Source organism: Jaculus jaculus, chromosome 6 (assembly GCF_020740685.1).
Source record: "Jaculus jaculus isolate mJacJac1 chromosome 6, mJacJac1.mat.Y.cur, whole genome shotgun sequence".
NCBI classification, from domain to species: domain Eukaryota; kingdom Metazoa; phylum Chordata; class Mammalia; order Rodentia; family Dipodidae; genus Jaculus; species Jaculus jaculus.
The window spans coordinates 140,625,411-140,769,589 of NC_059107.1; the positions used below are offsets into that span (position 1 = coordinate 140,625,411).

The window sequence follows — 144,179 nt, forward strand, 5'->3', positions numbered from 1 at the left end:
TCTTTGATCTTGAGTTGAGCACTGCTAACCCTCTCCTCTTCCTCCTCATCCAAAAGCAAATAAATACCAAAGAGAAGACATGGCTACTTCTCTATTTTGTTCCCTATGAGGATAAAATGATGGAGATGGTGACTACAGAGCTTTGGGGATGGAAGTCTGAGACTGGGTCACAGCAGACACCTGTGACCAGGAAGGAGTTTCAGAACAGAAGTCATTTCTCAGAAGTTTAGTGACTTTTGCATTGGTATTTAAATAGGGCTCTAATTAGTTAATAAAAATCTCCTTGAGAAGAGGGATAATGGGGTCAAGAAGACACTAAAATGTTCCCAAAAGTAAAATTCTTCAACTTCCGAAGAAGATGGATATTCAAGTAAGTATAATGTATTTTAGAATTACACATGCTATGATTATTTCTTCAATATTTATAATTAAATATTATTTCACGAATCAAATTTTAAGCAATAGAAACCAACTTTTGCCCACTCCCTCCCCCACAAAAAAAGTTTATGGCAACTTTACTGCAGTCATAATACATTTAAATGTTAAAGAGTGATATGCATGGTAATTGATTTCTTGTTTTCATGCTGTATTTAGACAATTATAAACATTGCTAATCTAATGTTTCAAGGCACTTATGAACAATTAGCGATCATGCACTAGAATCTCAAACACACTTTGGATGACAATAATAGATTGAGATGATTTCTAAGTCCTAAAAGGGATGTTGTGTAAATGAAGCTTAAGAGGGAAAAAAAAATCAGAAAATGATGCTAAACTATGCCTGTAGTGAGCATGCAGAAAGCGCAAATTACCAAGGAGGATATATTCCTTTATAAGGCACTTACTTGAAATAAAGGATATGATATCTGCACACTAAATTTATTGTGCTTCTATTCCTAATGACTAACTTGGTGCTTATGTAGCCTCTACAGTTTCCATGGTGCTTTCTCATACATTATAAGAGTGTTAATGATCAGTTACACAGAATCAAATCAAAGTGTGTTTGGGCACCCAAACATGAACACAGGCATACTTTCATTTGAAAATATTTAAATGCCTCATACATACTGACTTCACTGATGCTTTTGTGCATATAATGAAAGCCAATTATCTGTGGAGAAAACTTGACTGGGTGGAAGGAAATTAAATTGGTTTTTAAAGACTTCCTTAAACAGCAGTGGCTAGGGAAAGGTCCAATAGCATTTTAGGTCAGGACTGTAATGACTTTGCCACATTAATAAATCGTGCTTTATCTTGACGTGTATCAAAAGATTTGGATGGAGAAGCCTGCACAGGACAGAAGGATGGGAGTCAAGCACTTTCTCTGAAGCCTTGCCTGATTCAGAATCAATTGCTACAAAGTTCTGGTAACAGCTTTCCTGGATAAGCCAGGTATGTCCTATTTCACTCTTAGGAAACCAAATAATGGACACCAAGACAAACATTTCCAAAGGTGCAATTTTTGAATGAAATAGTTATGCTGTAGAATATTCTGATTTTTTTAAAAAAAAGCTATGCAAAGTGAATGTCATGAAATCTTTACCAATTTTTATTTCTTGCCTAATCCCCTTGTGGGAACTTCTCAACTTCTATAAAATGTTTTAGTGTTCAATATCAACTTTCATCAATCAGCTACATATTAATATTTTATTCATTGTGCTGTGTCTGAAAGTACTTAAGAGAACATTTATAGACGCATGGAAAACATATTGTTTCATTTAAATGTACAACAATGCAAATACTTTCCCTTTGTTACCATTCCAAATACTGACATTCTGTTCTCTCTATGTGTATGTTTTCTGAGTTGACTTCCAGCAGTTATTTCAGAATAAGGGAGGCAAAATGCTCTGCCATTATTTTAAAATATCCTACTGCTTCCTAATTGATAAGTAAAATATCTCATGGAGGTTTTCTTTAAGCTGTATGTTAGGAAGTAGATCAGGTGGATGACAACACAGATAATGATTGTGTTATAGTTGGAGAATTATAAGAGACAATGTATACATTTCCTCCTGTTAGAAGTATTGCAGTCTTAGGAGGGTGGTAATTACCCCCTAATAGTTTTCATTAAATTAACCATGACTTTTCTAAACAAAACTCTCAGAAATAATATTTTTGTTTGGCCATGAATTAAATGCAGGCTTGTATAATGTGCATTGTGCTCTGGATTTAAATACTGGGAAAATTAATTTACACTGAATAGTGCGATTTATAATCTTCCAAATTACACAATCAGTTTTTTTTTTTGTCATTGTTGAGATTTCTGTTTTGAATATCATCATGATAAAAATTTCCCGTTGCACTTTTCAGGGATTTCAGCTCTCGCTTCTATTTTCCTCTCGTTTTCAAGGAAGTTATGTTCTGTGGAGTTGAAGTAACAAGGGAGTGTCTGCATGACCCTAAGTACTTGTGTGCTAGAGAGTGTCTAAGGATTTGTTCATAGTTTTGTATAATTTTCCTTTTATTAGAAATACTCGAAGTCTGCCATTAACTTGCAGCCATCAGAAATCTCCATTCTGTGTGAGCTTTCATTCCTACACAGAATTTACTCTGTAATCTCAAATCAGCCCATGTTGATAAGATGAAGAATTTTAATTAGAATTTTAATATATAATCTAAGCTATTTATGGATTGTGCACAGAAGTGATCTTCTATGTATTTAATAACTGCATGGAAAACTTAGATAATCTTTAATTTGGTGGAGAGACTATTTTTAACTTTGTTGGAGTTGAGTCACTTTCCATATTCTTCTAGAAGTCATACCTGCATAAAGTTTATTGTGTGAATAAGTGAAGGAGTTTGTGGCATGACCTGGGGGAAATTTGTAAAAATTGAAATAGTCCCTATTATAATGAAGACATTCTGTTTCCTTTCATGTCCCTTCTGGGACGCCTCATCTCGGGTCTCCCAGGTCAGTCTGGATGGACTAAAAGGATAAATCCCCAGGGAACCTTCAGAGGAACTAGCCTACCCCTTGTTGCCAGGAACTAGTGATGCCTGGAGCTCTCGTGTGGTTATACCTTAAAACCCAGTACAAATCTGCTTGGTTTTCCTTTCAAGAAACAATTGACAGTTCCTGGTGGACTCTTGCTTGACATGATTTATTTGACAAATTTGTTATTGATGTGAATTATAAATTTATAGTTACATAGAGAGCTTCAGGAATGTTCTAGAAAAAGAGATGTCTTAGTAAGAACTACACACACACACACACACACACACACACACACACACACACACAACTTTTTATCAAGGAAAATGTATCTGAAGCAAGCAAAAATGTGAACGTTGCAGAAATACAGATACCCTACTATACCCAGGCAGACATACACAGAGACACCCTCTTCATGATGTGTCTGTTTATTGTTTGCATGTGCATGTGACTCTCATTAATGTTGATAACCCTCTTGCACATGCCTCCAGAAAATAATGGACCCCGACTGTGAGAACTGTCTGTAGTCAAACATGTTAAGAGCTGAATATTTAAAATCTGTTTGGCAAGCCAAGCTCGATTCTCTGAAGGTAACACAAGTGGAAGAGAAAGATCAAAAGGGGAAAAAGACAGAAAAGGTAATAACATCTGGATGGGGCCCGAGTAATTCTCTAATTAAACGTGCTTCCACCTAAGTCTTCTCACATGCTCAGGAGTGAGAGCTTACATGCCCTCTTGAAAACTGCACCCTTAGTCGCAGTCCTAAGAGCCAAGCATGGGAGCTGTCACCTCTACTGAGACCCAGTGGGGTTGTGTTTTTGTACCAATATTCTATCTTATGCTCAGTGGATGGAGTTTCTGTTGTTTTGCTATTAAGACAGTCATGAATAACAAAGGTGTCCCTTAAACTTACAAAGATATGTCTGGTCTTTAAAATGGGTTTAAAAAATATCAGCTTATATACAGAAAAGGCTACAAAATTCTCTCTCTCTCCACCCCCCCCATGGATTATAGATTAAGATGTATTTTATAAGAAATCTTCTATACTATTCTCTTTGCTCAGGTAGTAAGTTGGCACCCTGTCATAATAGAAGCTGCCCCGAGTCAAAAGCAAAGGGCAGACTTTTCAAATGTCACCAAGTTAAGCAATTTTTAACTTCGAGTTTCTAATGGCTATGTTACTGGCTGAGAGTATTAGTTAAATTAGCATGACTTGAAATGGTTTCAGAATACTGGAATTTAGTAGGAATAGTAAGACAGGTAGTCACTATAATTTGGGAGGATATTTTCCCCTTTCGTGGAATTTTGAAACCCCATGATGTAGTCTCTCATTAGTTTTTTTTTTTTTTTTTTTCTTAACTAAATAAAGCAAACCCTAGCTGCTTCCAAGAAGCTTCTGGGCAGTACAGAGAATTCTATGTGTCTTGTTTCTATTTACAATCATGCATGGCTAAGTCTCCTTCTATTGCATGGAGGATTTACCTTCTAGCTTTGTAAAGTGATGCCTGACCATAGATTTTACAAGGGAATTTCATCATCGTCTCTACACTACATAACACAGGTACTGTATCACATTATGCACAGTGTTTCTCATATGAACAATTAACATTGTTTGTCCCCCCCCCTCCACACACACACCACAAATCACAAAGTGCTTACATGTTAAGTCAATCCAAAGAGGAAGGCCACCTTGTGTCTCAACTCATTGATAAGCTACTGTTCTTTTTTTCTTTTCATTTTAGTCCCTTCTTTCTATTACTGTCAGATAATCAAATACAAGGAATTGGGGTCCCTGTTCACACTTTAAAAGAAAAGCACTCAATTAATACACAAAGATGAAAATAAGACACACAAGTCTATTAAGGCATAGGAATTTAAGGAATCAAATATACCATCTGCATCTTGAACTCCATCAGGGAGGATGTAGAAGTTATTTTTTTTCCTCTAAGCTTTGGTGATATTGGAAGACAGTGGGGAAGCACCAGGGATGGGAGATGTTTGGGGGTGATGGAGACAGCATTGCAGTTTAGAGAAGGGGTAGGACCAGGAAGACTGAACCTCTAAGGACACAAGTCTACTAGGGTGGATTTTTATGCCAAATGTTTCCAAAGGGTGACACACCTCTATAAAAAGCTGTGGCCCCTTTGGTTTAGGTGACCCCCATCTGTTTCGGAGCCTATACATTTACACATAGGGTGTTTGAAATGCCCCTGATTTCTCTCTTCTTTATTAAATTGGCTGCGCTGCTCATGTTAGATAGCAAGGTTTTCTCTTACTAAGTCTTCCCCACATGCAATCTAACGCTTCATTTCTCCCCAGAAAAAAAAAGAAGATATTTGCAATCAAATTCAACATAAAAAAAAAAAATTGCAGGAATAATGGTGAAAGTCCCTGCTTTAAAAAATAAATAAATAAATAAAAGATCTGGGTTTTTTCCTGCCCTGAGGTTATCTGCCTCATCTGCATTGATTTTGTGTGGGTGATGAGAAGACCTCTGAAAAGGCACTAGTAAATAAGGAGTTAAAATGAAGGCAGGCTCGCTGGTTTGCTGAGATCTGTCAGAGTCTGACTGGCTGGCTACATATCTGTCTCTGGAACAATAGGTACCTGTATTCTGTACGGGCTGCTGGGCAGCGCTCACACTCTGGAGAAGGTCTGCCTCTGTAGCCAGCCAGTTCCTGGTGAGAATCCCCAATGACAGTCCCACTTTTCAGTGGAGGAGGAAAGGAAAAAAAAAGCTGTCTACTCTGTTGATGAAGGACAGGGCTTTGATCATTTCTGTTCAGGCTTGACTTGGCCGGAGGTTTTAGGTTCTTAGTCTCAAGTCAGCAACCTCCCTCTCTTTTTTTCTCTCTCTCTCCCGTAGTCTTTCTAGCATGCTGACACACACACACACACACACACACACACACACGCACGCCCTCTCAGTCTTATTCTCTCTCTGTCGCCCTTCCTCTCTCATTCCCCCTCATAGGTTCAATGCAGACAGATGAATGTCACAGCTGTAACTGAGGCACGGAGCAATCAACATTGTGGAGCCAATTCCCACGATGGTGAGTGGGGGCAGTGGAGGTGACAACAATGACAAGACCGTCCTTCTGACAAGTTTGAGGTAAGAAAATATTTCTGCCCTAATTCTCATACTTTTGTATCTTTGTGACTGAGAGAGACATTGTAATATAAAGGGAATCTCCGTAGGGAAATATTTTTTTCCACCGTGAATCCTCCCCTCCAGTCCCTAGCCGGCGAACACAGGTTCGCCGGGGCTTTGTGTTAGAATCATCGGAGGTGAGGTGTGAGCGGGACAGCGAAAGGGTGAGCTGCTTTTTATGTCTCTGTGGTGACATTTATCATGCTGTTAAATTTATATGTGGAATTAAAAAAAAAGGCTGTTTGATGATAGTTAGCAATGTTTTGTGCAATGTAGAGCTGTACAGAACCCAAGTGATGCCCTTTTATTCTTAATTTGTAATTATTTTTGTATTCAACTGTACTGAGGTCAGAGAGTTTTAAAAATTAATGAGATTCCCTGTGGAGTTCAAATAGTCATATCTATGTGAGCTGCTACAAAGAGACAAGATTCAGTCAGTATTTTTCTTTGCCATAGACTTGCCCATCTTACTTTGAATACACTCCATTTGAAATGCATATGCAATGTATATTAGTTTATGGAAGCTGATCTGATTTGGAGATTAGTCCTTATTTTTTGTTAATAGATACGAAGACATCGAGTGTTGACTAGACTGGTGCGATGACCATTGTGTGTGGAGATATTCCTAAAACTTCACAGACATTATGACAGCCATGGAGGATAGCTTATACTTTCTAGGAAATGACAAATAACTAATGAGCCACATGCTACAATAAAAAAAAAAAAGACCTGCAGAGGTGATTTCACTTTAAATAACATACAAATTCAGCAAATATTTAGGGTGAAACATGCTGACAGGAACAAAGGGGCAGTCTCCACATAGGTGAGAATTCTTTGTCAAAAAATTAGTCTAGAGCCTAGACTTAGGACCATAAGTGATTTTTTTTTTTAAATATTCATTCGTATCCCACAAAGATAATGTATTGGGATGAACCCAGGCTTCAAAGAAATGTACCAAAAACTTTCATTTCCCACAATTAAAACCATTGTGTTCCTGATACAAGACATTGTTTAATGGAGGGGGATTGAAAGCGGTCTGAATATACAGTAATCTGGGCTAAAGATTTTTTGTTTTGTTTTGTTTTTTATCCCCAGCTCTCCATTTATGAGATCCATTTGGGGCTTCCTGTGATATATTGTTATGTAAATACTGTGCAGCCAGGGAAAGCAGTGCTATGGAGATTCAATTTACTTTGAAAGTTGTTCATTATAGCACGGGTGAATGTTATTTATTTGATGTGATTCAAAGGCTGGAAATGACTTTTTCATTGTGGTACCTTTTGTAATGGGTGCAGGGTGATCTAATCTTTTTAATTTTGGCTTTCACACCAGTGGAGATGAAAAGAGATCTGAACTCATTTATCCGTTGCTAGGTCCTTCTGGAAACCTAAATTCTGTTCATGGTTGCTATGGCCAGTTTGACCTCAATCTCTGGTTTTGGGGGGGGGGGGTGGCTTAAGCAGTCTCCTTTTTCTTTCTTTCTTTTTTTTAAATTGAGGAGTATATACCTTGATTTTTATCCAAAACTGTAGTTGAACGTCTTTGTCTGTGAGTGGTAAATGGTACTGAACAATTCATCAGTTCTTACAAGTAAACACCTCTGTCCCACTAAAAAAATATGTTTTGTTCTGAGTTAATGGTATGGAACAAGGCTTTCTCCACAGACAGCTATCTTTTATTGTGGAGGGGCCAAGGAAACTTGGAGCAAAGTGGAGGAAATTGGCATTCAGTCCCTTGTCTATTAGCATTTCATTTGTGATGAAGCTGTAGGTGGACTGAGGATGCAGGGTTCAAAAACGTTTGGATTCCTTTTCTCTCTATCTGGGGCTGCCTCTCCCATTGCCTGGACAGTGTAAGTCAGCAGTAGTTTCTTGATGGTGTTAGCCTCTTGTTTTGCCAAGTGCTCAGGCACGCACAGTCAGCGGTGCTGAGGCTCAGCGACGAGCAACCGTTCCCCTTTGAGTTGCGACGAGCGAGGTCTTTGAGGGAAAGTTGGGTCCAATATAGGTGACTCCCAGGAGATGTTCTGCTTGGGTGCTATTTAATGGGTCCCAGATTTTCTTGCATTCTTGACCCTTGTTAGAAAAAAGCTGGATGATTGAGAGGCTATGGAGAAAGCAAGTGTTCAGACATGAGCCCTATTACATTCCTGTTCCCTTAAAAACTGCTAATTGATGGACGCTGCAGGGAAGCCACACTTTGCTAATAAGATGAGGGCAATGTAGATACTGAGAAAAGCATTTATTGCTTATAAGGACCCTCAGCTTCCTTCAAAGAGGCAGCTTTGTAGTGTAGGTTTTTTTTTTTTTTTTTTTAAGTAATATGATAATGGTTTCTATTCCAAATCGGCCAGCATAGAATGTCTTCGGAAAAATGGTATCCATAAGAAGTGAGACGCTCCACGAATTGAAAGGTAAAAATTTCAACCATTCCATGTACTTCTTGCGAGCAGCACTAGAAAACCACTAAGTATGGCTATTTAAAATTTGATTTTTTTTTTTTTTTTTAGTATAAAAGGTTTAAATGAAAGAGAGCAACTTAGAATTTTATTGTTAGCAATTCTCCAAGACTGCCTGGCTTTTGTTAACAAAATGAAATCAGGTGATCTTATGTTTTGTTTCAGCCTTGGGAAGATACAGCTTTGGATTTCTTTAGAGACAATCATCCTGGGGTGCAAGGTTGCACTGAAAATGATCTTTATTTTATGTAGATTTCATTCCCAGAATTGGTGATAAGTTACAAGCCAGGATTAGGTGATGTCAAAGGTCTCTTCCGGCTAGAAGGGTCTTCACAGAGGACCAGTTTTCTGAAAGCAGAAGTTAAGATGCCTCCTTTATAACTGCAGTTCTTCAACTCATGTTCAGCTCTCCTTAGTTGAGCAACCAACGAAAGCTCTCTGTTGCTTTGGACAAGTAATTAATTGTATCTGGAATTAATTTCCAAATTATCGATATTTTAAAGGTATTCTTTTAAACTGATCCATGAGTGCTTTGTTAACCCTGGTTTTGGAGAACTTAACTTACAGCTCCATGACTGAGGTCTCTTTACTTCAGGTCTTCTTGAAGGTAATGTTTTATGAGTGTTTAATTTCATAAGAATTATTTAATTCTAGGTATCTGAATTCAAATATTGCCTGGTATGTATCTTTTTATGTATATCAGTGAGTTTTAATATAAAATGTCATAAATTTCACATTGCGTTTTGCTTTGCTGTTATTGCAAAGGGCTTTAAGTGAATATTGGATAGCACTCAATTTCCTGAAATGATTAAATTTGCTCTGAAGAATCTAGGGAAAAAGCCTGTAATGACATTTTGATGGCTTTCATTTTAAGGTGTAATAGAAATTGAGTAAAATATTTTAATAGCTACTTTCTAATATCTCATTCCAGATGCAATGTTTTTATTGCTCATTCTAGCTTACAATTTTCTGGTGCTAATAACATTGGTTGGTAATTGTTATTGTGTGTGTGCGTGGCAATCATTTTATCCTTATGTAAAAATTATTTTAGAAAAAAATATAATGCATTTATCTCAGCTCATGCAAATGCATTTAACTCTTGAAATGAAAGTAAGTAGCTCCAGATTGCATCTACTTTAATTTGGCATTTCCTAGAGACAATTTGTTGGTGCTTAAAGAAAGGACTATTCAATCTAATAGCTTGCATTTCAAAGAGGAGAAGCAAAATGGCATGAAAGTCAGAGAAAGCTGAGAAAACAGAAGGAATAAATGCTATATGCTATCACAAAATTGATTTTACTTTGCTTCCAATGCTGTTTTATTTTAAATTTAGAAAAATAGATTAAGAAATGAATAATAATGTTCATAACTATGTAGATATCATAGCCATTTTATTGAATTGGTGAATGTAGATGTATAAGCAGACTACAGTTAGTATTACCAGAAACATCTGCACTTCAATTCTTTCAGGAGATGTATGCACAACTAAAGTTAATCATGTAGCTTTTAAAGAATAAAATCCTTTGGGAACTAAAGTTGTGACATATCAGATCAATTTTCATGGAAGTCAAAATGAAACCCTTATATCAATTTTTCTGTGCAAGTCATGCAAAACCAATAGCTCCCAAACTGCATTGTTCTCAATGCTAATTAGAAAATTTTAAATGCTATTTAACTTGCTGTGAGTGAATATTTGAAGTCAGAATATAATATTGTTGAATTAACACACTATTAGTCTGTTTTTATAAAAGTAAAATTGAGATCTTATAGCTACATCTAATTTATTTTTGTAAACAATACCCTTTTTCAAACACCACTGTCACACTGTTACAGAATTTCATGTAACTCAGCATGACTTAGTCCTTTCTATGTGCCACTATGCATACCAGTCACTTTACCTGTCATGCATTTATTTGGAACTGTTTGCCTGACTCATTTGTCTGAGTTTGGTGTGAAAAAATAGCCCTCAATTTGTTTCAACAGAGACTGTGTATGACATACTGTAAAGATCTGAGTTGGTGTTGGGAAGTTTTTTTTAAAGGGTATTAGGAAAATATGGATTGTCTTGGCAGTAATAAGTTACTTGTATAATTCAATTACCTTTCCTGCAGCTACCTTAGTCCATTTTCCCCAAATAGCATCATCTAGCATATTTATTATTGTGTTAACTGGCAGGGGAGGACCCTTCGTAGTTCATGAGACTATTGCCCCCAAGTAATTGCTCTAGAAGTTTGGCAAGAATGCTTGACAGTGTTTGATATGTGAGTTTGTATTTCATCATCTTTGTGAACCAACAGCACATTTTAACTTGCATGGCCATCAACTGGGAAACTTTTAAAGATGATACCAGAATGATTTAAGAAAATAAAAGTTATCCTGAAGAACTTGATTATATATTGAACCTCTCATTAACAATGTGATCAGACTTTGGAATGTATAAATTGTATTAATAATGTTTACAATCTGATTATCTCTTCTCCCGATATATTTTTCAAGAGATGGTTTGTATATACTTGTAATTTTCTTTTATTCCTTCTTAAGTGGCTAGACTTTGTAATTCTCAAATAATGCACCATTTAATATGTAAAACATTGCATCTTTAATAATATCTGTAAGCCATACATTTATGTCCTTAATGTTTCTTGACATTATTTAGCCTTGGTATATTTATCATGTGTAAGTCCTTGAATTTCCTGTATTTTTCTGGCAATTGAGTTCATAGTTCAAATGCAAATACTGAAATACACTAGTAGCCTAGGAGCTTCCCCAGAGACAGAAAAAAAAAAAGGCTACACACTGTGCTCAGAAAGATATGACCTATAGTTAATTATCAGAATCGTAAGGTGTTTAAGAGTTTTCTATAAATACTTAAAAATATTGAATTTCCAGGATATATTTGAAGAATTTAATTTGCTAGAATTTGCAACATAGAAATTAAATACATTATCTAAAAACATCTTCCCACAAGGGATTTAGAAAATGTTCACTCATTCACCAAACATTTCTTTAGTGTCTATCATCTGTCCATGTGCCACCATTACTACAGTCTCTTTTGTTTATTCTTTAAACGACTTAAAAATTTTCATATGTATGCCAATTTGGAAGAATGCATAGGTAAATCAGTTCATTTAAAGATTATCTTACTGATATAAATTTAAACATGCTCCTAAATGCACCATTTCCCTTGCCATTTAGACCTGTGACGCAGCAGACACTAAATAGGTTTTATTCTTTTGTGATTCCTTGCAGTGTGCCCTATACTATTTTTGAAGGTTTTTAATCATAATTTATAATTTTAAGGACTGATTCCCAATTCTGATTATGAATGACTAACACCTGTCAGCTAATGTACTAAGCCCCTTGCTTTAATATCACATCTAATCTTCACCATCCCTGTTTGTAGATGAGGAAACTAAAGTTTTAGAAGTTAAATAACTTCATCTAAGGTCACAAATCTACCAAACTGCTTTGATGACTTAAAGCCTAGGTCCTCCAGGTTCTGCTAATTTTTCTAATTACTCACCAAATATTATTGAGCACCTATGATGGCCAGCTGCTCAAAATAAAGTAGTGGGTATTACAGGCTTTAAAATATTTAGACTCATTTGTCCACATCTCTACCCTTAGAATGAAGGTGCCCCACAATTACTCTGATACTGTTCAGTTATTCCCTTTAAATCTAGATTCCCTTAAGCCAATAGGATACAATTATGAAGTACCAAACCTTTTTAAATCTCTTACCAAAGTGCTTCAATCTTCCTTTCCAACTACATCATGACCATTTCTAAATAGGAATTCTACACCAGAGGTGGATCTTCTCACTACCTACATGAAGTTCGTCTCATATTTTCTCTGAATACTTCTGTGCCTGAAATACTTTTACCACTGCTTTCTCAAAGTCTTTGTCTTCCAATGTCTGGGTAAAAGCCCATAGTTTCCCCAAAAGCCCAAGTTAGAAATAAAATCCTAAAATTCTCTTACCCACATTGATCATTTGACTCATAACAAATGTAATGTGAGGATAGATAAAGCTTCTCACATTTCTTTTGTCTGTATCTGGGTACATACCAACTGACCAGTTGGCAAATAGATCAGGAATCCAACAGTGGGAAAAGAGACAAAGGTAGAATGTGTAGGACTGGAGGGCATGGGAATAAGAGCTCTACTGCCTAACATAGAGAAGGTACAGTTATATGTTTGAGGCTGAGAAGAAGGAAGAGAAGGAAGGAGGCACTAGCAGGGAATGAGAATATGTGGTATTGTAAATTTAACCCGAGTTCTTAAAACATTTTAAATATGCATATTTTGTTTAGACTTGTTTAGACATATATGATCATCTTCACTTCCAAATATAGTTTTACTTCTTCTTGGGATAAGTTGCCACTTGTGTCAACACTGATGTTTGATACAGAATGGGTTTTGATGCTTGTGAAAGTCATGCAATATATTCTCTATTATCCAGGGCCACAATGTGATTGATGCTGTTGATGCTGGAAGTTGCTGGTTCTACTGTGCATATGATTTCTTCTCTATTTTCTGGGGTATATTCCAGTATCATAAAAGTCAATGGCTAGCCTCCTGCCCCAGGAGCTATCTTTCTAATCAGTATAAATATTTTACTGGTTAATTCTTCATGCTCGATTTTTTTTACCTTCAATGCCAGTCAAGTTCAACCTTGAAGGGATATAGTGTAAATCTCTCCTATTCACAAACAGCTCTTGGGGTTAATTTAATTTTGATTTTGTTGAATTGTATTTAAAAGTATAGCCTTGAAGCCCCAAGAGAAATACTTATGTCTTTGTTTCTGTGTGCTCTCATTCCAAGCTGTCAAAGTAGAAACTTTATTCCTTATGGAAATTCAGGTGAGTATTTCTCAAACAACTACTATATCTAACTTCTGCTTTGGAGCTATTCTACTGCCTATAACTCCCAGGCTTGCTAACATTGATATTAATATAGCTCTTAGTTCAAGAATGCATTACTATTGGTTAACATATATGCAGCATTCCATATTTTTCATTGTTAAAGCAAGCTGTAAAAGTTGAACATATTAGGTCATGTGTACCCTTTCATTTATAAGAGAACACTCTGATAGAAATGTCTTGTGTATTAGAAATTCCTACTTGTCACTTGAAATAAATAAGGATAAAGATTTGATCATGAGGCTCTGAGCTGTCCTGCTTTTATGAAACAAGGATGATTTCTGCAGTGTATTGTAACAGCAGCAACTGAACAGTCCACTAGTGTTCCAAAAATGAACTGGGCTCCAAATGCTTATCACATGCTTTGTTGATGTTGGTAAAATGCAGAGGCCAAGCTTGGCTCCCCGTTAGTTCCAACTTTCTATGGCCTTTTTATTCTGACACTAATTTAAGGCATGAACCTTGGCATTTAGCTATAGTGCCTGGTTGTTGGTATCTCACTGTCACCTGGGCTCACAAATGAAAGGTACAAGCAGACAACATTATTTGGCCTCAGTGATTGGCCATCAGAACATCTCACATGCAACTGGAAGTGAAACCATTTGATCAACCAGTTTTCCCAAAGCAGTCCCAATCCATTAATTTGCTTGAAAAAAAATAATCCCCCCACCCATGAATTAACTGCTTCTAAATCCTTGACCCCCTCATGAGTTTATATTATACAAATTTGGCAACATTGCACATTAATATGATTATACAAGTATAAGGGATACCTTGTAAATATGCAAAGTTAATAACTCATTTTCTCAAAAAAGTACAAAAACTACTTTTGTGAGTTATGTTTTGTAAGTTGGCTGTGGACTTAATATGCTTAAAAATAAAGAAGGCTGTAAGTGACACACAGATAATACCATACCATTTTTAGGCATGTTATATGATGATGCTGTTGATCTTTAAAAGAATTCCACTTGGTGGCATTTACAAAATTAGTTTCATGTTAGCAGCTTTTAATTACAAAAAAAAAAATACAGAGAATGGTATAAGTTTCAGTGGCAGGGAAATCACTTAAAAGGTACACATTGATATAATAGCAACAGGAGATCTATGGTGACTCTCATCTGATGTTGTGCTAACCTTTTATAGCAAGAAAATGGCATAGAATAAAATATCTGTATAAATAGGGATATAATTTTAAAGATTGAGGAATTTATTGTAAGCCAGGTGTAGGAAGATTTAAATCCACACTTTGCTGGTCCTTATATTAATCCCAATAAATCAGTGCAAGGACAGCTCATGTACTTTAGTTCACCCAGACATCAAATGGCCCTGTAATATTTATAAGCATCTTACAGTCTTATAGTTGCTTTGATGGCTTCAAGTTTCCATTGGCTAGCTACAATAAGACATGTGGGCACATATGGCAAAGCATTCTAAAAGAATACAGCATTCCTATATGACTTGAAACATTTATTTTCCCTTTTTAAGTGAGATAAACATGAGTATCACACATGGCCTTGGTAACTCCAGTGATATCTCTTCAATCCAATAAATATTGTCACAAATTTTAGATAGATTCATTCACTCGATTAGCCTATTGGTCTTTTCTTCCCTCTTTCTTATCTCACCAGTGTTGCTAAGTCCTTATGAAGGATTTTTACAAAGAGAAAATGTGATCTTTCCCTCATCAAACAGATATAATTGGAGAGAGAGTAAAAGAACCTTAAAGAACTAATTGGACAATATAATGAAATTACCATTCAGCAATCATACTTTAGTACTGGGAAGAGAATGCAATTTCATCACAGGTACAAAGCAATATTAACAATCAAGATCAAGCTTTTAGGCTCAGAATATTAATTCTTATCATTTGTTGTGAGGACAATGATAAGTATATTAAGGAAAAAGAGCAATTCTCTAAAATGGACTTTAGGCTTTTTAGTTGACTTCATGAACAAAAACACAAGGCGTTCATTTAATGAGAAAGTAACTATGTGGTATGCGTAATAATTAAATGGCTCCAAACTTCCAAACGTCTTACTTATTGAAGGTTCATAATAAAAGTATGCTTCTCTTTGGTATGGTATGTTGGGCATTGAGGGGTCATTAGAGTTTACTGTTATTATAATTGTACTTGATAACATATTTATAAAATGTTTACATGAGTGTAAATGGAAATAGCTTATAGTTTTATTATTGCTTTTGTGTCTGTCATTTGAAATAAGTTACCTACCTTCCTGCCTTGAGAAGAAAGACTTACATATTATGATGAAAACTTTGTAAAGCTATCTTTAAAGTCAATTACACAGTTGTGTAATGGTCTGCCTATAGCTTCATCCTCTGGCAGACATACTATACATTTCTTACTCACTAAGATTAAATATGTATTCTAAGTAAAATAGAACATTCAACTTTTATTTTGGGGCCAGGCATGGTGGTGCACACCTTTAATCCCAGCTCTCAGAAGGCAGAGGTAGGAGGATCACCTCAAATACAAAATATTAGGATTTTAAGGAAAGACTTTATATTTTATGTGTTTAACATTTTTAATATTTATATTTCATTTTTAATATAGATGTTGATTATAGTTGTCCAAGAAAATCAATGTTTAATCAGCCAAAAATGTTATAACAGTTCACACAAGAAAACTTATAGTTTCATCTTTGTTGACCTGTGTGTTGAAAAGCAAAAACCAGTAATGACTTTATTCTCAACTCTTAGCTTATAGAGTTTGTACTGTGAACATGTTGGCTATTTTTATCTTCCCTGCTCAGGGTGGAGAAGAAATGGATAAAAATGTATGTACTGGTTTTTACCAGACATCTCTGATGGATGATATATGCCATGTTTGAAGCCGGGGAGGACCAGTATCATTTTATCGATGGTAGGGAGTGGGTGAGACAGGGAAGAGGTTCTACAGCATGGAGTAAACTTCACTGTGAAGGGACTTATGGACTTATACCAAGCGCATCATGGGAAGAATCAGACATGAGGATGGTTAATGAGAACCACATGCAGAACAGGTGGTGGGTTCTGTCAGGGTGTGACAGCTCCACATTCTCAGTGTCTGTAAGAGACAAGGTTCACTGTCCACCTGTCTAAGCAGATGCTAACAGCAGAGACATGACACACCTCCTCCCTGTGACTTTGAATGCTTTTGGGGTACTCACATGAGGAACCCTCTATAGTGATGTCTACTCTTAGTTATACTACTTTTTGATAGCCATTTGCAGAAGGCACCTTTGAGTTCCATGTGCTATGAAAGGTATGGTTGAGATGTTCTTCATTGGGATTTCATTCCTCACCTCTTTACTACACAGTGAGTGATCTGGTACATAAAATTAGCAACAAAAAGCATTATTTCTAGCCTGCCTCTCTCTCTCCATATATATGTGTGTGTGTGTGTGTGTGTGTGTGTGTGTGTGTGTGGTGTGTGTGTGTGTGTGTGTGTGTATAAGTATATGCATATATATATATATATATATGGTATTTGAAGCAAAGAGGCACAAATAAAAACAAACAGCAACAAAATATAAACTATAGCAGCAAAAAACTCGAGAATGTCATAATATTATACCCTAGAGAATATTGTAGATAGTTAACTTTGTAAATCAGAAGAAATGAAAAAATGTAGGAAAAAAATAAGGTAGTGGTTGAATTATCAATTCATAGATTCTTTTAAATATATTTTATTTTTATTTATTTGAGGAAGAGAGAGAGATAGAATGAGCATACCAGGGTCTCTAACCACTGCAAATGAACTCCAGAAGCATGTGCCACCATGTGCATCTGGTTTATATGGGTACTGGAGAATCGAACCTGGGTCCTTAGGCTTTGCAAGCAAATGTCTTAACTGCTAAGCCATGTCTCTAGCCCTCAATTCATCTAACTTTAACTTGATTGCTCATGATGTTCAAGGCCTCCTCCATATTTAACCTGAATGGGTTTTAGAGCAGGCATCTTTTTCTTTCATTCACACTTTGGAGGTTGGTGTCGCTTTATGGGATGTCAGCACGGTGCTTATTCAAAGAAAGCTCACTGTGGCATAAGATGCCCACTACCATCAAGGTCTTTGCCCTACCATGTAGCTCGCTGACTTACTTTGAATAATTGTGCTCTTCATGGAAACCATACTATACTAGGCTTCATCATGGAATATTTAAATATGAAATCCAACTTATAGCATTGTATCAGTGTCCAGAAGTTCAGAACAATTTTCTCATACCTCTGATGAATTCATTTCTTGTTAGTGGTCAATGCAATTCTGAGTATCATATGTGTGTTCATTTGTCTAGGCTGCATTGGGAGGTTGTTTTATCCACTTTTGCATTAGAGATTATTGCCTTTTTTTGAGGGCATTTGGTGTTTATTAAATCCAATACTCTGAATTTGAGCCTACATTTTGAGGCTAGTGTTTTTGGAATGGAGGCAACTTTGTATAATGGTGTTTGAGGATCCTCTTAGCTGTTGTCTCCTCTTCATGGTTACTTAGAGGCTCAAAGAGAAACAGCAACCTCTGTGGAATAAAGGGAGTGGGTTTCAGAAGCAAAACAAGTCAGATTGTAATCTCAGACCTACTATTACCTTGGGCCGTGACTTAAAACTGTGACTCATTCTCTGCTGTAAAATAAGTTATACTATTCAGGGGTTAGAGAGGTGGATTAGTGGTTAAGGCACTTATCTACAAAGTCTAATCAACCTGGTTTCATTCCCCAATACCCATGTAAAGTCAAGTGAACAAAGTGGTACATGCATCTGGAGTTTGCTTGCAGAGGCTAGAGATCCTGGCATACCCTACTTTCTCTCTCTCTTTCTCTCCATTATTTCTTTGTCTCTCTCCTTGCAAATAAATGAATAAAGTATTTTTAAAATGTTATACTATTTTGGAAACATTTTCTGACCATTTCCATGTTACCCACTTTAGCCATATGTGGTGAGGGCTAACCCTATTCCCCAAAATTTACAAATTATTTCATAGGAATTTGTGGCAATGAAGAACATGCACCCTAAAATATTAAGTAGTGGGTCTTCTTGGGTAGCCCTTTTATTTTAGTAGAATTTGGCTTAAGAAAAGTACTCTTGGGGGGGGGTCAAAGCTATGTACATATATTTAGTCGGTCTCTGAAATGTTATTTGGCTTAAGGCTAAGTATAGGATTAAAGCAACACTGCAGTGTTAACACTGTAGTATAAAGCTTCACTGTGAAGTTCACCCACACTGCTCTATTACATGCTGATGCTATTTGAGAAGAGGGTCTGTGAGTGGTCGTGGAGGCCTGAATGCTATAAGAGCTGCTTTCTGTGTTTTCTTTCGGAGATGTTGATGGTACTCTCAATGTGGTGGGCATCACTCCTATCTTTACTGAAAGCAAAGATAAATATCTGTTGCATGAAACTGAATCCACGTCTACAAGGCAATTTTTATACTTCAGATGAAGAGTGGATACCATTTTCAGAAGAGCCTGCCATTCACAAGGAATGATTTTGTAGGCTTATTTTTTTTTTCTATCTGTGATATATATGACATGGTAAAGAAAAAAAGAAGCTGTGACAATGACTTACTTGGAAAATGTTCATTCTACTATGGTTTTATCTGTGGCCCATTCCCTGGACTTTTCAGACACCAGCTTCCCCTACTTCATCTTCAGGCTCTTGAAGTCTGTGGGATGCCCAAGTGTGTATAGAAACTCAAAAATAGCCCAGACCCTTTGGTTAAGAACAATATGCCAGTTTTCTCCTCTTCCTTTCATGTGCTCTCTTGAGCTCACTCATGCCTGATGTTCCAGTTGACTTCAAAAGCAAGTCCATGGTTGGATTAGCATCACAGAACAGAGAGCAAGGTAAGGAACAGGTTTAGAGCTTTCCAGGCCCCTGAGGGAAGCAAATGGAGTCAAGCTATGTGACTATCACAATGATATGTTCATTTATGTCCCTGTGGACAAACAGGTAAATTTACATATTTCTTCCTATTTTCTGTTTTACCATTAGATTCTCTACATTTTAAAAATTATGACTGGATACTACCCAAGAAGGTGGAGTTGTAGCTATAAGTCATGCACTTGAAGTGTCAAAGTCCAATAAAAGAGCCATATATATAATAAATTTGTACAGAGAAAATGTTACTATAGTCATAGAATATTCATATCATTGGGTAATTTTAAGAATTAGAAAAAAAATAGGGCATCTGTTCTCTAACTGTACCAAAGAAATTGAAGCTAAGGAGTTTTTGCTTTCTGGATATTTCCAGCAAGGTTGTCTTCTTACAGAAAGCCAGATATAATCTTAGCTAAAGGTGGAAAAGAAGAATATTGTGAGCTGAAGACATCATCATAAACTCAGGGCACATGTTGGGAAAGTGTATAGAAGTAAGAGAGGAATGAATGGTTGGATGATATAAGCATTGAGATGAATTTCAGAGGCCTAGAGACTCCTAAGAGCTTATCACTGAAGAAGACTTAAAGCACACCCACCACAGCTCAAGGAATTTTGCAGAAGAGGGGCATAAAGATTGTAAGGGCCACAGTTTGAGACATCATGTCATCAGAGGTATTGCCTCCCCCACAAAATTTCTGCTCCCCAACATATAAACCACAATCCTATGGGGAGTACCTGCAACCCTACTAAGGAGGGTCTCCAAATGAATGGGGGCAGGGATGAGGGAAAAGAAGGTAACAACACATGATGTATCCATACAAAATATGTTTTTAATAGTAATAAAAAAATTCCCAAGAAGAATTTGGCAGACCAGAGAAGGCCTAGAGGCAAGGTAGTATGGTGCTGTGTGAGGTACCCACATGCACTCTCAAGTTCAGAGAACTAACAGTATCAGAAAACAGCAGAGACATGAGAAGAGGGAGTCAAACTGAGATCCTGGCAAACAGCACCAGCAGTTATGGTGAATCATAATAATAGGGTGGCTTAAGACAACTTAGAAAGCCAAAGATGAGTGTTAGTTTTCAGAACTCAGAGGGACAAATCAAAGTCGACTCGGGAGTGTCAATGCAACAGGTTCAAGACCAAGGCTAACGATACTTTGTAAAATCAAAGAGGGTAATCCTCATAGTTGGAAAGGACACGATCCCACAAAAGAAAAGACAATGACAACACAACACCATAGAAGCAGGTTTCAGAAACAGTCAAGGGTACAAAGGGATTACAGATTGTTGAAGTTTTTCCTCTGTGAGGAAAATGTTGCATGTAGAGCAAGACTGAATGAGACTATCCCGGCTCCCAGCAAGTTCTAGAAAGGAGTCCAACCCCAGTTATTGTCATGGTTTTTCTTTTGTCTCCAAGATGGAGAAAAGAAGAGAAAGAATATTTCCTTGCAGTTTATTTCATTCCATTTTATCTCCAATATCACAAGAATGTGTTACTTCTATTTACATAAAGCTTAAAGCACTTTTTAGTTGCCCCCTCACTCCAGAGTTCTTTGAGGCCATTGAATGCAACACTGTCTGGGGAGACACCACAGAGGGAAGCTATCTGTGTGGTGACCAATGTGAATTACTGCGTGTATTACTGAAGCTCAGATTGAATCTGTCTGCGGTTATGTTCTTCTAGTGAATAGAGCAGAAACAGAAATGAATCATTTGTCTCCAGAAATTGTCATTCTGATGTGGATCTTGGAGACACTGGCATGTGTACTGAGACTAGAACAATCCTGCTTTGATTGTTGTCAAACCCTGAGTATTGGACTTTGAAAGGAGAGGAAAATATGGTGTGATTCAAATGAGCTTTTCATTTGAAAAAGAAAAAAAAAACTTTATTATAGAACTATCTTTTCCAATTATTATCAATAGCTATTTCTCTCATGATATATATGCCATGATTTTATGATCTTCAGACTGCTTGGTATTTGTTTCAGTATTTACAAAACACATTTTAAAGCATATTTTTTTAAAAATATATTTATTTATTTGCAAGCAGAGCGAGATAGAAAAGAGACAGAGAAATAATGGGCATGCTAGGGCCTCTAGCTACTGCAAACAAACTCCAGACACATGTGCCCCTGTGTATCTGGCTTATGTGGGTCCTAGGAAATTGAACCTCGGTCCTTTGGCTTTGCAGGCAAATGCCTTAACCACTATGCCATCTCTCCAGCCCCACAAAACACATTTTGATTTAACTTTCTAACTCTTAGTATATTTAATTTAGCTAGTATCACAGCTTTCCTTACCTGTACATGTGGAACAGGAAACGATCAATGAAATCAGGACACAGCTAATTTCATAGTTATAATCAAGACTGGATCTGGAGAAGGTCATATGGCTATGTAGTAATGGAGTCAAGAAAAGACTTCAAAATCTATTCAGACTCAAATGAGTCCCTTTTCACTATTCTGTACTGTCTGTTCCTAGTGTAGAAGAGCCTAAACTGTACAAAAATATGGGTGCTATAATTACTATTCATCAATAAACCTGGTCTCATGTTGGATAGTTCATAATGCCCTTGCTTCTGTATCATAAAAGCATCATTATAAAATAAAGTGTTTGCACTATGACAGCAGTGAACAGAAGTGTAAAAGAAATGCAAGGTGTTTTTTTTTTTTCTTTTCAAATACTAATTGCTTAAGAAATAAATCATCTTTTTTTTTCTGATTTCCTGAGAATTTAATAAGAAAACAGTGAGTCTTTGTCTCTTTTATGTTCAGCCTACTGAAAAATCTGCAATATCAGGGCTAGAGCAACTGCCTAGAAAGTTTCTTAGATGTGAATGTCATGGCTAGCAGAGAGGACAAAGGGAAGAGGGAAGGGGAGAGAGCTGTGCCGAGGGAGCTGGTCTGGCACTCCAGCACAGATGGCCAAGTGCATGTCCATGCCGCTCCTGCCCTTGATGTTTTCTCCCTCGTGGTCCCTTTCCATATTCATCCCATCCTCTCTCCGCCTCATCTCATTTAATACACTTGAAAACCCAGCGAACATGTAGTCTGGGCCGTTCTTTGTTTTAACATTACAGTGGCCAGCATCTGCTGCCTGCCCTCCACTCATCACTCAACTAATGGCTTCTGAATTTCAAATCCCAAGTGTGTTCTTTGGCTTCTCCCTATAGCTCTTTACATATTTGGCTCCATTTGATGCATTTGATCCTGGAAATCTCTTGCTTCCCTAACTTCCATGGCACCAGTCCTTCCCAGGACAGGTTCCTTCTTTATTCGTTCCTCAAGCCCCATTCACTGCCTCCCTGTGCTCTCGTCCACTGTCCTGATTTACTACACACCGCTCATAAACTTTACATGTAGCTCAAGCATTTTTCCTGCAATTCACACCTGAATGCCCAACTGCCGCCCTGTCCATCTGGCACCCCTCCCCCACCTCACCATTGTTCCCTAGTTTCTCATCCTGTCCTCATCCTGTGGCACTGACCTCCACTCAATGGTCAAACTAGAAATCCAAGAGTTGTTATGATCCTGCTTTGTAAATTGCTGTTGTCTTGTACACCAACTGTATTGCCAGATCGCGTCAATTTTCTGTCCTAAATCCATGCATGATGTTTCCATATCACAACCACTGTTGTTTCAAACTGTAGCCACATGTCCTGTTGCCTTTCCCCAACACCATGGACATGGGCAGTCGTCCATCAGCATCAAGTTCACTTAACATAGAACGTACACTGAACATGCTGATGGCAAGCGTAAAACCCTCCAGTGTTGCCACATAAAGGACGAGGTAATCCAAACTGCATCCTATCTTGCCTCTCTAGGTTAGTCTCCAACTCCTTCCTGGTTTCAATTTCGCTCTTTGTCAATGTGCCACAGCTTGGAATTCTACATACAAACCATCCCACTTGTTTTTAGTTACATTCCATTTACCTCCAAGTCAGTTTTCTTTTTTCCTGTCCCCATCCTCACCTTTCTTTAAGCCAACACTGTCAGTTTCCCAAGGATCTTTCTTATGGGTCTTGTGCCCAGCCCTATTCCAACTAAGTGAGCCTTACCAATACATTTTGACTATTTTCTTCCAATTTGTGTTCACATGAGGTTCTCAGTCTACTGATGGCCGTGAGCAACTCATTTCCCCTCGCCAAAGTTAGTTTCTTCAGTAACAATTTGTCACAGAACTGGAAAAATCTTTTGCATGTACCACTGCTGATAATCAAGACATGCAGCTGATCCTTTAAGAATGCTATGTGTATATTTACCTTTCATTTTAACTACCATTCCTTCAGAGGAGTAGTAAATGTGTCACAAGCTTGTTGTAGCTCTATTTTACCTTCTCTTCAAATAACTATACGTCATATTTTACCTTTGGAAAATGTGAGAAAGACTTACTGGCTTGTATAGACCTTCACAGTAGAAAAGATTCACAGCCATCTAGTTTTCCAATTTCCAGATCAATCCCATTATTATTTTATGATATTGCTCCTTGGTAACTTTTTTTTTTAATTTTTTATTTATTTATTTGAGAGCGACAGAGACAGAGAGAAAGACAGATAGAGGGAGAGAGAGAGAATGGGCGCGCCAGGACTTCCAGCCTCTGCCAACGAACTCCAGACGCGTGCGCCCCCTTGTGCATCTGGCTAACGTGGGACCTGGGGAACCGAGCCTCGAACTGGGGTCCTTAGGCTTCACAGGCAAGCGCTTAACTGCTAAGCCATCTCTCCAGCCCCCTTGGTAACTTTTTAGAAGATTATTTAAAGATATTTTATGCCACTTCTTTTGATCTAAAAAGTTTGTTTACTTCTTTATTTAATAGAGAGAAAGAAAGAGGCAGATAGAAAATGGGAAAGAGAGAAAGAAAGAATGGACATGACAGGGCCTGTAGCCACTGCAAATGAACTCTAGGCACATGCACCCTCTTGTGTATCTGACTTACATGGAAACTGGGGAATCAAACCTGACTTCTTAGGCAAATGCCTTAACCATTGAGCCATCTCTCTAGCCCTTTATGCCACTTCTATATAGTCACATAAGTAAGTAATGGATTTCCCAGAGTGGCCAGTTGCCATGCCAGAGAAGATGTTTTTTTCTTTAGTTTATTTAACCACATTTCAGAATTTTTTAAAAATATATTTTGTTCATTTATTTGAGAGACAGAAAGAAAGAGGCAGAGAGAGAAAGAGAGGATGGGCACACCAGAGCTTCCAGCCACTGCAAATGAATTCCAGATGCATGCACCCCCTTGTGCACGTGGCTTATGTGGGTCCTGGAGAATTGAACGGGGATCCTTTGGCTTTGCAGGCAAACACCACAACCAGTAAGCCATCTCTTCAGCCCCCAGAAATATATTTTTTATACGAAGAAGTAGCACACGGAGTGTTTTGTCCCAAAAATACTCCACATGCTCTTTTCTCAGGAAGAAAGTGAGTTTTATTTCTTGTTAATGAAATGCCAAACAAGCGCAGCCAAATTGCCAGGCAGAATTAAATTAGAGCATCTTTGGCAGTAGGCTTTGTTGCTCCATCCACACAAATGTTTTTCAGAAATTTAGCATTAGCAATTTAATTTTTCTTTGACTAGATCCCTTTTAGGATAAAGTTGAGACATTCAGTAATTGGGGAATAGTTCAAAACAATGTAAACACTCCTAACGACATTAACTGAGACCGTTATGATTGTAATCCTTCAATTTAGGTCTTTCTTTGCACCCTCCACTCAAAATTTCAGCTTTTGGCAATATGATGTGATAACATTCCGATTAAAAGCATTGCTTATAAAGTGATTCTAATTGATACCTCCTCTATAAATGTTGTATAAAACAGTGTATTCACTGTCTCTTTTGGTTCCTTCTTGTGCCAGAAAGGAAACAAGACACACATGCCTCCATAAATCACCATTAACACCCCCTCTTAAACAAGCTTCTCTGCAAGTAAACACCAAGGTGGAAATTAGACACACATGTGCCTTCCACTTTGCCAATACAGTATCCTATTTTTTTTAACCTATTGTAATTTGGCAAACATATCCTGTATTGAGCCAATTAGTGAATTTTTTGGTTTTTCCTGAAGAGTATGGTTTATATGGTGAATACTGTCATTTCTTGTGCATTACTTCTAAAGCAAGCAGAGGCCATGCATATACAATTGACTGTGACTGAGCTTCAATAAAGTATTTTTGATACAGATAGACAGCCTGCATTTGGCTCCCTGCCTGCAGTTTGCCAACTCCTCACTTAGTTTACTATTTTTGTTTTTCATTTTAGAGTCACAAAAATAAAGGCAAATATTTACTTCCATTCTGAGGAAAATTTTAGAATATATACAAAACTAACACTTGACATATAAGGGTTAGGTAAGGCCTTTTAGTTTTTTAAAAAATATTTTATTTATTTATTTGAGAGAGAGAAAGAGGATATGGATATGCCAGGGCCTCTAGCCACTGCAAACAAACTCCAGATACATGCACTACCTTATACATCTGGCTTATGTGGGTTCTGGGGAATCAAACCTGGCTCCTTGGGCTTCACAGGCAAGTGCCTTAACCACTAAGCCATCTCTCCAGCCCTTATTTTTTTTTCTTTACTTGTATTAGATGCTTTTATGGATAGTCTTTCAGTAAGTGGGCTCTAATTTATATCTTTAGTGCCTTAACCTAATCAGGTCAAAACAGGAAGAAAATTGTGTTGGCTAAGATTGTGAGTTCAGAAAGAGATGAATTTACTAGTATTTTCTAGTCCTCAGATTCAAGATTTCCATGGGCATGGTGTCCTGGCTGAAGCTTTAGAAGTTCTTGTGAAACATGCATGGCCATATGCCAGCAAGGGCGCTATGTCTAAGAGTCACAAAACATTCACTTTACAGAGTTCTGTGAGGTAAGCTTGATGACAGGATGCTCGTATTACACTCAGGGTTTCCTGAGTACAACAGGAGCCATGACTGACAGCTCTTTTTTATTACTTCAAAAATTAATTAGAGAGCTAATAGCAACCAGAATGGAATTTAAAGAGTTAAAGAAAAGAATGCTGCACCCACTTCTTCCTGCCCCTTAGGCTTTGATTCTCTTGCTTTCCCAGAGAGAACACCTGAAAACAGATTGGTTACTTCTCCACCCTGCCCCTCCCCCTCCCCTTGTCTGAACTACAAGCACAATGAAATACAAGCTGTTCTCAAACTCACTATCTAGCCAAGACTGGCCCTGAATTTCTGGTCCTGCTGCCTCCACCTCCTGTGTCCTGGGATTACATGTGTGTGTGCTGCCACATCAAGTTTAAACGGCTTGTTTCTTAAGCTTATTGCTACATATAGTCTTCTCTGTTGGTAGGTAAAATGAAAGTGAGACCATATTATACCACATTGTTTTTGAGTTGCTTTCCCATTTAAGGTATGTAATGTAATTATTTCATGCTAGGTGGTAGATCTAAATCTCTCTATTCTACTTATGAATGTGTTGCCCTTTATATCCCAATTTTATTCTTTTCCTCCTTCCCCCTTAAACATTATGGACTGAGCCATATTTCCAACAGTTGTTTTAAAATATTTATTTTATATATTCATTATGAGAGAGAGAAGGAGGGAGAGAGAGAGAGAGAGAGAGAGAGAGAGAGAGAGAGAGAGAGAGAGAGAGAGGGAGAGAGAGGGAGAGGGAGAGGGAAAGGGAGAGGGAGAGGGAGAGAGACAGAGAAGGAATGGTGTGCCAGGGTCTCTAGCCACTGGGAAAAAAAAATAAAAACTCCACTTTGTTCATCTAGCTTATGTAGGTCCTTAGGCTTTGCAGACAAAAGCCTTGACCACTAAGCCATCTCTTCAGTGCTACAACTTTTTTTTAAAAGATCCTTGTATTAGTTAATTCAAGATATTTATTTTAAAAAAATCTTTCCCATGGGAGGGAAGTGATTATTTTTATTAATCTACTTTTACTTATAAGCAGTTGTCAAATGATTGTTGATAGCATGGCAGAGTTTTACAACATTCTCCTAAATGTGTCCTCACTCCTTATATGATGGATTTTTGTATAGCTATGTAGATTCATAATTATAAACCATAATCATATAGCTGCATGTACATGCACATGCATGGATATAATACATTTTTATTTGAAGGAAATAATTCAGAGGGCTCAGTTCACAAATGGAGATCATTATGACAGGTATCTCCCTTCTGTGACAATGACATCCAAGTGGAGATAATGTGCAGATATTGAGCTTCCAGAATATTCTACCTTCCTTACAGTAATTGCTACATGCTTTCAGCCATATTAACAAAGACCATCTTTAGCCTCCTGTGTGCAGACACCTTTATGCCTCAATCTTCAGAGATAGCTATTTTTAAAATTTCAGAATTTGCTTGCAGCCTTATTCTCTGCAAGCTCTTCCCATCTATTTCAACTATGTCAAACTATGACAAAAACAGAAGGAAACAAGGATAGACGAATGTGTCACTCATGCTGGCTGAGAGATAAGCTGAGAGAGCAAGAATTGGATGACAGACGGGAAATGTGTCATCATTTGAAAAAAGAATCCTTCTCTTCCCAGCTAAATATAACTAGCCCATTGTAAACTGAGTTAAGATTATTACTGGTAATAATAATAATAACACCTTACACATGTCTGGTGCCATATAGCTTGCAATGTCCTCCTCAGCTGTTAATTCATTTCATCGTTTGGATGGTCTGTCGATCTGCCAGCACATAGCTTATTAGTTCCTCCATGTGCCATCCCTGCAGCTATTTCCTGCTGCTCTTTCTAAACGTGGCACATCAGGTCAGAGACATAGAAGAGAGGCAGCCTTGCACATCTCCAGAAGGCATTATATTTGGGTGTCGTGCTTGGTGCTATGTTATAAAATGGAAATGTGTTGCGGTTAGCATCCACTTAAAGAGAATACAAATCATTAAAACACTTAGGTCAGGTAACTTAAAATTATTGAGGTCATGCTATTTTTATTTAAAATGGAGACATGTGGCAGAATTAAAAATGGATAGCATGAATTAACTTTAACAATTTGCTCTCACTTATAGAGTCATTTGGATTTAATCCACTTCTCTAGTAGATTATCCCCTGATAATCATCATTATGACCCTCAGGTGCTATAAGACAGTGAAATACTTCCTAATTATTAAGAGGTAGTAATTTATATCTATGCAGTATGTAGTTTTGAGGATTTTACCGCTGTGCCATTCTCTAAAAATTGATCACCTGTAAATATGAAAAACAGTGCTGGGGCTGCAGAGATGGCTAAGCAATTAAGCCTGCAAAACCAAAGGATCCAGGTTTGATTCTCCAGGACCCACGTAAGCCAGATGCACAAGGTGGCATAAGCATCTGGAGTTCGTTTGCAGGGGCTGTATGCCCTGGTGCACCCATTCTCTGTCTTCCTCTATCTGCCTTCTTATTTCTCTCTTTCTCAAACAAATAAATAATAACAACAACAACAACAATAATAATAATAACTATGCTGAGTGAACATTACCCTGATGCTTTACCATGAACTTTCTGTGGTGTATACATGCTCTGATCCATTTGCAAGCCCACAACAAGATATTATTACCAACATGTAATAAAGTTAGCCTCAGGGAACACAAGTGGTTTGCTGGAAGCCACATAGTTCATCAGTAACAGAGAAGAAATGCAATTCCATCTTCTCACATCAAGAACTTTTCCCACTGAGCCTCTGCCAGGTCAAAAACCCATCTCAGAGTTTGTGTCAAGGGCTTCCCAGCCAGCCCTCAGCCTCCTTCTGTCTGGGATCCTCTAAAGGGCTTTCCATAAACCTTGTTCTAGGAGGTGGCATCAACGAACACATCTGAGATTCAGACAGCTGCATGTAATCCTGATAATCAGTAAAAAGTAATAGTGTCCCAGTGTTCCTTTCAGTCCATCCAGCTTGGGAGAGGCCCAACACATGCATCGTTTTGTAGAAAGCTGGTGTTTTAATCCTACAACCAAGACTGTGTTTTTCTTTTCTTTTTTTTTATTAAAAGCCATGTATGAGAATAGGAAGCTTTGAAAGGGATTATTTGGGTTGGAATTCTGCGTTAACCTTGGATTCAAAGTAGAAATTTTGCTTTTGTCTGATGAAGAGAATAGGCAGGGTGCATTCTTCCCTGGAGAGTATAAAATAAGAGATAACTCCAGCAACATGGTATGTCAGCATCATTTCCTGCTTTAAAGAAATATATATCATTCTAATCAGAAACCTGTTTCTAAATGCCTTCTTGATATTAACCAGTGGCATAGCCAAGTCACTGACTTGAACACACGCATATGAAACGTGACACAAAAAGGTGAGAGGGCCATGTGGGCTATTGATAATTACCTGTAGGGAATGAGCATTACGAGGGAGGCTACCACTCAGCTAGAGAAACTTAAAATGTAAAGGCAGACCTCTATTTTTCCATGAGCCACTGCTGATGCCACATGCAAATTTATAGCTAGGATAAGGCTACAGACAAGGAAATCCTGCACTCATCTACTTAGGAATAACAAAGAGAAATGTCTTCTGTACCTATTAAGCCACTTGTAATTATTCTTGACATATCAAGTATAGTGGGAATAGAGAGAGTAGGAGAAGATTGGGGAAAAGCATTTTTAATGCAATGTTAGTCTTTCAATGAATTGGATGACTAGCCCAGGAAATGATCATTCTTTAAGTATGACACTACCACTTAATAATAAAAAAAGAGAAAATATTGAAAGGAATTCTGTCAACATTCCAGGATGAGTGTAATTTTGAACAATCCTTGCATAATGGCATGATCAAGCTGGGTGTCACGCTGTATGATTTGTCATTCTGTGAAGTGTGTAGCAGGGTGTTGAAAGTAGCAAGGTCGGATAACCACCCAGTCCTCTCTCCTCCGACCTTGCTCATTTGCAGATAGTTTCATTATGTAAAATGTAGCTGAGATAGAACATTTAAGGTTTCTTAAGAAAAGAAATTCCAGTAGCACGACAGCAAAAGATAAGTTTTGCCTTTGGAACATCTGAAGGGCTCTGAAGTGTTTTCTCATTAAAATTTATATCAGAATTAATTCATAATTATTTTGTTAAAAATCAAATCATCTGGGTGGAATTTGTATGTGGAATCTTTCATTAAAAAAATGAAGAATAAGAAAGGACAACCAGTTGGTGGAGTGGCCAGGGAAGAGGGACACTGGGTACAGCGCTTTTTTCTCCTCGTCTTTGTTTAGAGAATTTTCCATTTGTTGTTTGAAGATTATTTGTTGGAATTCATATATGTAGAATCCTCTTCAAAATAACATGGGTTAAAAGATTTAAGTTGCTTACCACGAAACTCAACTATGTGGAAATAAGAAAAAAAATGGAAACTTCTTAATAAAATAAGAATTGTTTATTCTGGTGAGAAGGATATCTAATGCCCTGGGGAAGGTGAGGCAGTGGAGAGGAGTCATGAAGTGGTGTCAGTAGTAGCTTCAGATACTAATGTGTGCTAAAGATCCTAATGGAAGTCATATCGTCCCTGGCCCTGTGTGTCAGTGACACAGAGATGTCCTCAGGTAGAGACGCCCCACATCAGCTCACCTTCCCACAGAGCAGTGAAGATGGTCTCTGCTGCTGCTCATGGTCATCTCCTTATTTCCCACTCACTATGGAGGGCGTTGAAAGTTCTTATTAGCTGAAGTTATTGTCTTTTCAGACCTTTCCATTTTTACTTCTAATAGTTAAGTTCTAGCAAGAGCTTTAATTTTTTTTTTTTCTCCTTAACACTTCAGCCTCACACACACACAAAACCTCCCATAGCTTCCAATCTTTGAACTGCCCCTCCCAGTGAAACTGTTGTTGGAAGCTGGTGGTCTCAAGGCTACACCATCATCATCTAGTAGGCAGGCAAGAAACTGAGTACTACCAAGATCTCAATTCATCATGAAGGCCTTCTGGTCCATGAGCTTAGGAGCAAGCTACTTGTTTTGAGGAGAATCCTAGACATTGATGGAGATGAATGCGAAAGAATGGTATCAAAATGGAGACTTCTTTGCTCCCTCCCCCATTCCTTTTATTGTTTGCATCTTAAATACCAACCCCTTTACCCAAAACTTTATACACCAAAGCTTCCATCCTTGCAGTGTTGCCAAAAAAAGTCTCACCTCCGAGGTAGGAGGAAATGAAGCAAAGGGCCTTCTCATTTGCTAGCCCCTTGGGGGTCCAGAAAATGGTTGTCCAGTCTCATGGTAACAAGCAGTCCAAAGAAAGATGCTGTGCTTCATACTGGGGGAGTGACCCAAAATAGCTCCTCTGAGCTTCTACTGCTGGGCCTTTGGGCTTTTCACACTCTGGTGGAGTTGCCCATTTTAGAAAGAAAGGGAAAAGGTTTCCATGCATTTTCTTTTCTTTTGCATAGCACTGACTAAACAGAGCCACACACATAGATATCCAGCCAGTCATCTTCTCCTGAAACTTTGATTACTTTCTCCCTTTTGGATGCAAAGCTCTATTTTAAGATTCTGTGCAGCCATTTGTAAGTCTTTCAAATGGATCCAAAGAGGTGAGATTTAAGCATGGACCTAAGCATTTCAAGAAGGGAAGCAGGGAAGATCTGGAAACAGACGTGCAGGATGTGCAGTCTTCCTGCTAGAGAATTGTATCAAGGTGGCTTGCTTAATACTGCGCTAGAATCTGGGATATGATATAAAGCTTTAATTCAGAAATCTTGTTAAGTTCCTTAAAACCATTTTGAAAAAGTCACTGTGGGTTTGTTAGGTGAGTTTCTAACAACATTGTTGGGTCTGCTTTTGTGTTGTTGTTTTGGTGGTGGTTCTATCATGTTTCATGATCTGCCTATGTTTCTGAAAAAGAAAGAGAAATAAATTAGATATGATTATGCATAATAATAAAATTTTAAAGTCAGGCCACCCTGACATTGAAAGGGTTTCCTATGGCCACAACCTGAATTTTCTAAAAGTTACGTGAATTTTTGCACCATAACTACAGTTTTTATTGTTAATGTCCGGTTACAGCTGGAGGATAATGCCCATAAACTCAATGTGATCCTGACAGTAGCATGTGTTTTTAAGTACTCCTGCCATGCACTGGGTAAACATTTTGCAAGGATTAAATCACTCGATTCTCACAAGCCTAAATTGTAGAGCTTTTTTTTTATTCCCATTTTATAGATTAAGAAACCAGGTGATAGGAAGGTAAAATAATATTTCCAACTTGCAAAATTAGCATCAGGATTTGTCCCCATGGAAGTCTGATTCTAACACGTGAACCTTAAGTTAATGTTCTCAGAGGTCCTATTCAGTCTTTTTCATTTTTATTATGTAATATTTTCCACATTTGTAAGCATCTGAAAGTTTAAGTTTGCTGGTCATGGTGGTGCACACCTTTAATCCCAGCATTCTGGAGGCAGAGGTAGGAGGATCACTGTGATTTTGAGGCCAGCCTGGGACTACAGAGTGAATTCCAGGTCAGCCTGGGCTAGTGCAAAATCCAACTTCAATAAATAAATAAACAAAAGTTTAGGTTTTCGAGGTGCAAGTGCTATCTTGCAATGATTACCATGGAGAATGCATTTGGCTTCTAAAAGTATCTAACATATTCTGAGACACTTGCTCCACATGGAAGAAAATTCCTATGAGTGAGAAATAGATAAATGGACCTTGTGATTAGGTAAGAACATAGAACAAAGTTTAGTTCTAGGCATACTGATTTTGTTAGCATAGGAAGGAAAGGGCCAGTGTAACAAAACCACCCTTTCATTTAGACTTCCAGGAATCCTGATCTGTCAGATTGGGGACCCCTGGTTGGGGTGTGCACAATACCATGTAATCTAAGAGTAGACACAATAGTAAGCCAGTGTGTATGTATGCAAATCCCAACTTCCTCACTTAGAAGCTATGTGATACAGGGCAAATGACTTGCTTCCTCTGTAATTCTGTTTCTTTATCTGTAAAATAAGGATAGTAGCCCCTATATGATAGGGTTGTTGTGGGGTTAAGTGAGTTTACATGCACAAAGATTTGCATACCAGAATGTACTCCTAGCTCCTCATCTTCATCCTTGTGATGTACTTGGCTACTTAAAACACATGACAAAGATGAAATTGGAGTGGTTTTAAGTATCTGAATGGCCTCAGGATTTTAAGAAGGTAAAGAAGGTATAAAATGCAACTCTTGTTAGATGAACTATTGTGAACAAGACAGTTCTTATAATGTTCTAGAAGTCTTTGGATTTATCACATTTGAGTAGTAAGTGAAAAATTGATCAAACAAGGTTTAAATATGTCCATCAGAAGTTGAAATTTTGTACCCAGCCACAGGAATTTAACATATAAATTACATGATTCTCAAACTGAAAGTTTGACAGAAAGCTTATCTTGAATGTCCAAATCTTGATATGTCAGAAAGTGTAAGATACTCTGATCTACAAAGGCCAAGTGGTAAGGGGCCTCAGGTGTGTAGTTTGGCCTTGATAATTCATCTTAAGAGTGATATTGGTAGTGTACTTGATAAATTATTCTATTTTTTTTTTTTCTTTTTCAAGGTAGGGTCTCACTCTAGCCTAGGCTGACCTGGAATTTACTACGTAGTCTCAGGGTGGCCTTGAACTCATTACGATCCTCCTACCCCTGCCACCCGAATGCTGGGATTAAAGGCGTGTGCCACCATGCACAGTTTCATAAATTATTGTTCTGATAGCTTTTCATATTTTTAAGTCCTCACTTCTACTTTCTTCATGTAATCAGACTGGGGTCTTAGTTTATTTGTTCATTTTTATTTATTTGAAAGCGACAGAAAGAGAGAGAATGGGCACGCCAGGAACTCCAGCCACTGCAAATGAATTCCAGACGCATGCACCCCCTTGTGCATCTGGCTAACGTGGGTCCTGGGGAATCGAGACTTGAACCGGGGTCCTCAAGCTTCACAGGCAAGCACTTAACAGCCCAGACTGGGGTCTTAGGAAGCTGCCATAAAGGTTTCATAAAGATGAGACAAGCTTTGTGCTTTTAGAGCAATTTGGTATAACACTGCCAGCTCACCAAAGGGAAAGGTTGGCAAAATCCCAAAGGTGATTAGTGTTATATCTGTTGTTTCATAGGGTGGAGTATGTTTGGGTGGATGGAAGGAAAAGCCTATAATTTAGTAGCTATTAGCAGAACGGTTCTGCTAAACCTCTTTTTATTCTAAAAAATGGTTGAAAGAATTTCAACATTCAGAATGATTTAAGGGCACTCTACTGTCCCCAGAATGCACAGAGTTGGTGCTAAATCTTAAAAGTGAATCAGAAAAGCATAAATATTACCTGCAAAATATTTACTACCATTGATCCCACTTTTTTTTTTTTTAAGAATAAATGTGATGTTTTCAGCTCTTTGCACTCTGGAGAGCTTTTCTTCAGAAATACAAGCTTAGAGTTGTACACATACCTTACAACACTTAGAAAAGATAAAAAACAAACAAACAAACAATGGCACTCCTGTCTTGATTGGGAAGAATGACTGGGGCAAGCCAAATATTGAGTCATCAATTATTCCTATACCTTACCACCCTTTGTGAAGAGTGTATGCATTCTTTGTCTTGGAGCTCCTTGAGTCATAACTCTAAGTGACTGCTATGTAAATAAATTAGAGCAACTATCTGTAAACAAATTAGAGCAACTATCATGTCATGCTTTTTTGTTGTCATGGGTCATTTTCATCCAACTCCCAGTAATTTCATTACACTTGGGTGACTAGGTGAAGGAGCACCGCCCGAGCATCCATTGGTCAGCTATGTGGACTCTAGCTGCCAAAGACGCTTCTCCTTTTGAACAGAGCGCTTTGCTCAGCCAGTGTAGACATGGCCTGATAAAAGATGGACCTTCTCCCGGGAGAACTGGAGTTTGGATTATCTAATCCTTTAAGTAATAACTACTAATAAATAAATAAATAACATCTACAGAGTTGATGAATGGCTAAAATGCTTGCATGCTAATAAAATCAGAGCCTTCAATTGACAATAATGTGACAAATAGCATACTTTATATCAACTAGAAAGATGATAGTGCTCATTGTTGTGAAAGCTAATCATGGGAACATCAAACCAAAGGTTTTAAATATCTGTGGCAGGTTGGTTGTTCTTGCAAGCTTATATCTGTCATGTCTTAATACTAAACCTATCAGAATGCCACCCAGTCATGTCACTTTTAACCAAGATATCACCTGTATCATGAGACATGACCTGCCTTGTGCTTTCCTGCCTAGGATTTTCACTGGGAAAAGCCTGTGTAAAAGGCATGCTCCTTTTAACACTGTATTTTTATTTTGCAGGTTCTCAGGCTGACAGAGGACGTGGTTTGCCAACTGCACTCACTCCACTCAGCGCAGAATGGCTTAGAGACTTATAGACAGACATGCCCAAAGAAGTCTTTCCAAGGTGATTTAAATACCTTTGAGGTTTGAGTCAGGTGTATGAAAGATGCTGGAAATATGAGTTCTTGGCTGTTTTTTTTCTTTTCTTGTCTTGTGTTTATGTCTTTTAAGGAAAGCAGGATGGTTGGTGGTTCTTGTCTCCTCTTCCAAAGCCTTTGTTGCTACAAATATATTCCCAAATCTAACACCTTTACTCCTAGGATTTGAAATGCTAGAACCCCGTACTTCCCCAACCCCATTCCTACTAAGCTACAAACTGTAAAGGCATGCTTGTGGTTTTTCATATACAAAAAGTAATTGGATTTTGGAGCTGTCTTAAGCATTGGGACTTGAACTTTGTTAGGTCTTTACCATTTGTCTGTTTCCTCAGAAAAATAAATGCTATTTGTGATATATTATTATTAAGTAACCTACAAAAATTACCTTCAAACTCTTCTCAAACTTGATGTTCACATTATCTTTAAACAGTTTGTAAGTGTCTCAGAGAAATCAAGAATCAGGCTGCATGGATGGCTTGGCTGTTAAGGCATTTTCCTGCGAAGCCAAAAGTCCCAGATTTTGTGCCCCAGGACACACATTAGCCAGATGCACAAGGGGCACACACGCCTGGAGTTCATTTGCAGTGGCTGGAGGCCCTAGCATGCCAATTCTCTCCCTCCTTCTCTCTCTCTCTCTTTCTCTGTCAAATAAATAAAAATATTTTAAAAAGGAAAAATTAAGAATGAGTAACATTTTCAGGAAATACAGCCCCCCCAAAAGAAAGAAAATACAAATCTTATTTCTTACAGGATAAAGCTGCACTTAATAGTTTATGCCTAACTCATTCCAAAGCGACATGATGTTTTGTTGCTGTATTTTGTTAGAAAGGAAGGAGAGGCTATTTCTACAGGTGTCACAGAAAAATCAATCCTAGGCCACGGGTTATTGGACCCCATGGAACTGTGGAGAATTGGCAGTGAAATTCTTACAAAGGTGAGTAGGGTCATTTGTTTTCCTTTTCATGCCTGAGGAAGTATGACACAAAGAGCAGTGGCTAAATTTAAATTAGAAATAATTGTGACTTGAAACTATACCTTTAAAAAATGGTAATATTATTCCCAAACAAATAAATGAGATTTAGTTGGATTTGATCTCATTTATTTTTTTCTTTAGATTTTCCTTTTTTAATAAGTTTCCAGGGTACTTTGAAAAAAAGAAAAATAAAAGAAAGATTCTTTGACATTTAATCTGTAATTCAGATTGGATTGACCAGTGTGTGTGTGTGTGTGTGTGTGTGTGTGTGTGTGTGTGTATGTGTGTGTGTGTACTACTTGTGTCATATAGTAGGAAAGATTCCCTCTTAAATCTTTAACAAGAATGAAAAAACCAAGAGGAGGGTGCTCAGTGGAATGGGGGTGGTGGAGGGTATACAAAAGAGATGTCATAAGAATAGAAATATAGTCAGATTGAAGCATGTTCTTGTATTCAAATTCTCAAGAAGAATGTTAAAAGAATGCAAAACCATACAACCTATAAGAAACTACAAAACATTATTATCCAATCTCACTGTGAAATATGATCTTATCAGTAACCTTCCACATGTAAGTGTGTATGTTTCCAATTAATTTGTGCATTTTTTTTAGACACACGCTTGTTTGTTTATTTATTTTACACTTTCTTCTAGATTTCTCGGAGTTAGGGAAAAAATAAAAATTCCTAAGTCCTTGACTGTTTTACGGTACTGCTTAGCATTCCATCCATGCAGGCAGCCAGTGTACCTAGCTTGGAAAGTATAAATCCCGTGGGAAGTCAGCTGAAGAACATTTTATGCATCACTCATCCTATTATGAGCCCGGTGCTCTTCCATCTCTCTACAAGGTAAGAGATTTATTGTAAATTGACTTCCATAAATAGAAAATGGTGTATGCTAATGGGTCTTGCTTCAACGTGTATATTTTTGCAGACTATAATGGAGAGTATAGGAATTGTTTTATAAGCAAAAGAATAATTGGAACTGTTTAAGTTGCTCACACACTATGACATGCTCATCTGTCCCCATGTGGCATCTGGACATTTTACCCCTTGCTCCACATTCTGTAGTATTATTTTGACTTGGTAAGTGGGTCATTTTTATAATGAATTTGAGCAGATAGATGATTAAAGTAGAAAATTGCCAAATTACTACTTTACTTTGTCAAGAGATAGGTACAATTTGAGATGTGGGCATTTGTGTGTAAAGTTAAAATATAAAATTCTGCAAGTTTAGGGTAATGACTCTAATGACCTTGGCATTGATTTTATTTTTCTTATTGCCCAGTGGAATATTTTTATTCTTTTTTCCTTAACCTGAACTTTCAGACTGGCTCCACAACAAAGGTTGTTTATAATTTGTACTCAAACTTTGTCTCACCTAGTAATTCCCTGACTGACCAAATTAAAAGCCAAGCATTTTACTACAAAGATAACACTGCATTGTTAATAAAATAATTGAAAAGAGTAAAATTATGGATCTTTTAACTGATAAGGTAAGATGCTATGAGATTACATTTGACTTTTATCATGACCCCATTCATAAGAAAGTTTACGTTTACCAATCAGATACAGAACCCTGTTATGGGGGTGAGGAGATGGTTCAGTGAGTAAAGTGTTGCTACACAACTGTGAGGCTCTGAGTCCCAATCTCTGGCACCCAGCAAATTCTAGGTGAGCATGGTTGCCTGACTATAATCCCCGCACTCAGGACATGAAGACAAGGATAAGGATTCGTAGGGCAAACTGGCTAACTAGACAAGGCAAATCCGTGAATTCTGGGTTCATGAGAGAAAGTGCCTCAATACGTAAGGTGGAGAGTATTTGTAGAAGACACCCAAGTTAAATCTCTGCCCTGCACATGCATATATGTCCACATGTGTCTGTACGCATATGCATCCACACATACTAAGCACACATCCACATACTAAGGCAGACCACTTACATACAAATGCAAATAAAATGAACCTGTTTTATATATCACTTCATATACATTTTCCAAACTGTTTCCAGTTGGAGATGTTTAAAACTGGGCTATTTAATGATTTTTTCGTTTATAAGCCAAATTACTTTTACTCATGTTTGGGCTTTCGCAGCTTAGATAACTATGTCAGAGTATCATACAAAGTATGTAAATAAGATTAAGATATTACATTATAGCTCCTACAATGGAGATTTTCTAGTTTCTGATCCTTGCTGAGGTTTGACTTCTGTTGTGTAATTCTCGAAGGTGAACAAACCAAAGTTAACAGCATACTTTTGGGTATTCTCAAGTCAAAAAGGGAAATAAAGATTTTGTGACCAGTAGTAACTTAGTGCTTACTGTTATAATAATTCAATGCCTGCATGAAAAGGAAGAAAACAAACAGCAGAACAGCTGATGGTGATATAATGAATTCCCAGGTGCCGATGGGTACCATGCAGGGTACTACAATGTCTAACCATCTGTACCCATTAAAATAGAGGCCCTCTAGTTTTTGGAGATCAAAAACATTGCTGTTTTTCAACATGCCTTATGAGTTTTCCTAAAATGATGCAAAGACAAATATGTACTAGATAATTTGTGATTCATGTGGCATGACTGACTTTCTTGCAGGAGAGTGGCGATTCACTGAGGCATAATTATCTTCAGTGTGAGAATAGCCTGGCCTGCCAACATTGCTGAGTGCAATGTGTTTGACTCAGTAACATGTTTTTCGCTTGCTTCATGTCATCTTTGTGTTTCTTTCTGGTTCCCTCTCTTTCGGCTTCCCTTTGAGTCCTCTATTGTATTGCACTTGGCCTTTAAAGGACAGAAAGAGCAATAATACTGTCTGGCTACATTTTCCCAGTGCCCCCAACTGGGAGTTAAGCTGACTAACATTTTGAAAGCCCAGCCCATTTCTTTCACAGCAGGATGGCAGGTAAAAAGCATTTTTGTATTAAAATACACACTTTGTTTCTTTAGGTTTGGGTCTAATTTTTCTGGCTTGCCAGTTAGGGGGAGAAACGAAAGGAGCTTGGGGATCAAATGCCTGGGGTATTTAATCAAATGCCCAGCAACTCCTGATTATAGGATACAGAAATTTCACTTTTGAGGATTACTGTGGTGGATTTTGTCAACTCAAATGGGTTGCCCCTTCGTCACAGCATGGGATTGGACTATTTCCTACTACTGCTAAATGGGATGCAGTGGAAGAATTCCACATCATTTTAATAACTCAGGTTATTAGAAAGTCAATAAGCAGGGTGAAATTCTCATTAAATGTATACTTGTGAAGTTACTCAAATGGTACATTTACTTGTGTCTATGAGAATAAGAAATTGAGATTTGATTTTGATGTGTTGTTAAGTGAATGATGGGTCCTTATATGGTAAGTGTAAACCACATTACAAAGGGAATGAAACTCAGTTAACCAAGAAAATGTTAAAAAGCATATCTTATTTTGGCCCTTGGCTTTTTGACCTTTTATTCTGCGATGTTAGATGTCTTTGGGTCTATGGAGATAAGAGCTTGCATAATGATAGAGTGGGACAAGCCATTAGCTCCTCTCTCGGAATGACAGTGGGCTGAGGGATGATTCTACCGAAGGGATTTTCTCAATGAGTGATGAATTTAGGATGAATAATATCAGTTAGCATTCATACTGAATATACATTTAAGGGAACTTAGATCTCTATACAGGAGTCACCTAGGATGAATGAGTGTAATACTGTTACATTTACTGTGGGAGACTAAAGTTCAGAGATATGTCAGATCAGTGTGTCAAGACCATAGCTCACCTTAATGAATGAGTCAGAATGTGACTCTGCTGATGTCCACATACTCTTCTACTGAAACCAGTTTCACATAGCTTCATCCTTCATTAGAATTAGGCCCTAGATGTCTACCGTGCTACTGTGGCATGCAACTTGGATGCATTGTGTTTCACTATCCTGTAGGTACTACTTTTGAGATTGGATCAAATATTAACAGATAGTACAGTGGAAAAATAAAAGAGCTTTTTCTCTGTAGTTTTGAAAATTATTTTACTGTCATTTATTTATTAAAGAAAGAGAGAAAGGATGAGAATGGGCATGCTAGGGCCTCTAGCCACTGCAAATGAACTCCAGACCCATGCACCACCATGTGCATCTCTGAAGTTTTATCAGACAAAGTGTGAATCATTCAAGGACTATGGATAGCTCTACCATTGATGTACCAGTAATCTTGTCAAGGACGTTTGGTCCCTTCTGCTTTAACAGTAGAACAGATTCCTTAGCAAATTTGTCCAGGTTGACAAAGACTTTCTATTTATAAATGTTCCTTAGGGCTCACAAGGAACCTTGGCTACACATTTGTTTTCTGAAGAAATGGTGAGGATCAGTAAATTCAAAATATTTCAGTGTTACTTCTCTGCTTGCCTGTAACAACACTGCTATGGAGATCTCCCAGTTCACTGAGATGCTGGGCAGGGCCATTATCAGGGCACTTCTGTATTCTCAGTGGTCTCATTGCCTGCTAGCAGGGCACCTCACCTGTGTTCAGTTAGTATGTTTTGGTTTTCCAAACACTTACCCAGGATAATCAAGTATTAGAGATAGTTTTCAAGGGGTAAAGCATAAGGATTTTTTAAAGTTTATTTTTCTAATTTTTTAAATGAAAACTGGCTTTTTGGGATTAAAAAGTTATATAAAATGTATAGCACAATATAATTGTTCTAAAGAGACAGATACCTTATAGCTTCATGACTCCTAGGGGTGCAGTAGGCTAATAAAGTGTTAATGAGCTAGCGGTGAAAACAAATGCAGACTGTTTGGGTTTACTGTTACATAAAGACACTATTCACCTTGAACACACTGTTAGAAAAATATGAGCATATATGTATTCACACATGCACTCCTATGCACATGTTTGCCAGGTGATCAAAGTGACAGAAGACAGACTCTTTTAGGTCCAAGGGTATTGTCCTAAAGAGATAGCAAAGAAAGACCATTGTTAATTTGAAGTTGTGGGATTTAGCTTAGAAATTCACTAAAAATTTATGCTTATTCTAATATATACCATGACTTTCGTATTATTAAAATGTGTTAATTTGTTTAACTTTGAATAAAGCTGATAACTGAAACAAGTGTGCCCTGTTTAGCCTTTCATGACTCTGAGAGACCATCTACAGTGTAGAAGGCACTGTTTCTCCTAAAAGGCTTACTATACACCACGCCTGAGACAATCCTTATTCAAGTTGGAAAAACATAGAATAGCAATGCAGGTTGTGACATTTGACTTACCAAAAGATAGGTGAACTGTAAGATATTACCCTTGATACTGAGATAAGGGAATTATACACTAGCCTCGTTGATACTGAAATAGATGAGCTGTAAGTTAGCATCCTTGATATTGAGTTAGGGCAACTGTAAGTTAGCATCCTAAGTACTGAACCTATTTTTATTACCAGGGATTTTTAGATGGTCCTTGTTAGAATTTAGAAGATGGTTCCTTCCTAATTGGTATATTTTTATTGAGCTTAAAGCAATTATTTTAAGCTTTAAATGTTTGTGGTTTTTAGTGTTTCCATTTTAGAGATATGGAAAATATTTCTGTGTTCTCCATTACTCTCTTCGACAACCCTTAGGATTTTGTTTTCTTTTGACTTTCTTTATCATTTATTTTTTCTGAATATTAACCACTACATTTTGCTTAGCCCAACTTTTATGTACTTGGTGTATGTTAAATCAGGAGGTTACAAACTCAGGATAGGGGCTTTGGCTTCCTTGCTAATAGTATTTAGAATAGGTGTGTGTGTGTGTGTGTGTGTGTGTGTGTGTGATAAAAATACAACATTGTAGTTTAATGCACAAGTACACCAAATAAGCTCTAATTGGCTTGAGTGGTTTGGAATCTTGTTTTTCTGTGTGTTAGCAGTGTAAACAGTTTCTGAACCTGCTTCCTCATCTATAAAGTGAGGAAAATACTCATTGTCCTATAGGTTGGCTAGGAAGATTAAGTGGGACAGTGACTCTAAATCATAGAGTATGCATTGTGAAAGGTCAGAAAATGTCAGTAGTGATGCTTCACATTGTAACTATGTATCTCATGTCTGCATGCACACACACAACCTGTAGACACATTTTTAAATATACTGCATTGCTATTCAAGGCACATGGGCTAGTCTTAGGGAAAATCGTGAAAAGGCACTATTTGCCTTCAGCATTGGCAATCTTCAGTGGGCAGATGCACCCTCTTCTTATTCACTCCCCATGCCCAGTGCCCTTGCTCTCTGCTTCCCTTTGTTAGCAAAACCTTTCAAGTGAGAACCTGCAATTTGTCCACACAGAGGTGCGGATAATGGAGAATATTTGAGGCATTGCCTTTGGAAAGGTCACTGACCTCTTATCAAGGATCAAATGCTGAGCTGACGAGATTTCAGGCACTGAAAGTAGCTGGAGAAATTCATCTGACCGCGCAATCTTCCCCTTGCCCTCTGGGCCTCTCCCCAGTGTCGGAATGGTTAACTGGGCCAAGGGGCGAGCCAAGGGGCCAGGTTAGTTCAGCTGTCGCTGCTGCTGCCGCCTGCCTGCCGGGGCTCTCTGTGGGGCATGCCTGTCATCCTCAAACGCTACCTTTTTTTAAGCCTAGGGCCATTTAGGAGTGTCTGTCAGCTTTTCTATTTTCTCCCTTTTTCATTTACGTCTGTGGATTTTGAATCTTGTTATGACTTACATCCTTTGAACATTTTTCTCAATATTCTTCTCTATTTTTGGATATGCATCATACTTTTTTTTATCCACATCCTATTCCTACATTCATTCTTAGTTGTTCATTATATTTCTTTCACATAAGGCTATATTTGTGATTGAACAGTTTTCATACATCAGACAACTTTTCTATAACATTCTTCTGAAATAATCTTTTGCTTTATGCAAATTGCCTCACCAGTATGGTCTATAGACATAACTTAGGACTTGAAGGACTGGGACTAGGTTCAAGTTTAATGTATGACTTCATTAGTAGTTGGTGCATGGATAACCTTCTAATTTACCAGTGGAGGAGACATTAAGAAACACAGTATGTTTAGAGGTTTGTAAAAGAAGGGTGAGAATTATCTCTCCTTAAGTTTCCCATATTCCCTGAAGTGGGTCTTTTGTGCATTCCTCCATCACTCCTATCAGTTGCTATTCCAAGCCCTTCATCATTTAATGCACAGACTTCCCAGAGAAAAATATTCTCTGATGTAAATATAACAGGAGGGAGTAATTTATATTGATAGGGTACGCTAGAGTCAGAACATGGCCTGGCAATGCCAAGGTGCCCAGGTCAGTCAGAAGTTTGTAATGAGATCACAAGATATGATATTTTCAAAATGTTCCACACAAATGAGAGAAGATGAATGTTAGTGTTCATTGGTTATCTATAATATGCAAAATACTTTCAATAATAATAATGATGATAGCAGCTAACATTGGGGTTTTGATAAATAATATATCTAGCACATATGCCTATGTGCTATAGACTGTACCCATGTAATCAAATCCTTAATGTACCACGTGACCCTTGATGCCAAAACCAGTGCTTGCTAGGCATTTCCCAAGGGTTCTGAGATGTAATTATGATTGTCATTATATGTATTTTGCAACTGAGCACAGAGAACATTAAAGTTACTTGTACACATGCCCCTTGTAAAAGAGCTAGTATGCCATGAGGCTGGACTGTTCTTGAATGTTGAACCATATGTTGTACCATACTGCAGTCCCTAAGGTTGGAATTTTTTTTTTTTTGAGGTAGGGTCTCACTATAGCCCAGGCTGACCTGGAATTCACTAAGGGGTCTCAGGATGGCCTCAAACTCACGGCAATCCTCCTACCTCTGCCTCCTGAGAGGTGGGATTAAAGGCATGCACCACCAGCCCGACTTGAGTTGGAATTCTTAAGACAGATCTTTTGCTACATTTTGCTTCTATTTATAATAAAATCCACCATTAATTAATACTTTCTTAAGATAGTATTGAATTACTAGAAAATTAAAACAAGAACCATGCAAGACTCAAACTCAACTTTTTAAAATAAAAATTATTATTTATTTATTTATTTACAAAGAAAAAGAGGGAGGGAAGGAGGGAGGGACAGAGAGAGAGAGAGAGAGAGAGAATACACATGTTGTCAGGGCTTCCAGCTGCTGCAAACGAACTCCAGATGCACACACTACCTTATGCATCTGTCTTAATGGGTCCTGGGGAATCTAATCTGAGTTCTTTGGCTTTGTAGGCAAACACCTTTACTGCTAAGACATTCCTCCAGCCCACAAATTCTACTTTTTGTTACTAGGTTCAACACATGAATCGATCCCATGGCTATAGGTAGCTATTGCTAAATAATTGTTCCATAGTTTGCATGCCTGTATCATGAAAGTCTTCTAGCACAAATATTGGACTTAGCACCACCTATACATGTGAAGTTTGTAAGGGGTTTTGCTTTAGGCCTCTGGAATATGACTGAGCTGAAGAGAAGCAGATTCCTCACTCATTAGTCTTAATACATGGACATAATTTCAATATTTACCAATATGGCTTGAATGAAACTCAAGGAAAAATGTACTAAAATATAGTTAAACATAAAAGTCATTATTCCCACATTTTGTGTTGAAATAGAGTGTCTTAACAACAAACCCAAAGGAATTAAACTAATTTCATGTGCTATGTATCTACTACTGTTTCATAACTTGTACAACCAAGACATGTAGACCACTGCAAATTAGTTCACTTGATGTAATAGAGACACCACTGTATAGCAGGTATATTGCTTTTCTCTCCAGAGGAAAGGCTTATTGTTATGTTGATTAATTAATATTCTTTTCTACTGCATTCAAGTGGGCTCAAGAAATTAAAAAGAAGTGTGATAATAAAGACAGAAAGCAAATTACTGGTTATTTCCACAGTGACTTGAGAAATTTTAAACTCATACCTGTTGTTTTTTTTTTTCTTGGATTTGTTTTGGTTTTGGAGGAGTGCATGAACTTGGTATAGCACTAATACAAACACTATGTTATGATGTGTCTCTTTTTTTGTTCAGCTTCTTGGTTAAGAAACGGTCTTACTCTGCAGTTCTTCTTGGCCTGGTGCTGGCTTTGAAGACCAGGCTGGCCTCAAACTTGGCAATCTTTCTGCCTCTGTCTCCTGAGTGCTGGGTTTAAAGATTCGTACCACCAAACTACACATTTTATGAATCATAATTGGGCTATAACTTCAAGAAAAAGGCCCTAGATCAGATGTGATTGAACCTACCATTGGTCGGTATGTTACACCCATGCCAACTTAGAGCTTTCTCTACAGTCAGAGGATATGGAATGACAGCAAGAGATGCAAGGCCCTTTGTTCTTATGATGGGGATTTTGTTAATCATTACATTGGCCCCCTTAGACCCTGAAACTCAAATAAAGCTCAGTTCTTATGCTTAAACAGTGCCCTATTTGGGGATCTAATCCATTATTCAAATTGAATGTCATCATTAATACATTGATCACTCATTTATGGAGCACACTAGGTAGTCAGTCTTATGGGAGATTACTAGATCTTGGAGATAAGATTGTGAACATTTGGTTCCACCCACAAGGAGTGCGTGTTTGGTGAGGCAGACGTACAGACATAAAGATAGATTTTGAACTTCGTGATACTTATTATAATAATAATTTTTAAAAAGACTGATGGTCCCCATGTTCATAGAAGTGACAAAATTGATTGTCTGGAGTCAGGAAATGCCTCACCCAAAAACTGACAACTCAGCACAATATGAAGAAATACATGAGCATTCACTGACTTCGCACAAGCCCTTCATTCAGTCGTTTCTTCTTTGGGTCCATGTTCTGACGTGGTGACTCTTCACAGATTCCGTCATGCTGTGTTCCTCATCTCCACATCATGCGCTGTACAACATCTAAAAGCAAAGTTTTATTATATTATATTATATATATATATATATATATACATATATATATATATATACACACACACATATATATATACACATATATACATGTATATGTATGTATGTATGTGTATATATATGTATATGTATGTATGTGTGTGTGTATATATATATATATATATATATATATATATATATATATATATTCTATCTGTGTTGTTCAGTTACTCTTAGTTCAGGCAGCTTCTTTCTAGTTTCAGACACTTAGCATTTTTCTTTCCTTCTTTTAGAAAATATATCAGTAGTGACCAAGTTCCTGCATATTAAACAGGACTATATGTATCCCTACCTTAAAGGGTCTACAAGAGAAAGAAAAAGTATATAAGCATTTCAAGGAATAAAGACTATGTATGCTTTGATAACTGAAAACCAGACAGTGTCCACAGAGAAAGCAGATAGTGTTTAACACAGGAAATCTTGCCCAAGTAATCCTACTTCACAATGTTTGTCTGCGACAAGACATTGGTATTTGTGCACATAATTCAAGAATCATTCATAGGTAGAAGTATTACCAGGGGTCAGTCTTAAGTGTGAAGGCAGCAAAACACTGTCTATGTCAAGATGGTGGCCAAAGTGAATGTCAGTAACTTAGTTTTCATTGTCCTCATCCAGGATATTGCACTTCTGACATGAATAGATTTATGCTGACATGCAGTGCTTGATAAATGAAATGTCAGTTGCTGTTCATTCATTAAGACAGAAATTTAATTTTATTTGTTTGTGTGTGTGAGAGAGAGGGAGGGAGGCAGATAGATAGACAGAAAAAGAGAGGAAGAGAAAGAGAGAGAATTGGTGTGCGAAGGCCTTCAGCCACTGCAAACAAACTCTAGACAAATGTGCTACCTTATACATGTGGCTTACATGGGTCCTGGAGAAATTGAACCTGGGTCCTTTGGCTTAGCAGGCAAGTGCCTCAACCACTAATCTATCTCTCCAGCCTGGTGTTTATTTTATAACAAAAATAATGTCATCATCATGGGCCAGATATAATTCTTCTAGTGATTAGAGACACTGTTGTGTAGAATGTACAATGTATGTAACTAGCAAAGAAGTATATCATATTTAGATATATTTCTGGGAATATTTCCTTAGGAAATGAGATTTTAGAGGAAAGTTGAAGATTGGTAGAGCAAGGTAGAAGTGAGAAAGGCATGAAGTTGGGCAGAATGTGGAGGTCGTGCATAGAAAGGAGTGTGAGCGAATGCTGAGCAAATATGATACCTAGGACTGAATAATTGAGTGGACCTGTTTACTAAACCCTAGACTCTAAGCCCTAAGAAGTACCCTGGGAACAGAAGCTTTTAGGGAGACTAGTTACCAGCAGGAAAAATATATAAGATATTTTTAGGAATATTTATTTATTTGCAAGCAGAGAGAGATAGAAGAGAGACAAAGAGAATGGGTGCACCAAGGTCTCCAGCCACTGCAAATGATTTCCATATACATGCACCTCCTTGTGTATATTGTTTTTCGTGGGTACTGGGGATTTGAACCTACATCAATAGGCCTTGCAGACAAGCCCCTGAACTGCTGAGCCATCATGCCAGCCCCTAAATATATAATATCTATTAGTAAGCCAGAGATGTACTAGGGGCAGCTTGGGTGTGTCCCTTGGTTTTACAGCTTCTTTATTCTTATAGACACAATGGAAAGGACCACAAACTATACTTGGTAAACCATGAAACATACTCAGAATTAAGTTTTCGTACTAGTATAATACATTACAAGGAAAAAATATCATCTGGGGGAAATATCTCAAAATATAAATTATTTTGGGGATTCTAGATGAGACATGGTGAACTAGGAGGGAAACATGAGTAGTGAAGGGGGCTCAGGCTGGACAGTGATGTAGAATATTAGGGGACTGTGACAAAGGAGAGAAGGTCTGCCCTGTCTGAAAATCAAGACAGGGAGTTTCCAAAGGAGCAGAAGGATATAGCAATCTAAGTTTAATCTCATAAAATATTTTACAGATCTCAGTGTAAAGCTGTGAATTCAGATATTTATATCAGCCTACATGGTCACTGGTTCAAATATTAAACAGTGACAGAGTGGATCAACTGACTCCCTCCAAACCCCCCAACACTCAAGTATATACAGCAATCCATGGAAGTGGCTACTAGACTGCGGCCTGAGGCTCAGATGTATAGAAGAAAGACATATATCCCCCAGTTATTTAAAATTAGTATCAGTCTCATAGGGTGCCTGAAGAGAAAGCGAGCGAAGCCGGAATACTGAGTCGCATGTGTGGCAGTCACGAGACCACAAAGGTTATTCGATATTTCAAACTTGCTTTCTTTCTCATCCTTTTTTACTCAGGTACAAATCTTAAGTTGTAATGCAGCTTGCAAAGCCAGACTTGCTGACTTCTTTGTCACATATGTCATTCCTCGAATCCAAGTTTTGGTGGCACCAAAATGCTTCTGACTTGACTCTAAACTTCAGCCTGCTTCCTTTCGCTTCTTCTCAGTCCTCACTCTTTCCACCCTGTCTTCCATCCGTCCTGCTCTTTACTTCCATATGTTATAAGATCTAGTTGTACATTTTTCAATGCAAAATTGAACCTTCTGAAACTCTTTTTTGTCTGTGGTTCTTAACTCTCACGGTTCTTTCAAACCACAAATACATGGTTGCAGGGCTTTAATTGGACTTCTAGACATTTTTCTGGAGCTGAGCAAGAAATGTGAATCTTGTTAATTGTTCATTATTATGGGCCTAGGTTATCAAGCTATATTGCATCTTAAGATAACTTAAGATAAGTTGATGTGATACCTGCTTATGAATACATAGTCACACATTTTAATGATTAGGTTTAATCTAAACTCTAAAGATTAGGTTTCATAAAATATGTTTCTTATTTTATGTTAGCATTTACATTATTAGTATTAAACCATTGCCCTAAAAGTACTATTAACATAATAGCATGCATGGAAAATCATAAGGTCTCATGTGTAACTTTTAGTTTTTGTTTGACCACTAAAAATGGATTCAGAGTTTCTACTTGTTATAAATATGAATGAAAAAACAACACAAAAGTTATTAGGGAAAAGTACATTTGGTGAAAGAAGATGAATTTGTTTTTATATTTATTTGCACCATTTCTTAGATATCATAATATGTATGATTTCAGACTTCAATTTGATTTTTATCCAGCATATGAGGAGAGGTAAAATGAATTATTTCTTCTCACTTAAGGCTATAATGAGTTCTACCCTTTGGATTCATGAAGAGGACTCTAGGACTAACTGTCTATGATGAGAGAAGAAAATGATAAAGAAGTAATATAAGAAGGATTACCTTCCCAGAAACTTTGGTCACCTCTCCTCTTTGGAGAGCTTTAATCTTCATATTATGCTCACTTGGATAATCACAACTTATGAAAAAGAAAGATTTTAATTAGGAAATGCAATTGTCTTTACTTATTTGTGGGGATATGTTCCAGGATTTTCTGTAGGTCCCTGAAACTTCAGATAGTAACAAACCTTGATTATACCATATTGTTTTCTGTACATATATCCATATGATAAAGTATATTTTCCAAGTTAGGTACCCTAACAATCTAAACAATACTGATTGATAATAAAATACAATAATTATGACAAGTGTATCCACATAGGTGACTTAAGGTTTCTGAACTATTTATTTCTGTACATTGTTTACATTTTATTTCTAGGATTTATATGTATCCAAATTATGGAGTTGTCTGGCACAGAATCAATGCAAGATTTCACTTAAGGTATTCACAAAGCAAGCAGAAAAGATTAATACTTAACTCTTATGTTAACAGACTCACAAGGGAACATGAAAACAGTTCTGATTGAACAATCACTTGGTAATCAACAGTGATTGCAAATCTCAAATGAATGGCTGCTTACAACGAATTTGGTTCTGACAAAAGTTTAAGCAAAAATAGGCAGCTGTGTAGGACTATGTTTTGATTTCTGTCATAGAAGTACACAGGAAGATGCTTGGGTCTGACAACAAAAACGAAAAGGTTTGCAGTGAAAACTGATATTAATATTTGTCTTCTGAGGTGACTATTTCCGTTTCTCATTGTGAATTACAAATGGTTTTGTTCAAACAAACCATTAACACAGATGGTGACAATACCATGTATCACTAACTTCTGTCATTTATATCTATTTAGTAACAAAATGCACATGGTTACTGTTTATGATAACAATGGCTGCTGTTCTACTAAGATTAGTAGTATCTTTATTCTTGTAGAGATATCAATATAATCCAAAGAACATTTACAGAGCTGAACTTAAGTTTTTTTTTAAATTTGTTTATTTATTTGCAAGCAGAATAAGACAGACAGATAGAGAGGGAGGAAGAGATACTGGGCACACCAGGGCCACTAGCCACTGCAAATGGACACCAGACATATGTGCCACCTTGTGCATCTAACTTTATGTGGGGACTGGGGAAATGAAACTGGGTCCTTTGGCTTTGCCAGCAAGTACCTTAACTACTATGTCATTTCTCCAGTCCCAAAACATAACATTCTTAAAATTAGAGTTGATTTTCATGTATAATAGAAGTAGTCTATGATCGGATATTGGTACCTGAAAAGTAGCCTCTTTATTCATTGCCAGGAATATAAATATGTAATAAATCTATTGGTGTAGGCCTTTTAAAATATTTGCTGGCCTTAATATGTATTGAAGTCACTTTACTATATTGAGAACAATGTGTGTTAATGTGGCATATTGTTATATGACTTTAATGATGTATCATATTCTTAATATAAAAATAAGGTAAACTGGAAAATATAAGCATATGGGCATATCATATTTTATATACTAAAATTGAAAGGGATTTATTAGGTATCAAGCTACCTATTAACTGTTCAAATTTATATTGTAAATAAACTATGTAGGATGGGTTAGAATGTCATATGAAATTCATGGAACAGTCTATGGCTATTATGATAAATATATAAAAATAACAGTAGTGAGTTTCTTCCCCCGTTGGAATCTCAATTATTGAATTTAAGTGATTAATATGAAATAATTATCAAAACATGTGCAATATGATATTTACTGACTCCTTTCTATGAATTAGGCACTGTGCTAGGCTCTGAAAATAGATTGATGTATAAGATAAGTTTTGTCTTAAGAGAATTCACTGACAAGTGACATGACAGGAAAATGGTTAAATTACCACTAAAAGAGTTAGAAAGATATCAGCAAATCTCTGCAGTAACTCGGAAAGAATATATCTAAAATGATGACATCAAGTTCATTGCTGAAATATGCTGGATGGCTATATGAGGAGATAAAGTGATACCCACAAAGATAGCCCACAGTAAGGCTGGGCATGTCAAGGTGGTAGAACTTTGAATGTGGGTGGGTGAGAGAGAAATAGGGTAAATAATTAATTAGAAAGCTGTGATGTGTCCAGATGGTGATGAATTTGCTTTGAATACAAAACACATTAATCTAGATTTGTAATCATATAGGAAATAGTTAACCAAAGTTTATGACAGAGTTTTCCTTAATAGGATATTGAATGCATTTGCAGGACTAGAAGCAATGCAACAGAATTAGAATCTATGTATTCGATATTCATATACTCCAGGGTACATTTTTCATGAAAGCTTACTCTAGTTCCTTCTTATTTGTCTCAGAGAAACGAATAGTTGCTCCAGTGTGTTTGACATTTTACAGCATTATCAGTGGCACTATTTCACAGTAAAATTTAATCCATTCAAGTTAGAGGATCCCATACTTAAAGCCAATGGTAGTTTTATTCATGAGAAAGAATACTAGAGATGTGAGGATTTTAAGTACTGTTTTCTGGTACAAACCTTCCATTTGTTCATATTATAAAAATGGCAATAATAGAAATGAAAGATACTTTTGTGAAACTGGAACTCAGGAATGAGGTCATTAGATATAATTAAGTACATTTGAAATGTAAGTAGCATTTGTTTCCTGATTGGTATCAGGTAAATAAGATAAACTGCTTACCCTGAATTTTCATCTCTGGAAAAAAAGGTCAGAGACAGTTACACAGAAGGCAAATCATGCTATCAGGTCCATTTTTAAAACAATTCACATTCATTTTTCTTTTTATCAGAGATTTCTCTTGGTCCTTTTGTGAGTAACATACTTGTCCCTACACCTTTCCAGTCAACTTCACCTTTATTTTATCATTGGCAAGAACTCATCATTGGATTCTTAGACAGCTTTTCTGAGACATATACAAACACAAAAGTCCAGGGAGCATAGGTGTGGCTCCAGGAAATCTTTGAAGATTCAGAGCAGGATGATTATGATGGAACAAGGAATTTCACCATTATCCAGGCCTTGAGTTCCTAAATGCAGCTATGAACCCTAAAAGGTAATGTCAGTAATTCTGTGTGGGGGGGGGGGGCGGAGTCAGATGGAGCTAAGATTTGGTCTTTCTCTCTCTCTCTCTTTTTCTTTCTTTCCAGCCTTGTGCCTTGAAATGCTATATTATCACTGTTTATTTCAGATTAACCCTGTCAGCCATGGAACAATGTATGTGCTGGAATGGGGGAAAAAGAGTACAGAAAGATTATGAAGCTGGAATAGTTTGCCAGTTTGGATGGGTATAGTGCAGAAGGCCTGGATCCAAGAGTTATTTCTCAGTATCAGTGGATGTGATGGGAAAGAGAGGGAATTGTTAAGGAAGTAATGAAGTACTCTGGCTTACAAGGCAGTCATAGATGTGACCACTGTTTTCTCCCATGCTAGAAATAGGCTAATGCACTAGCACTTGGGAGGGAGATACATGCTTTTGAAGGAGTGCAAGAAATTCCAGTAGAGCTCTTGCAGAGGTCACTAATATCAGTGTGGAACTTTCTGCCACTGGGCAGCTGAGCACTGAGTGCAGGTTGTGGTATTCATGAGCCACTGGACATATGTCCCTGTACCTGTACTCTAGGAGAATGGATGAGAGCATGGGCATGCCCTGTACTGCAGCTGGCACTTTCACAAACTTGTTCACTTTCAAAGGGTCAGTAGAGTGGAAAAGTGTGTCAAAGGGAGAGAATTAAGCAAGGAGACTTAGAGCTGAGTGATTCCATGAAAGTCAGGGTAAAAATAAATATTGAGCTGTAAGAACCCCCATTTGTGGAATTTCTCTAAGTTGCAAATAGTGTAAAGACATGATGAAGTAACAACAATCTATGGTGGGAAGTAAGAACACTGGTGCTTATCTAAGAAAGAGGAAATTAGTGGAAATAGCAACCATATTGTATGCAGTGTAATGATTAGGCATGACTTGCATTTGTCAGCAGTGGTTGGCAGCTTACATTTTCTACTAATTTATTGTTGAAGAAAAAGAGAGAATGTTGACTGCTAATGGCATCGAGATCAAAGGAAAGCTTTGAGTGAGAGAGCTATAGGAAAGAAATGTCCATAAAAAAAGAAAAGCAGGAGAGAAACACTTTGCCACCAGAACCACTCTCGGGGCAGGTGGTCTCCTCCAAGCAGAGGGGAGAGAAGCCAAGATTGCCAACTAGTAAAATGAAGTGATTTCTACCTCTGCATCTCTCCTGGTCTCCAGGCAGTGTGAAGCAATGTGGTCAGCTGATGCTGATGAAAGGAAAGTAGGAAGGATGTATAATGACTGCTTTGAGGACCAGGGCAGAGAGCCCAAGGAGGTGCAATTGGAGGAATTCCTGAGGAGTAGTGAGATGTCACACAAAGTCTAGAAGCCGTCCTTTGGTACTGGCAGCCACCTGCCTAGTATATAATTTGTTCAGCATCATTGTATAGCTTGGGAGCAGGAATACAGAATACCTATTGATTAATTTCCCAGAGTAGAATTGTTCATCCTGAAGCATAGCAGGTTAGCAGGGCAAAATACAAATGCATGAAAGTACAAAGACAGAAGTGTAGGGTGACAGATTCTCAGTACCACAGGCTTGCATTGCTTTTGCTTCTCACTACAGTCTCAGAGGTGTAGGCAGAAGGATTTAATTTATTCTGAGGCATCTTTAAAAGAAGACAAATATTTAGACAGGAATCAACTTCCTTACTAGATTCATCATTGTGTAAAGGAACGCAAGTGGAGCAAAACTAGAAGCACTTGCTGAATTTCTTTGAATGTTTGTAGTAAAATGAGTTCTTGGAAAGTTCATCCACTGAATAGGATTTTGCCTGCAGGTTCATCAATCCTTTATGGCAACAGCTATCTCTGTAATTGCTCGAATTCTCTCTTGTATTTAGTTAGTATGGGATAATAAGGATGGACCTCTGGGAAGAGATCATTACAAATTTATTTATAAGGATTCCATGGTAAGCATCCAGTTGATACTTGAGCTCCTCTGTTCCATTGACATCTAAAGTCAAACCTTTAATTTACTGCTGTTGAAACTGTCGAAGTCTGCCTTTAAGAATAAAATGCTTTTCTCATTAATACCTTCACTGTGTGTGACCTAGTGGACTAGATGTTGAACTTGTTGGCCTGCTTCTGCCCTCAACCACTTAAGCTGAAACATGCCATTTTACATCTCAGAATCACAGTGAAATTTGTGTAAAAATACCTGCTTTTTTTTTTTTTTCTCCACCAGTTCTGACTGAGCCTTTGGCCTAGGAGAAACAATGTTATGATACAATCTCCTAAAGTGAACAATTGGCTGACATATTTATTTTCTCGCACTGCCTCTCTCTCCTGCCTTTGTATCCTCCCTTCTTTCTGTGTTCTTTTCTTTCTTCTCCCTTCTCCTCCCATACTGAATAAGGCCAGTATATTCTGGCAATAAGTAAATTAGGGCATTTCCTCCTCAACCATATTTTCAGTGTCCTGCATAGACGTCCTTGTCTGATGTGCAAGCAGCTCCTCTGTGCTCTGAGCACACACAACAGTGCCTCTTCCTGTGTTCAGCCTGGCAGATAGCACCTACTGGGTGCCTGCCACATTATAGATATCTTTGTAGGTGCTAAGGACACCTGTGGACTTAAATGACTCTCTAGTGCTGTTTCTATCCTATAGTAATAAAGCTATCTACAATGTTCAGTATAAAGAAAGTAATCCATTTAACCTAATTGATTTTTTTTCCTATGACCTCATCAATATAAGCAACTGTGATTTGGGTGGAAATTTCAAATTGAGTTTCCATAAAAAGCGTTTTCTGAGAGGGCTAACAATGGATAAAGGTACTAACAAATTATATCCATAAAAATGAGCAGTCTTTAAGCCCAAAGGGGAAAAATAAGATCTTCACTTTTCATTGTTGTTATATAATAAATAATTCTATGAGTCATTTATTTGTTTTGTTGTTGAACCAATCATAAAATGAACTGTGTACTCACAGTTTTATTAGAACTAATCTGGGTCACCATGGGCTGCTATTTAATGAGCAAACTAATTCACATCATACTTAAAAAGGTTTGTACATTGCATATTCATAAAGCCATTATTCAAAGAAGTACATATCCAATGTCTTTTAGTTGACTACTTGTTATCCTATTTGAGAGGGCCATTTTCACCAAGATGACAGTTACTTGAATTCCCATCATGCAAGCCAGTAAGTAAAACCAATATTAGTGATAACTGTTTACACTACATGACACTTAACAAAATTGTCACAAATGTTTTAAAAAGTTTAATGCACTAATCTTTTGGCTTATTTCCACCAATCAAATATGTGTGCTTTTTAATATACCAATTTCTATTTTTATAGTTTGAACTTTGGAAAATTGTATTTATAGTCTTCATGAGACCAGATACACATTGTTCTAGAGAATTTCATCCTTGCACCTTTCTACTTTTTTTCATGACCTTTTAAGTCTCTAAGAAAGACTGCCTGGAATAGTGAAAAGAATATAGGATTCATGTTCTAAAATATGTGATCATGATTCCTGACCTTCAAATTTTCTAGTACTGTCACTCTGGGCACATTATTTATCTTATGATGCTGTTGTCTGGTGAAGGAAATGAGTGTTATTTGAGAGTAAATTAAATGTCTAGTTACAGGAAGATTAAAAGCAGAGTGAACTCACCTAAAGAGAAAAAGAGGTTTTTACTTTGTATTTGAAAACTAGAGAGTGTGACCAAAATAAAGAAACTGGATCCATTAAGCCTCCTGGGCTAATCAGGGTCATTGCTTTATGGTTCCCTTCACACATACACATTTTAGTGTAGTTTTAGCTACTGAAAGCACTTGCTCTAAACCAACAAGACTATATGTAGCATACTCAGTGCCCTATGTGTAGATGTCTAAGAGCCAATTTCATGAGGAGAGAATGTAAAGGACCTGTCTTGCCAATAGCATAAATCAGCAAAGATCCAGTGAGCTTTAAGCCACTGATCATTTGTACATTCATGTAGGTACTCAAGACTGAAAGTGGAAGGTGAACAAAACAAGCAAACATGTCTGCCTTCCTAGAACTTCTGTTCTGTCAATTGTAAGCTTAACCCTATATAAAATTAATGAAGGATGAAGTTGCTAGAAGAGAGAAGGAAGGAATTCTGATTTATCTTACCCACGGGAATACATTCCAAATACAGGAAATCAGTACCCCAGTGGATTTTATCCTTACTTAACATACCTGTTTTCTCATGTTTTCATATGGTGCGGCAAAAGAAGAGGAAGGGATGTCGGTAGATTGGAAAGTCTTCAAGCCACAGGGCCATGAATTTGCTGACAGCCACTTGCTATGGAAGTGTTGTGCTATAAGAAGTGCTTGAAGGAATTTCTGACCAGTAAAATTTCAGGAGAAACCCAGTTGACCTTGAGTGTTTCAGGGTTCAAGATAAATGGAACAGAATGAGTTTCTGTAGTTCAGTGTAGGACTAGAACCAAATAGTAGTTTTTTGTTTTGTTTAATGGAAGATTCTAACTTAAGACAAAAAATTTCTAATTAGAATAGGTGTTCTGTGAACTTTTAGGGGAAGAGCTCTCAGCTTAATCTTTAATGAAGGTAACACAGAAAAAGCCAGAGGACAAGGTAAAGGGAATGTCTGAATAAGGGGTGGACATGATGCTCTTGAGATTCACAAAGTCTGGGATTCTCTAAGTTCAGTTCATAACACCATTTATGCTGGATAGTTTATAGACCCCCCCCCCAATACTCAGAGACAACCTATTTCTCTGCAAAAATATGCTCCTAGATGATGACCTTTCAGGTTTTGCAACTCTAAAATTATCTAAACATGGTAAATTTCATAGAAAAAGAGAATGAAGCTTTTCTTACCAATGAAGTGCTTGCCTAATGCATGGATTTTATTTATTTTTAATGGTTATTCCTTGGAGATTTTCCTGTCTAAATCCATTTTCTTGTTGGGATTAGCAATGATAGGTGATTCTAATGCCTCAATATTAATTTATATGGCATATTTATATATTTCATCAGCCAGGCCTTCTGTGAATATTCTCAATTTCGATTAGTTTGTCCTAAACTCTTGGCAAGCCAAATTTCTCTAATAGTCATCAATTCATTGCATTAAATGCCTGTTCAGCTTTGGAAGATATATTGATTTTTTTTTTCTCAGCAAAGTGACAAATACCATTTTCATGACTATAATAGAGATTGATTATATTTTATGGAGCACACACAGCGAGAGAGCTGATCTCAGAGAAACATGAGGCTTACAAAAAATGAAAAAAAGCTATGAATTAGTAATGAAGTTAATGAATTCATCTGTTGTTGAAGTAGTATTTTAAGAAAAACCTGAAAAGTTTTGTGACTATGCAGACACTGAAGAAAGAAGATGAAGCTCAGTACTGTGATGGTATGTTTTCCTCAGGCCTTAAAAAGAAAGTCGATTGTCATATAAAGCAGATGACTTCATTGATAAAGTGCTTGCTGTGAAAGCATGGGTGGTTAATTCCAGTTCACCCACACCCATATAAAATCCCAGTGTGGGAGTGCGCACTTGTAATCCCAGCACTGGAAGGATCTCTGGAGCTTCCCAGGTACTTTGTGCAGCTGAATCTGTGAGCTCCAGATTCAGTGAGAGAGTGTGCCTTTATAAAATTAATTTATTTATTTGAGAGAGAGGGAAAGAGGACGAAAGGATAAGCACACCAGGTTCTTTTGTCATTGCATATGAAATACAAACACATGTACCACTTTGTGCATCTGGCTTTATGTGGGTGCTCAGGAATCAAACTGAGGCCAAGAAAGCATCTTTAACCATTCAGCTATCTTCACAATCCAAGAATCAAAAATAAGATGGAGATAAATTGAGTCAGACAACTAATGCCTACCTCTGGCTTCCATGTGCATGTGTGCACACATGCATGCATTCTTACACACATACCCACATACTTATGAACCTGAATATATACTATACACACACACACACACACACACACACACACACTACATGAAATAGAACTTTTTTGTCTTAAGTTAAAATCTTCCATTAACAAAAAAGTTAATAGTCATTGTTCCCAATGCTCAAGCTTTGATATTGAGCCCCAGCATACCTGAGTATGCTGTGGATAGTAATTATGTCAGAAGAAAATTTGACACAGGACAGAAGTAAATCATGATAATGGAAACGGAATCTGAAATCTGAAAAATTCTGTGGGGGACAATGTTTCTGATATGACCCCTGCACTCCATACTTAAAATTTAACTGTTTCCTTTTATCTCTCTCTTTTACAGGAAGGCCTAAACTAGCCTAAGTATTAATATGCTTTCTTATTTGGCTTTGCCACTCTGTGCCCTTGAGCTGACAGTCTTAAAGTTATTACATATATTATTAATCAGCACACCTGTCATGGGCTTACATTATGTAGACTTTGAGGGAAATGAAGAAAAATCAGAAGCAAAGACTGAGGATTTGAGGTATTGAAATAAACTGACAGAGTTGAATATCATTGCTAGGGGATATTATCACATTATTTGTTCTGAAAAAAATTAAAGATTAAGAAACCAGCTCATGTCCACTTAAGAATTGTGCCTAGTTATTTATCTTCTATCTTTATCACTCTTCATTGGAAACAGCACAGAAGCTGACAGTGCAAGTCCAGTAATAGTTGCTAAACAAATATATACATTTCTCCAAGAGTAGACCCAATAAACATTATCACATAATATATGTGAAGCTACTAATATGTGACAAAGGAGCTTTCCATAGTTTGCCTCCAATCTTTGTCATTCTTACTTGACAACAGAGACTCAAGTCCCTAGGATGTGATAGGAGGAGCAAAATACATCAATGCAGTTCAACAACATTTAAAGATATTCTGAAAATTCTGGAAAATGAAAAATACTGTCAATGTCTTCTCATTGAACTCACACACAGGGGAGATATGTCTCCATTTATGTTTAAATGTTACAGAAATAAATCCAGCCATCATTGACTAACTCCTATTATATATTTAGAGGAAACTTTGATATTATGCTTTCATTTCCTTCAATTTGCTAATTTTTCATTTATGGAAAGAGCCATTTTTTCTCGAGAACTTAATGAATAAGTAATACTTTCTCAAGTATCCATACAGTTTAAAATATGGCTTTAATTATAATTTAAAGGGATGCTATAGGTGTGGTGTGCTAATTGATCTTGCATTCTCTGGAAGCCTGTAGTAATCTTTCTTTTCTTTTTTTACTATTTCCTATCTGAATAGCCTGGAAAAGCTATTCTTTCCCTTGTAACACATATTGGTAGCAAGAAGTTTGTGTGCTTCAATGGTCCTATTAGAAAACTCAGTCAGTCAGTAAAGTGTTTGCTTTGTGTTGCAGTCAGGTTTACATTGCCGGTAGAAATCACCCAACCAAAAGCAGCTGGTGGGAAGAAGAGGTTTCTTTTGGCTTACAGGCTCGAGTGAAAAGCTTCATGATGGCAGGGAAAATGATAGCGTGAGAAAAGGGTGGACATCACCTCCTGGCTAACATCAGGTGGACAACAGGAACAAGAGAGTGTGCCAAACACTGGCATGGGGAAACTGACTATAACACCCATAAGCCCAACCCCCAAAAGGCACTGCCTCTAGGAGGCTTTAATATCCAACTTCCATCAGCTGGGGAACCTAACATCCAGAACACATAAGTTTCTGAGGAACACCTGAATCAAACCACCATACCTTATAAGCATGAGGGCCTGAGTTCAATCCCCAGAACCTGCCCCACAAACCCGCACTTGTAATAATACCAGCACTGGGAAGGTTGATCCCTAGAGCACTGAAGCCAGTTAGTCTAACCTAGTTGGAGAGCTCCAGATCAGGGAGTGACTGGGTCTGAACAGCATGCCTAAGGGTGACATCTGAGTTGTTCTCTGCCCTCCCCATGCACATGCCATGCACACAGCCCTATACACAGGTACACTGGTGTGTGCATGCACGTACACACACATACACACACACACACACACACACACAACAAAATGTGAAAACTGGATTTAATTTTTATCATGACTTATATCATAAATATTTGATAACTTACAGTTCCCCTAATGTCCTCACTACTGGAGTGAAACTCAGCTCCAATTAAACCAACTGCTCAAAAATTTAAAACTGGAGAATACATAAATCTATCTAATAATAGTGACATAAAGCTTTTATACTTGATATATTTTTATATTTTTTCTATGTTTTAAATATTTATTTATTTATGAGAGAGTAAATGGGTGTGCCAGGGCCCAAAGCCACTGCAAACCAACTACAAATGCATGTGCCACCCTGTGCATCTGGTTTATGTGGGTACTGGGTTATTGAACGTAGGTCCTTAGGCTTCCCAGTAAAAGTGCCTTAACTGCTAAGCCATCAATCTAGCCGTCTTTGTATATTTTATACAGTACTTTTAAAAACATTTTTCTTTCATTATTTGTAAGCAGAGAGAGAGAGAGAGACATATAGAAGAGAGACAGAGATAGACAGAGAGAGAGACAGAGACAGAGAGAGAGACAGAGAATGGGTATACCAGGGCCTTTATCCACTGCAAACAAATCCAGATGCATGTGCAACTGTGTATCTGGCTTTATGTGGGTAGTGAGGAATTGAACCTGGGCCATTAGACTTTGCAGGCAACTTACTTAAATGTTGAGCCATCTCTCCAGTCCTGTTTATTTTATATAACATTTCAAAGCTCAGGCTTTTATTAACTTAAAAAAGTCATACATTAAAAAATACTCATAAATTGCCTTTGGGTTACTTTAAAAATTGTGTTGAGTATAGAAAACAGCCCAGCTTTATATAGTGTAAAGTTAGTGATTCCTTGTGTTCATTGACGATGATTTAAAAATGAGCTGCTGCTTCTTTGAACTCCGATGTTCTATGGGAACCAGGTACCTAATTGTGTTAACTCAGGGGTTGTCTTATTCCTTTAAAAGCCAAGTGGCATAATTGCATAACTTTAGAATTCCAATGTGATATGTATGTATTTATTCCAGGCTCTGCTTGTTAAAAGCTGTAAATACAAAATCTCTTCTGTCAGATGAAAGGAAACCCATTAAGACAGAAGGATTTGGTAACTTAGAAGTCAATATGTGGATCCATTGACATCTCTGAATGATGTTTATAAACCCTGTACTTGCATTAAAATTTTAGAATAAAGCAAAAGGGACAGACATCTTCCACTTCACATGATCTTCATGACACCATTTTCTAAAGTTAAAGATCCTTGGCAAAATTTACTGATGTTTTCAAATAGCTACAAAAATTTTATTTGCTTAATATTTAAGATCATATTTACCTTTTGAAGTTCCTCTTTCAAAACACTACAGTTTTTACTTATTTTTTAAGAAATCAAAATTTATGTACAGATGTATATCTGTACAAATTAATAAAGTCCTGCCTTACTTATTTTCCCATTCTCCACATCTATTGTTGATGGAGGATTATTACAATTTTTTCTTGGAAATTAAGATGCATACATAACCTGATTCTCCTAAAATATTTTTAAAGTATTCTGCTGCCTCAGAGATCTTAAAAATAATATAACTTGAGTGCTTATTCTGAATTCTCATTTCCAACTCTCACCTCTGGTCACTATGAACTCTCAGGCCTGTAGTGATGCTTGATCACATGGGATTTCAGAGAAGGCTGGCTGACTTGGAAGACTACATCTTGAGACCAGACTAAGATAAAACTGATTTTTATGTACTGTTAAAATTCCCTTTGTGACTAGGTGCATCTCTCTCCCTGTCCTCTAGCCAAATGGAGTCAATCACACAGTCCCTCGCCATAAATTCTAAACTCTTCCACTCATCACTTCCCTCTTTGAATGTTAACTGCCTCCTCTCTCTCCCTCTCTCTCTCTCTCTCTCTCTCTCTCTCTCTCTCTCTCTTATTTTGTTATTTTTGTTTATTCATTTGAGAGAGACAGAGAGGGACAGAAAGAGGCAGATAGAGAGAGGGAGAAAGAATGGGCACGCCAGGGCCTCCAGCCACTGCAAACAAACTCCAGACACATGTGCCCCCTTGTGCATCTGGCTAACGTGGGTCCTGGGGAGTCGAGCCTCGAACCGGGGTCCTTAGGCTACACAGGCAAGTGCTTACCCGCTAAGCCATCTCTCCAACCCTGCCTTCTCTCTTTCTGTCTTTCCTTACCAAATCCTCTGTCAAACCCCGTCTCTTAAATGGTCAACTACTATAACATGTACATTTTTTCTCATGCTCGACATTCAAGGTTCATGTGAAACTCCTCTCTTCATCTCTTGTGAAAACAACAGGGTACAAACATTGATGAGGTGAGGTAATGAGTGATAACATCATTAAACAACAGCAGGCCCAAGATGATCCAATCCCATGCCGTCTTCTTTACCCTCTGCAGCTTGGTTTACCCACAGAGACTTTGCTTCACTTGCTTTCAATTGGATGCTCCTTATTTGGCCAATTAAAACAAAGCTAAGGCTTACCATATATGTGAGTCTATTGACTGCATATTTAAGCCACTGAACATTCAGTGCTTGAGAAAGGTAGTTTATACCAAAGTTTCTGGATTTTATTAGAAATGTAATACCATAACATTATGAAGATATTCCTCCAGTAAGTCTATGTTCTTAAAGGCCCAGCTTGCTTAACCCTTTTGTTTAAGCAGCTCATTTCTCTTCAGAGAGAATGTAATTGTCCAGAATTATTTGTCAGAAGCTACAAGCTAACATTGGATTAATGTGATTCAAGTTAATGTCACAGGAACAGGATCTTATATGCTTAATTCCTCCACACAATAATCTTAGTGTATGAAGCTGCATTATATAACTTATTAGAATGTGTATTACCATACAATATAATAAGGATATAGCTCATGCAACTAAAATAAAACTTTGCTGGGCATGGTGGCATAACACCTTTAATCCCAGTACTCGGGAGGCAGAAGCAGGAGGATTTCCATGAGTTTGAGGCCAACCTGAGACCTCAACCCCCCCCAAATAAAATAATGGTAATAATAATAAATAAATAAATAATTTCTGAGAATGCAAAATGGAGCTACACTAGCATTTTTAAAGATTGTCTTTTAAAAAGGGACTATTCACTTGGGATCAAAAAGGTTCATGAGGTATGTTCTACTCAAATACTGATCATAGCATAGGAGACATTTTCACTACCTTCTTATTTTGAAAGGCAGACACTGGGTAAGTCACCTTGGAGAAATGGAAGCAATTTATTAATTTGTCACTTGCCTGGACTGAAAACAATTTGACAAATAAAAAGATGTCTATCAGACACATGTTTCTTTCTTGAAAGCTAGTGATTTCATATGCTACTGGATCATCTTTGACCATCTTGGTCTCCTGTACACTTGGCTGTGAGGGAGGAATCGGTGTGAACTTCCAGAGTGTCCTTACAAGTGTCTCGGTGGGGTTTCTCTCCCATGCCTCCACAGGAACCAGCTCATCTGTTTAATCCTTATGTTTTAGTCAACCTTTCTTATTATGCAGACAGGGCTCCCAGGCCCAGCTGGATTTTGACTCTCCAAATGAATTGATGAGGCGCTTTGATCTTAACTGTGTATTGCATCTGCTTCATCTTTCTTCTTAGTGCAGTCTTCCAAATTCCCATTCTATCTGGAAAAATTCATCATTTTAAGAAAAAAATGGTTATTTAAAACTTAGACACAAACTCCAATTTTCACTTTGGACTTATATTTTTTTCTTTAGCATGGTAAACTTTCTAGAAAAACAATTCTCAAAAGCAACTTAATATATTGCTCTGGAGCAAACCACCAGATTTGAGACTATTTATGTACCTGCCAGTGTTTATGTAACCCAGGGAACATGGTCTTGCTCAAAGAAAATGATAATCATGTATTCTTGCAATTTGCTAAGTTGTTTAAATTGCAAAGAAGCTTATTAACAAACTACACTGCAGCGAAAAAGGTATGAAGTCTACTTAGAATATCTACCAGAGAAATTTAAAGATCCTTCTGGATCAAAAAGTATTTCTTTGTTCTGATGAGCATGAGGAAGGTTGTGTTGTAAGGAAAATCAGTTAGTGTCAGAACTAATTAAACAGAAGTCATTCTAGAAGGTAGAAGGATAAAATACTTTTTTCCCCAAAAATAGATCTTTTAAATAAAATATATATGTTCTGAAGTGGGAGTAGAGAAATACAGAGAATTACTGAGAAAATGATATAGAATATTTTACTTATCTACATTGAAAACATATAGAGTGATGATTCAATGAGCCACAAATTGTTAAGTTTTTATTTAAATGATGTTGATATTAATCACTATTTTAGAGTGGTATTATTTTATTTTTACTTTTAATTCTCCATTAATCTTTATTTTTCCTTAATCATACCATTATCTTATGATGATAATATAGTCGAACTATCAGAATAATTTCAGCTGAGCAAAAGTTGATGTTTCCTAAAAGCTAGAGGTCTTTGAGAGTTATGCAAACATCTCTTAGAAAAAAAGGAGGATTGTGATGAGACTGTGTCATCTATTGAACACATATTTTACCCCTTTATATGATTACTGCATATACTAATAACTATTCATAGAGATTCCCAATACATACTTCCACAGATATATTGAGGAATAAAATAACATAATGAATTTGATTCCTCATGATAACTATATTATTGTTATAAAAGTATTCAGCCATCATCCGCTGAAATTGATCTTTAAAGACCCCATGTGGGGTCCAACTGTGGACCCATGAGGGCTTTCAAGACTATTTTTCTCTTATTCACTTGGAGTCCAAGAATAACCATTCAGGATGGAATGTGAAAGGTTACCTTTTTGGGAAAATCCAACCCTACAGATAGCTATATTCCCATGTATTGGTCTTTCTTGCTACCCATTGGGATGTAGTTTTATTTATCTACCCAACTGTTGCCTTAACTTAAGAAAAAAGATATAGCATCTAGCCATGCAAGCATATGTGGCTCCGGTACACTCTTTTTAGTTTCTCTGACCTGAAACTTGCCTTACTTTCTTACCTCACACATCTGATATAAAAGTGACATAAAAGTGAAACAAAAAGCCTTCACTCTGAGTCTATAATGGTTCTGTGCTATTTGAACTTCATGGTCTGATTTGGCCTATCCCACATGAAAAGCATCAACATAACTTAAAACTCCTTATTTTGTGTTCATGCTTTCTTATGACTTAAAAATGTCACTGAAAGTTCATTAGAACAGTGACCACTTGGTCCACTGATGCAATTCTCAATTAAATACAGTTTTCTAACTTGGAATTACATTTAAAAGGTGATGAAAGTGATCCTCTGTGTATTATTGTGCTTGTCAATTCTGATGTATACTCATTCTTCTTTTCCTAAAAGTGATTGCTTAACAAAGTATATTTCCATCATACTACCTAATTATCCATGATTCTGACATTTAGTTCCAGAGAAAGCCTTGGAGAAACTATTTACATTGGATGGATTGTTGAAAATATGGTTTCTCTCTACAGACTGCCACTGAAATGTCCCTGGATAGACTACCCTTCTTGTCTGTGACTCTCATGTGGTAGTCTCACCTCTTAACTTTTTTTGTATCCATGAACTTCCACAGAATCAGGATTAGATCAGAGAATTTGCCAAAAGATGTGTTATTTTTTTGAGACAAAAACTATGAATAATCAATTGATAGGTCATGAAATCCACCAAGTATATAGATTTTTTAACTAAAAAAGCATTAAGAAGATTAGAAGTATCAGAATGCATTTCATGAAAGGAGGCTAAATGTCATTTCATAAATACAATTCTTACAAACATATTTTGTGTATGTGTGGCAGTTGGTTGTACTGCAAATATTTTTTATCACGGATTTCAGTGCAAAAAAACAAAACCAAACACTGAGCTGAACTAATCCAGACTGCCCCTAGTAAGCTTTTGTCAGGGTGCTAAGCATTTAAATTTAGAGTATTAGTTTCACATCCTATTATTTTTTTAAAACAATTACCCTCAAGCAAATCAAGGAAATTAGCTCTTAGCAATAGAACTCATCATAGAAGCTTAGAAAATGCTGCCAGAATTATGATGAGTTTGGCTGTATCCGCTTACAGTGTTCTTATTGATTAAACCATTTTGCTTTAGGTGGTTGTATACGGAACAGACATGAATATTTAGTTTCATAGGAGAGTTATAACTATATGCTTCTTATGGCAAAAAAAAAAAAAAGATTTTGTTAATACCTTCTTTTGTTGTTGGGCCAAACAGGATGAATATAAACTATGAGTGTATACTTGTGTTATGACAAGAACAAATGTATCTCCAGGTTGATAACATTGCATTTTCATTGTTTCAAAAGCTTTGAAAATGTTACCTGTCTTTTAATTATAAACAATATCATTGTTTACTTGTCTTTCTTTGGTAACTACCAAGAGTGAATGCAGGAAAGAAACTTCAGTTGTGTTTCTACTTCACACTTAGATTAGAAATCTCAGGACTTGGCTGGGTAGATGGCTTAGTGGTTAAGGCTCTTGCCTATGAAGCCTAAGGACCCAAGTTCAATTCTTCAGTATCATGTAAGCCAGATGCACAAGGTAGCACATGTGTCGGCCGTTTGTTTACAGTGGCTAGAGGCCGTGGCATGCCATTCTTCCCCTCTCTCTGTCAAATAAGTAGAATATTTGAAAACAGATAAAAAGAAATCTCAGGACTGTGAAATAGTAAGCATTGTTCAGCAAGGAAGACTTGAAAGGGAGGAAGAACATGTAATTTGATTTCACATGAGTGTATGGTTTAATATTCATTTATGTCCCTTGCTAGGCAGGTCATTTATTCTTCTTGTCATCTCCACAGTAAAATACAGCCTTGGTATTTCATGACTACTGGCAACTTTACCAGACACCTCAGAGTTTGGCAAAAATATAGATTGTCAAGCTCCACCCCTCCCCAGAACCACTGACTCAAAATCTAGTTCCGTAATAAGATCCCTAGTATGTTCCCTGACCAGTAGAGCTCAAGATGTGTTAGTGTGTATAGGATACATGTTACCAGTGGTCATGTGGATCTGTGCATTTCTTGGATAAAGTTGCCTCTGAAAAGGGAAATGAGCACATGAAAAGCAACTGGAACGTTTCTTACTTTACTGCTGTGTGACTGAGTTTTGATAACCAAGACAGTGACAAGATGCTAATGTTAGTTATCAAATATTGACCATATCGTCTAGTTTATCAACAACCACTTAACCACCATCTTTCCTCCTTGAATGTTAAGGTTGTTTCACAGGTGAGGCAGTAGATTGTGTTAGATCCTCAGCCCCTGTAAATCCATGCAGGCTGATGGGTAGGTAGCACTAGTTATACTTAACATTGTCTATAATTGGTAGTCACACCTTTGAAAAGTAAAAAGTAAAAGAAATAAAAACCTATTTATTTTGAGTGGGGATTAAATGTGGCTCCTCAGATAATGGCATAAGTAGATGACATTTGTAGTGAACGATCACTTGCCAAATTTGCATATTTGGGAAGACAGGCATACCTCAAGTTATAAGCTCACCTCAGACTTTCAGGTTCTAAGTTCATACTTCATTATTTACCATGAATACATGCCATATGGCTTAATACGCCTCATCAGAAACCCTTAACTCTAGCTATCCACTTGGCATCTAAGAGGCTTAATGCCTCACTCTGAAGACAACCATTTGTGCTTGTCTTACACAAAAAATGAATTCTTTGCTTGGTATAACCCCACAGTTGAACAAACAAGGATGCAGGTTGTCTCTCCCATGCTGAATTAAATTCTTTTCAAGAATAATATACTTAGATAAAAGAGAAACTATAGGAATGTCAACATTATGACATTTCTTGGATGAAGAAATTGATGCATGCAGCAAATGATATCGACAGTAGGTAGTAAGGTCATGTTTTGATGCTGGCAAACACATAGTGTTGTGTGCCGTGCTAATCATCTGACATGCATAAGCTGTGAGCCTGACATGGGAATGTTGAGCTTTCTATAGAAACTGAAATCAGCTACCCAGTTAAGTAAAGACAATGGCATTTTAAATAATATTTTGAGTGCATTAATATTTTAAAAAGATAACTACACATATATAAAACATAAATTTTTAAGACTGCAGAGGATAATACGGAGAAAAGTAGTTCTCCCTCCTGGTCTAGGGCCTGTTTCTTTGAAGCAACTGCAATAAAGAATTCATTATGTATTTTGTAGAATTTTTTCCCAATATAAAAACTACATACTCTATTTAGCAAAAGGATAACATGCAAGCCATATGACTCAAAGTACTGTTTTCCCTAAAAATATGTCATTTTATCTAGTAGTTCATTTATTTTCATAATTTCATAGAATGGCTATAACATACCTTATTTGAAAAGTTACCTTGGTGGCTTTTTAAGATTATTCCAGTCTTTTGCTATTATAAAAATAGTGCTTCAGCTGTGTCCTCATCCATATATTGTCAAGCATATGTGAACATCCATATTTATTTAATATATACACACATGTCAAATATATAACAAATAGGTGAATATATTGCACCAAGACTTCACATTTGATGTCCTGATTTATTTTTAATGAAATGAGTTAAATGGGGAAGACAGAACCAATTAGCATAGCAGGCAAGGCATTATAATTGATAACAATTTTTTTTTTTTGCTATGTGATACATACTTTATAAGTAGAGCTTTAATTCTTATACCTCTTTGAAGAAGATATTACTAGTTTTGTTATTAATTCATTGAGAAAGCCAGGGTTTAAATCTACCCAAGAAACTTGACTCTTGATCCTTTTCTCCTCTTCACAACACTCCCAGAAATTCTGTGGCTACTGTGGTAGTAACAGTGCATTTATTAGAAAGCTACTCTATGCTAAGCAGCTGCAATGTAATTATTTGCAATTCTTGTCATACTATTCCAGATGTTTTTGTTGTTTAACAGTCCTACTGAGGTTTCACAAATTGCCCAAGGTCTCAGAGATACTAAGTTAGTATCTAAGAATGGAAGGACGGCAGGATGCCTGGGTCCCGAGACCAAGGCACAGCAGAAAGGGGTATTGCAGGCATTTACTTCTATGCCTTGCAGGCTCAAAGGCAGAAATAAAATTAATATACATACGAGACTTAATTAAACATTTCCAAGTGATCAGAAGGCTAGAGAGGAAGCACTGTCACAGGAGCCAATGGAAGAGTGCATGGAACACCAATAATGACATCTGTTAGTGGTGGGCTCAGAGGTCTGTGTGGATTCCAGATAGGGCGTTGTCCCAGAAGAGCGTTACCAGACCTAAAGTGTTTCCCCACACCGGCTGCTTCAATCTTTAAAAAAATTCCGTACCTTGCATTGAGTTTATATAATCAGCCACCTGTTGTGATGTGTGGCACTAGATGACTAAGCTCCGAATTGGGCTTTGTGGCCAGGGAGAGCTGAAATCAGCAAGTGACACATTGGGAAGTCAGAGTGCCAAGCAAAGCGGGAGTACTCAGACATCTCGAGGCGATGCCAGTTTCAAGAACCTTGTCTCCTAATTTAATCTCCATGTTCCTGGTGATGCTGCGTCTTCTGAAGGGAAGCCTACATTGGAGCCCTCTTTCGGAGACCCATAGACCTTAAGGCACTCAAAAAATCTTGCAGGTTAGGTTGTTATTTGTAAGTGAAGTCTCATTTTTTTTCCAGGTATTATTGCTGTCATTATTTTGTAAATCAGCTTTATCGCCCAGACCATATGTCTGTGCTTGGTCATTTGTATTTAAAATACTGACTTTTCCTTATTCTAAAATAGCTCATTTAACTAAATGAATTTTTGGTAATGTTTCATAGGGAAATAAATACATGTAAGATTTATTTATATGGTGATTATAATACAACTAATTACTAAACTATATGACAATTGTGTAATGCAGTTCAGGAAATATACAAATGATTTTAAATCCATTATCTGGTTTAATGTCAAACTCCTTATTATTCCCATTTTACAGGTGAGGTCTTTCCTTCTATTTGAGATTAACAATTATAATGGGGTTATACTGATTACAAAGACGAAAATACTTTCTAATCCTGCATTACATTGCTGGACCTACATATTCATGAATTCCATATCTGTGGATTCAACTGACCATAAATTGAAAATATTCAAAATATAAATCTACATAAGAATTGAATGTATACAGACATTTTTACCTTTATTATTATTCGCTAAGTAACACAATATAAAACTTTATAGATCTCACCCATATCGTATTAACTAGTATATGTAGATGAATATGATTTGAGAGCTTGTACATAGGACATATGCAAACACCATGCTGCTTTTTCTAAGGGACTTAAGCGTCCTCAGAGCTTGGTAACTGAGGGGTATCTTAGAACCCCCCCCCATGAATCCTGAGGGATGATTCAATTTAATATTTTGACATTTCTCCTTTTAGACATTGTTCTAATGTATGTCGTCAACATAAGAGCAATTTTGCATTCTGCTTTTTTCATTCAGTAGCATCATAAGAATCTGTTTTCTCAGTCTTCCTCAGTATCATAGAATGACTGCATTTGAGTAATTTCCCAAATTTATTCATTTATTTCTTCCTTTGGGAGTATAAAATCATTCCCATTTTCTTTTATAGATTCTACTGCAATGTAAAATGTTGTGTGTTTAACATATTGTATTCTCTTTGAATTTCCTTAGAGAAAAACCCTTTTTTGTTTTTCAATCTGTGTCGAGAAACTTTGGAGTTAGGATCCAATATTTTCATAGGAACATGACTGACATGCTTATTTTCAGTCCTTGAGAAAAATGTCTGTTTCAGATATTTTTCAGTAGTTTAAAGATATATTTCTGAATAAGTATATATGAATCATTAATATGATACTATTGGGTCTAAAACATGAATTTATGCATTATTTAATATTATAGTAGATAATTGAGCTTTGAAGAAAATGCTGTGCGCAGTGTAAGTACGTGTTCTTCACCAATGTGCATTTCTTGAGTAAGTCCCAGGGTCAGGGCACAGCCTGGCTACTAAGGCAATGGCAGTGAATGTGGGAGTATCGGCTCATTTCCAAACAGCACATCTGAAGCGATCATCCAACATTCTTCAAGCTTGTTGTGCCACCATGAACCTCTTTCCTCTGATATTTCCAACTCCTTTGTTCTTTTGCTTTGATGGAATCCGATTCATTTTTTTTTTAATATCAGCCGAAGAGGTCAAGGATAAAGGGCATTTTATTCTCAAAATAGTACCTAGATCAATATAGATCCAAGTACATAATTTTTTTAAAAATCCTGAAACCATATTCATCCTAGCCAATTCTAGTGGGATTTAAAAAACCTGTTATCCTTCCCAGAGTGAAAGTATCCACTTAGCCCTATTGGATCAGCTTAGGTTGTATAAAGAAATGCATTTATTTTCTCTAGTTTTTAGGTATTAAGTGAGGAGAATTTGGTCCCCCTGTTACAGAAATATCCTCATGTGCAAAAGGGGTGGTGTAGAGATGACTTTCTGTCAAGACTATTGCTTCTACAGGGTGAGTTAAGGTGACCTAGCCATAAAGCCAGATTCTCCAGCTAACATTCTACTCAGTGAGGTTCCTAAGTCAGAACACAGGTGGAAAAGAAACTAGAAGGACATCTAAGAAAAGAACTCTGATAGAGTCTTTTAATCTTAAATTTTTAACCTCCTATAGCCTTCACATTGAGGTTGAAGTCCTTCCTATCGCAACTTCGCACCTAGCCATCTGTCTGAACTCAAAACCCTAGGAAATATACGCCTGGGATCTGAATGTGTTTTGGTTCCAAATCAGTCTTGTCACTCCTTGGAAAGCAATGCGAGATGATAAGTAGTATTCACCTGATTGCTTTCCTGCTCTGAGACAGCTAGTGACGCATGTCTTCCTGATAACCAAGAATTTCAGATCTGAGGCAAGGATAAAGGGAAGCTGGGAGCTGGCGGAATCTAAATTTGACAGTGGATGGCTGAGGAGAGTCAGAAGGTATAGAATCTGTGACATGTATAAGGAAGGGACAAAATTTATCTGCTCTGGAAGGAATGATTACATGTCTCTTTGTCTGGCTTCCTTACAGTGGATGACTGATTGTACCGGCCAGCTGGCTAATATCATAATTAACAAAGTTGCTACTACGTCTGTGAAGTTTAATCAAAACATTTACTGGTGATAGGATGGCATTGTCACAACCATCACAAGGGACTCAGAGTCGACTTCTGCTTGAGGTGGAGCTGGAGCGGCAGAGCAAGATGAGAAACTGTGAACTTGTTCAGCTAAAGGTATGTTTCTTTATAATCTCACATCCTGTGATATTGTTTTTGTTTTTTTCTTATTGAGACTTTTGTCTGATAGTGGGTTTTGTTTTCTGTTTATTGACTAAAATGATTCTAGGAAGACCTCTCCCTACCCATATATCTTTTGAGAATTTACACCATAGCCTCTGAAAGCCTTGGATTTTTATTTTTCAAAAATCTAAAAATTTAGAAATAGCATTAAGTAGCTTTGATCCTGAGACTGGAATATAAGACAATATATATATATATATATATATATATATATATATATATATATATATATATATATATTGCTGTTCTACCTACTTAATTGTTGTTGTCAATACAAGTATTTCTACCAAATATCAATTGAATCCTTATATTGTGTAGCTTTGTATTCATTTTCTCAAAGATGTAACCACTGTAGTTAGAAGACAGGGAAAAAAGAAGTCAAGTGCATTTAAGCATAGGTAGAGGTTCTGTTTTAGTGTGAAGACCTACCCAGAGTGGGGGAAGGGATGCTGAAGTTTTATTTGGAGTACACTTTTATAATAATGAGTATTTCTTGAAATTTGATGCTATTCTCCAATGTCATTCTAACCATTGACTGCTTTACTTGTATTTTCTTATCACTGTGATTTTCCTTGCTTGATTGAATATTCAAGCTCTGGGGTGTTTCTGGAATTACAGCCCTCATGTATTGCTAATTAGTGAGTGTGAATATTAATGAGAAGAGCCATGTGCCTCTGTGAATATGTCCTTGCACTGTGCATTTTGTCTAAGCACAGAGGGAGGAAGGGGTTTTAGAGATATGCAAACGGCAAGTTTAGGTTATTTATGCTGTGTCACACTACTGCTAGACTATCTTGGTGGTCAATTTGCAATATAAATGGGGACATACATTAAGGCTCTTTTACTTTCCCTCTATGATCAGTCAGGTCAGTATACCATGACAAAAAGTAATAATTTGCCTTTTGCCTATGACTAATGTCTTTTGTGTTAATAGTAGTTGTTAAACCTTATGGAATAACATAAAAAAATGAATGCACAGCATGTGTATTTCAAATGAGCCCATTTAAGCTTTCTCATGGTCTTATTCCTAACCATAGGAGGCTTGATGTCCTTAGTACACTGATTGGAAATTTTGACAATCAAATTTCATATTGCCAAATTTTAAGAAATGAATCACTTCAAGGAATTATGAGTTTAGAAGCCTTTAGTTATTATCCATATAATTTTAAACACTAAATTATGATGTGATTGATCATTTCTTATGTCTTCAATAAAATTTAAGGGTACTGATCAGAAAAGCTAAAAGTTGTTTTATTATATTCGGAACATCAGTTTCCCAGGAAGGTGTTAGCCTCATAACAGAGGTCTTTCTTTCTTTATCAGTGAGGCGATTCTCCTCTACCCTGTGTCTCACATATAACAGGGACTCAATATATCTTCATGGAGTAAATGGATTTAAGTATCTCTGCTGCTATGCAAATGTGATTAACATTTACTTCCTCAAAATCCATACCTTTATGCCCAATATATATTCCGAATAGAAACAAGTAGATGTATAGCATGATTATAGACAATATGGAGGGTTATATTTCTAAAATAATACACTGTTGTTTAAACCTAAGCTTCTACAATATCTTGTGTAATTGCGCTCTGGTATTGAAGAGCTCTGATGAATATCAAAGATCTCTAAGTATTAAAAAAGGCCAGGAAGGTCGTTCACAGCTGAAGTCTTCTATTTGTTTAAATAGGATTATATCCTAAGATGTGTAAAAATGAACTCTTGTCAGAGTTTCAAAAGAATTATTTTTCTGTAAAATGTGCTGTTATATAGAACTAGATGATTAGTGATGACTAATGAATAAAATGCATTCTTTCACATGGAAATAGGACTATAATAAATGAATGTCCTGTAGGTGATTGCGCCTATGGCAATTTTATTAAAGATTAAAGTTTGATTGACCTTTGTTAGGGTGATTAACCTTTCTGAAATTAAAAACTAGATCTGAATTAGTCACCCAATTTAAATGCAAACTCTGAGCAGGTCCTGTGTCATTCAGATAATAATGAATTTTTAAAAAATTAAACCTTTGTATTTTAATTTTCCCTCTTTGCATGTGTGAGTGACATTACTGCATGTGAAAGATGATAGATGATGCATCTAGAAATAATGTATACTTAATTGGAAAGACATTGGGGGTGGGGAGTTCCTATACCATCTCTCTGCTACACAACATGAAAACTGCCTCTCTAACTAAAGCAAGGGAACAAAGCTATCTTTACACAAGTGAAAATACAAGCTCTCCATATAATAAACCAATGCAGGAATGCCCCAGGTAACACAGAAACCTCTATCTTAATCCAATGCCAACAACTGATGCTACAAACTGTCCCAATTTAGTCAGTATGATGGCTCCTGAAAATGCTTTTCTTTTCTAATATATTTGTTAATGAAACAGTTTCTGAAAGTTTATTTACAATATCTGGAATTTCATTTTCATGATTTCTGATAGTTTTAGCTCTATTCAATATTTTTATTAAGTTCAAAAATGTTATAGGCAACGCAGACTCCAGTTACTTGCAGTGTAATGCAGTGATGTAGTTTTCTTTTCCTTTGTTAAATTTTCTCAAAACCTTTGTGAAAAGTTTGCATATGCACATCACTTCAAAAACTGATTCCACTTTTTCATATCACATTAATTTTTTATTACTAAGTCACTTAATCTTTTTAGTGTTGGGTCCCACCACACAGTGAACGCATCTTCCTTTTATGTGTCTGTGCACTATTAAAATGGTCATAAAGGTTCTCTTCATTTCGTACATAATTTATTTTTCACTCTCTTCTTCAAAGAACGTGTCAAGGTAGAAAAGTCCAAAGCATTACAGTTACAAAAAAAAAAAAAATTGAGAAGCCTGAGGGGCTGTAGTTTATTTTGTACAGGTTTTTCATACACGCTTTCAACATCCTTCTGAAACACAGGCTTCCACAGCGGGTCTGTGTAGAAAGGCGGAGATGAAATATTTGTGAAAGACTGAGCTGATTCAGTTGGCAAAGTGACTCTAACACCCTCTAGAGGATTGGGTAATTCCTTGAAGCATAGATTAATAATATGTTTAACTAAGTTCTATTTGCTGAAAGGATAATTTCCTAATTATTTTGACACATAAACTCTCAGTTGCTTATCATAACTTGTAGATAAGTACATTTTATGTTCTTTTTCTGATTACATAAAGATTATCAGATGTAGCTTTGGTTCACTGAATTGTCAAACTTAAGAAACATTCATTCATTCCATTTTTTAATTCTTTCTAAAAAAAAAAAACATAAATAAGTAAAGAGGACTGATACATGAAATCTTTAAGTGACACACCATTCTATCTTCAGGTACAATTCAAAATATTCTATAATGTAGAATAATCTTGTTTGACCACTCGCAAGAATGAATAAAAGTAATCCTTAGCATTAATATGTGTTGCAACACAACAATCTATTAGCATATGGAACGAATATGTCAGTGTATTGACAATATCTTCCTACATATTATTATTAATCATCAGTGGTGTTTTTCATAAAAGGGAATCATAGCTGAGGATGCTGAAATTCAGGAAAAAAACTTAGGAAAAAAGTGTTTGTGAAAATTCAAAGGGAAATAAGATTAGATTTTTCTGAAAATCCAAAGCCAACCATTTGTTTTGCTTCCTTCTCTGTGCTTACTAGACACGCTCACTACTTGAGCCTTCAATGTTTTCTAACAGTCAGTTCCCCTCTAGTTCACCTAGTCCTAGACCTGACATTTCCCCTCGTAGGTAGGAAATAGCAGTCTCTGCTACTAAGCCAGGCTGATTTCATTGGATATTTTCACAAATTTTAATTGAACTCTTTCTGTTTTGAAAAATAAATACAGAATAATGAACGATGTTGTCATTTTATGCCCTATACATTATCTTATTGGTTTCATGTTATTTTACTCCTTGTGTATTATGTCAGCAAAATAGTTTAATTTCACAAAAATTTAAATTGCCATAGCTAAAAAATGCCATTTATTTTAAGATGTTACTCTCCCTAATAGACAATAATATTAGAATATAATTACTGGCTATATTAATAGAACAAATTGTTTCATTTAATTTGTTTTATAAAAACCACAAAACATATGTTAGAAACCATAAGTGCTTCAATCTTAACCCCCCAGCACAATAGAAAAGGTGAGGTCCTTAATACTAGTTTTCATGTGGATTGGAAGACTACTTAATATAGTATAAGTAGGTGTGGCCTATTTAACATATTCCATATAATTTTTATTAACATTATCATGCTAACCATGCACTTATGGTGGTTCTTTTCATATTAGTTTCAGAACTCCAGAGAATACCAAAATATGTAGTGCTAAAGTCCCTCATACAAAATGGCATATATATATATATAATATATATATATTATATATATATGGAATGTTTCCTGCACATTTTAAATCATCTCTAGATTATTATTGATACTCAATACAAATAAAATGTTTTGTGAATATTTGATGGGATGAATAGAGAATATTAACAAGAAAAATGTCTGCAGCTATTTAGTAAAGATACACAGTCCTTTTTCTTTTTTAATTTTTCAGACAAGGTCCCAGTGGGTCACTGTCCAGGCTGGCCTGGAACTCCCTATGTAACCCAGTTTGTTGTTAAATCCTGTACCCCAACATTCCCAGTGCCACCATCCCTAATGAAGAAAATTTGGTTTTTGTATGATTATCCACCCCAGTTGGTTTAAATCCTATATGCAGAATCCACAAGATCACAAGAGCTAGCTATATTTTGAAGACTGGAAATCTGCTTAGAACACATGTTTAACTAAAGAGCTGTCAGCACTAACGTGTCTGGAGCCCTCACTCATTGACCTGAATTCTGGTGCAGCAAGTCTGTCCAGATTTCCTTCTCTGTTCCATGAGCTCTCATGGGACCCAGGAAGATGGATCTAAGATGGATCATGAGTGACCCAGCCTAGGTTGAAAGCTGATGACATGTCAAATGCTCCCTTACTTTCCATAGCTTTCTGTAATATTTCTTAAGTTGGTGATAAAAAAAAATAAGATGTTTAGAAATTGAATTGAGTTGAATACCTTTCTCCAAACACTGGAGCCCAGTGAAAAGAAGTAAATGCTCCCACCCCTAAGTTCACTCTTGAGGCAGTAAGAAACAACACGGGTGTCTTGGATTTTCACTGGCATATTGTGCAATGGACTTCACTCCACTGGTCCATATCAGAGAGGCCAGAAATTCTCAAATGTTAATCATTGATTTTATTGAAAAGTAGTCATTAAGTATTTGAAAAACAATTATCTTTAAAACATTTGCACTTCTCTTTCATTTAAAACTCATAAATACTGATTATTAGTAAAGGCACACTTTGTGTCATTTTCTTGTAATATTTGACAATCTATTGAGAAATGGGCTTTTAGTTTTTGAATCCATTCTCTTGGAATTGTGGTTCAAATGTAGTGTTTGTTAGATTTCCTTGCTGTTGGAAATTGTCCACTTTAGGCCAAATGCATCTAAAATCTTTGTGGCAAAACTTTTTTTCAATCCTCCTACCTCTGCCTCCTGAGTAGTGGGATTAAAGGCGTATACCACCACATCCAGCTCAAGACATCTTTTTACTAAATATTTTTTAAAAGAAGCATAAGATATATGGAATTACTTTAATTTAAGAAAAGATAACATGCTGGTTAGTAAGAGGACTTTTGTTTTTGTTTTCTTGGTTCCTTATTTATTAAATGAAAACAGATCTATTCTGAGTTAGGCAGAGAGTATATGCTTCTGTAAAATTAGCCCAAGAAGTTCCAAAGTTGGGAATATAATGACCAGTTTTCAATGAGTGATTATATCTACTTTGTGAAAGTTGATTCTGTTGGTTGATAAACTCTCAGGAGTTGGCTTACAGGAATATGATGTCTAAATCCCTCATTATATCCACCTACAGAGCTGTGGAAGGTTTTCAGACTTCAGAGTCTGAGAAAAAATGGTTCATATAAATAGGTGATAGAGAGATGGGCAAGTGTTTTGATTGTCCTAAACTGATCCTACATCCAAATATGCTCTGCAATAGTTCAGTTTTCTCTGTAGCCTTAACTTGATATACATGAATCTTCCCTCAACCTGAACTTTTCCATTGCTAGCTAACCATTTAGTACTTACAATGAGTAAAACTAGGTTTTTGAAAGAAATGAGGATATTTAATCACATTTGTTCATGCCTGCAAACAGACAAAAGAATTAAATTATGACATTCATTTTGAAAAAAAAAAACTTTAATTTTTTTGTTTATTTGCAAGGAGAAAGAGAGAGAGGGAGACAGAGACAGAAACAGAGAATGGGCATGCAAGGGCCTCTAGCTGCTGCAAATGAACTCCAGATACATGTGCCACTTGGTGCATTTGCATTTATGTGGGTATTGGGAAATTGAATATTGGTCATTAGACTTTGAAGGCAATTGCCTTAACATATGAGCCATCTCTCCAGCTCTAAGACAGAATTTAAAAATAACTAAAGATCATTATGTGGAATTAAGGGAACCGAAGAATACTGACAGAATAATAATACAAGTATTGTTGTGATTCAAACTATAGAAGATCATGCCGTTTTGTAGTGAGGATTTTAGTGTATAGTCAAATGAGACACACTGAGAGATGCCAGGCAAGATGAAAGAGCCAGTGTGACCAACATCCTTTCCAATTACATAAATACTTGAGAGATCATGAAACATTTGGGTCTTTCTTTATGGTAATGAAACTCAGGCAGATGTGAATTAACTTCACTATATGGAAACATTGAGGAAAACATGTATGAAAAAGTACAATCCAGGCCAATTAAAGATGAAGATTTAATTTAGGAATGTTACTCTGTGTACATGATGGATATATTACTGATGTTTTCTCTCCTCTCATCTTCATCTTCATAAGCAAAATGAGATTTTTTTTTTACTTATTGACATATTACTGAAAAATTTAGCATTTTTTCCAAATTTATACATTTTTTGCATAAATGTGCCTAATTACCTGAATTCAGTTTTGATTAGCAGTGTTAATTGACGCAGCTGTGCATGGTATCTGTTTACCTAAATTACCATGTGCAAACAGCAATATGTCTGGAAGTGAATGCACTAAACTGAAAATACTAATTAGCTAAGACAGATTGTTATTCCAGTCACATTGTGGAGTTTTCTAATGAAAGCCTGGGTGTGTCAGGATTTTATGATATTCAGACAGAAATGTCTATATTACATATGATTTCTAAATTTAATTCATAAGAACAGATGGGATGTCAGCCAGGGTTCTTCTGCTTTATTCTGTTCATAATGTGACTATTTTACTCAACTGGAGATATATTCATATGGTTTTTTTCATAAACTCATTATGTATTTTGATGTGGTGCCAACCCTGTACATAGAGGCTCATCCATTCCTTGATCCATCTATTGTGGATATAATGGAGACAAAGATGAATGTGCCACCATGAAAGATGAATTGCATCAGTCAGTTAGTTTAACCTTATAGTAGAAAGGTTAGCCAGACATTTATTTGCATCCCAAACAAATGCTCACAATAACGACTTGATCCTAAGATTTCTAAAACTGAGCCTCTTTGGGCTGAAAGGTGGGTGTCACTGACTTTAGACGTCTCCTTTTAGGTCACTATAAAAGGGACCACAGAGCAGTTCTTACTGTCCAGTGCCAGGATCAGAGGGGTACAGCCGTTCTTTCCCATTACCTTCATCCTACACCCATCCTACACCAGACCTGGTTTGCTTAAGATTTTTAGCCTTAGAAATGCCAAACTTTTACCATGTGCTCTGGCTCTCGGCTCTCATCACTGGCACTGTGACTTACAGGTACCAAAGATGATAGTACCAACCCTATGCATTACATAGTAAAGGCATAATGTATGGTCTTCCCTCTCCTAGGAGGTGGAATAATTTTGCTTAATGTGTAATGTCTACTCTTCCCACAGGCTTAGGAGATAAGGCCTCTTGACTCAATCTGAAGAGCTTAAGATCCCCTGTTAGATATCTTAAGATGCTATGAGCAAAATGGGCATAATTTTCAGCATACAAATTTGAACATAATTATAGTTTGGCATATTTAATTTAGATTTAAGTGAGAATTATAATTACCAAAAATTTAATTATTTCAATTATGCTAATTTCTATCCCCAAAGTTTTGTGTCATTTGGTTCCCTAAGATACACTGAGGTCTAGCAAAATTAAAAAGGAGTTTAATGGGATAAATAAGGAATTTGAGACAATGACACTGTTCTAGCTACATTTTGGCTTTAAAAATGTTAATGTGGGGCCAAGTGGCCCAGAAAAACATAAAATGCTTAAATTAGCTTAAAGAAAAGGGGTAAGGATGTGGGGAAGACATTATGTGTTAAATTTTGGGCTTTTTATGCTCCAATTTCTGTATCAATACTAATAGTAACATGCTGTTGTTTGCTATCTAATTAATGATGAATTCTAAAAAATAAAATTCATATGTGTCATAGTGGTAACTATTTAATAATATATTTTTAGACTTGTCTTACTTTATTTATTTGGGTTCTTCAAGATATAGTCTCATTCTAGCACAGGCTGTCCTGGAATTCACTATTTTAACATCACTCTTTCTAAAGGTAGCCCATGTAGAGGTCTATATTCTGTAATGTAAAAGCTTAGAAGGTTATATTTTCCAATGGATAAAGGTAATTTGATGAATATTCTATGGATGGCCCATGAGAGTTCAGTGTTATAGATTCAAAGTGTGTGTGTGTGTGTGTGTGTGTGTGTGTGTGTGTGTGTGTGTGTATGTGTGTGTGTGTGTGTACAAGCGCATATCAGCATATCACCTAAGCAAAGACTAGTTTGGATGCTACAAGTAGACAATCAGTTCAATCAGTTCAGTTGTCTGGGCTGTTCACTTTCTGTACTGCTGGGCTAGCTAAGAACTGGAGGACAGTAAGTACCCACTCTTCCTGAAAGTCAGCTTTCTGTTCTCTACAGAGCAATGCTCACGGAACTCTGCTTCTCCTCAGTAGTTTCTAGAACTATTTTCGAAAAAGTTGTGTCATTGCCATAGTTTTGTCTCCAAGCACAGATGTTAACTTGCTTTGTGTCAGCCCCTTTGTTGATGCTTGTGAGCATTTCTGCAGGGTAACTTTGACATGGGGAAGCAGGTCAGGGGCGTCAAATGAGAGATGGAATTATGGAGTCTTATCAGACATTCCAGTGAATTGTCTTGAGGCAAATCATTTAACCTCCGTGTGTAAATTAGTTAATTTTAAGTATATATTCATATATATATATATATATGTATATATATATATATATATATATATATATATATATATATATGACTTATTAAGGATTTATCACTTGTGCCCAAGGTTCAAGTGATCTGCAAATGAGGTGTACGAATCGTTTCTTTGAACTCTAATTGGCATGTGGGGGAGGCAGGTCCAACTGAGTTAAAGGCTGAAGGACTTAATCCTTTGAAGAAATTTTGATTTAGTTTTAATACTTCTAAGTATGGCTAATGTATTCTAAGATTAATTTGACTCGTACTGCTTCATGTATTCTGGTGTCCTTGCCAGGGGGTAGACTGAAGGCTCCCTGAGGGAGGGTTGCTGCTACTTTTTAAACCCCTTTCCCTCCCCCCACAGGGCTATATCCCTTAAAGGCAGTTTGCACACAGTAGGCATTCAAAGGGCTTGCCAACCAGTTAAAAACTCTCTCCATTAATCACATTTGTAACCCTCAGTGACCATGTTATGAACTGTGGTATAGTACTTAAACCAGGTGCCCTAAAGCCTCAGAGTTTTGACTAGTTTGCATTCTGGCCAGAAGGAACACTCACATTTCATGAAGGAGGAGACTCACTTGAACTCTCAGCAAAATGTGGCAGACGCTAAACTTGGGTGAGTGCATAGTTCAGATGAAGCAGGTTTGAACTATTATGCAAGGCTTTGTATATAGACAGACTTAGTTTCAAGGTTTTCCTGTCATTTGCCAGCTATAACCTTGGGACAATCTTCTTAACTCTTCTGGGCTATAGTTTACCCATCTGCAAAAGAAAGACAAGAGTATCTCTTTATATTGGTTTGATTTCTATAATGTAAACAAATATGCTATACCTAAGCATCATGAGAGAAAGTAGTAGTAGCTGTAAACATGGTATGAAATGCTGTGTTAGAAACCAGCAGAGGCAATTGGGGAAAATTGGAAAATGTTGCACAGCACTCATTAGCTTACTTAAACCATTGTGTAGTAAATGTTTATGCACATATGTTTATATGCCCACTTTATATTGAGGTGAGAATGTATGTGTGTGCCTGCACACTCACATATGAATATCAAAGGACAAAAGGAAATATCTGGCTTCCTGAGAGATTGTGATGCGTGAACAACTGGCTTCCTTCTTTTCTAATAATTTCTAAAAGCTATCTAACACTCCATGGCTTAAAAATCCTCTGAGCACATCATCCTCTGTGACTCCCCAGCAACGGAACAGGACAAGCCATACTGCCTTCTTGTTTATACGTGCGGAACATAGGGACTTCCCTAAGGCCTCCTACTGCAGTGAGGAAGAGAATGAAGGCAGGAAAGTGCACTGGCAGTCTTTTCCTGTCAGGTTGGGGAAAAAAAAATCAAATGCTGTGTCTCCAGGGGATAGCTGACAAATATTAGTGTCCTGAGTGCATGGTATTGCCTCTGATTATCAGGTCCAGGGTTGAGCATAACTGGGAAATGCAGAGGAATAATATGGCTTTGGTAGTAAAAAGATTAAGTTCCTCATAATATTCAGTTATTAAAGTATTCTGATCTGTTCTATTACTTACAACCACCTGTATTGCTTATAAGTACTCAGAGTCACCTGTAATGTTATTTTTGGGTCTTGAGCATAAATGTGGTGGGCCAGAGTTGGAAACCTTGAGACCAAGACTTAGATCTCCTTCAGGCCTGGCTAGAGATCCAGACAACTACACATGGGGAAACGTGTAAGGATTTCTTAAGAAACTGTCACATTGCAGGGTGTAGTGGTTCATGCCTTTTAAAGCTAGCACTCAGGATAAATAGGCAGGATATTAGGAGTTTGAGACTACCTCTTGAGACCCTATCTCAAAAAAAGGAAATTAGAATGTAGATATGGTCTATTTATGAGGTATTTAGGAAGGTAAGGTAGGGCATATAGAGTGTCAGACACAGGTGCCTTTAAGGATTCCATACCACTAAGCACTAGCTGACGATCCTATACCTATGATCTCAATAGCAGTATCAAGCGCTAAATCCTTCCCTTTTACTACTGAACCTATGAAAAGATGCACCCATTTATTCATGGATTCAGGCAAGTTATTCCTCTTCTCACTGGGGAAGAGAGCTTTGAAGTCAGACGGCTTGGGTTTCTGTCCCAGGTTCTCTCCTAACTAGAGGCAGGGTGAAATATGGGACACCTCGGCTTCCTTGTCTATAAACTTGGGTGGATTGTGATAAGATCAATGGGAGATCTGCAGTGTTTTGAAGCCTTTTCCACTGTGCACCACACACATGTGCTGCCACCGCCATCTTTAAGGCAAATGTTTCCCCACTCAGGGGTGTAAAAGCAGTTGGATAATGGGGATAGACATAGTCAAGTGACCCGTGTACTTTAAGATAGCCTGTGAGTAACTGCAGTCTAATATATCCCACACTCCAAAAGTCCTGACAGAACGTGGAAATCGGGGAGGGCTTTTAGAAACCACGCAAGCAATAACAGAAGTGCCGTCTGTATGCTGGTATGTGTTGTGTTAGGCCTGTGTTCAGTGTGTGCAGTCCAGTGAACATTTCTCTGGTGACCACTGTTACTGCAGAGACCTATGACATCCAAGCAATTTAAATGGGGCCAGAGATCCAACCCCAAGGCACATAGAGCATGACTTCCTCTTCAGTATGGTTGAACAAGATCACATCCACTCAGAGCCTTTGATCCATCAAGTCCATGGGCCTCATTGACCCTGGATTTGTTGCCCTCTGTAATAGCATGCATGATGGAGTTTTGGTGTGTTTGGACTTGCTCAGGGTTCTTATATCCAGAAAGTTCAAATTAGATTTTTTGTCATTAGCTTGTCAAGCTCCTCTTAAGCTCACTTAATGAGGTCTGCAGTGGAATGCCTTTTATGTTCTGTGGCTTTTCTGCTCAGCCTCTGCTACTCTAAACTGTGGCCGAGCAGCTAATGAAGTCACCACAGTCACTTACTGGAGGTCTGCTGCTTTGGATAACACACCTCATATGTGTATGGGTATTTAAATTCTGTTTTCTAGCTTTTAGGGTTTATATTCTCATGGTGCATTCAAGTGCCAGGGAAATAAGAGCAGATGGATGTGACAAGCAGCCATTCGGCAAATTACATACACATTACATTTCAACGAGCCAGTGTACATATGTCTGTCTGGATGTGCTCGTATGTTAAATTATTTTTGTTGCATCCAAATGGCTGGGATTTTAGTGAAGCGGTTACCTAGCATGTCAGCATGAGGGAAAGATGAGGCTTTGTGCTGAGCCATGTTATGGAATAGGACTGAAGGTGGAGGCAGAGGAAAGGTCCCTGTGTGCTTTTCCACCTTTCGTTAACTTTCCACTTAGCACTCACCACTCCACAACAATATGCGATAGATACCTTCACTGATTACCATCCCCCTTCACTGTTAATGCTATTCAGATGGACACTTTCTGCTTTGTTTAATGTTTTGCACATGGTAACCCCTTACGAATAAATTAGTAATTGCTGAAATGCTGAGATGATACTGAATTTTCTTTTGTGCAGACACTTTTTTTCTTTTAAGTGATGACTATGTGGTTATAAAGAATGATGATGATGGTACTTACTATATGCCAGGCATCATTCATAGCACTTGAATTCAGACAAAACCTCTGCAAGGTGCTGGCAGCTGTTCTCCTGATTTTGTGAATGAGGAAACAAACACCTACTGTGCGACAGAGCCACATTCAAATCTATTCTACTCTCATGACCTGCTCCATTGTGTGGCTTCCCGGGTTTGAAAATGAGTCATGTCAGTAATTTTCCAAACCTTTCAATTAGTAGGAACCATCACATCGTCATGTTTTATTAGGTTAGTGCCATTCTTAAATGTGCTTTTCAGTTAAACCCAGGGGTGCAAGTAGAGTCACTCCCATTTTCTTCAGTTGGCAGGAATCTGCAAAGGTGAACATATCTTCTATTCTGTATGGCTCCCTTCATTGACTTGCCTCCTGGCTTTCCCTTCAATGAAGAAATAAAATAAGACAGTAAAGGGAGCTAGATGATTAATACTACAAATAAACACGGTGGGGTTCTGTGGTAGTTAAAATACTGTGTTAACAAGCCCAAAGCATATTGTTAACCTAAATGGAAAATTTGCTATTGAAGATTTTTTTTTCTTGGCTTACTCCTGGTTTGTTCAAGTCCATTTTACACAAATGTTGTTTCAACTTTGAAATTAGCACGTGTATGAATAGAACATTAACAGTGAATGTGTTTGCCCAGTTGGAGCTGGTTAGGTTTGTATTTACAATTAGTGAATGAATTCCTCAGGAAATATCTGTGTGATGACATAGGCTCTGTCCCAGGTGAGCGCTAGAAGAAAGAAAAGCTCAAATGGAATTATACAGTTTTTAAAAATTGGTGAAAATAGCCTGCAAGTGCATAGAGTATATAGAATGGAATGTTTGCTAATATTTCAGAATGGTTCAATTTTTAGGAATGCATGTATGTTCTAGGGGGGGGTGAGATGTATTGCCAAGGATACCATATCTTCAGTAGAGTTATGTACTATACTCATTAACTATATGTTTCCCTTTACAACCTTCTCTAGAATTCATAAACCCAGAAGTTTCATTTTACCAATTCATGTCTTGCCACCTCCTCCAATCCATCCAGATGCCCAAATTGATTTTCTTGCATCTATTCCTCTCAAGAATTAATCTGTTCCATGAAATCCCATTCAATAATGAAATAGCTTTATTTTGGGTTTACAGCATCCTAATGTCTCCTCTTGTACAATACATGATTATTTGCTATGTAATTTTAGTATCACCTAATATAATAGAATGTGAATTCTTATCTCCCAAAACTGAGATAATTCTTGTAAAATCCCTAGCAATATTAAATATATGGTAACAAAACCTAGTAAATGACATCCATTATTTGGCTTTTTTATTATTTGTGAATATATTCAAATACATTGAAAGAGAAATAGAAAATAATTTACATAAGATCTTTTGGATGATCTCATGATTTTTAAGATCAGATTAGATCAACAAAACTGGTTGATATTTATTAAAGTGCTCTTACACTGTATCACATACATTATTCTAGTTTCATGTATATATCTTTGCCTATATCAGGAAATCAGCTGGTCCTCATCTATCTACCCTCATGAGTACCCTAGCCATATCTCCAGAAAACACTGATAGTATTTAAAAAATAGATTCCAGTCTATTAGACATCTGAATGATGTTCCTACCCTTCTCCCATAAAGCACAGTGGTTGCCATTACAGATACAACAGAAACAGACCATGGGATTAGTATAGGACAGATCTCAGATCCAGGGCCAGGCTTTCAAATTGAATTAGAGCTTGAGTTTCAAAAAAGATGGCATTCACTCATGTATCTCTCTCATGTCACCTCTATTTTAGTGTCTTTGGAAAGAATTCTCCAACTTTGGGCTCCAGACTCCTTGTGTAACAGGCAGAAAGCAAACAGATCAGAGTATAGGGCAGAGAATACTGGCTTTTACATCACGATAGTAACTTGGCCAAGTCAGAAATATGATATCATGGAACTTAATGAGAAAAAAAACATCCTAAAGATGGCTAAGTTTGGCTTATAATGTTTTTATACTGCAGCATGGCCTTAGATTCCACACATGACATGGGTCTAAAGATGAAGTTGTAGATCTTTACAAGTTGTTTATGACATTGGGCAGAAAGAGAAATGAGAGAATGACAGTTCCTTATATAAACAACACTTCACCAAGTGACAAAAAAAAAAAATCCTATGTAACAGGAAGAACTCATCCATTGGTGTAGTTTTGAGTACTCAGTCATCACATACACAGGAAGTAGGAAGTATAAGGAGGTGACCTAGTAGAACTGAGGAAGTCTTACCCCATCATTGGGATCCACAAACTAATCTACTTCTCCCTTCTCCCTCATGTACTTCCATCCTTGAATGGCCTATGCCTGAGATAGATGAATGTTGCTATTTATGTTGATATTTTGTGTTCCTGGTCATGCGTATTTGAAAACTACTAAACTTTTGTGACATTCTATATTTTATGCTTGTGGAAGGTAAGGAAACCATTTTTTCTTTTTTAGATAGTGTCTCCCTACTCAAAACTTCAACCCCCTGCCTTAGCCTTCCAAGTGCTGTCATGTGCCAACACACTCAGCTTGAAAAACATTTTAGTTGAATCAACAGTTAAATATATGTATATATCATATGTAACACGATGTTTTGAAATGTGCATACATCAGTTCAGTTGAGGTATTTAATATGTGCACTGTCTCAGATCTATTCTTGATATTTAAGAATGCATGTGCATCATATAAACTTTGTTGACAATAAATCTCTTGGACTTAATTGTCCTAACTGAAATTTTGTATCCTTTGAGCACATATCCTAAACTCCTTACCTCCTACTTCTGCCCTTCAGCCTCTGCTAACCACCTTGATATTATATCTGTGCCTGGTTTACTTATCTTCACGCAATGTGTTCTTGAAAGCATCAGATTTCCTCCATTTTTTTTTTTCGAGGTAGGGTCTCACTCTAGCCCAAGCTGACTTGGAATACACTATGGAGTCTCAGGGTGGCCTCAAACTCACAGAGATCCTCCTACCTCTGCCTCCCGAGGGCTGGGATTAAAGGCGTGCGCCACCACGCCCGGCAGATTTCCTCCTTTTAAAAGGCTGAATAGCATTCCATTTACATACATATACATTTTTAAGCTATACATCTGTTGATTGAAACAGGTTGATATCATTTCTGAGCTGTTGGGAATAATGCTACAGTGAACATGGGCATCTAAATTCGTATTTGACATATTAATTAAATTTTCTTTGGATTCACATTTAGTATGGCATTGCTGGGTCATTGAGTAGCTCTACTTTTAATGTTTGAGGAACTTCTATACTGATTTTCTGTAGTTTAAAAATTGTTTTACTGGTCTGGAGAGATGGCTTAGCGGTTAGGTGCTTCCCTGTGAAGCCTAAGGACCCCTGTTAGAGGCTTGATTCCCCAGGACCCACGTTAGCCAGATGCACTGGAGTTTGTTTGCAGTGGCTGGAAGCCCTGGCATGCCCATTCTCTCTCTCCCTCCGACTCTTTCTCTCCATCCTTCTGTCTCTCTGTTGCTCTCAAATAACTAAATAAAAATAAACAAAAATTTTTTTAAAATTGCTTTGCTAATTTCCACATCACTTTTGGTGTGCAAAAATTCATTTCTCTACTTGTCAACACATTATCTTTTTTTTAGATTTTTGAATTTGAATTTATTTATTTATATGTTTGACAATTTCATACATGTATAAATTGTTTTATAATCATATTCACCCATCATTGCTTTCTTATGCCCACTGAATGCTTTCTTCATCCCAACTAGTGCCCCTCTGACTTTCGTATCTCTTTTATTTTATTTTAATGCTATACTAAGAGTGAATACATTATCTTTTGATAAGCAGAATCTGATAATTTTGAGGTCATATCTTATATTATAGTTTTAACTTGCATTCCTGTGATAATTAATGATAGCATTTTTTTCATATATCTGTTGGTCATTTGTACTTTGTCTTTTGAAAAGTTTCTTTCAGATCTGCTGCCCATTATTTAATTGGGTCACTTTTTTGTTTTTGTTTTTCTTGATGCTGAAATGAGTCCTTTGTCAGAAATAGAACTTGCAGGTATTTCATCCAATCACATCCATTGTCCTTTCTCTCTGTTTATTTTTCCTAGGCTTTGTAGAAACTTTTCACTTTGATGTCATTCCCATGTGTTCCATTTTACTCTTATTTCCTGCCTTTGGAGCCATATTCAAAATACAAGTTATAGCTCAAGCCAGCAGTGGGAAAATTTTCTCATATGTTTATTTTAGTGGTTTTATAATTTTACATGACACACTTAAACCTTTAATCCATTTTATGGATTAAATTTATTCATGTTTGCTTTGGTTTTTGTATCTATTATAAATGAGATTGTTATCTTGATTTTATTTCTGGGTACTTTTCTATTATTAGTTTTTTATTAGTGTTGGGGTTGAGAAATTCTGAAAGAGGAGCCCTAAAAATGAGGTAGGGTTAGTTTCATTCTCCTGCAGGTAGGTGCTCAGTGTTCTCAGCATGGTGATTCAGAGACATTCCTTTCCCTGTTGTGTGTTCTTGGCACCGTTGTCAGAAATAAACTTTCTGCGAAAGGCTTGCTTTATTTCTGGACTTTCTACTGCATTTCATTGGTGTAAGTATCTATTTTCAAGCCGGTACCATTCTGTTCTGATGTCTACAAATTTGTCTATCTTGAGCTATTCTTACTGGGGTTTATTCTATCTCTTCTGTGACAGTATATGTATTTTTGTATTATTTCTATACCTGTGAAAAAACTATAGTAATTTTGATAGGAATTATATTGGATCTATAAATTGCTTTGACTTCTAATATTTATTCTTCCAGTCCATGAACATGGGCAATCTTTCTATCTATTTAGTTGTTCAATACTCTTCATCAATATTTCATAGCATTCAGTGCCTAGGATTTTTAAAAATTTCTTCATTTAAGCTTATACAAGTTTCTTTTGTAATTCTTATAAATGAGATTGTTTTCTCAGATTATTTTTCAAGTAGTTTGCAATTAGTGTTCAAAAGTACTAAAAGAGCAATGCTAAAAACAATGGACCCCAATGAATTTAAATTTCTTCATAAATACCTTATTGGGGGCTGGGTGTGGTGGTGCCACCTTTAATCCCACACTGAGGAGGTAGAGGTAGGATGATTGCTGTGAATTCAAGGCCACCCTGAGAGTGAATTCCAGGTCATCCTGGGCTAGATGGAGACCCTACCTCAAAAAATAAACAAAAATAACCATATTGGGGAATGGAAAGGCTAAATTCCTGTGCAGAAAAGGAACTTGCCTTACAGAAAGAGATTTCACAAGGTTCTGATAGCAGCTCTCATGGCTAAATACACATATGCATATTTCTTGGTTTTCATTTTACCTTTTCCATGAAATTTTAACACTGATATATGGAAAGGAGAGAGAAACCTCATTTGGACTAACTGTACATAAAAGTTTCGAGCAGCTACCTTGTTGCATACGTACCCTGTGCGGTGGCTGAGTTCCGCTGTCAGTTTGATCAGATTGGGAATGCATAGACATTCCTTTTGGTTGGTTCTCTCAGAGAACCCTGACTAACACACCCTGTCATTGTCTTGGCAAATGACAACATAATCACTGTCTTGTAGGAGAGAAACTTAAGTTAACTGTGTTAGATGATCTTTTCCAAGATTATATGGGACAGATCTTAATGTGAGGACTAACTCTAAAAATCCTATTCCTCCTATCATGCCATTTGAATATCTCAAGAGGCAGTATAAAATATAAAAATAATTAGGGGAAATGATGGTCCATTTTTAAGAAAAACGCTAAAGAGTATCTCATTTTCAAACTGAGGTTCTCTTGTCCTCTTGGTAATTGAACTGCCAAGACCAGTATTTGGTATGTCATGTACAAAATTATAGAAAGGTAGATGAATAAAAGTGGTAAGAATAGAAATGAAGACTATTGCATCAGAGTAGCTCATGGTTGCTATTAAAGGAAGTCAAGAAAAAGTATGTGGTATTCTTCTTTATTTCTATTTAAAAGAGCAAAGAGGTAGGTAGACTGTGGTGAAGGATAAGCAGAAAATATTCAGGTGGTGACAATGAGCAAAAACAGATCCACGTAATGGGAGTTGAGAGCTATTTCTTCATCTCCCTGGTCATTGCACCCTTCAGTGACTGAAAATGTTCCGTTTGGCTTTCAAGCTAGGCTTGTCATGCGAGAAGTGTACGGTAATTTCATATTTTCTTATAGCTTTCTTTTGGGGATAAGCGCTTGGGTTTTCTGCTGTTTGTTATTTCAAAGGCATCTATATGCTAATACATTTTATGCTAATTATTTTCATGTTTGCCCCTCAGGTTATGCTTCATATCACCCACCAAGGAGGATCATCTCTCATGAAAACTTTCAAATTTGATTTTGAAAATTTATTCAGAAAAATTTAAGCCACACATTTTCCCAACATAGAAAATAATATGCTCTGGAGAATCATCTAATTCGTAGAAAATGGACTAGGATAACATTTGGGTTCTCACACAACTGCGGTCCTCTTGAGAAAACAGCCAGGTACACAAAGCATTTAACATTGTGACATTGAACTGCTGGAAGAATGGTTAGAATAAAACTCAAATAATAAGTATTTGGAAATCACTGAATGACTATGTCTGATCTAAGAAGGAGAAAGGAAAGCCCATTTTCATTCTCTACCATGTCTGAGCTGTGTTAACCACTTCTATTACTATAAACACCATGTTTTAATTGTGTGTCATCTTTTCTTAGCAGTATTTACAAAACATTATAACCCTAATGATACCAATGCCTGAAAATGAAGTTGTGCTTACAGGAAGAAAAGTAGAAATCTCAATAATCTAGCTTAATGTTTATTCTGGCCCTTTTATCATAGAGATTCTTCTCTATGAAGTTGTCGTTTGTGTAGAGAGCAGATTGCTTCTGAAAAATCATAGAACTTAGCCAATTAACCTATGTTTACAGTATTTTTTATATGTATCTTCTTTTTAAGAGGAATAGGCTTGTAATAGAATGCTGTTGACATGAAACATTAAACTAGATGACTTTGGAGGGCATTTTACATTGTCTCTGCTGAAAATTGAACTCCTTCTGTTCCCAAGTACTTAAGGAGTGCCAAGACCCCATACAACCCTCCTCTGCATTGTTCTCTGCCCTCATCAGTGTTCAAGGAGAGTAAGGAGCCTACAATGCTGGGGAAGGGGAGCCCTGCTGTAGACTAAGCTCATTTCATGACCAGCCTCCCCTTTACCTACTCTTCTTTTCACCTTTCAGTGACTGCACTTTCTATTTTTTTCTTAAATGCTTTCACTGTCAGACTTTAGCAGTGACATCATCTTGCCAGAAGTGCAACACAGCTTCTGGTAATTCTCCCAATGGCTCATTTCGATGCCTCTTGAGGTCCAAAACAGTTTTGTTGGTATGAGAGCTTCTTCTCGGGGCTGAAAATAAAAGGTTCCCTTCTACAAAGAGCCCTGACAGGCAAACTAGGCTGTCTCCAGATAGAAGAGCACTGGGAAGGGAAGCTACAAAAGGTAGATGAAGATAACTTACCTGGGCAGCACTAACTGGGGCTACCAAACAGCATTTTGACACTTTGGCAATAATCTCTGAGCAAGAATGAACCACTGTGAGGGATCGAGTTGGTAAATGGGCTAAGATAAATGTTTGTCGAGCAATGATGAAGCAGCATTTTGTTGAAAGCTTGCAGTGTTTGTACATTCTGTTGCAATCAAATACCTGCCGTGTTTGGTGAGCTAAACTCTTGCGACCCATCATTATTTTCTTTTGATTCTACCTATTTGCCTGTGATGATAGCAAAATAGCTATGCATTTTCCCTTTTAAAGTTACATTTGAAGAATAATTCATTGAACTAACACATTTGACCTTAATGCAGCCCCAGCTAAGAAAAAAAAAAAAAAAAGTCCTCTTCTTGCTCTTTTCTGAGCATAATTCAAACATAAGCCAAATAGAAAAGTAATCTGTGTCCCATTATGCTCCAGAACTTATCAAGTGCTTCTGAACCAGGCAACCAGATGAGGGAGGCTTCTGGGATTGGAGTCTGTTCTTTGAGAATTAAGGTCCTTAAGGACAAGAAAGACCCCCTACCTAAAACTGGCTGTAATTTTTCATTTTAGTAAATGACTGGTGGTCTTGGCTCATTCTGTATGAACAGTGAAATTTGGTCAAGGATGCTTCTAGCAATGCTGTGTGATGTGAGCTCGGCTATTCTGATTCTGTTCAAGCCCGTGTAGCATGAATAAGCTCAGATTGGAACAAATAGAGAAGAGAGTAAAGTAAGCTTGAACTTGAGTTTTAGTATCAATACATAAAACTTTTCATATATGAGCAAACCTCTTTAGTTTCCCTGAGCCTCATTCTCCCTGTGAGTAATACTGGGAGAAAATACAACCCCAATTACTGTATGTACCTTAGCTATGAGGATTTAACGTGAGGATGCATTCAAAGGCTTCCCACACATAAAAAAATGCTCCAACCAGGGGCAATATCATAACATTGTTATTTTCAATAGTAATTTTATTATCACTGTTAGTGATGCTAATGGTCTCTGTCAGGAAAATGACTGAAGTTTTCCTCTTTAAGAAACTTATTACAAATTAAACGTATGCATAATAAACACTTTTCTGCCAGTAAGACAGATTGTGATTAACATGTGGGGGAACCTCAATGTGTTTGATGTGATTCACTGGAGGCCTATATCACTAAATTTCAGTGAGAGCATTAACTTTTTAAAAATCTAAATATTTTGTAAGGTGGAAAATTTAAAATTTCACCAACTTTTATTGCTTGAATCTAATCACTACCAAATATGCATGTGAGAGAGAAAGTAAAGGTCAATTACAATAAGCCATTTCTACCCTCATTATCGAGAATCCAGATGTCCAGCTAATGAGCTTGCCTTTTCGCTTTGTTAAGGGTTACTTGACATTATGAAAAGCTTTGTTGTGATTGGTTTCTTGTGTTTGGGTAATAATGGTCTGTGGATTACAAAGTATAAGCTGAGGTCCTTGCGAATGTGGGCTGTAGTATTAGACAGAATAAAGGCTGTCCATAGGAAAAGACACCTTGCTTGCTGAAAATCTCTAGTGAGCTACCAATAGCCTCTTGGGTCCAGAACATCTGACTAAAGCAGGAAGGCAGGTCTCAAGACCATTAAAACATTTTGGAATTGCTGCTAAACAAGACAAGAGTAAATGGGCTTCTGTTTGTCTCCCCACAGAAAGAAAAGTCAAATGTTAATTAAAACTTTGCAGAGTTGGAATGGATCATGCCATTCTGTATTGAAAAGTCAGCTTTGACTTCTAATTGAATGCCAATGAGAAGAAAGAGAAAGAAAAAAAAAAAAAGACCCATAAATATGTTTGCTAACAAAGGTTCTATTGCATACAAATCTCATTTAAAGAGAGAAAACTTTTGTTTTTCTTTTAAGTATGGCAGGAGTCTAATGACAATAAAGCCTTCAGTAAAATAACATGTTGAGTAACTATATGCTTTATTTAAATTTTGCTTCTTTCCTGTAGGGTTCCCTCTTTCTTGAAGCCTTTGTTCTAAAGGAATCCTAGTAGTCAACTCATGCCCATCTCCAGTCTCCCTGATATTTCATTTTAATCGATTATTTTGGGATTAAAGTCCAACATCTCCTACCTTTTCAATGCCCGTCATATAGCAGAAGGAAACTAATAGCAATTAAAAGGAAATAACTGTGTTAGGATTGGGGGCTCCTTTCCCAGATGTCCCTCCCATTCTGTCAGACTTCAGTGGGGAGTTGGTGTAATTTCACCTCAAATGGGGAAGATTTGGAAATGGCTCACAGCCACAAGTCAGGTTAGAAAATAAGAGAGATTTTCATTTATAAGATTGCCTTCCTCTTATCTACTGGTCTTGTCTCCTAGACTGTCTGTCTGTCTAGAAAGCAAAGTCAATAAAAATGATTAGAGCCAGCGTCTCACAAACGTACACCCTTAAACCATGAAGCAGTAATGCTGTGCAGGAAATATTTTTCTGACCTTTTCAAATTGCATCCAACTGTCTCGGGAATTTCTCAGGGACTTGAGGTAATAAGGTTCAATCCGTTTTACTGTCTGGCTTCAAATTTAGTTCCTCCAGAGCTCGAACTTATCTATTCTTTGCATCTTGGCCTTGGCATCCATTCAGGGCAGAAATCCATGCATCTCATCTTCCTCCCCCACCCCACAGCTTTTTGCTAAAGGATCACACTGTGAAATCTTCAACTAAGTCGACTTTCTACTTATTACCCCTTTCAAAAAAAATAAAATATTAGTATGAGAAGATTAGTGGGTATGTGGTCCTGTGAGAAGCCCTTGTTGAATTTAATTAGCTTTTTAGATTTCATCCTATCTTAAATCTCAGTTTTTACCCATGTGATTTTGTTGCCTTGGTGATCTTTATATAAAACTTTTTCAACTTCCTTATACCATGGGCGCTCTTAAAAATATATATAAAAGAGGCCAAAACATGTGAGTCTCTTTTGTTCTAAATCGATTTTTTGCTTTTCTTCTGTGAGTACAAATGGAGTGGACATGCTCCCTGGTAGGGAAGGGAATTATCCAAGTGTGACATGCTAAAAGGCAGCTGAGTGGCCTCATTCTTCACTGTGTTCCCTGAATGAGAACAGAAAACAGAATCTGGGGACACTTCTCTTGACCTCACAAAAGGCCTGAGTGTCAGGAAGCCTCGACAAGGAGTTAAACAGCTCCTGGTACTTTTCATATTCAGAACATCTCCATGCTGAACGTGATCCTTGGTGTTTCCTCATTTGTAGGACACAGCGACTCAATAGCACACTTTGTTTTGTTGCCCCATCCCGCCCCTGTGCTGCCTTCCGTGGAGATTAGAACCTTGGTTGGAATTCCCTGTGGTCAGTGGAGCTTGGAGCCTCTTTCTGGCTTGGAAAGTAAGTTCATGGGCAAACAGCCATCATCAGGAGGAGAATGTCTTTTTGAAGTTTCCCTTCTAAGACCTGCCTTTTCTTGTATATGAATTTGTTAAGTTTGATCATCACAAGATATTTGACTTATAAAAATGTGATAAGTTTTAAAAAATTAGAAAGTGGGCATGGGGGGAAGGAAATAAACATTTAAAAAATATTCACAGCAGTGTTTTATTCATAAAAGGAACTGTATATCCTTATAACAAAGTTCATCTTTCATAATATAACTTACCTTTTACAGTTAAAGAAATGCATGTGTTTTATTCTATTTTTTTTTACATTAATGATAAAATGAATTCTACAAGGTATTTATTTATAAGAATGTACTGCTATTTTGTCCTTTGTAATGTTATCCATCTCAATAATGGAGTTTATTCCTGATGTATTGGGTATGGTTAGCTGGTGCTTTTCTCAACAGAGAAGTATACTGGCAATTTTGTAAATTCAGATTCATCCAATATTTGTAATAAGCTCGGTGCTTTATTGCCAGCTGAAGAGTTAAGTTTTCCAGGTGCAGTAATTAGTAATTAGAGCAAGTTTGTTTGAGGAGAGCTACAGGGCACCTGGGAGGCTGTTCGTGCAGGTGTCTGTGTGTGTGGAGCCCTGTGGGAGACATGCATGTGCACGAACTTGAACTTGGGTTTGAAAGGCAACAACTGCAAGCCTAATGTACTCTTGTTTCTGCATATGGATACCATCTCTTACTACACTGAAAACATGGCTATGCTCAGTAAACCCTTTCAGAAGAGAGAGTGGATGTGGTCATCCCAGGCTTAGTGCTTCCCTGTTCTCATTTCAAAGTGCTATCATTTTTTCTATCTTCCAGACCTACAAGTAAAACAAGACCAGGGTTCTAATTTTCCATCATAATTATAAAGTGATTTGAATGTGATGAGAGAAAGGAATAAGGTCAGGGTGGGTCTGGTGTGTACTGGATTTTTGCTTTGCGGGGTGTTCTTGGAGGTTTCAGGATGACTTGAGAAGTGGAAGATACTTTTAGGTGGTGAGGCATGGGGACTAAGAAGCCTGAAGAGCAGGGTTAAGAGTAATGATAGCAGTTTCTTGGAAGATAGCTACCGTTTACAGGTATTTCATTGATGCCTACAGTAGAGGCAGTGGCCCTCAACTTCAAGGAGGGAAGAATTTTAAAAAACCTGAATGTGCTTTATAGTGACAAGGAAACTTGTGAAGAGAATCATATTATTTTTAACGGAAAGAAACAAACTCTCACTTTCGTACAGTGAAATTTTGATTTTTCCTAGTTATCTTTCTCCTCTTATATCTTCACCTCTTCTTCCTCCTTCTTGCTTTGTTTCTCCTTCTCCTTTCTCTTTCCCATAGACAATAAAATAAAAGCAGAATGTTAAGGCACCATCCCATCCCCTGAACTTTTCATTGCTAGATCTACCATTTCTCTCTGCTTTGTTACAGAGCTGTTTTTGGAATGGTTGCTAATTTAATGGTTTTGGAAGTTTAACAATGGGCAAGAGTTCTGATTCATGGCTTATATTGTGGCTGCATACTATTTTTTATTACCTTAAAATAATAATACAAGTATCAGAAGACAGTAATCACATACCATCCTCACAACTCATGTTAACCCCACCTGTATTCTGTCTACATTAATGAATGTCACAGGAGGAAATAATGGATTGAGCAAAGGGACATTTTTTGTGGACAAATCAGGAAAATATGGTCCTATAAAAATAATATTTGCCTATCATGATATCTAGGAAATTACATTCCTTCAAATATACAACTGTGTCTTTTTTTTCTATGTGCTTCAGATATCTCTATAACATAAATAAACATCCTTGATTGTCAAAGCAGGCTTGTTACTGTGATGTCTGCTCAATGGAGATATCGATGTACAGGGATTCAATTTCCCTCTTGAAGCGATGCCTAATAGACTTCACTTTGCAGCTGAGGAAAGGGCTTCCATTGTTTATTCAGAGCAGACTGGGCTCCTTGTATTACCACAGCATCACTTAAGCTCCCGAGCCGGGGCGGACAGCCTGACCAGTGCATTATGTGTTCCCAGGCAGATCAGCACACCGGAAGTTGATTCAAATCTAAGCAGAGTAGTAGAATCTTGAAAGCTGTCACCACCATTCACTGCACACACTTTCTTCCTAGAGTGAGTGTTGGGAAAAGTCAGTCAGCATCTCACTTGCGACAAAAGTCTTCCTTTGAAAAATTTCATACAGAACTAACAGAAAAGAACAGCATGGCTTTACATGTAAATATTATTTCAAGTCCTCTATCATCTATCTATCTATTAATCTATCATCTATCTATCATCTAGCTACCAATCACATATTATCTTTCTTCTATGTATCATTTATTATCTACCTATGAATCATCTATGTCTATCATTTATCTATCTGTCTGTCATCTCTCCACCTACTTTTCTATCTCTCTTTACTCTCTCCCACCCATTCCTTTTGGGTCTGAGGTCTCTTAAATATGCATGCAGTTTCAGTTCAGGGCTCACAAAAGACTGTGCTTTCCACAAGGTCACTTCACTGTCACCATCACCTTTATTGAAAACATACTCAAACTAATATAAGCAAACAAGCATAAATCATTTTGAAACCTGTCACACCCAGTTCATCTTCCACATAGCTTTCTGACAGCAGAGGCTCAGCCTAGCTTTGGTGGAGTGCCTGCCCAGGTGCTTGATCTGCTGGTAACTTCTTACTGCAGGGGCTGCGGTAGCATTTCTTTTCCTTTAATTGGAACCCCACTGACACTTTGTAGGATTCCCCGCCCTCCCCCATGAGGCAATATATCTAGTTAGACCTAGAGCACAGCTACCGTGATAGGTTGTAATATTATAGTCAGAAATATCAACATTGGGATCAAATAAAGCAAACACCTAGGCTATTGGAGTTTCAAGACTGTGTTCGGATATTATTAGGACCTCACCACTTTTCTCGGCGTTGATCTCCTAAGTTAAAGTAACAGTGGCAGAGCTCAACTTGAGTATGCTTTGTCTCCGCATGCCTCGCTCTACTTTGGTTCATTTCATAGCTTCCACGAGAGAGAAACACGAGAATGACTTGCCCATAATGAATAAGTGAACAATAAACGCAAGAGGTTTGACACTCTATACCCAAATTTTATTCTTATATTTACGTATTTTATTCTCTGTTCTATGTGAACAAATCTAACAGGATGCCTGGAAAGCCTTACTTTTATTTAAATTAAATTAATTAAAATTCACAAGTAAATCTCATTGATCTTAACTTTGGGTGTCAAAACAAAGTTTGTTTCCTTGTGTATTTATTTAGCATCTGCAGTTCCCTTATGCTATTTTTATTTTTATCACAGAAGTTCATGAAGACCACACCATTCGCCCTCTAATTTAAAAAAAAATTTTTTTTTGATTTATTGAACCGGCTACAGCAAAAAGAAGATCAATCTGACATTGTAGGCTAATAGAGAACAAAGCACGTTCATAATTAAAAGAGAAAAGGGCTTTTCTTGTTCCTTCCAGTTTAAAATAATAAAAAAAAAGCTCCTCGCCAAAGTGCCTTAGAAAATAATGCATTCAGACTGAGTTGAATTACCGCCTAGCAGATTCTATTTATCTGTAGCTTAAAAAGCAGCTGCGTTTTTGTAAAAAGCAATGAATGTGGCATTCCTACTTAAAGGTAGAAGAAAAAGAACACCCCTTGTTTTGTAATAAGGGGATTTTCAATTTAAAAGAGAGAGCGAGTCTGTTGTGTGAAGGAGGGTTATTACATCCACTGTATTCTCTCTCACCCACCAGGAGGCTAATAATGAAGGGACCAGGGGAGCAGGCCAATACTACAAGGGTTATCTCACAACCTCAGATGTCGGATAAGTTGAAGGAGGCAGGATCGCCTCTGGATGACATTCAGAAAGGCTGGGATAATTATTTGGAAGAGAAAAGCCTGCCTATTCTTTCCAAGGTAAACAGTTCGTTTCATCTGTCCCTGGCATGCTTCAGTGCAAAACTATGCTTATATGAAGATATCTACAAAGTCTGACTAAAAAAACATAAATCATTCTAGGTACATGAGTACTGTCTGACCAGCCTGTCCTCAGGTTCAACGCTACATCCTTGGAAACCTGTCTTAAACAAAGGATGTGCTCAGAGCTCCAACCACACCCAAAAGCCCATGCTTTGAAGGATCTGCCAAGCTCACTTTTAATCATGAGAAAGAAATTACCCACATGGAGACAGCAGAAAATGAGAAAGCAAAGCTCGTGCTGTGAATAATTCCAGCGAGTGCCAAGGGGCTAGTTGAGGAATGGTTTCACGAGGTGAATATCTTTAGCTTGTACTTAGGGTTTGGTAGCATATAATCATTTTCTCTTTTAGGAGTGATCATGATCCTAAGTGTATTTTCTAACCCAAGACTGCTCAGGGCATTTGTCAACATGTTGACAGATTTAATATCAGCCTCATTTTGGTTATTTATGATGACTAATTTTACACTTGCAGATATGAGCCCGTGTCTATCACTCACGTCTGTATTCATGTGCGGTGCTGTGCGTGCATGTCTGGTCATGTATGTCTCTGTGTATTTATGTACCCTTAGTCTTGTCTTCTCTCTGTTGTGAACACAGGTTGTGAGAGTTAGCCAAAGAATGGGTGCAATGATTTCATTCGAATTTTGGGACAGGAGGATTGCATGTGTCTTATGATGATGACTGGTTAATCTGAATTTTCAATTCATATAAAGGGAGGGGGATGAGCAGAGCACATGAGTCAAGTGACAAAAGCAACGTATTCCCTTTGGGACAAGCAGAATTCAAATTGAACATCACTTTCAGTGTGAAATTAGTTTGAAGATCTCTTCCCCACCTTCCCGTCGTCCCTGCTTTTGGTGCCTGACTTAACCCCTTGATGGCTGTTTTAGAAAAGGTTCCTTCCATCCCAGATTTGTGCCTGACTTTATCCCTAGTAGCCCATTGTCCCTCTTTGTTTTATTTTTCTAAAGATTACATTCAGTAACAAGAATATTTTACTATTTTAAGAGCTTCACTACTTACAAGACTGTGCCGCAAACATGATATTTATTTGTGGCCCAAACAAATGTTTCAATAAGATAAGTAAATAAATAATAACATTTTAAGGCTAATTCAGCAAGGGATCTTTGTGAGTTACATAGGAAGACCCATGTTGTGTCCAAACCTCTAATTTCCCACATAACAAAGTCATAGGATTGCCATGCCAACCTTGAGCAATTTTGGCTTAAAGCAAGCCTCTGCCTAGACTCAAACTACCCTTCAGTTCTGGCCTAAAGGGCTAAAAACCAGACTTGTAGAAAGAATGCATTGTCTAAGAAAATGTTAGGCTGCTTTCCCATTTGTACACATTGTTGGTGCCACAGTTAGCATCACCAAGATTTAAGATACGATTCATTCTCTTTCTGTAGTCTGGTGGCTGGTGGAGAAAGAGAAAATATGGAAATGCTAAGAAACAGTGTTATTCTTACCAAGTATTTTCAAAAGGACAACTTGGACTTTTATTCCTCTCTCTAAGGGAGGAGAGGTGTGGTAGGGGAGGGGAGCCAGCTGGGGGTAGAAGTAGAGGTGGAGCTGGGGAATCAAAAGGTGAAGGCAGGTGAGCAGCTGTGTTTATTTTAATACATATCATTTAACCCTCACCTAAAAACAAATTGGAGAGGTTTGGGAGTGCATTAATCTGGACCCAATTAGCATGTCTTTTGCTCTCGAAAGTGCAACCTGAGATTAATGAATATAAACTAGAGTTTCAGATGCAGTGCTTAAATCATTTGCATGTTCATGCATGATAATTGAATTTATGTATGCACTTCCTTTCATTTAACTATTTCCAGTCTCTTTGTGACTCACATAAACCAAAATTTCATTATAGTAGCCTCTAGTTGGAAATAGCTTGCTAAGGAAAAAACTCAAGTCCTTGGGTTTTGTATATTTGATTATGACTAGGACTTTTTTTTTTAATGTAGAGGGCAGTGTATGATAGTGTGGAATGCTGCTTCAGGTTTTGATAGCCAGATACCTCAAGTCTATATTAAAAGGGCAGAAAACCTTGGGAACATATGACTGAGTTTTCAGGGGTCACTCAGAACTAGGTTTCAATGTGAGCACTTAACAGTTTCTTAATAATGGTAAGATCAATGTCAAAGCATCATAGACAACATTTTTGGAGTCTGTCCCTGAGTTATGTAGATTACTAAGAGAGGGTTCAGTGCACATAACTGTTTCTGGTATAATTAGGTATTTGTTCCACAGAAGGGGATGTGGGGTGGTGTCCACCTCTGTGAAAGCCTACAGGTGAGCAGGTAGCAATAGTGGACTCTTACAGGCAATGAGTTTGATCTTTTCTCATTTCTCTTATGTTATTTGGGTGTAGAAGGCCTAGTGATTACATAGTGCAAGTAGGTTCAAAGTCCCCCTCTTCCCACTATTCCTAAATGAAAACTCTAAACACAGGCAGTGAGCATGCGAGAAAGCCTCTTGTGGGAGAAGCATAAGCAATAGGCTTGAAACAATTCCCCTGGCTGCAGTTTGTATGGTAATTTGTCTGTCTTCTGTCTTTCCTCATGTGTTTCTAAGTTCAATGTCAAAGTGATGAGCTTTTCTCCAGGAATTCTCCCCAGTGTCCTTTGTTTTTGGTGAATTCTATGGTTGAATGTTGCTGAGTGTCTTCTGGTCTTGTTCCTGGTCTTTGTAGCTAAGAATGTTGTTGAAGGATAAAAAATCTTGTTAATTTGTGATGTCACAATTTAAGTGTGCCTCCTGTCACTTATATGTAGCTTAAAATGTTCCTTAATTGTAGCATGAAATGATTGGTTAGCTTTGAAATGGTTGTGAAGTCAAGTGAAGAAAATAAGTTTTGCATCCGACCAAGATAAATTCACTCTAGTGCTTTATGGCTTTTTATTCCTATGTGATAGTAATAAAGTCTCATGTAGGGATGGAAGCCATGAAATACATTGTGAAAAATCATCAACTAAGAAGGGGCCATCAGTATAGAGCACGTTAGCCGGTGGACCATGCTGGAGCAAGGACCTAGTGGATAGCTCTGCTGCAAGCTTGGTGTTCCTTTGGGTGACTTTACCATTAGGTTTTGACGGCTAAGAAACCTAGGTTGCAAGAGTGGATTCATCTTCCTAATCATTGATTAACATGCACGTTCGGGTCTGCGCATTTCTGTTTATCATACATTTTTCTCTGTTTTCTACTAACGGACATACTCCAGGGGGCCTTCAGTAGCCCATCCACTTTTAGGCAGCATACAATCTTTCTATATTTTTTTTTCTCCAAATGTTGAGGTCTTTCTTCTGAAACAAAGAAGAAATAGTCAAAACAGACATGTCCTCTTGGAAATGGGGTCCAGATTTCTCTACTCCCAAGCTCCAACAAAGGTATATGTTGTATGGTCTGGAGTTGAGACTCCAGAGATCCAAAGATGCACAAAATGAGAGTTGTATTCTTCCAATGGTGATGTGTGTTTCATGGAAAGATCTTTGATGTGAAAAGAAGTGCTTGGGGTGGGTTTGGGTCCTAATTACTTTACCACTTCAATTTTGTAAACTGAGTCATGTGACTTAAACTCCGTGGGAACCTTTTATTTTGAAAATGGGAAGAGGTGATACCAGGGCGTAGGGCTGCTAGGAAGATTAAATGAAGCAACATGTAAGTTATGTAATGTGCATATATTATGTATAAAGAGATATTTAATATCACTTTGTTTAAAAAGGCTCATGAAATATTAGTTTTTTCTTGTTTCCTTCCTTCCTCTCTATGTCCTTCTCTTCCCCACCCATCCTTCCCCTTCCTTCAGATATCAGTCTAATACAGCACTTTGGATCTAAGCAGCAACTCTGAGAAAGAAAGACATCTTCAACAACGTCTTATTGTACCTCCTTTCCTTACAGAGCTCAGTAGCTTAATATCATTTTTACTTGAACTGTTTAATGTTTACTAATGAATTATATTCATTTTTACTCTCTTCTGTATATTTATTTTTGCTAAAACTGTTTTAATGTTAACTTAACTGACCTGTATTCATTTTTATTGATTTTTGTATTTTCAGTGGGAATTTCAATAAAGAGTATTTGCATTAGCTTTTGTTTCTCTATTTCCTCTACACAATGAGATGCTTTGCAAATATCTAGACATTTATAAAAGGACAAGTGATAACTTTTCCTTTGAAAGCACTCCTTCATGGTATCATAAAAAGTATACCCCTTCTCTCCCTAAACAGTTTACGTATTAATCTGAGGAAATTGTCAATATAATTGTAACTCCAATGCTTATTTATCTTTAAAATATTTAAAATATTTAAAATTAAGAATTATACTACCACTAAAGGCTGTAAAATCATTGTAAGGAAAATAACCTTGAGATTACACAAACAATGAATCTTCTTAAATTATAGAATGATGTAAATAAAAATCAGGGACACACATATGCAGCCAGGTTTCTTTTATTAGTAGTAGTATTGAACCTTTCATTAAAATTTTATGCTTATTCTTACATTCCCAGTTTTTACTTAATGTCCTTAATATTTAGAAGGTTTCCAAACAGTTGAGAATAATTGAGAAAAGAAGAGAGGAGAAAGTAGAGAATTAAAAACAATGTGAAAAATAAACAAGTAATAGGCTATAGAATTCTAGTTTATGTTTAGGGAAGAAGGGAAACTGCAAATACAGTTCTTGGTTCACTGTAAAAATGGGGAGAGTTTAAGTTTGTATTATCGTTTCAGTGAACCTGAACCTTTCTTCTACAGATACTATTTTCCATTGACTACCATAAGGTTGTTATGAAGTTTTTAATGAGCAGAACCTTCTCGTGAGGGCTCGAATGAATCCCTTCACTCTTTTCTGATGCTCTGTCTCCTATTGGTGCCAAGACCCAGACAAGGTAGAAAGATTTAGTAGTAGGCTGCTCAAGATAAAGTGCTAATGTGATTGTCACAGGTACTATTACTACAGGTATCCAAAGTAATGGAATTTCTCTAAAATCAGGCAGAAATCCATATTATGATACAGGGTATTAGCCAAATTTCCATGATCAAGAGTCAAAGATGTGAAAGTTAATTTGTCAAAAAAACTGATAGAAACCTTCTGTGTGTGGCTTTTGGAAATGTTTCCAACATACAAAACATTCTACCCTAGCTATCTTCACAAGCACCATTAGAAGTAGATAGTCAATTTTAATAGTCACAGTTAGACTGATTAATTCTGGCTGATTCTCATTTGGCTACAATTAATGATTTCCAGTTGGACAGGTTGAGTCTAAACTGTCAATGAGCATGCCAATGAGCACAAGGATGGTCACAGTCACACACCCCATCTTCTTCCTTGCTTACGTGTGGTTGTATTTAAACTCGAGTGGTACAATGTGGTACAGCTCATTTAACCCCAGCACTTGGGAGGCAGAGGTGGGAGCATCACTGTGAGTTCGAGGCCACCCTGAGACTACATAATAAATTCCAGGTCAGCCTAGGCTGGAGTGAGACCCTACCTCGAAAAACCAAGAAAAGAAAAAAAAAAAAAGATTATCTTCAGGACTTCAGGAACAGGTCTGTGCCTCACAGCCTCACAATAGGCACTAGCCTTTCCAGGTTTGTGAGCTGACAATGCATCTTAGAGGATAACTGTAGCAGACAACTTCAAGTTTGCTAAGATGATCTTCTAGACCAGGCGCAGTTATGGAGGAAGGGATACTTATTGAAACTTACAGATCCAGGGAAAGTTCCATAATGGCAGAAGAAGTTGGACTGCTTTAATAGGTCCACACAGGGCTGGAGAGATGGCTTAGCGGTTAAGCGCTTGCCTGTGAAGCCTAAGGACCCCGGTTCAAGGCTTGGTTCCCCAGGTCCCACATTAGCCAGATGCACAAGGGGGTGCACACGTCTGGAGTTCGTTTGCAGAGGCTGGAAGCCCTGGCGCACCCATTCTCTCTCTCTCCCTCTATCTGTCTTTCTCTCTGTGTCTGTTGCTCTCAAATAAATAAATAAATAATTAAAAAAAATTAATTTAACAGGTCCACACAGAGAGAAAAGCCACAAGCCAAAAGCTAAAAAGCTGCACAGCAAGTCCAGGATTAACTAGGCACTTTGTATATCTTTCTACTGGAATTTCAAACCCACCACCACACCTTAAAATCCACCCAATGTCACCTCCTCCTTCCAGGTCACTGCAGATCCAAACTACAAACTAATAAAACACTGAATATAGTGGGGGCCATCTATTTAAACCACCACAGTAACCCTCTGTAAAGAGCCCAGTAGAGCAGAATGCTGCAGGGTAAAGTGATCTCACTCAGAAGTGAACGAATAAATCTTTCTACCTTGTCTGGGTCTTGGCACCAATAGGAGACAGAGCATCAGAAAAGAGTGAAGGGATTCATTCGAGCCCTCACGAGAAGGTTCTGCTCATTAAAAACTTCATAACAACCTTATGGTAGTCAATGGAAAATAGTATCTGTAGAAGAAAGGTTCAGGTTCACTGAAACGAACTTCCAGACCAGGCACAGTTATGGAGGAAGGGATATTTATTGAAGTTTACAGACCCATGGTAAGTTCCATAATGGCAGAAGAAGCCGGCCTGCTTTCACAGGTCCAGACATGGAGAGAGAAGCCACAAATCAAAAGCCACACTGCACAGCACATTTCAGGAACTCCAGCTAGGCACACTTTGTTTATCATTCGATTTGAATTTCAAACCCACTACCACACCCTAGGACTGGACTCTAAGACCTACCCAGTGACACCACCTCTAGCCAAGTGGCTGCAGATGTGAACTACAGACTAATAAACCAATGAACATTTGGGGGCCATCTATTAAAACTAGCATACTATCAAAGGGTTCTGGTTTGAAGCAGCATTAGCACATGCACATTGTCCAACACATTCAACTCCAAAACTAGGATTATAGGTTTGTGGGACCCCCTATAAAGAAGTAATAAGGAGTTCAGAATCCTCTCATTTTTTTGGATGGTATCATATACTCTGTATCCATGATTCACATAAAAGAAGCTGATCTGTTTAGTTATGGTTGCATCTCACCATGAAGGGATGTACTCTATACTGTCTCTGCACTGATAAAAAGCAGCTCATGCTGATCCATACTCTATTTCTTACCTGTCTTCGTACATAAAGTCTCTTAAACTACATATGAGGCATGATGGTGGGGAAGATTCAACCAGAATCTCGGGATCAAAGTGGAATCTCCAAAGAGAGAAGAGCAGAACCCAGAGATTCTGAATGTACCAATTAACATAAACCTTCATCATGAATTCAGATTTTCCACCTCTAAACCAATTTTTGGAATCCAGAATGGTTGCCATTGAATATAGGTTACACTATACTTTCAGTTAAAATACTTATGGCCAAAGGGTAGAGTGGGTGAGGCTTGAGAGCATACTTATAGCTTGCAATGAAAAAGACTAAGGCCTATGGCCATCCAAAGATAGACAAAAATCCATGATACCCAGCCTCTTGAGCTTTCCCATCATCTTTAGCCCTCACCACAAAGAATGCAAAGTAAATTGGGTAGTTTAAAGTCATCATATTAGGACTCACCATTGATTATTTCATTCCATTAGCTTTCTTTTCATTCATATATTTAGTTGAGCATTACAAATCACTTTCTAGCTAAGAGATTTAAAAAAATCCCGGGAAAATGTTACAGTAGAGAAGAGGAAAGCAGCTTCTTGTTAGCCCCAAATGGGGTTACAAAATGAAAGCTCAGTCGATAACTGCTTGCTTCAGTTCTAAGCCCTGGCAATGACCCACAGGGCCCTCATGGCTTGAATTCACAGCATCTTTCTGACTCTACCTGCCAGTCTACCCTAGTGCATCCCCTCATTGCTTATTCCTGGAGTATATCAAATGTGCTTCTCCTTCAGAGCCTTGGAAGTTGCTGTTCCCTCGAGACTACTCCTCCTGTGTATTGGTCTACAGAATCTCACTGTCTCAGAAATAACTTAACAGAGACTTGCTCTGACCATCCTCTATAAAATTATGTCACTTCCTCCTCACTAAAGCCCCAGCCTGAATGAGTTTTCTCTAGTTTTTACCTTCTGATGTAGTATACATATTTACAAGCTTGTCCTACCACAGTGCAACATATATTTCAGGATCTGCCTCTTTTGCTGAATAGTTAGTCCCCATAGCCTAGAATTATGTAATCATGTCTACATATACTACACTCTCAAGTTTTCTTTTCTCAAGTCAATATATAACAGTTCCTAGAATTCAAAGGCACATAAACTGATATTATTTTTCACCATATGGAATTATTTATATTTTCAACTTGTAAATTAAGCATTATTTTCTTACAACACACATAACTTTCCTTCTCTAATATTCCCTCTTAAAACAATGCTGCAATGTATCATTGCTCATAAACTTTTATCCCTTTCTTCTTGGAATAAATTCTCAGTAACAAATTTACTGAATCAGAAGTTGATGGGTAGGGGCCTGGCATGGCCTGTACTTCACCCAACAGCCTTAGGCAGGAGAATCACAAATACAAGATCATCCTGGGCTATATAGTGAGATCCTGCCTTAACAAAAAGTTAATTGACATTTTTGTGGTTCTCTCTCTCTCTACATGTGTGTGTGTGTGTGTGTGTGTGTGTGTGTGTGTGTGTGTGTGTGTACGTCACACAAAATGACTTTCCATGCAAGTTATACCAAACCATACAACTAGCAAAAGGTAGTCAGAGAATTTGTTTAATATCCAAATCAATGTTACACTGATTTCTATAGCGTCCATCAGTTTCTTTGTCATTGCTGTTGTTGTTTCTGTTCTTTGCATTATTCTTCCTAGGAGTATCTAATAAAATAAGCTATTTTGTTTACTTTTCAATTTTATAATTTAAGAAATTATTTTAAAATTGATGGAGACCATAAGTTACCTTTTCTAATTTCACTGTTATCTATCTGAGGAAATGTCACCTTTCTACTGGTAAATGGCAAAACTAGGAATGAGTGACCCAGTACACCTGATTCAAGCCAGTGCTGGAAAGTATGTGAAAAGCATGAGTCACCTAAAGATAATCAGAGTACACCGTGCTATGCCTTAAGTATCAGTGCCTCCCTGTTCCTTATTAATGTCAAAATGCCCACAAAATTATCTCTTGGTCCTGAGAGATGAGCTCTTGTTTGGAGGGTAAAGAAGATAACAAGGGGCACTACCTGTTCTCCTTGCTGGGCTCATTGTTTCGGGATCCCTTATTTTTCTTTGTCTCTCTGTCGCAGTCCAGTTCCTTCACATACGTCTACTTCCTGAGTTTCATGACATTATCAGACAACCACAGTGGCTACAAGTGTTAATTTCATTTCTTTGAACACAAAACAAAGACATATGTGATGTTCTTACTAAGAAGAAAGTTTCAGTGCTTCTCTGCATCCAACACAAAATCATGATTTGGAGGTGTTTGGAGAATGACCATTTAAGCCAGCACACATGTGTACACCTTTGAAAAAAAGTCAACATCAATCTTCACAAATAAGCCCATAAAACTTCCCATTTCTCTGTAGAGAAATATATGTTAATATAAAACATGGAATTATGTTTTGCCCTTCTTTTTGCAATCTTCAAAACTGGTTCTGCCTTTTTAAAACACATGCCCTTATATGAATCTTTTCAGATAGGATGTTCTTATCTTGCTCATGAATTAGATTATTGTATGAATGTCATGACAGAAGGTCAAATAGTAGTTTGGCATCATTGATAAGCAAGCACAATTGACAGAGCTCATTTATTCCCAGGCAGAGTTTGAAAGATAAATCAGTTAATAGCTTGATTAGGGCAATGTGTTCTGGTAAGAGTCGTGTGTGTGTGTGTGTGTGTGTGTGTGTGTGTGTGTGTGTGTCTACTCTAAATACAGGGTGTTTAAAATTCCACATTATTTACAGAGAATACAGTATTGTTTACTGATAGGCATTAATGTCTCTAAAGAAAATGTAAGAGTCCAGGTAAAACAAACAAAGGTCTCACATTGACAGGAGGACTCTGGAGGGAGCTATGAGCAATGAGTTAGTAGGTGCACACTATGGAGGTGTATGTACAGATATGTATGCATGGGTATATTCACTTGTTTCCGGAGCCTAAATTTGTTTGAAATTCAAGAATCAAAGGGACACAAGGCTTACCTAGTTTTGTAAAAATAATTCACATTTTATTTTTTCTAAATATGTATTGTTAGTTATGCCATGTTCTTAGCTGGATAACAGGAAGTAATTTCAATACATATTTCCTTGTTTGTAAAGTAAATCTTTAATCCAGATCTTTAAGGTAACTGAACCTCCAACATCCATCAGGAACTATAGCCTCTTGAGTCTAAAAAATAAGTTTCTCTTGAAGATTTCATAGTTTGACTCCCTCCATTTCTGAAGTCTTCTCCTTTAATTTGCATGGGAATGAACAACAATCTATCAGTAGTGTATTAGAACCCATATCTTTTATCCACATAATTTTGATTAATTCTCTCAATATCACTAAAAGTTTAGTGTCTCCATTTAAAATTTTAAAAAGTTGGAAATGGCAGCTCTGAGATATAATGTGTGATTACTAGGTTCATTTTGACAGCATTGTGATATCCCTGATGTCAGGTCTCAAACCCAGGGCATTGTTTATTTAAGTATGACACGTATTATGTTACCATCTTGTGACTCCAACCATAACTTTATGTTTTGCCTTTGTTTACACAATAGAATTATTCCTCCCACTTCTCCAAGGCTTGTGGTCAAATGGTTAGCATCTGTCCTCTCGTATACCCTTTTGGTTGTGATATCTGGTGGCTAAAACTGCCCAGCAAAGAAAAAATTCCCCTGCTTTTTTCTACTTTTGTTGTCAATCATTTCCCATAATTGTTGCTAAAGTCAGAATGATCCTTGAAAAGTCAGGGAGGGTCTTGTTAGGGCTAAGTATCTACTGAGTATCCCAAAGCAGGTTTCTTGCTTCTCATGAGGATAGCAAAGGGTCACTGGGTCTCTTTGAAGAGGAATTTTGGAATTTTGTTCCTCCTTGTAAGCAGTTACATTCTTATTCTACTAAGCAGCACATTTACATCTTCATTCTACTAAGACACCAAACACTCAAGGGAAGGAAGAAGGAGGCAGTGAGAGATTCTACCATGTTTCTGTGGCTCAAGGAAGCTTCCACAGTGGAGCACAGCACACTGTAGAGCTGGTAAGAAGAATGACAGAGTAGGAGCTGGGGGCCCGCACTGTCCCTGGCTGGATGTATGGCCATAAGAAGAGCACTCACTCTCACCAAAGCCAAGGATTAGCTCAAGACATTCATCAGCAGAAATGGTCAGGTAAAATGCAATAGCTGTAGATATATCATCTACAGGGTTATCATGTTGAAAATTGTCAGCAAGAAATGCAAAAAAAAACAAAAAATGTTTCGTTTGAAACAATGCATAGATTTTAAATTCATTACAGTTTCAAGTGCCCCATTCCATGCTAGGGAATGGTGACATGGCAAACAAGAAAACAGGCACATTAGTGCCAGTGGGGACTAATGACATGATGGAAGCACACACACTGAATGAGTCGTGAAAGTGGAATGAGAGTTGGGACAAAGGAGCAACGAGGGTGGAAAGGGCTACATTTGGGGGTCTAGGAAGGCTGTTTGAAGAAGCGACATCTAACCTGTGTGTCAGTCAGTTTTTCCTCACTGTGACAAAATACTTAGAACAGATCACTTCACAGGCAGGAGGAGCTAAGGTTCGTAGCTTCAGCGGTTCAGTCCATGATCATTTGCCCACATGGTTATGGGGCCTGCGATGGGGCATAATAGCCTGGCAGGAAACATGTGCCTGATCAGAGCTGCTCACTTCATGAAGGCTGAAAGAAGAAGAGGAAAGAGGTAGAGAAGGGAAAGGCAAGGGTAAATGGCCAGGTACAAAATAATCCTTTCAAGGGCATGTCTCCAACGACCCATATCCCTCAACTAAGCTATTACAGTCAGGTTCATATTGCTGACAGAAAATACTAAGAGCAGCATGTGGTGGTAGTGGTGGGGGGAGATTTATTTTGGCTCGCAAATTCCAGGGCAAGCTCCATAATGGCAGGGCAAAACGATAGCATGAGCCAAGGGTGGGTATCACTTCCTGGCCAACATCAGGTGGACAACAGCAACAGGAGAGTTTCCCAAGCACTAGTGAGGGGGAACTGGCTATAACACCCGTAAGCCCACCTCCAACAAAACATTGCCTCCAGGAGGCGTTAATTCCCAAATCTCCATCAGCTGGGAGTCTATAATTTGGAAGACCTAAGTTTATGGGGGCACCTGAATCAAACCACCACATAAGTCTTACCTCCTAAAGTTTCTACCACCTTCATATAGCCCATTGAGCTATATGGGTCCATACAGTCATGAAGTCAGTATTCACAAACACTCTCCCAAAGGTCTCACCTTTGAACATACTTCACTGGTGACCAATCCTTCAATACATAAACACTTGAGGGACATTTAAAATACAACCCCCTGGTTTTAAAGCTATATAACCATGAATTACCCATTATCAAAACTAGGATGCAAAGACCCACTGTTGTGCAATTCCAAACCTTACCTAAGGATTCAAGGTAGTTCATTCTACAGACAGGCAGGTGTGTGAAAATAAAATTAATAGGAATTTTGGTCTGTGGTAACTGTGGAACCAAATACTTTCCATATCAACCCTCCTTAGCTAGCTGAACAGGGCTCACTTGCTTCAATCCTATGACCCAATTGAGAGGTGCAACTCCATTTCTTATGATCATTATAACACAGAAGCCACACCTCCCCTTCCTTGATGGGCTAAAAACACACACTCTCTCTCTACATATGTAATCCAGGGCTTCCCTGTTAGCTTCCACCAATTTCCCAGCTAAACCTTAAGCCATTGTTTTACATAAATCACTTCTCCCTGCACATCTACAATCTCCTCAGTGAGGGTTATCTTAGAGAAGTAATTTAACCTCTTTATGGAAAAGAAATAACAATACAAGATGTTTCTTACAGGATTGTTGTAAGATTAAATGAGGCATGACTTAAAATAGTGCTTGGAACATAGTAGACATTGGACAAGTATAAGCTAATATTATTATGATTACAACCTTCATTTTCATTTTCTTACCTCCTACTTGCTTTCAGTTCAGTCCAATTTGCCCATAGAGCATGACTCATATCTGTAAATAGCTCTTATAAGGTCACCAAAAACTTCCATGTAGCTAAATCTAATAAGCTGTTTAAATCCTCATTTTACCGACTTCTCTGCAACAAACTATGCTGTGAACCAGTGATTTTTAAAAATATACATATATTCTCTTCATTGTCATTTTACCCTCTATGACACAATGATTTGTTTTCCTTATCTGTGTAACTATAAATTCCTTCCTCCCTCTCTTCTTCTCTTGCTCCCTTCCTTCCTCCCCCTTCCTTTCTTTCCTTCCTCCCTCTTTCCTTGCATTTCTTTCCATAGTGCCAGGATTAAGGCCTATGCAACCACACCTAGTTTATTGATCTTTTTTTGAAGTTTTTTTTCTATCTTTGATTGAAAGCTTAACAGTTTATGTCTTTTCTTGGGCCCAAGTCTTTCTTTTCTCCATATAAAATCTCCTTTAGGTCTCTGGCTAAACTTACTTCTCCCTTAGTCTTCCTCCAAAATACCAACTGCACACAAGAACTGCCTTTAAACAGTCTCACTAGAATGTTTCAAGGGTATATCACTTGCAACTCATTCAAAACAATGTATCTCCTGCCCTTAACCTGAGGGCTTGCTTGCCTTCCTAGACCAGTTATATAAAACAGGAATCTAGTAATAATCTTTGACTCAGTTACTGATCTATTTTTAATCTTTTTCCAATCATAATGATTTTTAGTTCTTATGTATCTATTAAATTTATTACTTTCTGATCCCTCTTCCCCTTTCAAAGGTCAATATGACAGATTTTTCTACACTGGCCTACAATGATAGTCTGTAACCCCTCCTTACCTACAGCCTCACAATGTATCCAGTCATGTAGCTTATCACATTGAATTCCAGCATACCAATGCCCCTCCTTAAAATCCTTAAATAGGTTTCTGTAGTTGCTAGAATAAAGGCCCAAGACACCAGCATGAGACACAGGGTGATGTTAGCTCTAGGGATTGTTCCTAAAGCCTATCTTCACTGCTTTGGACACCACCTCACTGTCACCTGGCTCCTCAATTTGGTTGACACATCTTACTTTCTACACTCTTGGGAGTCTCCTTCCCTAAGCCACTCTGTTTCCCTGGACAGTTAATATCTAACCAAACTTCAGGGCTTCCCACAATAAACCACCTCCCCAGGGCTCTAGCCCAAATAAAATTCACATGTTATATGTTCTCACCAAGGTACATTTTTTTTCTTTTAGGAAATATGACTCAGCTCTTCATTAATGACCCATTTGTATGAATAAATAATGATCTTATTCCCAGCTAGCAGTACTTATGTTCTATGCAAGTTTGGACTGTATCTGGTTTTGTCCTTACTTTTCTCTAACACTTACCTGGGTGGCTGGTATATTATCCACATTTGTTCAATAATTGAAATGAAAGCTTTTTCCATCCTAAGGTAAGTTAGAATAATTCATTTTCCCTTTCAAAAATCTCAAATCATCTTCAAAATTTGAATTATTCTAAGAAATACATTTGAGGATTCCAGTTGAATTGTTGGCTAAGATTCAATTTAGAAATATTTTTAATAGATATGATTGATCCTTCTACAGCTAGTGAGATTCATTAAAGTATAAATTGAAAGAATTTGTATAAGCATTCTCAGAGAACTATGTGAGATTTTTCAAATGACAGTACAGCTGCAGTGAATTTGAAACTTAAATTGTATTCTTGTATCAATAAAGTCATAGAAAAATGAGTCATTAAGTAATTACTATTGTGACATAACTCCATGCTATAGTTGAAGTACTCTGCACAGTTATATTTTCAAGCTATCTTGAGATGAGTCACATGCTTTAATATTCTGATTGATTAAATGGATTATTTGACATTTTGGTAGATTACAGAAATCATTGAATAACAAAGACTCCTTTCATTCCTCATTTGTTCATTTTGAGCTCAGTGCAACTTCTTTAGAAACAAAGGTGTGATATTTCTTTTTCCAGAAATGTATTTCACTGTTGTATATTTTGCTAAGAATAGTAGTAGTTCCTACAAAAAAAAATCACATTATTATCTTTCAAATCATTTTCTTTAATTAAAATATAGAGCACAATAAGATATGAACTTCATTTCCCATTCAGACTTTTGTATTCTTGTCATTTGTAAAGAATTGCATTGTTTACTTTCCTTGTCACTGGAATAAGGGAATTTTTTTTTTTTTTTAATAAGGAAAATCCTCATTGGTGACAGAAAATTTCTCTCACTTTGACTGTCAATGTCCTCTGGGAGACTAGTTACTTCCAGGTGGCAGCTAAGTGATGATTTGGACTGTATTCATGCTGACTACACTAGCCAGGGGACATCGTTTTCATTCCAAACTCATTTTTCCCCTAGTCTATTCAGTTAGTACTGATTGTATAAATATTGCATGGTTGCCCTTCATTTACTGGATCACCCACAGATCTGCTCTTACAGCCTGTACACAACCTATAGCTTGCATAAAGTTCCTTAGGCTAACCTCTCTAGTCAGCTTCTCATGCCTATGAAGAGCAAGGATAATTTTCCCAGGGCTGATTGACCAAAGGATGACCCCACAAACATTCATTGTGTCTGTACCATGAGATGATGCTAGATTTTAGAAATAAACATTGAAAAGACACTGATTTCTCTCTAGCACAAGATGCTTTGGCTTTCATGTTATTATGGCAGAGCATATTACCTACTCTGTTTGAAGACTTGGTCTGGACTCTACAAGCAGAGAAAAGACTGGTCAATAAAGTCATATCTCAGCTAAAGTTTGAAGGACAAATAGGCATAAATCCAGTGACAAAGGGGAAAGTGGAATTGTGGGACATTCAATGTGAAAGCAGCAACATGTGTTAAGCTTGGAAACATCATCCACCATAGCAGTCCATCACAGTGACAAGCTAGGAAAGAAGAGGATCAAGTAGAGATGTGAAACACATGTCAAAGGAGTTGTATTTTATCTCATGTGCAATACAAAGCCACTTAAGATTCAGAGACAGGCAGAACTGATCAGCTTTGCTCCTCAGGAAGTTCTGTTCAGCTGCAATGGTTAGAAGTAAAAGATAAGGTAAGGGCAAGGAGACCCATTACAAGGTTGACACAGTAATCCAGGAGAGAATGCAGCAGAATTTATCAAACTACAGTGGTACCAAGAGAGACAGAGACAATGGGAGCACAGATTAGAAATCTAGGAAGGAAAAATACTAAGTGGGAATTTGTAAATGATTGCACAAAGAAGGAAGATGGATATGGAGTTGAGGGCAACACTTCAAGTGCCTGGACAGCATTCCACTCTGTGAGATAATACATGCTCCCTGTTGGCAGTGCTAATTAAAATGAATAAATAAACCGGGCACACTACTGGATTCTGGGAAGCTGGAGTGAAAGGGACTCCTGGCATGCACCAGCTGGAAACTTTCCTTTATACATGAGTGATTAGAAGCCACGACGTTTTTCTTCCATAAAGGGTCTTCTGTTAGGCTCGGTGACTCTTTATGTTCTTACGTCCACCCTCCTCTCTGACCTCAGCTATCTTGCAACACATATCACTGTGCTGCTATTGTTGCTTTACTCCCCCGCCAACCAGACAGTGAGTTCTTTTAAAGCAGTAATGTTGTTACTCAGACATTTATGAACTCAATGATGCTCAGCAGTCTTAGTGTCTACCAAGTATCAGGCATCCCTTTCTTTGTTAAATGCTTGGGACCTTAAATGATACATGGAACAGAAGAGACCCTCAACAAGTATTTAATGAATTTGTATCACCATATGATTGAGTTGGCTATTAGTCAAAAAATTTTCACTCCACAATGATGAAATTCAGAATGTCAATATTCTGTGACACATTCAAGCATATTCCTATTTCCAGTCCAGGCTACTTTTTTTTCTGTACTCCCTGTCACCTACTGAACTTCAATTTTGAACAAAGAATATTTTTCTATTTTATTTTATTTGTCACATCCTGTTGTGGTTGGTATACCCAACATAAAAGGCAACACTGTTGAGCTTTCCCCAGATAATAGTAATTAACCATTGAATCTCAGCAATCAGTTCAATCTAGACTTTGTACTGAGTCATGTGGTATCATTTGTACTCTATCTCACTTTTAGAGCACCTGTTCATGGTCATCTTCATCAAGATAGAGATAATAATAGGGCCTGTATGGCAGTATTGTGGTGATAAACAAATAAGCTAGTAAGAATCTAACTTAGCAAAACTCACCAAATTTACTTCAATGGTAAAATGTGAGGCATTTTTTTCTCAAATTTCAGTATTTGTGTAATGCCAATCTAATGATCTATGAAATATAAAATCTTGTAGAAGTGAATATGTAAAGGCATTTATTTCTAGCCTAGTAAAGGAAAAAAATAACAATAGACATATGGCCATATAATAAGACACTAAAATCTACAAGTATAGCTCTTATAAAATATTGACACTGAACACTACCTCCAGAAATTTTAATTCATATGGCCTGGGTATCTGATAAGTCTTAAAATACTTCTGAGTGGAGCTATGAATGGTAAGTTCTATACCCACAGATGAAATGAACCCATGGAAGAAAAAATTATCTCAAACTGAGATTTCTGAGGAAAAATTTCTGTAGTCATCTGAAAGAGAAATAATGATCTTTAAACTATCACACTTTTTATTATAGCCAATCAATGCAATGATAATTTTGCAAGAAACACTGAACACTTCAGTCATATCATTTCTCTAAAATCATGCATATATATCATAGTAGAGAATATATATCATAATAGAGAAGAACTATTCAATAGAAACATGATGTCTGCCATAAATTCAAGTCATTCACATAATTCTAAATTTCTCAGAAATTGGATTATAACAATGAAGACATAACTTTTTTTTTTTTTTTTTTTGGTTTTTTGAGGAAGGATTTCACTCTGGCCCAGGCTGACCTGGAATTAACTATGTAGTCTCAGGGTGGCCTCGAACTCACAGTGATCCTCCTACCTCTGCCTCCCGAGTGCTGGGATTAAAGGCGTGGGCCACCACCACGCCCGGCATGAATGTATTTAAAAAGATATTTATTTATTTATTTATTTATTTATTTATTTATTTATTTGTAAACAGAGAGAGATAGCAGAGAGACAGAGAGAATGGGCATGCCAGGGCCGCTAACTGCTGCAAATGGACTCCAGATGCATGTGCTACATTATGCATCTGGCTTTACATGGGTGCTAGAGAATAGAATTCTGGTCAGTAGGCCCTGCACCAAGTACTTTAACTACTGTTTCATCTTCCCATCCATTACACATGTGACTTTTAAGTTAACATAATATACCTAAATATTATCATTTCAATGCATAACCAATATAAACTAATGACATATATGACATTATTTTTGCATAGTGTATCTTAAAAATTCAGTGTTGTACATTTTTATTATATTTTTAACTTAGAATAGTATTATTTAAAGTGCTCAGTACTTAAATGTTCAGTAACAGTTTTAGAAGTTAAATTACACAAAAAAAGTAGAAGTTAAAATTTAATCAGTAATTTTAATTACTAATATGTGGTCCAAGACAAACCCATGTTTGTGTCAGACCATAGTGTATTATATCTAATACGTTGGATTAAAGAATTTGTGCTTTGCTAAGTGTGCATGAGGAAACACTGACCAGTTTAAATAAGAAAGGGAAACTGAAGGCAAACCAATCAATTAGAAGTATGAGGGAAAGGTAATTATGGCATCAATCATAGCCAAAGGAGAGGAAATAGGTGAAAAGAACAAACATGGAAAAGTTCACAAAGACACTGTGGTTTACCTAACTTCAGTCTGTGGTAGTCAAACAAGGGTGACAAGTGATTTTGATTTTTTTTTTTATTTATTTATTTGAGAGCGACAGACACAGAGAGAAAGACAGATAGAGGGGGAGAGAGAGAATGGGCGCGCCAGGGCTTCCAGCCACTGCAAACGAACTCCAGACGCGTGCGCCCCCTTGTGCATCTGGCTAACGTGGGACCTGGGGAACCGAGCCTCGAACCGGGGTCCTTAGGCTTCACAGGCAAGCACTTAACCGCTAAGCCATCTCTCCAGCCCTGACAAGTGATTTTGTTACAGACGGGAAACTAAAAGGAAGAGGCTAGAATATGTAAAAAAGATTCTTTTCATTTTATTCATGGTAAAATTGAGAAAGGATCAAGATGACTAGTCACCCAAAGATCTGGTTAAAGATTGCAACATGGGATTGGAGTGACAGTTGTGTACTCCAGGCAGTGAAGACCTAACAGAGAAGAGCTATAGAGGATTGTGCAACCTGTCTTTAAATCTGTGATAGCCTGAGGGGAAAGGACACATTTGCCACTGCAGCTCTGGCAAAAGAAGAACTGGCTGGGAAAACCATGAAGAGGCAGTTTATCCACCTGTGCTAGTTTATCTACCACATAGATACTTGTCCATGAAAAGAATATATAACCTGGAAAAGAAAAAAAAAGTCATTTGGATCATATGAGGACTAATCTTGATTGCCAATTTGGTTGGATTGAAACATACCTAAGACATCAGTAAAGCACATCTTTGTTATGTTTGTGAGGAGATTTGCTGAATTAACTAAGAGAAAGACCTGCTCTAAATGTGGGAGGCACCAGCCAAGAAAGTTAAGGTCTAAATGGAAGCAAAGAGGAAGAAGGGGGAAACCACAGAGCACAGGCATCCTCTCTCTCTGCTTCCAGACCACCATGTGAGCTGCTCTACACTACCATGCCCTCCCTGCAATGAGGAACTGACACCCCTGAATCCATGAACCCAAATAAATCTTTCTTTCCTTAAACTGTTTCCCTCAGGTGTTGCAAAAGCTGACTAAGACATCCCTATTTCAGAGAAAATGTTCCAAAATAAAGTCCACACAAATCATGAACTACAAATGTCTTTTTTACTTTCCAACTAGATTTTGCATCATTCCTATGAGCTTATTTAAACTCCAGTTTTTAAAATACAGCCTGAGAAGACTGCTGGCCTCTTTTAAGCTCATTCATTAAGTTTCTGGGCTTTGCATTCATTCTCAGTTGTTGCATAACTGACAGATTCCATGAGCTTCTTTGAGTTAATATTTCTTCATCTTATTCTTTGAGTCTTTTTGGTAGTGAGATTTTCTGGGCATGTGGTTCACCTCTGTAACTGGAATACGTCCTCTTTTTTTTTTTTTTCTTTTCCTTTTCTATGCAGTCTATCAGAGGGAACTATTAAGAGAATATATGATTTGGCTCCTGAGGAAAAGGTTTGACTCCTTTTAGCATTCTGCCTTTCCTTGGATTTCACCAGAATCAATGAAAAGGACATTTATACAACTCTAGAATGTATTAATTATTTTTTTTTACTGTAACAAATACCTGAGAGAAATAGTTTAAAGAAACAAAGATTTGGGGCTAGGGAGGTGGTATAGTGGTTAAGAGTGATTTTGTATAAGCATCAGACACTGAAATGGCCTGAAAGGTCATGGATTTGACTCCCAGCACACACAGAAAAATCTGAACACGGGCACACATGTCTCAGTATTGTGGGATTAGGAAAAAGGAGAATTCTGGTGGCTGCTTAACCCATCTAACCAAAAACAGCATTGAGAGACTCTTTCTCAAGGAAATAATACAGAAGAGCAAGAGGGGGAGCCCAACATTTTATTCTAGTCTCTTAGTCTCTGCACACTTGCACATGGGAAACATCTCACACACACACACACACACACACACACACACACACACACACACACTCACACACTTATACATGTCAAAAAAAAAAGAATGAAAAATTAATTTTGGTTCCTAGTTCCAAAGATTTTGTCCATGATTGACAACCCCTTTGTTTGGATTATTTGGGCCTGAAGTGAGGTAGAACATCATGATAGGGGAGGGGGAAAATTGCAGAGAAGGGCTTCTCAGCTTTTGGAAGTAAGGAAGCAGGCGGAAAAAAACAAAGGTAGGCTCAGGACTGGGAAAAATATGCCCTTCCAATCCTCAATAATTTATCTTCTCCAGCCGGGCCCATTAAAGTATCTCCACTACCTCCCAACAAAAATGCTATCAAATCAAGACTCCATCAATGGTTTAGTCAATTGATAGAGTCCTTATGCAATCACTTCCAAATGTTCCCATCAGCTGGCAACTAAGCCTTTATTCCTAAGACAGAAGCTTTCAGTAAACAATTCCAAGCCTCCTCACAACATATGATATTTAAAAAAACAAAAAACAAAAACCACTGCATCACAAAGCCTTTCTTTCTCTTTAGCTCTATCCCTCTCTCTGTCTCCTTTCTGTACTACAAAATATTTTTCCAGTATGCTCAGAATTCTGTATACCTGTGATTTATGGAAGCTACAGAATATTGAGTGCAATGTAGAATGGGAATATAAGAATTTATATCTAAATGAATTAAATCTTAGATGCCCATAATTTTTTTTTTGCTGGAAAAATCAGAACTCGAGTATACACATTTGGAGTTCAAATGTTGCAGTGAGTCATATATCTCATGATTGATACATCTTATGAGGATGATTCAGACTTGTTCACTCAACTTGATAACAGAAATACCATTAGTAACCTTGGCAAGGATGTATCAATATTCTGAAACTTCACAGAAGGACTTAAACAGAGAATAGATATCTCTGCTTATGATTATGACAATGACACTTATATATTAAAAAAAATACTGTTCTAACAAGAAAACCCCTGCTTAAAATATCTACTTGAAAGAATCTAAGTGGTACTAAGACTGACAGTATTAATACTACAGGGTGCAGGGATAAAAGTTGAGTGTTGAATGAAGGAACCTCAGCTATTTGTACTCTTCTTCCCAATAGTGTATTTGTAAATAATAGTGGGGAGTAGACAGTATGAATAGGAAATGATAACCAAGGAATAAGGAAAGTTGTAAGACCTGTGAGTCTAATTAAATGACCCTACAGAGTCTAATGAAACTGCAGAGATAAAATAGGGATATACATATAGACAACAGGAAGAGTAAATAACTCAGGATTTTACCTGAGAATCCTGACGAGTTTCACCTGATGAGTAAAAACCAAAACAGCACAAAATAGAATAACCTTCTCAAAGAGCAAAATTCAACTTCCACCAACCATAATCTCAAACTAGGGTAACAGTCTTTAAGAAGCAAAATTATTTCCTCTTTACTACAGCTGCTCAAAAGAATTATCTGTGATGAGGAAATTACTTTTTGCGCTATGTAATGCGATTGCTACTAGTAACATCTGACTATTGGGCAACTTAAATATGACTAGTATGGCAAAGAAAATAATTTTAAGTTAAAATAACTTAAATTATAAAATTTAAATTTAGATAGCTACATATATATGTTTCATTCCTATTATAGTGGGTAATGTAGATAAGTTAATTTTTTAATTCCATTAATTTATTTATTGATTGATTGTTGGTTTTAGAGAGAAAGAGAGAAAATTAGCATGCCAGGGCCTCAGCCACTGCAATCAAACTCCAGATGCGTGTGATACCTAGTGGGCACGTGCAACCTTGCGCTTGCATCACCTTGGTGCTACTGGATTACATAGGATCTGAAAAGAGATAAAACATGGGTCCTTAGGTTTTATAAGCAGGTGTCTTAAGTGTTAAGTCATCTCTCCAACCCAGTTCCATTTTTTTGGAAGAATCAAGTTATCTCTTAATATATATATTTAAATATATTTATTTAGTTATTTATTTGAGAGAGAAAGAGGTAGAAAGTGAGAGAGAGAGAGAGAATGGGTATTTCAGGGCCTCCAGCCACTGCAAACGAACTCTAGGTACATGTGCCCCCTTGTGCATCTGGCTTACATGGGTCCTGGGGAATCAAACCCAGGTCCTTTGGCTTTACAGGAAAACACCTTAACCACTAAGCAATTCCTTCAGCCCTATCTCTGTAGTTTTAGATACATCCTACCCATCTTTAACAAAAATACAAAGTTACTAGTGATACCTAATTGCAGCATCAAGTGACCATAAAATATACTGAAAAATCAAGGAATAGAACCATAGAGAGAATTATGATTAATATGTTTGAAAATTTTAATTTAAAAACTAGAGTTTCAGGACAAAGCTAAGAGTAAAGAGCTAAGGATGGGTGGAAATTCTAGAACAGATAGTTTAGAAGCTCAGTAGGTGGACTTGATCATGGATGAAACTAAATGGTGAGAGGATTAATAAGCTGGAAGATAGGCAAATATAAAATGGATAGGTTCAAGTACATAAAAAATAATTAAAATACCTGAAAATGCCTAAAACATAATGAAAAGGTCTAGACTATTTATAATTGAAATAAAAGAAATAAGCATTCAAGACAAATGTTTTCTAAAGTTCTTGGCTTCAAACCAGAGCCAATAAACTCCAAATACTTAAAGTAAAATAAATACAAGAAACCTAATTTAGACACATTAAGAGTAAACTACTAAGATTTAAAAAAAGTAAAATTTGAAAACATGGAAAAAAATGTATTAATTACAAGGTAGCAAGAATAAGACATGAGTAGCAAGAATAAGACATGAGCTGACTTCTAAATGAAGATGATGGAAGTAGAAAGACAATGGAGCATCGAAAAAAGTGCAGGGGCATTACTAGAAAGAGTAATTGTGAACATTCCATAATAATTTTTTCTGTATTTTATTTCACTTTTATTTTAGAGGGAAACAGAGAGAAAGAAAGACAGGGTGGGGGTATTGGTGCACCAGAGCCTCAGCCATTGCAATTGAACTCCGGGTGCTTGCACCACCCACTGGGCATGTGTGACCTTGTGCTTGCCTCACTTTTGTTCATCTGGCTTACATGGGATCTGTAGAGTCAAACATGGGTCCTCAGGCTTTGTATGCAAGTGCCTTAACCACTACGCCATCTCTCCAGCTGCATTCCATAATAATTTAACAGTTTGTTAATGGCCAGGATGGGTGAATTATGATCTGTAATGAAACTAATCTTGTTATTCTCTTTCATACAACCTGCGACAGTTTCTAATCTAATTATAGAATTGCAACTCCTACCAGACCAATGCAATCCTACATCGATGCTGAATTTTTGATTTGTCATAAGGTTTCCTCATTAAGCTAAGTAACTGGCCAGATTACAATAGCCATAGTTGAAATAAAATTAGAAATACAGGGCAGGGAAGATGGCTCAGTCAGTAAAGTGCTTGCCATGCCTTTACTCACTCTCTGCCTACTTTTATCTCACTCTCAAATATACACACACACACATATTTATTATTTATTATTTATTTATTTATTTATTTATTTATTTTTTACAAAATGAAAATCTCAGTTCTGATCCCCAGCACCCAGATATGGTGATGAACACCTGTAATCTCGTTGGTGGAAAGACAGAGATAGCAGGATCCTTGGGTTTACTGGCCAGATAGTTTAGCCAAAGCAGTGAACTCAGTATCCTGTGAGAGACCCTGTCACAAACAACGTCAGATAGTAATTGACTACTGGCCTTCACATGCTCCCTTGCCCACAAACAAACATGTAGTATGCATACACAATCATATACACATACACATGCAAAAAGTAAAAATAAAAAAGTAGTTTAAAATAACAAAAGTGGTGCACTGAACAGAGTATAAGTGGAAAGAGTTATTCTGGGTTGAATACTTCACTGTATTCCCTTCTTATCACATTAGAGATTGCATACAATCACTATGTAAGTTCTCAATATTTCACTAATGTACATTGGTTTTAAGACAGCAGATAGCACCATTTATTTAAAAGAAATTTGCATCATATTTCTCTTTTCTATATTATCAAAAGTACCTCACTTCTTTGAACATCTTTAGAGCAAGGTTACAGAGGATAAAATTATGATAATATGTCAAACACTTAAAATGGAAATCCTATGTAGAAATAAAATAGAAAATTAAAAAGCTCTTAAGGTTGTTAAGTCCAGAGGATTTTAGAAGGTTAGTGATGAGGGGGGCAGACAGTCAGGCAGGGTATTCTGATTTTCTCCTTCAGCCAAAGATAACTTGCATGTTCAACTATGATTATAGGTGAAAAGTTTCCTCTATGTGGAGGTTGACAAAAGACTTCAAAATTAATGACAGACAACCACTAACCTACTTCAATTCCCTTCATGAAGGAATTGGTTTTGATTGAAGAAAATAAACATCAGGGGTTTGGGAGAAAGCTTAGCAGATTTGCCTGCAAACCCTGAGGACCAAGTTAGATTCCCCAGTACCCACATAAACTTGATGCACAAAGTGGCTTGTGCATCTAGAGTTCATTTGCAGTGGTTAGATGCCCTATTGTGCCTGCTTTCTCTCTCTTCCTGACCCCCCAGTCTCTCTTCTTTCTGACTCTGATTACAAATCAATCAATAAATAAAATATTTAACTTTTCTTAAAAAAGAAAATGAATAGCAAGGATTTATATGACAATGTCATGGTCTTCAAAACATTTTTTTTGTTGTTTTATTGTAGTGTTGGTATTAGAACCCAGGGCTTTGCATAGATTAGCCAAGTGATCTATCACTGAACAATAACCTCATTCCAACAACTGTTTTTAACTGCAAAGAAAACCCAAATCTTTATCGGGCACAAGTGCTCATGTGTGAAACCTTACATTAGTCAGGCAGAGAAAATTACCTGAATGATTTCACTGGCAAATAAATCAGTAATCTGAAATGATTTAGCGTGGGGCTAATGACACTTTATATCATTTTAAGTACAGTTAAAGTTCTTAATTACAGACACTCTAGAGACTTAGAAAAATTGCTACAATAATGGCACACCATTAATTCTGAGGAAACACAGCTTCCTGGCCAACACCTGCTAAGTACACATACAGTTACCAGGTTAATATAGACTCTTCAAAATTAATAGTTTCCATGTTCTTAAGCTGCAAAGAACTGAGATCCTTACCCAGCTACACAGGTGTCCACAATGGTCTCTTTCAATAGATGTGTTTAAAGCTTATATTTCATAGCTTTCAAGGTAGAGAAAAGTCAATACAAGTGTTTCATGTTAGTCATAGACTAGGCAGAAACTGATTTGGAACTGTGAGTTGTGAAAATGAATCTTTTATGAGAAGTAATATGTGCTCAGTGAAAAATTATGGAATAGAAAATAAAAGATGGCACTCTCCATATAACTTCTTCACTTCCACCTATGAAAGCTGAGCAAATAGTAATGCTCATCTTTTTTATCATTTCATGTGTATTGGATAGACTAAGAAACATATTTCAGTGCATCTTCTTTTGCTTTGATCAAATTATTTTTCATTTCAGGAAAACTTTCAGATGATCTTGCCGTTCAAATTCTGGTGGAATTTGTCTTTCAGAAGCCACAGTTATAGAATGTATCCATGTTCTTTCATATCAATATAGTAATCAGACCAGTTAGTAGTAATTGAGCATCAGTGGTACATCTTGTCATGGGGCTTAGCATAGATTACTCAACTATCATCTAGTCGAAACCCCTACATATACTAAAATTATTAATGTTTTATAGATTCACACACTTATGTAAAAGAAGGAAGAAAGGAAGTTATGTATTATCATAGATGTTGATAGCGGCTACTCTGAACCTAGAAACTTGTTTCTTAGTCCAAAATTTATGCAAGAATGTCTATGATTGTGGCCTGAAAAAGATCCTGTCTCCCAGTTGATTGACAGCACTTTGTCATTTCATCATATTACCTTCTCATATTTGATTCATAAAACTTCTATTTTAAAGGTAAGGAACCTAAGATATAAAAGATTTTAACATGCCAAGTAGCCTATGTGTTTTCTTCTACTGTAAATTCTAAGTTATATTCACTCATTCTTCTGGCAGTTATAAAATAATAATAACAATAAGGTCTACATGTGTTGAATTCCACCATGTGAACGAGCTTTTTCTTCTTCCTGCCTACCATTATTCTGTACTTGAAAATCTAAATATTTCTTTAACATTCGCATGTCTACAATAATGTTAGTGGACCCACAATTATCTTAGTTTTCTATTCGCATGTCTACAATAATGTTAGTGGACCCACAATTATCTTAGTTTTCTATTTGCAATCGTCTTCTCACTATGCACTATCCCATATGTCTGTGAAAATTGATGCAGGAGCCAGGCACATCATTCTCACATTATTTTCTTGCTATTCCAATGATTGCTACCTTTGTGCAAGGTTTCTTCATTGCAGATCTGCATTCCTATAACTTCCCAGCCAATCTTCATATCTTCTTTCTTCAATACACCACATTTCCTTCAGCTCCATGTTCCTAGGTAAAATATTTTATCTCACAAATTTATTTCTGTCCCTGTAATTAAAATTTAGGTCAGCAAAAAAATGGCAAAGCTTTTTTTTTAATTAGTGTTCACAGTTCTGAGGCATTGTATTCTGTAGATAACCTTCCTAATTGTTTACATTATAAGTACAAATATTTTTAAGTTTATGTAGATGTACTTCTTTAAGTACATCCTAACTTATCTTTCCAATTTCATCCTTTTATTTGAATTGAGGTTTATTTTATGGTGTGCCAGTTCCACCTGCTAAGTTTCTCCTACTCCCATGATCTTTTTTAAAAATGCATTAATCCCACTTCTCCATAGAGAGTGCCAAGAAAAACACAGAAGGAAACAGTCTTGGACAACCAAATGAGTATGATAAAAATACCTGATGAGATAAAAGGAAGAACAGAATAAAGAAGAGAAAAATGGGATCTTATGAAAAATGATGAGGAAGTTTTGAAAGAGAAACAAACAGTATTTCAGTTTTGTTTTTGGTATCATGTAGCCCCTGCAGGCCTTCAACTCACCATGAAGCAGGGGCTGACCTGGAGTGTCTGATCTCCCCGTCTCCCCATCTATGCCTGGCTTTATGATATGCTGGAGAATCCAACCCAGAGACTCCTGGGAAAAACTCTACCGAATGAGTGACATTCCTAGGCCCATCAAACAAAATGTCCAAAATAAAAAACAAAATAACCAGATTAAAGCAAACACCAAATATAACTGACAAGTGAATTAGTAAACTAGATGACTGATTTTAGGAAATCATCCAGAATGCAAAACAGAAAGAATAGAGTTCCAAAGAATGCTTAAATGATGTGAAAACCATAATGAGAAATTCCAGTTATACTTCTTATTATACCTAAGTGGAATAAAGAAGCTAAGGAGGTCATTTCAAATAAATGATGGCTGGAAGATTATCTTATTAAAAAATAAAAAACATAGGAGGTCTGGAGGCTAAGAAGATGACTCAGCAGTTAAAGCCTGCTGGTCCAGGTTCAATTCTCAGGCCACCCACACAAATCAGACTCAAAAAGTGCAAGTATCTGGTGTTCATTTGCAATGGCATGAGGCCCTGATACATGTGCACACACATACACACACATGCAAACAAATTAATAGTCTTAGAAGCCCACATAAATCCATATACTACTCATTTAAAAGCAACTCAGGGCTGGAAAGATTGCCCAGTGGCTAAAGGCACTTGCTTGCGAAACATGATGCTGTAGGTGTGATTCCCCTGTTCCTATGTAAAGCCAGCTGCACAAAGTGGTGCATGCATCTGGAGTTTGTTTGCAGTGATAGTAGTGCCTGGCATGCTTAAACTCACTTTCTTTTTTGTCTGCTTCTTTCTATCTCTCTCTCTCTCTCCATATATACGTGTGTGTGTGTGTGTGTGTGTGTGTGTGTGTGTGTGTATACATACACACACACACATATATATATACATATATATGTGTGTGTGTGTATGTGTGCATGTGTGTGTGTGTTAGAGGGTAAATAGTGTTGGAGATGAGGAGATGAGCCCTGAACAGACCTTTGCCCTGAGATAACCTCTGTCCTGAGCAACTTCTGCCCTGAGCAACTTCTGACCTTTCCTCATTCCCCCACCCTGCCACACCTAACTGATTCCATCCCTCCACTCCGCCACGCCTAACTAATTAACACCCTGCCTGGCAACTGCAGAGACATGAGAACTGTACCGTGAATTTTTGGAATAACCGCAAACTGTCCTAGGCCAAAGGCCAAGAAGATTCTGTAACTTTCCACCACCTGCCTCCTCCAGCCCCCCCCCCCACCCAAAACCCTAACCCTAACCCTAGCCCTTAAAACCCTTAAAAAGGCCACTGTGGCTCAATAAAATTGGACTCTTGACAAGTGTACATTTGCTTGAGTCTCTTCCTCTCTCTCGCCCATCTTATTTCAGGTTAGGGTCCTCCTCGCCCCCATGAATAACTAGGTCCCATGGGACGGGACAAAATAGAACATTTAGATTTAGAACAAGATAAGATAGCTAACCTTTATAATAATGGATTAGAGTAACTGCAGATACAACCATAACAATAGATGATGTAATATAAAGGAATAATACCCTCAGACAACATAAAAATCTACACCTTACGAAATTCTTCTGCAAGGATAAGGCCAATATAAGTTCCTGTTCAGAAAGTAATGAAAATACATGACATGATGCTTGTCCCCAGAAACATCAGAAATCTCTAAATATATTCCTTTGCCTCCTAGGAATATGTATTCTGCTAAAAAAAAAAATATGGTGCACTTATTTTCTTGCTTGTTTTCATTAATTTACCATCTTATAGTAGGCTGATTATTATAGCTTTCTCTCTGCTTTTTTCCCCTTCTTTTTGACATATATAAAAATAGCTTTTGACTAGGTATGGAACTGAGTGGTAAAATGTTTGTTTAGTAAGAGTGAAGCCAGTTCCAGTCTTGATCATACCATGATGCATGTGTGTGTGTGTGTGTTGCCTCCAGTGTCTTCAGATTAACATTGTCAAGAATAACTGTAGTATCAGCTCTAATTTTCAGTACCATTTTCCATGAGTCAGCTTTCTGTCACTATGACAAAATATATGAGATAAATTCTTTAATCAATTTTTATTCACACTTTCAGACCAAAGTGGCTTGTCCTCTTGCTTTGAACCCATTGTGGCATAGTATGTCATGATGGGAACATGAAATAGAGAAGATCTGTCTACCTCACAACAGTCAGGAAACAAAGAGAGAAAATAGAGGTACCAAGTCCCCCTCCCCCCCAAGTGCCCACCCCAAATCAGCTGATTACCTTCCACAGAGCCATTCCTCTATAGCTGTGCCCCTCTATCTCTCAGTAGTGACACAGAATGGCTGTGAGCAGGGTACACTTATTTCAAATGAGTAAACAGATCCTTACAGGACCCCAGAATATACAAAGAAGAGAATTTAGTTGAATTAGTCAAAGGGAAAGAACTTAAATTCATGATTACCACTTTTGAACCATGTCTACAGGAGTTCACAGGCAAAACCTAGAGATGAATTCAAAGCAGTTAAAATATGCTAGTCTTCCAAAAAAAAAAAAAAAAAAAATAGACCAAAGAACACAGGAAACTTCCGCCATATCAAAAAAAAAAAAAAATACTTGGTTATTCAAGGTAATATTTCTGGCTATTCTTATCAGATACAAAAAAATTTTAAATATAGCTGCGATTACTTCCAGTCCTTATTTGCTCATAGGCATCCCGATTCTCTTCCCACTCAACACTGTTTAGGGAAAGTTTCACTGTTGCAAGAATTTATACATGTTTTGTTTTGTTTTTCTAGAGAGGGTGGTGGTGGTGTGTTGGGTGTGTGTGTGTTTCAGGTGGGGACAGGCGTGCATGTTGTTGATGGTAGAGCTATGAAAAGGTCTCCCTGAACACTAAGACACAGGGAAACTGCCTTGCTCTCTTGATCTTTGAAACAACTGAGGTATCCCCTTGGATGTGGTTCCGCTTCCGATCATCAATTACGTCACTCCGTCAAAACCCCCAGTGCCATCACCTTCCAGATCCCCACATGCGCAACACAAGCGGGGACACCTCCCTGCCACAGCCAAGGCATGCATCAAGTTGCTTGTGAAGCTTCATTCGCCGTAATCAAAAAAGAAGCCAAGTAGGCACATTTATCATGGTGACCGTGGAGCTGGTAGGTGAGGTGCTCCGAAGGGAGAAGATACCTTTGATTAAGTTAAGACAAACTATAATGGATGAGAGTTCTGCTCAGGTCCAATAAATCACCACAGCCCTTCTAAGCTAGCAGAAATAGGAATCACTGGTAAATTAAAACTTGCTGGAGTAGCTATGCTGATGTCTTTAGTGTGGTTTTTGCAGGGACACCTCTGTGGAGGAAAGCCGCAGAGAAAATAGCCTTGAGAGAGGATTCATAGTTGATGACACCTAAATGCACAGCCCATGAGATGATCAGGGCTATGCGTTAATAGACCTCAGTCCCTTTTAACTGTGATACATGGCAATAGGTCAGAGGACACAATGTTAGCACTCAGACTGGCTAACTAAAGTGGCAGGCTGTTGGCAATATTGTGTATGGGGGCCACACTTGCCTCAAAGGGGCTGGGTATCTGAAGGTGGCATAGCAAATAAGGTGGAGGGGTTCTTTTTGTCTTGGGCTTCTCCATTTCTATAATAAATTTCTGGATTTTGTTTCCTGGGATTATGAGGCCATGAATAAAATATGAGTACTTCCTATTTCTTTTTCTCTTAATGAGAGATTGCCCTGTGTGGTAGGACAGTCCCTACACAGACAAAGCCACGCACTGGATTTATTAACTCTTAGCAAATGTTTGTTCGATGCTGAGTAATGAGGAGGTTTGCCGGTGCGGCAAGATAAAAGGCTTCCCCACTCTGTGTTTATCCTCTGGGTAATGAAAAAACAAATTGGCGATTTTGTATTTTTCCTGTTGGAAATTCATAAGGTCACCGGGTGGGAGGGGGGAGCGTGATGGTAAGAGGGAAGGTTAACTGGCAGGAACACGTGCCTGTAAGCAGGGTGTCAAGAGAAAAGGTCACGAATGGATGACATATCCCAAGCTATGACCAGGGCCACCGTGAATGCAATGCCAGAGGAAAAGAAATTACATTTAATGAAAGTAGAGCTTTGGGAATTGCACTGACTGGCATGCAATGAATCCTGTGTTTTCAGCATGCAATTGCTGAGAATACCTTTTGGAAACCCAGTCGTATAATATAATATCTTTGTTGTGAAAGCCCTTACTCTACCTTTCACTCTCCGGTGTTATTGGGTGCCCCCTCCCCACTTTTTCTTCCTCTGAATTCTAACCCTCTACTCCCTTTCCTTTTTTTTTTTTTTTTATCTCTCCCTGCAGTGAAAAGCGTCTTGCTATGGGTCAAAGGGTGGCAGTCACAGAGACTTGGGGACCCTGAAGCTATAGCCTTTGCATGATTGATAATCTATGCAGAGTTCAGAGCATGTGGCCCTGCTTTAGCTTTCAGCTGTAAACTTTTCTTTACATAGAACAAGATTGGTCCTATATATATATATTTATTTATTTATTTTTTTATTTTTTGAGGCTCCAACTCATGAGGAACTTGAGAAATGAGATTTCCTACAAATTTGGTAGTATTTCAATTAAATAACACTTTTTTAAGCCACAAAGTTACACTGGACATTTCCTCTGAGCAAAGAGGATAGTTTGGTTAAGGTTTCTGTTAAGTTTGAGGGCAAAGGCCTGATAACAATCTTATTTCTCTACTCTGGGGGGTAAATTTTTTACCTTTCTCTTTCAGTTTAGGAAACCCCATAGGATGCTTCATATTGGTCTATATGGGGTCAAACTTAAAGGAGAAAAACTCTTCTGGTTCACGGATTGGTTGTTATCATACAACATACTCCTTGCCTTGCAGTCGGTTTGAAAGGCAGGCCATGTTTGTCCAGAATAGAAAAAAGGAGAAGAATGAGAGAAAGGATAATGATGGGAGGGAAAGAGGGCAAGGCTGGGAAGAGGACAGAAGAATGGCAGCCCTACAGGACTGATTAGGAAGGAGAGAGGAAGACACGGGAAGGACCATGCTGAATGGCAGTTTTTTCAAAGACAGTGGATGAGGGTTGGACAAAATAAGTGCATTCAGAAGAGGGTCATATTGGACTTCAACTATTCCCTGAAAATTTGTGTCCTTCAGAAGGGAAAAATTATAGTATTTGAACTGGAAAAGTACAACCTCTTCAGTCTATATCTGGAGAAAAGGGAAGGCCAGAGGTTCTCAGAGGAAAAAAGGCATTTTGAGCATATTGACTCTCAACGAGTTTTGACCATGGCATCTCCAAGTTGGAGTGACCATTGACATCAATTAGGTCTAATGTAGTTACTTTGCAGATAAGAAAGCTAAGGTCTACTTAGATGGTTGGAAGGGCTTATCTGGTATCACGATAGCTTGTTATAAGGAGGCGGGTACGAGTTGAACCCAAATTATCTGCCTGTCTATCTTGTGACTTCTACAGCTGCTGCTAGAGCTGACCATTTATTTCTCATTGCAGGTGTCTGGCCCCCGACAGAGCTCTGGGTTTCTGCCAGCTGCTGGCTGTTCACAGCTCCAACATTAGAAACAATGGGGGTCACAAGAGGTTTCCAAGCAGGGGAGTGATGTAACAAAACAGGGTTGGCAGCGGATCACTGTGGCAGCTGAATGTGCTGAGCAGGTGGAGGATCAAGAAACCACAACACCATAAGGCCCTGATAAAGTACCTGTGTGATCTTGAGCAAGGCTGCTAATCCCTGAACCCAGTTTTCTCACATAGAAAATGGTGGTGTTGGATGGTGCCATGCACCTCTAACATTTTACGATGCTGAATCTCTTCCCAGTACATTCCACAGTGGTGGCAGTTAGCATTACTTAATTGCAGCAGCTGACAGACTATAAGATGCCTTGCCATTTATTTCACTCAGTGTTAGCCACACAGGACCTTGAGGTAGACTGGCCACTGTACAAACAAATCCTTGAAAAAAATGGCAACTCTAACAATCTGCCAGAGCCTGGACCACAGGCTCCAGATAGGGAAAAGATAGGATCCCATAAATATCTGTTTGACTTGGCTCTTCCTGACTGATGAATATTATTTAAGACAAAAGACATCAACTACAAAAAATTTATACAACGAGACTCTATGCCACGTTCCCAAACCTCAGTCAGCTAATAGGACTAGGATTCTAGCATTTTTTAGCAGAGGAAGTTCAGAATTTAATTGAAGGCAAAGAAATAGCAGTCATCTAATTCTGTCATTGATGACATTGTCCCCATGAAGAAAATCTAAGTCCTTAATTGTTTCAGGTTAGTTGCTCTCTTATTTTATGTTTTAAAAGATGTCATTTCAAAGGAAAGGTCATCTCATGGAAGAAGTTACCCTTTAAAATCCAGCTGATAATAGCCCATTATATAGAGAAAGGGGTCAATAACGAGACTCCAGAAAATAGCCTTTTTCATGTAGGAAGACAGAAGAGTCCTCTGAAAAAGAAAAAAAAAAAAAGTATTATATAGAGACTATTGCTCTAATGCCTCACAAATGTGTGGGCATGTTTATAAAGTATTCTCTGGAGTTTGAAGGGGAAAAAAAGGTAGTTCCAGATGTTACAGTAACAAAATCTTTGGGGATCTTGATTAAAGACAGGAGGGAACTAAAGCAGAATTTATTGACAGATAATCAAACTTTATAGCCACAAGTGATGGACTGAGGAACAGAAATGCTGTTAAAGGAAATGGATGTTTGTGAAAACTAGGTAAGTATTGGCGTCAATTTGTTCCTAAGTATGATGGTGTTTGTTGTACCTAACGAGCTGATCAGAAGGAGAAAAGTGTGGGATTAGTAGAGTCATGTTTTTCTTCATTGGATTTTCTTCTTTTTCTTGAGAGGAATGTAAACTTCAAATCAAGTCAGCATCTATGGCACAACTAGGGCTTTGATATTTAAGGAAACCATTTGTTAGAGATTTCCAGATATCGTTATTGATTCCTTGTTACAAAATTAAAGTGTCACGTAACAATGGTAAGTCTAAAAATACAACTAAGCATCAACAGTATGAATAGCAACTCTGGGAAGAAAATAAAGGCAACACAAGATTAGAATTAAAACAACAAAGAAAGAGAAGCATTCATTTTTCACAGCAAATATCTGCTTGGGGCCTATGTAAGTCAGTAACTGTGCTTTCAACATATGGTTCATGTTTGAGTTTCCAGAAGTTTCCTGAGAATATTGTATTGAAGGATGCTGTCTAGTAAATGCCTTATTCATAATTTATTGGTAGCCATACATTTGACTAATATAGTAAATCATAAAGTCCTTTTAGTTTTTGTTCTCATTTCTTTCAGTTTTATCACCATGTATATGTATATATTTATCACAACTTAAAACTATATATAACTGTACAGTGTTTAAGTGGAGTCATTGTTAATGTTCCTTTTTCTCATTTTTTCACCCTATCAAATTTTTTCAGATGTATGATATAAAAGTGCTTTTATTTTATATTATCAAAGTTGATAACATTTACATTTTTCTCTGAAATAAAATCAAATATTTACAAATTTGTCTGGATGTGAAAATTCTGTCTCACTTGAATGCATTTACGTTATGATGACTGTGTCTTACTGCAGAAGCAATGTTGCATTTCTTAGTGTTCTTCTATGCTACTCAAAGGTAGAATGTTTTTGGAACCAAGGTCAGAGTATACCCATCTTACACTTAATAAATTATAATTTATTTTTTATATTGGGTATATGGTATTGCTGTTTGCTTTCTGAAGTGTTTAATTGTCTTTTTCTTGGATGAAGAACAATGTAACAAATATTGGTTAGCTCATAATCATTCTAGCTACTTCCCTGGCATCCACGTTCTTCTTCCTGATTAGGTATTTGACAGCAACTAATCCTATTCTATATTTATCCTTTTTTTTCTATTTAGTAGTGGTCATCCTGTTCAACCTTTAAAAAAATATTTTATTTGTTAGAGTGAGAGAAGCAGAGGAAGAGAAAAAGAGAAAGAGAGAATGGGCACACCAGAACATCCAGCCACTGCAAATGAACTCTAGATACATGTGCCCCCTTGTGCAACTGGCTTACATGGGTCCTGGGGAATTGAACCAGTGTCCTTAGGCTTAGCAGGCAAATGACTTAACCGCTAAGCCATTTCCCCAGCCCCCTGTTCAATCTTTCCACTGGATTCTTGCTTAATCTTCTATTCTACATCTTTATTTTCCTTCATTTTCATTTTTTGCTTCTGTTTTGCTGGAATTCATCCTAAAATAACCAGTTTTGTATTACAGATAAGCACTGAGTCCTCCTGTGGTAGTTTTAAGTTTAAAATGTCCCCTGTTACCTCATGTGTTCTCGATTAAGTTTCATAGTTAATCCCCAACCCATGTAGCTTTGAGAGGTGGAGCCTTGCTGGAGGGGGCATGTCACTGGTGGTGGGTCTTGGGATTTTATAGTCCAGACTAATAGCCAGTGCTAGGAAGCTCACTCTTGCTGTTCCCTTCCAGCCAACATGACAAGATATTATGTTAAATTGTCTTCTCTTCCATGCTTTCCCAACCACAAAGAAACATTCCTTAAGAACTATAAGCTGAGATAAACCCTTTCCTTCCATAAACTGCTTCTGATCAGTGTTTTGCCCCAGAAATGAAAAGGTATCATGTGCACCTTCTATTTCTGAAACTGGTGTGACTTCCTTCACATTTTGTTATTAGTTTAATTAAATTAGTAACTTCAGGATACAAAATATTTTTCTTAGAATTATGAAGGGTGCATTTTATAACTTTCTAGCATATTTCTATTAGTGTTGAGATATTTGATAACGATCTACTTTATTCTTCCGTATACAACTATTTGTTTTCATTCTGAGTCAGGGTCTTGATACATAGCCTAGGTTGGCCCCAAAATCATCATTCTACATCAACCTCCTGAGTGCTGAGCTTGCAGTTGTGGACTACCATGCCTGAACCCTTCTGTGAGCTTCTGAGATCTCTACATTTTTGCTATCAGGAAACTAGAAAATATAGACTGATATTCTTGCTCTTAACAATGTTTTTGTCACTCACAAAGCTCATTTGGGGGCTGGCTAGATAGATCAGCAGTTAAGGCACTTGCCTGAAAAGTTTAACCCTGGTTCAATTCTCTATTATCCACGTAACGTCAGATGCACAAAGTGGCACATGCACCTGGAGTTGGCAGCAGCTAGTGACCCTGATATACCCAATTTCTCTCTGTCACTCTTCTATCGTTCTGCTTGTAAATAAATAAATAAAAATATAAAGCCAGACAATCTTTTTTTTTTAAAAAAATATCTTATTTTGTAAGCAAAATCTCAATGCTGGCTTTTTTTTACATTTCTACATTGTGTTATAACTTAAATTTTTTATTTACAATAATCTACTTAGAGAAAATGTATACTCATGTGCTCAATTCATATGAGTACATTCAGAATTTCTTCACAAGCAGAAAATTTCCTTAAAAACAACATTAGAAAAAGAAAATAAAAATTATTTCAAACCCTAGAAAGACTTTCTCATATGCTGTTCTAATCATCTACTAGGGTGACTTTGCTGGCCTTGTGTCTAACCAGAAGATCCAAATTTTTTACTATAAATGTAATCAGGAAATGTATTATTTCTTTGCAGATTTTCTCTTATTCACTTTTTTTTTTTAATCCTTTCCATCAAACTTCTGGATATGGGACTTCTGGATCAATACTTTGTATCTAATGCCAGTTCTCATAGATTCCTATCTATTTTAGTTGCAAGTACAAAGAAATAGCCTCAAGTCACCTTCTAAGATTTTACTTGGAAGCTGTAATAGCTTTGGTCTGAAATGTCTCCCACACAATCATGTGTCTGATCACCTAGTTCCCACCCACTGGTGCCGTTTGGGGAATGTGCGCTGCTTGGCTGGCAGAGGTGGGCCACTGTGGGTAATCGCTGGAGTGTCACAGCCCAGGCTTGTTGCGGGCCTGTTCTTTGCTTCCTGGTCAGCCACTGAGGCGGGACAAGCAACCTCATCTTTCTGCTGCTGCTCTTACTGCTCATGCTGTCATGCCTGCCCTGCCATGGTGGACTGACATCTCTGGAAACAATATTCCAAAATACATCTTTTCCCAATTCAGTTGCTTCTGCCAATGTTTTGGTCACAGCAATGATGCAAATCACTAACACAGGGCTTATTGTGTGTGTGTGTGTGTGTGTGTGTGTGTAGTAAAAATAGCACCCCACATCCCAGTGGCTGGGAGTAATAAACATCCTCATAATTGGTTGTGTATCATCTTGGGCTCTGCTCTGTGTCACTTATCACAGGACCTAGAATAAAGGAACAGCTCTGTTCAGGAATATTGATAGGGTTGTGGAAAAGGGAAGACGCATGTGGTGAGCCATGCACTGGTTGAAGCTCCTCTTAAAAGCGAAACACTGCCTTCTTCTAACATGACCACAGAAGTCACATGAATTTGAGCAAGGAAAATAGGACTGGATTCTATGACTCTTGTATAGGCATGGGGCCAGTAAAAGGGACAAATCAAGAATGAGCTGGAGATGGTTCAGTGGTTAAGGTACTTGTCTACAAAGCCTAAGGACCCAAGTTTATATATATATGGGTTCATTTTTATTTATTTATTTGAGAGAGAGAGAGAGAGAGAGAGAGGCAGATAGAAAGAGGGAGAATGGGCACCCCAGGGCTTCCAGCCACTGCAAACAAACTCGAGACGTGTGTGTCCCTTGTGCATCTGGCTAACGTGGGTCCTGGGGAATCGAGCCTCGAACCAGAGTCCTTAGCCTTCTCAGGCAAGTGCTTAACTGCTAAGCCATCTCTCCAGCCCAGGACTCGAGTTTGATTCCCCAGTATCCACGTAAAGCCAGATGCACAAGGTGGTGCATGCGTCTGGAGTTCATTTGCAGTGACTAGAAGCCCTAGCACAGCCATTCTCTCTCTCTCTCTCTTTCTTTTTCTCTCTGCCTCTCTCTCTCTCAAATAAATAAGTAAATAAATAATAAATCGATAACACATTTGAAAGTAAGAATGTACAGAAAATGAGTGTGAAGCCAGGCATGGTGGTGCTTTTAATCCCAGCACTCAGAAGGCAGAGGTAGGAGGATTGCACTGGGTTTGAGGTCACCCCAAGAATACAGAGTGAATTCCAGGTCAGCCTGGGCTAGTGTGAGAACCTACCTTGAAAAACCAAAAAAAAAGAAAAAAGAAAAAGAAAATGGAGTGTGGTGGTACATACCTAAAGTCTAAGCACACAGGAAGTTGAGACAGGGGCTTGGCTATGAATTTTAGGCCAGCCTCGGCAAAACCCTGTCTCAAAAAAAGGAGGGGGGTTGGAGAGATGGCTTAGCAGTTAAGTGCTTGCCTGGGAAACCTAAGGACCCTGGTTTGAGGCTCGAGGCTGCATTCTTCAGGACCCACGTTAGCCAGATGCACAAAGGGGCTCATGTGTCTGGTGTCCGTTTGCAGTGGCTGGAGGCCTGGCACGCCCATTCTCTCTCTCTCTCCCTCTTTTTCTCTGTCCGTCGCTCTCAAGTAAATAAATAAAAATAAACATTTATTTTTAATGACACAAAAGTATCTGGAGTAATAATTCACATTTCAAAGGCTGAGCACAGGCCTCCGTTTCATTGGATGGGAACCACACAGTGAGATCCCTTGTCCTATACGTGTCTCAAGTTGCTGCCTGTGTTCAACTCCACTTTTCATGCTTGCTCTTCACTTGCCAATGACTTCTAGGTAAGGAGCCTTCCGAGAACGTGGCCAGCTTCCTGCTCCCTGCACTGCAGCTCTGCTGCGCTGCCAGGAGACAAGAACCAGGCTTCAGCTGCCCAAGCTTTCCACGTCAGTCAGCACTCCTCTCTGCCTCCGTGCCCTGGGGGAGCTGGTGCTTAGCATCTGCCTGGGATTCCAATCTCTGCTTTCCTTGCTGTTATGCATTCATGACTTTTCATGTCTTTACTATGACTTCGATGTATTTCCAGAAAGGAAAGAAAACTTTAGTGCTCAAACCACCCTGTGAAGTGGGGATAAAAATGACATGCGGTTATGCAGAACAATTTGTGAGTTTTACCTGAGCGTACACACACACACACACACACACACACACACACACACACACCAAACAGGAATAATAGAAAGAGGTTGGAAGTGTTTATTTGGCTTTACCTTTTCCCCCTACAAGATGTGCTTCAACTGTAAGCATGACCTGCAGGCTCCCTACTATTATAAAACAACAACAGATTAAATAAAAGGACATATCTGTCCTTTCTTTCCTGTGTCTTACACCAGCTTCAGATTTTTACTTAATTTATTACATAAGGTTGGCACATATATCTCAGACATAATATTTGTCATAAAGCAGAAAATGCACTAAGATGGCAAGGAGTGAAGGAGATTTTATGTTGAGGTCACTGGGGAGACAGTGGGTATGGGATTTAAGTGGGAAAATTCAGCTTTTTGTTTGTTTGTTTGTTTTGGTTTTTTGAGGTAGGGTCTCATTCATGCTAGCCCAGGTTGACCTGGAATTCACTATGTAGTCTCAGGCTGGTCTTGAACTCACAGCAATCCACTTACGTCTGCCTCCCGATTGCTGAAATTAAAGGTATTTGCCACCAAGCCCATCTTTAATCCCAGTATGTGCTAGGCTTTAACAGAAGATCCCATGTTTGACACAAGCCTAGGTACAGAGTAAGACTTCTTTCTTTAAAACAGAAAAAAAAAAAAAAAAATCCCACAGGGCTGGAGAGATGGCTTAGCAGTTAAGCGCTTGCCTGTGAAGCCTAAGGACCCTGGTTCAAGGCTTGATTCTCCAGGACCCACGTAAGCCAGATGCACAAGGGGGTGCATGCAACTGAAGTTCATGTGCAGTGGCTGGAGGTCCTGGTGTACCCATTCTCTATCTATCTGCCTTTTTTCTCTCTCTCTGTCTGTCACTAACAAATGAATAAATAAAAATAAAACAGAAAATTAAAAAAAAATACACATATAGGCATACACACAGTGGGAGACAGTGAGAGAAAGAACAAAGACAACAGCAGCAACGAGTAGTGAAAGTCGACTATCTTAACAGAAAGGCCACAGGGGTAACTCATGTGTCATCCTCCCCCATAGGAAGACTGGAGGAAGATATTGAATTTCTTCGTGATTTCTGAGGAAATTAGCTTTACTTTATTCTGGGAGGGAATTTATCTGAATTTTAAACCTTTTTTATTTTTTTTTGTAAGGTAAAAAACATTCACCTCACGCATTGTTAGTCATTAACCTTGAAAGCTGATAAGAAAATGGATACCTCAGCTCCAGTGATTTCTCTGTTTAGTTGCCTTTAAGGGTAATGGAAAGACAGAAGTTTCAATGAGGGAGACACAGCGTGTGACGGGTGTAAGGAGGAAGGGGCTTGCATAACTGAGAAGGCCACCAATACAGCCTAGTGCCGGGCAAGGCTGAATCCAAAGACTCAAACTACGTGATCTGAAAATGATTTCTCTCTATCCCCTTCCTCTACTTTCCTTTTTTTTTTTTTTTTTTTTTGCTGTTGTTGTTGCTGGTTAAATGCTTCCAGCACCAGCCCCTAACTTAAATTTGACTTTTTAAGAAAATTCAGTGAAATCCATAATGCTGGATCCTCAGAACGCCAGGGTATCCTAAACTTGATTCGCTCCATCTTGGCTTTAGGACCTACTCATGATTCATTCTCTGGAATGAGGTAGTTTGAAGAGTGTGAACATTACTGAGCCCTATGTCCAAGATAAGAGCTGGGAAGGTGAGTCAGCCTCACCTTGAGTCTGGTCATGATGAAGTCATTATAATGGATAGTCCTTCAAAGCATCTTGGTAGGGTTTTTTGTTGTTGTTGTTTGCTTTTTTTTTTTTTTTTTACATTGCTTTTCTCCATCCTGCATATTTTACACTGAATTGCTGAGGGGTAAAGAAGCTACCTTCTTGGCTGTGGGTTGTGGAACTCCTGTATGTGCTCTGGACTGGAGATCTCTCCTGGCAAGAAAATAATGGAGCTACTGCCTCCAGTGTGAGGAAGAAAAGCCTTGAGTGGCTTATGTCTGGGGGAGGGGGGGGAACAGTGTGCAACTTTCAACCAACAGATTGCCCCCAGCATTGGTACGTCATGGGCAGTGACAAATGAAGCCTTCTCAGGTTGGCCCCCTGGACCTTGGTTGAGTTCTGAACTGAGCAGAGCTGTAGCTGAAAGTCGCCAAGGCACTGTGCCCGGCTAATCCTCAGTGCTTGTGCCAAGACCGTCAGACAAAAGGCCCCATTGCCGTGGCGTAGCAGGACTATGGGTACCAGTATGCGAGGAAGTGGATGAAGACTCCCAACTCATTCACGAAAATGCTTTCTTCCCACCCCTTCCCAAAAGGGAAATCAATGAATACCACTTAGCATTCATGACTAGTCCAAGAATACCAATCTCGATGTGCACATGCTTGTGAAGCAAAAGAAATGGATAAGCGAAGCAGACTTCGTTTCCAAACCCCGGAGGAGTTGCAAACATCATTGAGAAAGATCAATTTGGTAAAATTATGGCTGGATCTGATTGCCCTTCTAATTGCACACTGACTTTAGTGATGATGTATCTTATTTTATTCATGTATTCTTTTCCTTTAAAAAAATTAAAAGAAGAAACAGAAAAAGGACGGGATCAAGAGTCCCCGAAATTTCCTTTGAAATGTTCGGTCTCAGCACGCCTGTGCTGGCCTCTTTCTCTTTATTCCTTGCTAAATGATCTCCCTTTCCAGTGGCGGAGGTTATTCTCCTGAACCGTTTCAGACAGTTTTCTCTTATTACTTTAATTCTCAGTAAGCTGTTGGCAATTGCTACCAAATTGCTTCATGGATCAATTCTTCTCACATAGCCCATTAAATTTTGCTTTTTTGTCCTGAGTAAGAAGTCACAAACACATTTGGTTACATTTGGTCAGCAGGCCGTAAGCTCTTTACTTCTTTTTTAGAACTTATTGCAATAGGCTTGTGTTATGACTTCTGAACACCTTACATCTATGGGGTATTTCCATATTCAGCCTCACATCTCACCATTCAAGAAAGGTCTGCTGGGCTTCACTCCTGTTATTACTTGAATATACACCAGGAAAAAGGTATAGGTGTAGAAGGTATAGTTCTGTTCATTTCCAATCACTGTAGTCTAGATTATAAAATATGGTCAGGTATCTTTCCTGGATGAAGGTATC

General features: G+C 37.5%; 1 long non-coding RNA gene across 1 annotated transcript; it reads left to right on the plus strand.

Moving 5' to 3' along the window:
- Nucleotides 1-5,935: 5,935 nt before the first annotated feature.
- On the plus strand, nucleotides 5,936-105,091 carry LOC123461682. Its single transcript, XR_006637789.1, has 10 exons — nucleotides 5,936-6,044; nucleotides 35,596-35,701; nucleotides 36,565-36,669; nucleotides 37,442-37,554; nucleotides 73,003-73,204; nucleotides 92,431-92,638; nucleotides 96,904-97,035; nucleotides 100,847-101,009; nucleotides 101,112-101,364; nucleotides 104,879-105,091. It is a non-coding gene; the product is annotated as an uncharacterized LOC123461682 (long non-coding RNA).
- The last annotated feature ends 39,088 nt before the right edge of the window (nucleotides 105,092-144,179 follow it).